Source organism: Haliotis cracherodii, unplaced genomic scaffold, assembly GCF_022045235.1.
Source record: "Haliotis cracherodii isolate W230 unplaced genomic scaffold, xgHalCrac1.p SCAF_12, whole genome shotgun sequence".
Taxonomy (NCBI): domain Eukaryota; kingdom Metazoa; phylum Mollusca; class Gastropoda; order Lepetellida; family Haliotidae; genus Haliotis; species Haliotis cracherodii.
The window spans coordinates 36,049,536-36,180,522 of record NW_027266267.1 but is presented as its reverse complement, the minus strand read 5'-3'; the positions used below and the strand labels follow the sequence as shown (position 1 = coordinate 36,180,522).

At 39.5% G+C, this 130,987-nt stretch overlaps 7 protein-coding genes across 11 annotated transcripts; 2 read left to right on the top strand and 5 right to left on the bottom strand.

The window, feature by feature from the left end:
• Nucleotides 1–14,392: 14,392 nt before the first annotated feature.
• LOC139458386 (GA-binding protein alpha chain-like) lies at nucleotides 14,393–30,462 on the bottom strand. 4 transcript variants are annotated; one of them, XM_071239799.1, is made up of 11 exons: nucleotides 30,380–30,462; nucleotides 26,730–26,852; nucleotides 25,102–25,276; nucleotides 24,513–24,597; nucleotides 23,317–23,394; nucleotides 22,140–22,277; nucleotides 20,634–20,846; nucleotides 19,830–19,895; nucleotides 18,850–18,936; nucleotides 16,782–17,005; nucleotides 14,393–15,048 (listed from the first exon to the last, which is right to left on the bottom strand). In XM_071239799.1, the coding sequence occupies exons 2-11, from the start codon at nucleotides 26,840–26,842 to the stop codon at nucleotides 14,866–14,868; spliced, it is 1,362 nt and encodes a 453-aa protein (XP_071095900.1). In that variant the 5' UTR covers nucleotides 26,843–26,852; nucleotides 30,380–30,462; the 3' UTR covers nucleotides 14,393–14,865. The 4 variants fall into 4 exon arrangements, with proteins under 4 accessions (XP_071095900.1, XP_071095898.1, XP_071095901.1 ...); XM_071239797.1 differs by lacking the exon at nucleotides 30,380–30,462 and adding an exon at nucleotides 28,321–28,463; XM_071239800.1 differs by lacking the exon at nucleotides 30,380–30,462 and adding an exon at nucleotides 28,321–28,463 and having other exon boundaries at nucleotides 23,317–23,391.
• A 965-nt stretch (nucleotides 30,463–31,427) lies between these two features.
• LOC139457847 (ATP synthase-coupling factor 6, mitochondrial-like) lies at nucleotides 31,428–36,926 on the top strand. The gene is made up of 4 exons (XM_071239196.1): nucleotides 31,428–31,507; nucleotides 33,403–33,561; nucleotides 35,125–35,258; nucleotides 36,483–36,926. The coding sequence occupies exons 2-4, from the start codon at nucleotides 33,404–33,406 to the stop codon at nucleotides 36,596–36,598; spliced, it is 408 nt and encodes a 135-aa protein (XP_071095297.1). The 5' UTR covers nucleotides 31,428–31,507; nucleotide 33,403; the 3' UTR covers nucleotides 36,599–36,926.
• A 4,361-nt stretch (nucleotides 36,927–41,287) lies between these two features.
• LOC139457846 (PIH1 domain-containing protein 2-like) lies at nucleotides 41,288–50,628 on the bottom strand. The gene is made up of 5 exons (XM_071239195.1): nucleotides 50,563–50,628; nucleotides 47,372–47,572; nucleotides 46,028–46,151; nucleotides 43,415–43,992; nucleotides 41,288–41,493 (listed from the first exon to the last, which is right to left on the bottom strand). The coding sequence occupies exons 1-5, from the start codon at nucleotides 50,581–50,583 to the stop codon at nucleotides 41,356–41,358; spliced, it is 1,062 nt and encodes a 353-aa protein (XP_071095296.1). The 5' UTR covers nucleotides 50,584–50,628; the 3' UTR covers nucleotides 41,288–41,355.
• Nucleotides 50,629–50,668: 40 nt separating this feature from the next.
• On the top strand, nucleotides 50,669–61,266 carry LOC139457845 (uncharacterized protein NKAPD1-like). 2 transcript variants are annotated; one of them, XM_071239192.1, is made up of 5 exons: nucleotides 50,669–50,724; nucleotides 52,978–53,072; nucleotides 54,433–54,662; nucleotides 56,561–56,644; nucleotides 58,052–61,266. In XM_071239192.1, exons 2-5 carry the CDS (start codon nucleotides 53,007–53,009, stop codon nucleotides 58,512–58,514), a joined length of 843 nt encoding a protein of 280 aa, XP_071095293.1. In that variant the 5' UTR covers nucleotides 50,669–50,724; nucleotides 52,978–53,006; the 3' UTR covers nucleotides 58,515–61,266. The 2 variants fall into 2 exon arrangements, with proteins under 2 accessions (XP_071095293.1, XP_071095294.1); XM_071239193.1 differs by lacking the exon at nucleotides 50,669–50,724 and adding an exon at nucleotides 50,963–51,033.
• A 3,564-nt stretch (nucleotides 61,267–64,830) lies between these two features.
• On the bottom strand, nucleotides 64,831–74,214 carry LOC139457844 (radial spoke head 1 homolog). Its single transcript, XM_071239191.1, has 7 exons — nucleotides 74,066–74,214; nucleotides 72,616–72,740; nucleotides 71,550–71,644; nucleotides 70,554–70,780; nucleotides 69,497–69,568; nucleotides 67,965–68,145; nucleotides 64,831–65,155 (listed from the first exon to the last, which is right to left on the bottom strand). The coding sequence occupies exons 1-7, from the start codon at nucleotides 74,117–74,119 to the stop codon at nucleotides 64,929–64,931; spliced, it is 981 nt and encodes a 326-aa protein (XP_071095292.1). The 5' UTR covers nucleotides 74,120–74,214; the 3' UTR covers nucleotides 64,831–64,928.
• A 9,539-nt stretch (nucleotides 74,215–83,753) lies between these two features.
• LOC139457339 (surface protein-like) lies at nucleotides 83,754–94,545 on the bottom strand. The gene is made up of 7 exons (XM_071238744.1): nucleotides 94,455–94,545; nucleotides 92,597–92,602; nucleotides 89,067–89,111; nucleotides 88,496–88,561; nucleotides 85,753–86,295; nucleotides 84,782–85,051; nucleotides 83,754–84,052 (listed from the first exon to the last, which is right to left on the bottom strand). The coding sequence occupies exons 1-7, from the start codon at nucleotides 94,543–94,545 to the stop codon at nucleotides 83,754–83,756; spliced, it is 1,320 nt and encodes a 439-aa protein (XP_071094845.1).
• Nucleotides 94,546–110,111: 15,566 nt separating this feature from the next.
• LOC139457842 (glutamate receptor ionotropic, kainate 2-like) lies at nucleotides 110,112–121,459 on the bottom strand. Its single transcript, XM_071239190.1, has 9 exons — nucleotides 121,355–121,459; nucleotides 119,309–119,455; nucleotides 118,742–118,897; nucleotides 113,175–113,275; nucleotides 112,951–113,038; nucleotides 112,050–112,404; nucleotides 111,354–111,568; nucleotides 110,639–110,898; nucleotides 110,112–110,322 (listed from the first exon to the last, which is right to left on the bottom strand). Exons 1-9 carry the CDS (start codon nucleotides 121,457–121,459, stop codon nucleotides 110,112–110,114), a joined length of 1,638 nt encoding a protein of 545 aa, XP_071095291.1.
• Between the last annotated feature and the right edge of the window lie 9,528 nt (nucleotides 121,460–130,987).

Here is a 130,987-nt window from a genome sequence, read left to right as displayed (position 1 = left end):
TATGCAGCAGAAAGAGTGAGTGAGTGAGTGAGTTGTGGTTAACGCCGCTTTTAACTGTATTCCGTTTATATAATAGCGTGGTGGCTTCAGTGGGAGGAAAGCCTGAAGTGATGAAGGTCTTCGACGTTTACCACTTTTGGTGAAACTCACGAGCACGGGTATGATACTGACAGACCTAGAAACATAATCGGCAATTGGGATACGATGACATGCATCAACCAAGTCAGTGAGCCTGACCACCCGATCCCGTTTTTCGCTTCTTACGACAAGCATAGTCACTTTTTACGGCAAGTATGGGTTGCTGAAGACCTATTCTACCCCGGATCTTCACGGGTCTCCAGGTAGTAATAATCAACTCACTTCTTGGTAGTTCAGGGTGAAGGTCCTCGCCACATCAGACCTCCCAATGGTGCCAGTCTTTGGGTAACATGTGAGCTCGGAATCAGAGAACGTGTAAGACGAGCAATGGCCGATATGTCGACACAGTTCCTCACACATCCTCGGACCAAATGGAGCCCTTGCAAACTCAATCGCTATCAGAATTTGAACAGAGTTTAGAAGAACTGCAATCTGAAGTATTTTATGAGCATGCATGATGTACATTGTTCTCAACACCCAAAAGTAACCTGTACTAGCAAATATTTGAATAAGATCTTAAACCAGTTGCGTTAATGGTTGGACAAGTCACATCATCATCAACACTCGTCTATACAGGGTGTCGAGTTGTCTCTATGAAAATCCAGATTAAACTTGTCCATTCAAATATAATTGAGACAAACGTAAAACAAACATCCTATTTGAGAAGGGATGAATGTAATAGAAAACTTCGGATTTTATTGAGACAAAAATTGTCACAGAAAATGCTGGAAAAAAAACTAAAAGTTCAGAATGTTCAAAAAAAGAAATTGTCTGCAGCAAAAAAACACATTTTTGCCAGATGTTTTTGAAGGGTATTTAGAGTAATAGTTATAACAGCTACACCATAAATCGTTAAGCACAATGAAGAACGAGGCGTGTTTTATACCAGGCTAAAACATGTCTTTTCTTTCATGACGTCATTTCTTGAGATCCAAGCATACTCCTGCAACTTGATTACGTCGAAAATTGGACAATGCTACTTTGAGAGGGTAGTGAATTGTACCTCTAAGATGTAGCTGGGCAACGCAGATAAACGTAATGGCCGAACGATCGCATCAAACATTGGCGAGATATGGCAATCTGTAATTGAAGAAGAGGTACAGATAATGGCCGTCAATTATCCAACTGGTTCATTTTTCTTTATAGTGTAAAATGTCTTAACTCGCGGAAGAACAATAGATGTCATATTCAGGATAAATCAAACTTAACCCCCCATGTAGATAAAATAGTATTGTCCGACATTGCAGAGATCGTAAGATAGTCGGAGAGCCATTATTATATAAATACGGGTTTAAAGTTTGTAAATTTTATTATTATCCTTATAGAGGATGTAAATAATGTTGATATCTCATATAAGAAATACACGACTCATTGTCGCTGTTTGGAATACAACATACAAACGTGCAGCTCCGGGTGGTTAATTGTACAATCACCAACCCACCCTCTTCGTTTATTTCTTAAATAAAGTCTGGTCTTTTTGTGTGACCATATACAGGCTGCTTTATCAATATTACCATATACAGGCTTCTTTATCAATATTACCATATACAGGCTGCTTTATCAATATTACCATATACAGGCTGCTTTATCAATATTACCATATACAGGCTTCTTTATCAATATTACCATATACAGACTGCTTTATCAATATTACCATATACAGACTGCTTTATCAATATTACCATATACAGGCTGCTTTATCAATATTGCCATATACAGGCTGCTTTATCAATATTACCATATACAGACTGCTTTATCAATATTACCATATACAGGCTTCTTTATCAATATTACCATATACAGGCTGCTTTATCAATATTACCATATACAGCCTGCTTTATCAATATTACCATATACAGGCTTCTTTATCAATATTACCATATACAGGCTGCTTTATCAATATTGCCATATAAAGGCTGGTCTATCAATATTACCATATACAGGCTTCTTTATCAATATTACCATATACAGACTGCTTTATCAATATTACCATATACAGACTGCTTTATCAATATTACCATATACAGGCTGCTTTATCAATATTGCCATATACAGGCTGCTTTATCAATATTACCATATACAGACTGCTTTATCAATATTACCATATACAGGCTGCTTTATCAATATTACCATATACAGGCTGCTTTATCAATATTACCATATAAAGGCTTCTTTATCAATATTACCATATAAAGGCCGGCCTATCAATATTACCATATAAAGGCTGGCCTATCAATATTACCATATAAAAGGCTGGCCTATCAATATTACCAAATACTGGCTTCTTTATCAATATTACCATATAAAGGCTTGTCTTTCAATATTACCATCCATATAAAGTCGAGTCTATCAATATTACCATATAACAGGCTGCGTTATCCATATTACCGTTTAAAGTCTGTTCTATCAATATTACCATATAAAGTCGGGTCTATCAATATTACAATATAAAGGCTGCTTTATCAATATTACCGTATAAAATCTGGTCTATCAATATTACCATATAAAGGCTGGTCTATTAATATTACCATATAAAGGCTGCTTTATCAATATTACCGTATAAAATCTGGTCTATCAATATTACCATATGAAGGCTGGTCTATTAATATTACCATATAAAGGCTGCTTTATCAATATTGCCGTGTAAATGCTGGTCTAAAACGTATTTAAAGTGGGAGCGTGCATGTAACGGAAGTCGTGATATTGTCAGAATATTGATGACGGACACCTCAATCAAAAACTAAAAACGTTTAAGTACAACAATTTGTTACCCAGATATACTGTTTGTGTTGGTGGCGTTAGTGTATTTTGTGACCTTGTTAAATCCAGTATTTTCAAACAACATTTTCAAAGATTCCGAAAGTATTACTTTATATAAAGGCTTAATTTGACAATGATAACCAATAATAGAGCTAATCGCATTCACATTGAAACTTTTTAAAGATTACAATAAACATTTACCAGATTTCTCTGTACGCAACTTGTTCTCTCTTGGGTCGCGTCACATCCTCTTCTAATCCGGGTAAGACTAGAAATCCCAACAACCTATGCTTGTCGTAAGAGGCTACTGAAGAGATCGTGTATTCAGGCTCTGTGAGTTGGTAGACTATGGAATACTGTAAGGGACATTCTCGCGAGATTTTGCATCATGTCCAAATGTCGCATTCTCGCGTTGTCGACTTTTGACAAAGAGTGCTATGCACCAAAAACACGAAAATGCGAGATCGCGAGAACGCGAGATTTTGGCCAAATCTCGCGTTCTCGCGATCTCGCATTCTCGTGTTTTGGGCATATTTACCTCGTTTCCAAAGGTCGAGATCGCGAGATTGCGAGATCGCGAGAATGTCCCTTACAGTATTCCATAGTAGACTGATTTTTTTCGGATCCCATTTGCGAAGGTCGATGTTCATTATGTTAAGTACAGAAGGGTTACAGTGTAGGCGTCATATAGCTGGCATGTATATGACCTTCAAATGGCAGAATCATGATATCAAAGTATCCGTTTTGATGTATATCCATGAATCATGCGTATTGCAGCTCGAAGTTTAGGGTTTGAAAGATTGATTAGTAGTAAATGCACTGGCGCCTCCATTTATTTTCGCTTGTATAAAATAACTTTCAAAACTTCCAAAGAAGAAGAAAAAACACCTAACACTGGTAATTTATTTATTCATTCGAACAGAAATAGTCAGTAACTTGATATAACAATGAACACGATAGAATTATATAGAATTTGAGTGAGTGAGTGAGTTGGGTTTAACGCCGCTTTTAACACTATTACAGTTATATCACGGCGCGTCAGCTTAATGTGGGAGGAAAGCCCAAAGTGACGCAGGTCTCAGACGTTTACTATTTCGGTGAAACCAACGAGCACGGGTATGGTGCTGACAAACCTAGAAACATAATCGGGTTGAACCGGGATTCGAACCCACAATCATAGGTTTCTGGTGTAACCCAAGGGACACAACTCTGCACAGCGAATCGCAGCGCCTTAGACGACTGGGCCAACCGTGCCCTCAGGTAGCAAACAGTGACCTTGACAGTAACTTAACGAAATGTGATGGCAACATTTCTATTCAAATGTTTTCCCACAAATATACTCAGGGCAAACGTATTAATAATTATGAAAGAGGTAACAAATTAAAAAAAATAATGTGCGTTTGCAGAATGTTCTTGTAATACACAACAGTGTCCCGAGGCAGTGGAGTTTTTGTAAATGTATTTGTAGTGATTATCATGGCAGATATGACTGAAGCACACGTAAAATGGCGCGTGCTGTTGTGGCCAGATTGCAACAGGAAGTGTTATTTAGAGTTACCTCCCTTGGTTGTTGACAAACACAGGACAGACGTCATCATTCGAGACGTTTCGGGATGGAACAGTTTCTAGAAGGCTAACTGTACGTATATAAGAGCAATATTTCTGCCATCTTCTAAGACATTCAACAGTGAAACATTCTGGACAATCTAGATTGGGAACTGGATAGAGCGTCAGCCCGGGGAGCGGAAGGTCGCGGGTGCGATCCCCGGCCGCGTCATATCAAAAGACGTTGAAAGATGGTACTTGTTGCTACCCTGCCTGGCGCCCGGTATTAAGGGGCCAAAAGAAAGTCTGGTCGGCTCGGAGTCAGTATACTGTCTAAGTGGGGTATTCATTTTAAACTGCGACGTGGTATCCCAGTAAGCTAGCACTATTAATCGTCAATAGTCCGAACCAGTACAAGCAGCCACACACACACACACACATGCATGCGTGTCGCTATATAAATGCAACAATCCTTAAGGCAACACTAAACCCCATTTCACCTCACCTCACCTCATCTCACTTCATCTCACCTATTTGATCAATTGTATTGAATTTGGGATTGTAAACTTTCAATATAGTTTGTTAATTTCTCATTTGATTTCACGTTTCTTTGTGTATGAACCGATTTTTTAATTAACCATGGCGTTTCCATTTGGAAATATACATTCTAATGTGATATTTATGAACATATGAAGTAAAGTGGCCTATCTACGAATTAAATAAAAGCGGAATCCACAGTCCACGAAAGGTTAACATGTCAACAGACGATGCTTATAAGACCAACATCCATTACAAATTATTTATTCATTTCATTTTAATGGTACCGTGTCATGTGATTGTATTTCTGGAATATGATAAAACCTGTTTGTGTAAACATGAAACAAAAGAGTCACTTAATCATTAATGTCTGCCGATTTTGGAGTCCACGGTACGAGAAACTCGTTTTGAACTTTTTAAATCCAAAATGAAATTTCTAAAATGAGTAAACATTGAACTTATACTATTTGTTTGTTTGTTTGTTTGTTTGTTTAACGCCGCACTCAGCAATATTCCAGCTATGTGACGGCGGTCTGTAAATAATCGAGCCTGAACCAGACAATCCAGTGATTGACATCATGAGCATCGATCCACAAAATTGGGATCGATGACATGCATCAACCAAGTCAGCGAGCCTGACCACCCGATCCCGTTAGTCGCCTCTTACGACAAGCATAGTCACCTTTTACGGCAAGCATGGGTTGCTGATGACCTATTCTACCCCGGAATCTTCACGGGTCTTGCAGAAAGGACACATCAATGTTAAATCATCAATATCTTTGGAACGTCTGTACTCATGTATCACATTTCATTGCATTTGCAGTGAAAATGGCTAAGTAATGGCCACAGACAGCTTTTTCAATATGACTACCGTGGCAGTCGTCCTGAAAAATTGGATTGGATCCTACTGAACTGTCAGTTCCTTTGACCCAGCGGTTGGGGAGATTATATGCAAAGACAGTGCAAAGAAAAGCATTTTGAGAGAAATTAGTAGCAAAGGTCTTATAGAGGTCACATTCTAATAATATACAGTAAACTACGTTTATAACGAACACGCTTACTACGAACTGACGGATATAACGAACTTATTTTTTAGTCCCTGCCATTTGTTGCATATATGCTTATAACGAACTACGGTTATAACGAACTAAAATTAGTGGTCCCTTTGAGTTCGTTATAACCGTAGTTTACTGTAATGACAAACCGAACATGCATGTTGAGCCCAACTATGAGTGCACTTACATTGTGAAGGAAATGGGATGAGTAATGGCCACAAGAAACTCGGTCGAAGCGCAAAGCTCAAATCAAGGTCAGAATTTATGATGTCGCAAAAAGGGGAACATATATCAAGTTTATAGAAACTACGGTTATAACTAAATCAACGGGACTACTATTTTTAGTTCGTCATAACCGTAGTTCGTTATAAGCATATATACAGCAGAACTACAGCAAATAGTCGGAACAAAAAAGTAAGTTCGTTATATCCGTCAGTTCGGTATAAGCGTGTTCGTTATAACAGTAGTTTACTGTACTACCAAGACACGTGCCAAACTGCATTTTGAAAAGAATACGTTTGTTGATTAATGCCGTTCTCAGCAATATTCAACCTTTACGATGGCGGTCTGTAAATAAGAGACTGCTTTCACAGGACGCATATTTGTTTTAAAATTAAAGTGATTTTTGGAATGATTTGGAACCTGTGTTTTATGTTTTACGACTTGAAATGATCAGTGGTAAGGATGTTTTTTTATTACAATGTGACTCTATGGCGATGTTTTTTTATTATCTACATATGCTTTCTTCTACAGTTCCTTTTCAACAATGTGCTTAAATATTGGCTCAACTTGCCCTCAGTTGTCGACCAGACATGTTTATATTGTCAATGTTTTGGCATCACGTTGTACATTTTGACCATATTGAATATAATAATTCTGCAATAAGGTATTTTTTCACTAATATTTTCCCTTTTCCGACCACCGTCTCTCCTCTGGGAAAACATTGGAGATAGGACGCCCTATTACCTGTCAGATGTGCACGTGAATCAACTAGGAGATACATCAACTGTATTTTAAAATTTGAGGTATTCTATTTGTTGATTAAATATACAATGCAAACAAAGTAGGGTATGTTTTGTTTTGAGGTGAAACTACAGGAAAATACACCAATATCTGTCAATGAAAGGAAGTAATTCATATGGCAAGATTTCCGAAGAAATCAAGCTCCCAAACACAGAACTGTGAGAGTCACGAAGCACGTGACCTCTGACAGCACGTGCAAGGGGTGGTATGCCAGATTTACCGTCGTCCCTCAGTCTCGGTTGTGAGCAGACGCATATTGTTTTCTTGGAATCAAACACTCCAAGGCACTTTATTAAACACATGTAATCATTAAGGAAGCAACAGCATTGATGATGCGACGTTTGAACGTTTACGTGACATAGGCATGTTGCGGGTGGGCACACGTCAGAATATTGCTGCCCAAACGCTGCATGTTTCTCAGGCTGTCATCAGCAGACAGGGGGTCCGATACCAACAAACACATCACGTTGAAGATCGACGCCGCTCTGGACGCCAAAGACCAACAACTCCAGCCCAGGACAGAGTAGTCAGAACGATGGCACTAAGAAATCGGCTGCGAACTTCCACTTAGATAAGGGGCGGTCGGGTAGCCTAGTGGTTAAAGCGTTCGCTTGTCACGCCGAAGACCCGGGTTCGATTCCCGACATGGGTACAATGTGTGAAGCCCATTTCTGGTGTCCCCCGCCGTGATATTGCTGGAATATTGCTAAAAGCGGCGTAAAACCATACTCACTCTCTCACTCCACTTAGATAAGGGACCGGTTGTAACAGGCAGTGGGTGTAAGAGTACATGCCCCGACGGTGCGAAATCGTCTGCACAGGTGGCATTTGCGTGCACGACGTCTACGTGTCATCTCACAACACGGTTGAAATTTAAGAAATATCTGGAGTTATCAGCCGAAGCTGATAAAATACCGTATCTCGATACAAAATCTCACAACAGATTACCACACAAGATTAATTAATAATGAACATATTCATTGAAAATCACAGAATTTAATTCACAATCACATGAACCATAACAAAGGGGTAGAAGATGTGTCATCAGTGAATTCATAATTAACAGGCCCTTTTACACAAGTCTGTTATGGCGATGGGCTAGCCTAGTGGTTAAAGCGTTCAGTCGTCACGCCGAAGGCCCGGGTTCAATTCCCGACATGGGTAAAATGTGTGAAGTCCATTTCTGGTGTCCCCCTCCCTGATATTGCTGGAATGTTGCTAGAAGCGGCGTAAAATCCAACTCACTCACAAAAGTCTGTTTTCACACGAATGTTCACAATGTTTCACTGTCGATTAACTTGAGAGAGGCATGTGCTCCGTTCTTGAATCCGGAAACAGTGTTGGAGGCTGTGGCGGGTTGTAATGTTTTCAGTGAGATGAGTTGAGGTGAAATTGGGTTTAACGTCGCGTCCAAGATTATTGCACTTATATAGCGACGTGCATGTACGTGTGTGTGTTTGTGTGGCTGCTTGTACTAGTCCGGACTGATGCCGATGTATAGTGCTAGCTCATTGAGATACCATGCCGCAGTTTAACATGAATACCCCACTCAGACACAGTATACTGACTCCGAGCCGACAAGTCCTTGTTTTAGCGCCTTAATGTCGAGCGCCAGACAGGGTAACAACATGTACCATCTATTAACGTCTTTTGGTATGACGCGGCCGGGGATCGAACCCCGGACCTTCCGCTCTCCGGGCGGACGCTCTACCACTAGACCACGGAGGCGGTCGTTTTCAGTCGTTGCAGAAACATCACTGAACTTTGTGATACAAAACCAAAATGATCAAATTTATTTGAATGAATGATGATTTATTGGGAATATTTGATGGTACCTAATATACAAATGCTTTTCTTATATGAAGCTAAGGTAAGACTTGAGAAATAAAATACAATCAGTTCTCTAATCAAGGCTGGAAATATATATGACAAAGTCAGTTTAAAAAGCAGTTTAGATGTAAGAATTTAGTGTTACAGTAAAAAAAAAACAATCCTATCCTGAGTTGCTAGAACACTGCAGCCAGAGTTTGAGAACCAATTGTCTTTTACTTCACAGCTGACACACATGGACAAATTACATAATACATGATCATTATGTACAGGAACATCTACCATCACTATATACAAAAGAACAATAATGTGCATAGAAATAACAGTGACTATGTTCTTCATAGTGGAAATTCTTGCAAGTTATACTTGATATGATCAGTATGTACAAGATTGTAATATCTACTGTAAGTTAAATAATTAACTTCATAATACATGTAATGCAGTTTCCACACTAACATTTATATATTGGAGTAGATGAAAAATGAAAGTTGATTCAAACTGAACAGTTGCAGTTTGGTGCTTTGATTTATACAACTTTTACAGAAAAAAAAAACAGCATGCATTTAAATCTACAATAATCATTTCTGTTAAACTTAGGATCCATCTTGAGCCTTGTCAGGCATTTGTTTGTTTGTTTGTTGTTTAACTCTGCACTCAGTAATATTCAAGCTCTAGAAGGGCAGTCTATAAATCATCAAGTCTGTTCCAGCCAATCCAGTGACTGACATAGTCGCCTCTTATGACAAGCTTGGGTTGCCTAAGACCAATTCAAACCCAACAAAGTATGTGTGGCCTTATGTTTGTCATAAATTTGGATTTCCATGTAGGAGTTGAAACTTATTGTTTCTTACAACAGAAATGTCAGATAAACACTATGTTCATGCATCAATTGAATAAGTTTCAATCATTCCAACATTTGTTATCTTTGGAGTTTAATGTGACATGCAGTTGATAACACTGGCGTTGATTCACTATCTCTTATGCCTATAGGACCCAAAAGGGTTGATAAAACACTGTAATGTACAGTGGAAGCTGGTCTGCATTTGTAATGTTATTGTTTTACACTTTTAAATTACAGGTCTGAGAATTTTATGTTTTGGTTTTTTTAAACTTTGAAAGTTAGAAAGGTGTCTAATGGACTGTATGATTTATGTGTATATTGCTATGGCATGTATCACAGAATTGGCGGAATTCCGCTGATCCATGGAAAATTCTCATCCCTGTTTATAGAAGTGAAGGCGTAAGTTTACATCTCAAAAGAGATCGTTTTTTTCTTTCTTTTCAAGAAACAAGTATTTGTAAGTACACATGAGTATAACATTGTGAAAAATGTGATTTCACTATCAATTACTCAATCTAGAGTGTGCCAAAACACCACTTTGAACAGTATTTCAATAATGTGTCAGCTTAAAGTGGGAGGAAAGGCTAGATGTTTACCACTTTAGAGAATCCCACAAACAGCTGTATGGTGATGACAAACGATCACAAAAGTAAAGGGGCATATCTGTTATCAGATCCTGACACAATCAAGGGACACAACTCTGCACAGCCAATTGTGGCATCTCAGACCACTGTGCCATTCCATAGGAATGAGTGTGGTTTTATACCACTTTGAACTGTATGTTCAGTTTCATCTGGTATTGACAGTGGAAGTTCCGAAGTGATGCACTATGGCAACCCATGCCCCTTCGTCTACAGGAACAAGTAGTGTAACACAAATATAATCATAACACTTGGAAATACTTACAGTAACAGTGTCAATCACATTATATATTGGAGACAAATGCACTCTTCACTTGAAAAAATCATCCTCATATCCGACAGAGCTCCAGATAAGCTGCGCATCTGCGTAAATTACGCATCAGAAATGCAGTAAAATAAAATCCAAGCGTATCAAATACGCAACGAACATTACAGATACGCTACAAAATAAAACTTGTGTGTATCATCAAAATATTGTGAAGTAACCCTGCGTATTCGATTAGCAAATCAGCAACTTATTTTGAAATTATAAATGGGCATTCCGTCAACCTTGCCAAACTCGATGACAGTAACATCATGATCATTTGCCATCCCACTTTCGTGTGGAAGTATTGTGGTATTTTTTATTCCTATAATAATAAAGCTCTCGAACCCACACGACACCAGTTTGCAGAGACTAGATGAATAGTTTTTAAATATTTAACTTAAATACCCACATGTGTAAAACTAGTGGGTAACAGAAACTTGAATACCCAGATAGAATTACTGATACCCAATGATTTAAAAATGCATGGGTGAAATACCCACAACACCAAAAGCTTATCTGGAGCTCTGATTTGTCACAAAAACATCAACCTTAGAAAAATTGGAATGGATTAGGTCGGACAGTACTGAAAAAGACTTTCTGAATCTGTTGCCAATGGTGTTGGCAAGTGTTGGGTTTGTCCAATGGCTTATCAAACTGCACCAATAAAATATTACACTCCGGATATATGAGAAGCATGAGTGTCAGGTACAGCCTGTTACTTGAGCCACAAACTCGAGTCCAGAAAGATTATTTCTGTGATAGAAAGCTTAGCCAATGACGGTTTGTCAAGACCAAAATCTATTGAAAATGATGCCAATGGACACATAGGATCAGTCATCTCAAAATGGCTTGGCAGACTGCAGTTATCCCATCCTCTTAATGCTTCAAAACTGGAGCCTCAGCCCAGTTTGCTAACCCGACACTACCACCTTGTGATGAGGACACGTTTGTTTGTTTGTTTGTTGTTTAACGCTGCACTCGGCAATATTCCAGCTATATGACGGCGGTCTGTAAAATAATAGAGTCTGGACCAGACAATCCAGTGATTGACATCATGAGCATCCATCCACGCAATTGGGATCGATGACATGTATCAACCAAGTCAGCGAGCCTGACCACCTGATCCCGTCAGTCGCCTGTCACGACAAGCATAGTCGCCTTTTACAGCAAGTATGGGTTGCTGAAGACCTATTCTACCCTGGATCTTCACAAGTCTGAGGACAAGTGAACACATTCAGTGAGGGTAGTCCTCAATGACTAGTAGCATTTCAGGGCTATAATTTTGAACAAGTTTGCAAGGCTCCAATTTTAGGACTGTCATTTCTTAACCCCCCTCAATATATAAGTTTTGGCAACTCCCCAAAATAAATGACCAGTTCCCAAAAAGTTGAGGCATAGTCTGATGTTGAATAATATGTACACGAGTATTAACACATGTTGCACACGGGGTGAAATGGTTATGAAGGAAATAACTGTAAACTACATCTTCTGCAATGTTCATTGAGAATACTCTTGGTCAATACAAAAGAAGGCAGGCCCCTTAGTCACTATACTAAACAACAGCCAATTCTGACTTGCTCAATCAGTCCAAATGTTTTCCAAATTCTGGCAAACAACAGACAATGAAATTATTTTTGACATGTTGCTTCAGCTAACAAGAAAATACTCAGGATAAAAGTCTTGATTTACTTTTCTTGATCTTGCAAATACATCGTAGGTATCACAATAAATGCAACCATATTTGGATTAATATACAAAAGAAAAAAAAAAGGTACTCCCGTCTTAAACAGTCTCTATCAATTATCATTAAACATTTGCCATCTTGTCAGAATTTGGCTAAAAGTGCTTTCACGAAAAGTATTACAATTGCTGATTTAGTAACTTTGCTTCATGCTTTCATCAAGAGTATTTGAACGAGTAGTGAAACACTTAATTACCCTTAGCACAGTAGTTGCTAGCTAGGCTGAGGGAAGAAAATGGCAAATACCCTGGATCTGTCTCAAATGTATCCTGTTCTTTTTCTTTCCAGCACTGGTGTGCCTGGCCACATAATATTTCAGGTGTCTTTTCAACAGTTATTGATCAAAACTTTAAAAGGTAGAAAAATAATCAATTTATTTTCGATTTCGAAGAAATTTTAGTTTTTGTTAAATATTTCAGGTTCTCAAGTAAATGATGCGTCGTCAATGTATCATTGGAAACATGAAAATGTTTTTGACTAGAATAAGTAATAACCTAAATGCCTCTTGACAGCATTGTCTTGTAAAATAGGTGGTGTCTTGTCTACAGGAAGTGAACACCTTCACCCATGACGGCAGATCCCCACACCATGCAAGCTAGGGCAGCAAAAACATTTTCTTTGCTGTTGTCATAAACATTTCTAAGTGACATGAAATTGAAAAAGTCTTTCAAATGAAATCCTACACCAATAAATAACCTATTAGTAGAACACTGTATTTTACCCAAGACTTACTTTTTTAATATTTTTCCAAGGATCGACAAAGCACAAATACAATGCCTCTAAAGTACCCATCCTGTTCGTACTTTATGTCTGTGCACCACTATATAAAATATTTGGTCTCAAACAATGACTTGAGGAAAACTGGTTCCTCTAGTAATCCCATATGTCATATATGCAGAATGAAATTTCAGCAAATATGTGTCCAAATTTGTTTTCTTAAATGCTGAAATGGGCTTCGATGATATGATAATGATGATTGCGTTTAACATTGTTTCTGCATAATGTGTTAAGTAAAAATATTAATTTAATAAACTAAACTAACCCCACCTCATTAGATGCATGCAGCACGATGGTAAATTCCACCCCATATGAAATCATTCATCCCATGCAAAGCAGTGTAGAAACAGGGTTCCTTATCAGAATTAAGTAGGTATTTCATACAGTAAAACAGGTTTCTTAGCACTGATAAGGAACTGAGTCAGGAAATGTTTAAATAATATTTACAAATGTTCAAAACATGAGGGACATGATAATGGAAGCAACAACAGAATATAAAGGATGAAAACAATGCATATCATGAGATTGGGTTCTCCGCTACCTTGATGACTTACTGAGGGTTGCTGTTGCTGTTTAATGAATGATAAAGGGGGTTCTTCAGGCTGTGGAAATACAGAAATTGTGAACTCTTCCCTGGCAAGCACACAGTAAATATTCACATGTCTGGAGATGAAGTCTACTTGTCCTGAATAATAAACTGAGCAGTTGCTGTGACCTGCTGTGACCTGCCATGACTTCTTACAATACCTTTTTCAATTGGCTACATGGTAGTCTGATCAACCAATCAGAAACAGTGTCTTAAAGCAAGAATAAAAACAGAACAAGGAAGTAAATTAAAACTGCCGTCAGTTGGAGTGATCATACTTGCGTTGTTCACACTTTTTCAAAGCAATATTTCGTACACAAATATTTTATCAAAATTGACTCAAGATATGCTAAAATGTATTGTGGATACAGCAACAACAGCTGTACCGTCCTTCATAAGCCACTTTCCCGACAGGGGATGAAACATAGGATGCATCAATGCATCAGACATGTTACGAACATAACCATCACGGTTTCATTTGGATCAATCAACCAAGTCATGGATCTAAATGAGGCTTTGTCAGGGAGTTCTCCAGCAAGTCTTGGCAATAAGTTGCCAAAATGTTTGAATTAATTGAATTGATAAAACCTTACCTAATTGTAACTTCAAACCCTCAAATTCCATAAACTATAATAAAAAATATTGTTGTCAAGGAACTACTACAAATTTAAGGGGAACAAAACATGTTTTCTTCATCATCCTATCTTTAGGTACCAAATATTGGCTTATCCTTTTACCTTAAATCATGCTCCCCTAACAGCATGTCGTATAAGTTAACTGAAATGATAGAAGCTTCAGGTGTTAACTAATTCTTCTCGTACACTCTCACACAAACACACACAGAGCCCAGGACAGATTGGCAGCACATAGCTGACCGCCCAGCTGAGATCTCACAATGGAATTCAGATTATCTGTACAAAGCACTGTAGCTGCCCACTGGTCATCAAGTAAATCGGGGCGCCCAGTCATGGCACCGGTTGGTCATTGTTTTCGTGTCCACACGTTCTGTGTGAACGAGAGTAGTTCTGGTGCCACTGGACAGCACACTATGCTACTGGTTTACACAGGTAAGGCTTGTCACAGTCTAGCACATGGTCTGTGTCTTTTGATCCACACGTTTGACACCCAGGGGGCGTAGGTTCTCCCGCACTCGTTGTAGCTTCTTCTCGGCCGACTCCCCGACCAGTCGGTTCAGCTCCCCTGCATTGTAGCCTAGCAACATCTTCAGGTCACATACAAACTTGTACACAAACCTCTTCCCATGCACCTGGCAAACATACAGAAACACATGTTATTCACTTCTCCAATACACCAAGGTCATTCTTTATATGTAAGTGAGTGAGTGAGTTGGGTTTAACGCTGCTTTTAACAGTATTACAGTTATATCGCGGCGTGTCAGCTTAATGTGGGAGGAAAGCCCGAAGTGATGCAGGTCTCAGACGTTTACCACTTCGGTGAAACCCACGAACATGGGTATGGTGCTGACAAACCTAGAAACATAATCGGGGCGAACCGGGATTCGAACCCACAATCATAGGTTTCTGGGGTGCCCAAGGGACGCAACTCTGATATGTAAGTGCGAGTGAGTTGGCTATTATGCCGCTTTTGTTTTAGCAATATTCTAGCAATATCACGGCGGGCAATACCAGAAATGGGCTTCTCACATTGTACCCAAGTGGGGAATCCAACTCAGGTCTTCAGAGTGACGAGTGAACTCTTCAACCACTAGTCTACCCCACCGCCCTCTTTGTGTGCAACAAATAGGGATGTTTAAAGTGTATCACAATATTTTACAATGCACAAGACCATATTATGATCCGTATCACGTTGTATTGTATAATTCTAAATTTTTGAACTAAGAAGCAATTTGAAACATCAATGTATGAATTGAAGTTTATAAATTGAATAAAACAAGATGCCGGTACAACAATAATGTTTACTCATTTAATACATACGCAAGGATGAAAGCTCTGGGACAGTGACGGCTTGATGTTACACCACTGCCACAGACAAACTCCAGAATGCGAAACCAACATTTTGGAATTACGGAACATTTCGAAGGTACATGTATTTGGCAAGTATTACACTTACAGTGTATCACATTAAACACATGATAAAAGTCGCTATTTGAAATCATCCAAAATACCAAGCATTAAAAATCATATTGTGGTAAGTATCGTGGAAAGAATGAACCTCAATTTACCAATATACCGTTAATACTGCGCACCCTTAGCAACAAATATGTTTGAGGAAATCTATTGCATAACATATCTTTCTTTGTTGTGTAACATCGCCCTTAACAATATTCCATCTGCCTGTCAAAAGGTCTGGACCAGATAATCCAGTGATTGCTATTGTAAGCAACCATCCAATGAGTCTGGGAAGGATTGTTTCCTCTTAATGAGTCTGACTATAAAAGTCCAGTTTCCACCCATGCCAAACTAGGCTGGTATTATGGAGTTACATTTTGGCCGGACTAACAAGTCTATGCATAGTCCAATCAAAATCGTGTTCCGAAATCGAAATCCGGTTCGTAAACTGTCAAGCAGATTTTGGTCGATTGCAGGATTTGCAAAGCATGTGCACTGTTAACTCATTGTCAACAGATATTTTCTAAATCTTTTTATGTTTTTCATCCAAGTGCTCAAATGATTTAATGCATTTCATGATGTAAGACTCGTTTTATCACAATATACAGATCTTGATTATCGATCAGATTGTCGTGACTGGGCGCCGCTGTTTTGTTTGAAGCAAATGCAAGTGATGCGAAAGGTGGAATCTGATTGGTCTATGGGAGAGGCATAGAAGGGACATAACTCGTAAGCCAGTGGTGGCGCTACGATCGAGCCCAGGAATTCCGGCCTAGTTCGGCAAGGGTGGAAACTGGACTTTAAAAGTCAGTTAACTCTCTTGCCTCGGGAAGATGAGGTTTCTGGGGGATCTATTCCAACCTGTAATCTCTACAAGGGGTACGAGTAACGCTGTTTGGTTTTCACTCACCTTAGCAATCATATCTCCATCGTAGTAGTAACGTAAGGCACGGCTGAGCTTCTCGTAGTTCATGGTGGGCTTGTTCTTCCTCTGTCCCCACAGCTGGGCCACCATCTCGGGGTTGTTGAGCTTGAACTCCCCCTCGTCCCCAACCCACTGGATGATCTCCCGGCAGTCCTTGTCCGTCAGTAGCTCCAGGAGGAACTGCCACAACTGGATCTGTCCGTTGTTCCCTGAAACACACATCAAGTCAGTCTCAAACCTGTTCTTTCTAAAACATCTTCTTGTCTTCACAGATTCTTTCAAAAAATACCATAGTGCTTCAGACTGTCTCACTTTGTTCATAGGAAGTCAGTTTCAAAGTGGTCTTTTCTGACATTTCTTCTTGTCTTCCCTTATTCTTTCAAAATCTTGATATCATAGTGCTTCAGATTTGCTATGTTGAATTTGCTCATAAATTACAATTAGACCACACCTTTTTTCATGATTTCGTTTTCAGATTCAATCAACCAGAGCCAGAATCAGCAAAATATTAAATCAAAGTAGTTCACACAGAATAAGCATTTATTTTTTCCAACTGAAGTAAACCAATTGATCAAATTGCAAATGGCAAAAATAATGCAATTTGGAATAATATTGAGACATGCAAATAGCTTCATAATACTATTTCAGTAATTGTCTGTCAAAAATATCTGTAAGCCATAATAACAGTGTGACCTTAGATTGAGATACTTCACAACATTGAGGTGTACTATCATTTATTACTCATTCGCGAAGAGATCCCCGTTGAATAACAATACACCTTCATTAAACAGTGTTTTATAACAATCTGTGCGGATGGGACTATTTTTGATTAACAACTGGTCAATAGCATGGCGTCGTGGTTGGCAGCACTGCAATTGTATTGTATCTTTGATTATATTTTTACACGGAAGATGATTTTTCCCGAGGACTACTGTTTTATAAAACGCGATTTTCCGCATTTCCGCGGAGATTTCACATCCCTGTGTATTGAACATCCACTCTGCACCAAGATGCATTATCTATGTTACATGCTTAAGACAGACAATTCTAATTGTCATGACAACACCAACAAGCCTCCACACAATAGGCATGTAGCCAAAATTGGCAAAAAATTACTGAGTTCGTTGAGGCCGTGAGTTGCTGCAGTAGCCATTGATCAATCGCAAAACATTTGACTTTATTTGACCAAGTGGACTGCCTTTAGAAATGTCAGCCTCATTATTATGTCAATTGGTGCTCCGACATTGTTTACCAGGAATTCCAACCATTCCCTTGAAAACACTGAACCGAGTTTGCTAATGAACTCCACCTTCACGCCTACCAAAGAAACCAACAGAAGGCTCGTAAACTATGGAATATGTTGGACAGTTGGGTGGTTTGTTGTTTAACGCCACACTCAGCAATATTCCAGCTATATGACGGAGATCTGTAGTGAGTGAGTTGGGTTTAACACCGCTTTTAACATAATTCCAGTTATATCACAGCATGTCAGCTTAATGCGGGAGAAAAGTCCGAAGTCATGCATGTCTCAGACGTTTACCACTTCGGTGAAACCTGAGAGCATGGTGCTGACAAACCTTTAAACATGACCGGGGCGAACCGTGATTCGAACTAACCATCATAGGTTTCTGGCATGCCCATGGGACGCAACTCTGCACAGCGAATCACGGCGCCTTAGACGACTGGGCCACCCGTGCCCCCTACAGCTGTCTGTAAGTATTTAAGACTGGACAAGACAATCCAGTGATTCATATCATGAGCATTGATCCACCCAATTGGGATACGATGACATGCATCAACCCAACCAAGTCACTGAAGCCTGACAACTGATCTTACGACAAGCACAGTCGCCTCTTACGGCATGCATGGGTTGTTGTAGACCTATTCTAACCCTGATCTACACAGGTCTCATCATGCTCATGTAGATGATATGAGATTTTTTTCGTATTGGAAACCCGGTGGCCAACTGGCACATGTAGGTGATAATTCTTACATCATTATTGAAAAAAGATGTGGCAATGCCTAGCTCTAGAATGAACACTAAAGCACCCACCAGTTCTGTTTCCTGGAGATAAACGTTCTTCTCCTGTGATTCTTGGAGACCTTGGACGGGAAGATTTGGATAATGATCTCACACGATCTGCAAAAACAACATCCACACAGTTAACCTGAGGTCAGCCTTATCATTTGTGAATGCTCATGTGCATTGAAGGGTTTGGTTTGGTTGCTTTGTTGTTTAATGCCGCAATCAGCAATATTCCAGCTATATGATGGCGGTCTGTAAATAATCGAGACCAGACAATCCAATGATTAATGTCCAGATATCATGAACATCCATCCACGCAACTGGGATACGATGACATGCATCAACAAAGTCAGTGAGTCTGACCACCCGATCCCATTAGTCGCCGCTTACGACAAGCACAGTCGCCTTTTACGGCAAGCATCGGTTGCTGAAGACCTATTCTCTCCGGATCTTCACGGGTGGAATATTAATGAATGCATCCTCAACACGACATCCACCAATGTACCAATAGTTCCATTATCAGTGAGAACACTTCACACTTCATTTGTCAACAGTGTCTGATTCTGTGTACTTAAATAGCATTATGTTTCTTTTGGTTTAACACCACCCTCCTCAATATTCCAGCTCTATGACGGTGTTCTGCAAACATGGTCAATCGTCAAGCCTGGATCAGAAAATCCAGACACAATTTGGATACGATGACATGTATAGTGAGTGAGTGAGTATGGTTTTACGCCGCTTTTAGCAATATTCCAGCAATATCACGACGGGGGACACCAGAAATGGGCTTCACACATTGTACCCGGGTCTTCGGCGTGACGAGCGAACGCTTTAACCACTAGGCTACCCGACCGCCCCGATGACATGTATAAACCAAGTCAGTGAGCCTGACAACCTGATAACCAGTCTTGTTCGGTTGCATGGTTGTTGAAGGCCACTTTTATCTCAGATCTTCATAGAAGTCTTAAAATTAGACCAAACTGCACAATGTATTCGCCACAACCTACTTTCTGTGTCGGACGTGGAAACTGTGATGGTTGTGATGGCGTGAGGTGTCGGCTGCTGCATCACGGCTGAAACACAACAACAACATATTCAACAGGCGTCGACTTACAGGCCTCAAAGTTGCGACTAAAATGGTCGCCAATGCGACCTAATTTTCAATTTGTCTACTTTCTAAAATTCAGAGGTAGCCAAATGACTACCTTGAAAAATATCTTGTGGTGACTAAATTCTATTGCTACACATATTTAGACACAAAAATAAACATGTCTGCTACTAATTGTACTCGCAAATTATTCCTCCTAAAGTCAACAATGAAACAAAATACATAAATATTAATGTAATTAGTATTTTATTTTATTGTATATCGCTGTGTATAAGGCGAGTTTTTCGTACCTAAAATGAGGGGGTTAAGAAGGGGGGTCGTCTTATACACGGAGTCGAAGATCTCACATTTTTTTTCACTGGCGATGTCAACCGGCGTCCGATAGCCAGCCCAGCATTTGACAATTAAACTTTGCATTTCCTCCTACATAACGTTTCCAATAACTATTTACATACATAAACATGATTTGTATCTCTTTTCCTTGAATAAAGTTTAATAATTTCTGCAAATAAAGCTGATAGTTTATTGGATAAACAAGGATATACCAATATAATCTACTAACATAAACTGCATCATTGTTTGAGTGGATGAAAAAAGCAATGGCAGAGACAGCCGAACTCAAATTTGAGAAAACACATGAGGCTGTCTGCAGCCCATGGGGACATTATGCCCAGTAGACAAGAGCCGTAATGGTCTTACTTACCAACAAATTTACACTTTCGGAGCAGCTCAAGATGGGTCCAGAAAATGTCGCCCGGGTCATGAGGGATGAAGTTGATGAACTCTGGGTGTGTGAGCTCGGTCAGCTGCTTGCCGTCCAACCGGAAGCTGTCGATGTCCACAGCCTGCAGCGCGAACTCCTTCACTGCCCACTGTATCCAGTGGCGAACATGCACCTCGCTCCACTGGACTGGGTCTGTACAACAGTGAGTTGAGATTGACACTTCTCGGAACAGTAGATCAGTTTCATCACTAGTGAGTGATTATTGCCGAATGAGGCATCAGCAATCTTGCAGCTGAGTAAGTCTAAAGCAATGCGATCCTAGACGATGACCATCAGGAATCTGGATAAACTACAGGGATAATTGCTATAATTATCAAAAGAACAGTCTAATATACTGAAAATCGGTGTCGTACTGTGACGTAGCTAAGGCGTTCTATAAGTTTTGGCAACTTTGGAGACATATATTTCGATATCATTTTGCGAGGACACGAGGCCTAGCCAAGCGGAATCAATAGCCATATCTGTGCTTGTAGACCTCTGCGGCTTGAAACCTTCTCCACAAATTAAAATAGTTGGATTTGGCCGAAATATGTTTGAATTGTTACCTTGTTTTGTTTTGACGTTGTGTGTACAACTGACTGCACTTCTTAACGTTATGAAAGGACAGGCCGACTGTCAACAACTTCAGAACGTGGCCGTGATGTCTCATAGACTAGGGTTAGAGTAACCCTTTGAGAAAGGGCAGTTACTCTAGCAGACAGACCGATGGATTGCCGCGAAAGGCAAGTAAAAACAATTGTTGTTTTGCGTATATGTTGCTTCGCCACTGTATAAGAAACAGATTTCAGTTGGAACTTTATTGGCTACTGTCACTGTCTGACCGACACAATACCTACCCTGTGACGTAATAAATATTAATGTGCGCATTCCAGGAAAACACGCAATATTTCAGTAATGTTTGTGAGAGAGGGAAAGCAATTTTCAAGCACAAAATTAAAGAATGACATTATATGACAAAGAGGTTATCACGCTTGTGTGTTTGGGGATGGAAAATATCCTGTATTAGGAATAAACACTATGTAGTTAGCTTGCCAATTTACAGTTTTTACATTTTTCATTGGATAACGCATGCTTTTCTGTATGCAAGTTAATAGAAAGTAATTGGGTTTTGAATGTTTTAGAGGGTATTTTACGCAAATATGCGGCTTATCTGTAGCTCTGCATGTATCAGCAGAACCCACACATTACTTCAGTAACTCTACTACAAAGTCATCACCCACTGTGTGACTGTTGCCCACAATAATCTGAGTGACTACGGTTACATTTAGCCATAACCCAGCAATATGACTGAGGTACACCAGAAATGTGCTTCACACATTCTACCCATGTAGAAAATCGAACCTGGGCCTTTGGCAAGACGGGGAAGACCTTCACCACTGTGCTATCCCCACCTCTCCACAAAAATCTGATGCACCAGCTACTCACCAAAGGGTATCTTCAGCCTCTCCTGTTCCCGGCGGAAGTTCTGGTCCACGATCCACCGTGTGACATTCTCCGACTCCTCTGGTAGCGGGATAACTACCTTTGTGTTAGCCTGTTGAATCTGCTGAGTTGCTGCCGGGACTGAGGATAGAAACTTAACATAAGGAAACTGAAAGCAAAACTCTGATTGCGAGTCATCCACTTGGAACATGTGAAAGTATATGTCATATCTATGTACTGTTTACAGGATTATCAATAACGCCAGGGAGTTATCTAGACCAGCTCAGAAGTCGATATTCAGACACAATCAAGCAAATGTCAAATTGGGAATTAATAAGTTCCTTTTTCATGTAAATATTGTTTGTGGTGGCTTGGTGACCTGTATTCCACTGATTACACTTGCAAACTAAGAGGAACAGTCTCAATTTCACATCATTACACTGAATGCAATGTAACAATGCAGTATCTGCAATAAGAAAATGAGAAATTTACAAATTTCAACATTTTCCCCCCAATTTGCCTGCCAAGTTTGGAATCCTAGATAAATCTCTGTGTGCAATATCAATGGGTTCATCTTTATCGTCTTTCACAGCTATTTGCTTTTGACAAGTCTGTGACTACTAGGTAATTGGAAACTCTACAAAAGGATCAGGGCCAGTTACTGATACAGGCACATACTTTCAAGAGTGAGTGAATGGTTCATGACACAGCAATATTTCTGCATATGTCGGCCAGTCAATACTTATGTTCCGACTATGTAAATCAGTGGTTGATATTATGAGCAACACCACACACACCATATTGAAAATCAGATTCAAACCTCGTGAACAAATTCGGGTATCATCATTGATGCGAACAAGCATGTGAAATTCCAGTTTGAGCCAGTGGTTTCAGAGAAGATGCTTACAGGCCAACCTTCGAAATTCATGCTAGTCTGCTAGCCAGAGACAACAAAATTGTGCTAAGAGGGCAAAAATCCAAAGATCCTCAGTGAATAGCAGCATTTGAGGGCTATAATTCTGAACCAGTGTTCAATGCTTCAATTTAGCTTTTAAGTGACAGAAAATGAAAATAGAGTAAACATTTTAATCTTATTAAAGCACGACTAGCACCAAACTGAGGACTTCTGAGGCTGCAACTCTCTTCCGACACCCGAAACACATGATGACCTGCTGCCTACCTGGCTCTACTGGCTGCGTCTCCACCTCGTCTGCTGTCTTCAGAATGTCCAGGATGTTAATTTTAGGCTTGACACCTGCTGAGGGAGATAGTTATACACAACATCAACACGGCCTTGCTACACGGCAGTAGTCTTGACAACTACACTACATCACAGGACATATTTCAGCGGTAGAAACTTACATTTTTAGTCCACTAGTCCTTATAATGATAACATATAGCAAAACCCTTAAAGATGGCAAATTTCTACTGGTCCTTATGATACCTTAACTATTGGGCAGTTTGGCAAGGACTACAGCACTAGTGCCATTTTCCAACGCTGTATTTACATACTTTCAGCGATAGAAACTAACAGTTTTAGCCCACTAGTCCTTATAATGATGAGGTTATAACATAAAGCAAACCCTTTACAAAGGCACAGTTCTACTAGTCCAAAGTTCAACTAGGATACCTTGACTTTTGGACATTTTGGCAAGGACAATAGGATTGCTAATTTCTAAAACTGTACTTCTATCACAATACAAACGTTTCTGTCTTTTGAATCTGTTAATATCTCAATCAGTGGGGCATTTACACCATATCCTCTCTAAACTATTTTTAGTCCACTCGGCAATAATCCACCAACATGATGGCAGCTTCTAAATAAATGGAGACTGCATCAGACAAACCAGTGATCGACATTATGAGCAACGTCCCAAGGAATTTATGACACAAAATATGCATGATCAACCGTTTCATTTACTGGCTTCGTGCAAGGGTTGCTGTTACCTGTTTAACCCAGCATCCCCCTAAGCATGAGAGACTATGAACTACCGTATTCGACGTAATAAGCATCCAAGGCCCTCTCAAAATTAGAAATAGTGGGCTCTTATTAGAATATTATTTTGGTGAAGAAAAAAAACAGAGTTGAGAAATTGTAAATTTTGTGGTTTATACTGACAGCTTGAAATGTTTACATACTACAGATATATTTTTCCAGAATTTAATTGCCCATAATTAAGGGTGCATATAACACACGAGTGCGCATTATACACGAATAAATAAGTCTTGTGTACATTGATCAAACGGAAGGGGTCCTAACTGGGATCGTGCACTAGCAAATATATTAGCAAATATCGCCATGGCCGCTTATTACGTTGAATACGGTACAGTCGAGAACCATGTGGTCGTAGGAGCTTGCAGCGACCGTGAGCGCACCTGGCTGTGACTTGACTTCCAGGTTGATCTGCACCATGCCGTCTCCCTGCACACACTGATCTACAAGGCTTTTGTTGGCATCCAGCTGGCAACACAATACCACAGAGTTCCATCATAATCACAACCCTCACACACACGCTCTTCTTTTCTTAAATCCAGGCCTCTGAACAGGTCTAAATAAACCGCTGTACTTGTCTGAATGTGTCTCTTGTCATTACTGTTAGTAGATTTGTGTGCTGTGAATTATTATATGGACTATAACATAAGCCAATTTGTGTGCTATGAATTATTATATGGACTATAACATGAGCCAATTTGTGTGCTATGAATTATTATATGGACTATAACATGAGCCAATTTGTGTGCTATGAATTATTATATGGACTATAGCATGAGCTTACTGGACAGAAATATTTTTGGACTGAGGCTTTGGACTACTTTTCTCACTGGCTTCAAATAATTCAAACAATGACAAGGTGCCCTTCAGCCTGGCCACTGGCACTTTAATACCAGGAATACCAGGAATTTCGAACCCTTTAATTACTACTAGACTGGGAAGTAATGACGATGGGAAAAAGCCTGATCTTACCTGTATGCTGTCTTGCAAATAGAACTGGTGCTCTGCAAGGGAGCACTGTAGCCGCACTTCCAGGAGGCGCTTGAGTGTGAGCAGAGGCTCTGCAATGTCCATGTGTTGTATGATGAGGTTCTGATACTGAGGAGGAGGCTGCTGGGGCTGAATCATCTCCTCTTCATATATAACACTGAAATACAGCCAAGATTAGGTCTCCACAGACATATCTGGGCCCATCTGTTGGGTTCTGTTTCTTTGATTGTTGTTCAATGCCATTGCCAGGAGTATTCTAACTACATGACGACAGTCTGGGTTATTTTCCAAATAAAAACATTTGTAAGGCTTCCCGCAATCTCATTGAAATCAGATCTTAGTTCTCACTACCGCTAAACAAAGATCTGAGGACATCCCATTACGGGTCACCTCAGACCAACCTTTTGCGAACTTTGACTGACCAATGGAATGACTGACATGAAGTCGACATTAGCCAATCAGAAGGCAGCTTTATCGTGCTTTACGGCACTAATTTCAAATTGGCGACTAGGCTTCGAAACATATTTTGACAAATATACTCGATTAAAAATTTGAAACCTGAACAAATGAACATTCTGGAAAGGCTAATAGATGGTCTAGATTGTATGGATTCAGTTGTTTAGCCCGTAACTATCGTTCGGAATACCCTGTGTTAAATTTTGCGACATTGCATGATTAGAAATCACATTCCGACTGTCACTTTCATGATCTGGTAAGCGACTCTCTCATTGGTCGCATGAAAGGTCATTGACGTGACCCCTAATGGGATGTCATCAGATCTTTGTTTAGCAATAGCGAGAACTAAGATCTGATTTTAATGAGATTGGGCTTCCCGTGGAAATGTAAAACCATGTTATCCTGACAAACAATAGTCAACTACAACAATTATGACTTTTGATGAGTCAAAGCAGGGCATTTATGATATATGTATCCATTCTGTGTCAAGTACAGTTCATTTCAAGGCATCAATATCCTTAATGTGACCATGGTTGCTGTAAATAATGGTAAGCCATTTCACATATGATTTCGCAGAAATTAATGTTTACAAACATGTTAATGTTTTTAAATAATTTGCGTTGGGAAAAAAAAAATCAAAACTCATTGTGGTGTGTTTAATGGAAAAAGTGTGCACTATACTCAAGAAAGCGTAAGTTGACTTTACATTTTATTTTATTCAAACATGAAAGTCTAACAGTAACCATGGTAACTCTCAAATATGAGGTGGACCAAAATACAAATGTCCGATTGGCAAAAAGATTATTCCGGATTCCTGCTTTTATCCAAGATTGGTATGTGCTGTGGACTTTGTGATGACACAGCAGTGCCTGAGAAATGAGACTATTTTATTTTTAGCCTTATGAATGGTAAAATTGATATATATATATATATATGTAATAAAAATTGTTTGGGATTGTGAATTTCAATTTTTTTTAATCAAAAGTATTTTCAATGCTTTGTTCAACTTTAACTCAAACAAGTAACAAGGGCCTGGACACCTTAGTTTGGGGCTACAGGTTCTAAAATCTGTTGGTCCTGATTGTGGCTGGGCATTTTTCAGATGTCAAACACTGAGCATCGGTATAGTATTACAGTCAACACATGGAACCTACCCCTCGTCAATACAGACTTCCTCCTCTGTACGAGCCCGCTTCTCCTCCAGCACTTGAATCTCCACAGTGCCATCTTCATTGACGGACACCGGGGGGGACGCAGCCCGCTTCATTATCTACCAGCTGCAACAACAGTTCATTTCTAATAATATTTTGAGCCATACTCAAATGTAATCATTCTTCATGTTCTAATTGCTTTTCTTTGATTTCTTTAAAGTTAATCAATGGTTCCACTCTATGTAGAGTTGGGATCTCATAATATATTCTAACATCGATGTATTGGTAATTTTTTTTATGATACTGTATTGATTCAAATTTACGATTCTCAATACTAAATTAATAATTCACTATAATAGGAACATGGACAGTGAGGACATAGGACATGTAATGGATCACTTCTCTTCCGGTGAGACTGCAAGATACTCAGCTGTGTAGACCGAACAGAATTTTACTAGCCTGAACAGAAATTCACCTGACACAGGCTTCAGACTAGAGGCAAAAGTCTGTCTGTGTACTCTAATCATTTAAATCAGTATCTTAAATTTGTCATGAAGTTAAAGTAAAGAATACAAATGACAGAAAAAGCAACAATTTTTTTCTTTCATGAGTTAGTTGACAAATGCAAAATGGTGCTAAACATGACATAGTAACAGCACTTAGCTAGGTTTTTGAAAGGCATTTAGAAGTGATACATTTAAGGAAGAGAATTTATGGATGTCAACTTCATTATTATGAGGAACACAACGTTTTGGAGTATATGTTTACTCCTTCATCAGGTGATTAATGACATGAGGCAGAGAGCATATATATGTATGGCATCCATAACCCCAGATGCAACTCCCACAAAATATTTGAACTGTAGTTTGCCACTCCTCAAAAATAATCACTTGTATTAAAAAGAAATGTGCTGAAAATGGTTATAGGTACATAGAATCTACTCTACATCAACATCTATAATGAAAAAAGACTACTCTACTATAATTTGCACTTTGGAAATTTGAAAATTTCAGTGGAACCAAAAATTATATGTCCCATCACTTTGTCCTTTCGATAAAAAAATGTCTACACATGACGTCAAAACCTTTCGTCATTGATGACAATAAGAACATACATGACAATCAAAGTTCAACATTACGCGATGATATTTACATACGTGACAGCACTGACACTAACAGACGACAATTTACGCCCTGTTAAACTTGCAGGAAGAAGTGAAAATACCAATCTGTGTCCGGGTTGAACACAATCGCTACAGCGACACTGTTGTAGTTTGCCCCACTTTCGACGAACCGGAAAAAATGGCGGATAGAAAAACGACATTTCTGCTAAAATTCCGAGTGGTAAATACATGTTGTTGCGACTTCTTAATTATCACCACTGCGTTGCTTCATTAAATATCCGAAGCATGGGAGGAAATAGATGTCTGCTTACTGTTTATATCGAAAACTTCCGGCCAAGCCAAACACGCTCAACATCCTGTTTGCGATAGACTGTGCATCGGCCTGTGGCATGCTAAGAAAACTCAATTTACAGATAAGAATAATGTCGGTTTCAACTTATACTAACTTCTTCTAAAGTATTAGATACTTACGTTTACTAAAATCGTGCTGGCAACTGAAATATTCGTTGTTTTTGTAGTATATCGAACCGGAAACTTGCGATAAACGGAAATTGAACACAAAAGCGCAAAATTCACCACCTAAGATCACGTGACATCCGCACAAATGTACTTCCCATAAAACTAGCTTCAATGCTTGTTTTGACAGAAATTAGCCAGTTACAAATCGTTAATTTCGTGTGAGTCATCTCTTTACTATGGCAATTGCATTATAAATATATGAGTAATTTCGAAAATATTACGTCATAGCAAATATTATTCACAACTAAGTTGCTTCCCTTTGACTTCGTTTCTCAAATGTAATTTTCAATACAAGAAATCTTAATTAGGTTGCACTGGAAAGAAGACACGAAGATGTGTATACATTGAATCCCATCTCATTGCTTTGAAATAAAACCCCGAAGAACAATCAACGTATTTGTCTCATATATTTGTGGAAAAGTAACACGTGCTCTTCTGAAGATACAAGGTTTAAATGAGGATGCCAAGTCCTTATAGTATTCCGGATGCCGCAGTGCCGTACGCTGGATGCCATGACGTGTATCTGATACGCGGATGCCAACAAGTCAAAGGTTGAATTAAATTTACGTCTCCCTTTTTTGCAAAGAGTGACACATCAAAAAATATTTAGCCCTCAGCTTAATTATTAACACGCATGGTAATGCATTCTGTGCGAAAAACCGTAAGCGGATCCGGTGTGTGTGTGTGTGTGTGTGTGTGTGTGTGTGTGCGTGTGTGTCGGGGCTGGGTTGTGGGAGGTGAAGGGTGTGGGGTGTCGGGGAACCACACGTATTTGGTAGAGAGTAAAATTATAAATTATCTGAGAGAGGATTTTGATATTTTGGACCCCTCTCTTTTTTAAAATTGCCGGACCCGCCCTTGAAATCCCAGTACAACATCGAAGCGTTTTGCAAACAAGGTGGGAGGGCATCTGGCACACATACCCTGAAGGCAGTACATATAAATTTCAAAATTGTATTTAGACCATGGAAGATATTTGTATTTTCTTGTCAAATAGGATGGAGGGACGTGAAGGAAACGTAATATTTATACACGTATTTCTAGAGCATACAACAGAGGCTGGGGTTCGTTGCGTATGATATCCAAACCACAAAGTGATTTGGCCGAGGAAGCATGCAGTAAACAGGTGAAGTGTTAGGAGAAATATAACGGACGACAGAAATATTACTGTTGACAGAAATATTACAGATGACAGAAATATCACTGATGACAGAAATATTTGGGACGACAGAAATATTAGGGACGACAGTAATATTACAGATGATAGAAATATTACAGATGATAGAGATATTACAGATGATAGAGATATTACAGATGATAGAATATTTCAATAATAGACTTATTACACAAATGACAGAAATATTACAAATGACAGAAATATCACTGATGACAACTATTACAGATGACAGAAATACTTCAATGATAGACATATTACACAAATGACAGAAATATTAAAAATGACAGAAATATCACTGATGACAACTATTATAGATGACAGAAATATTACAAATGACACAAATATTACAGATGACAGAAAAATGACAAATGACAGAAATATTGCAAATGACGAAAATATTACAGATAACAGAAATACCACTGATAACAGATGTATCACAGATGACAGAAATGTTAAAGATGACAAATGCCACAGATGACAGCAATATTACATGTGACAGAAATGTTTCAGGCGACAGAAATATTACACAGATGACAGAATTTGTACAATTGACATAGAAACAAGCTTATGGTGACATAGATACACATCCGGGTTATCAGGTGACGTGTTTCTTCCCTCATATCGGCGGTCGGGTAGCCTAGTGGTGAAAGCGTTCGCTCGTCACGCCGAAGACCCGGGTTCGAATCCCGACATGGGTACAATGTGTGAAGCCCATTTCTGGTGTCCCCCGCCGTGATATTGCTGGAATATTGCTAAAAGCGGCGTAAAACCCAAACTCACTCACTCACTCTTCCCTCATATCAAACATTAGTGTCCAACTGACGGGATACTTACTTAGTGGATGAATGTCATCGTATCCCAGTTGCTTAGATCGATGCTCACGAGGTCAATCACTGGATTGTCTGATCCAGACTCGATTAGCAATATCACTGATGACAGAAATGTTTCAGGCTACAGAAATATTACGATCGACAAAGAAACAGTCTGATGAGGATATAGTTGTGATACCCCGGACTTCCTCCAGCTACACATCCGGGTTGTCACGTGTCGTGTTTCTTTCCTCATGTCAAACATTATTTTCCAACTGGCCAATCTCATTCAAATCAGATCTTAGTTTTAGCGGCAGCGAGAACTAAGATCTGATTATAATGAGATTGCCAACTGACGGATGGTCAATCACTGGATTGTCTGATCCAGACTCGATTATTTACAGACCTTCGTCATATTACAGCTGGCATATTGGTGGGTGCGGGGGTAAACAAACAAACAAACAAACAGTAGTTTCCAGAACACCCAGTATGTGTTATTGTGTTTAATATGAGGACAATTTACCTTTTGCAGCATTATTATTTAAAAAGAAACATTTTTACTAATTTATTGTTTCATAATTATTTGGTAGCTAAAACTTCCAGGGTACTTATTCATAACAGAACGCAAATTTAACGCACTAGATACTCGAGGATGGGTGTTTGGGTATGTTCAGTCATCAGGAGGGCTCGATTGGGTATAGTGTCGATGTATTTGGCTCCCCGTGACGATCAGAGGTAGAACTGGTCTTCAACAACCCGTGCTTGCCGTATTTTAATTGCGTATGGAATTCCAGTGCTATTATCATTATGTTTAAGCATCACCAAAGACACTTAATTGGCTTCATTCACACGGCAAATGATTATTCGCGACATGCACGCACACACACAGCATGCATACACACACGCGCACACATATCTTATATTACTTAGATTTTAAATTGTTTGTTTCGAGATTAATTTCCACAGTGCCACACAACATAAGTATGGTCTAATACCCTTAAGAAAATACACCACTGTATATGGAATTCAAATAGGTTGTTAGGAAGATAGTTTTTACCTTGCAATCACGGGCACCGGTCTCGTTCTTTCGCGTTGTAGTATCGTCCTCGTTGAGTTGTCCTCTATTCCGAATTGCAGGTTACCGACTCAAAGAGTATGTGATCTTCTAAGTTATTTTGTTGATGTGTCGCATTAGAGCTTGTTTTAAGTTAACTAATACTATTTTGGCGTAAAGCTGTTGGAATGTATTGTGTTCCACAGTTTCTCAATGATCATGGCAAGCTGCATCGACTCACTGCTCCAAGATCAAACCAATGTTAGTCTTGGCTGTATGGCATGGATCAGTCAGAAAATCATATCACATTGTGAATATGCCAGTCTCAATCCCACTGATATTGCATTCGTTTAAAAAAAAAGTATGTCAATCAAGGAGCGACGCTGCAATAATTCAGTATTATGAAATTTCTAGCCTAGTTTCTACATGTGTATCAGTAGTCTATGACAATATGAGAGAATTAAGTTCAATTGCCAAGACTCCAAGATCTTCACTAGCCTAACACCAGTCCTAGACGATTTCTGCTATTCTGCAATCACCAAATGATTTGCAAAAAATGTAACTTACCATATATTTGCAGCAAAATTGTGGAATTTTCCCTTTTTTTATCGATCATGATCTAACCATAAATAAATACCAGTGACATCATGGATATGACTTCGTGTTAATTTTTAGGGATTTTTGGTTGTTTTTACTGCAGAATTATGTACTAATCATATAGGCATTAAATGTGAGGCATGTGAATATGACAATAATCAAATTGACACTTATTATTGACATGTGTAGGAATGGGGCAGGGGCGGCTCAGTCATCTACTGCAATTCGCTGTGGAGAGTTGCATCCCTTGAAACCTATGATTGTGGGTTTGCCCTGATTACTTTTCTAGGGTTGTCAGCACCATACCCATGATCCTGGGTTTCACCGAAGTGGTAAACTTCTTAGATGGGCATCACTTCTCTTTATATCTGAGTGGGATGTTCATGTTGAACTGCGTTGTGGTATCTCAATGGGTGGAGCAGCATTTGCTTCGAGGTTATCAGTATATTTGTAGTGACTTCGTCTTGAAATATTAATAAAAAAGGGAAAATTGTGACTGAACTTTGTGTGAATGATGTGTAGATCTAACCAAGTTACTTCACAGATGACTACATTGCATTGAACATGATGTTGAAAAAATTATAGCAAGGTAATTTTCATAAAAAAAATTATTTGTTAAAGTTGTGACTGACATAATTTAGGAGGGGATTGGTGATTTTTAGAGTTGCCAGTCCACCAGGACTAGCAGTTTCAAAAGCCAACAGGAACACTGGTCGAACCTACCATAGCCTGATTCAGTAATTGATGCAGTGTGCAGAGCTTGAGAAATATTGCTGTTTGCGCAATGGAATCTGAGCGCTCTGGTTTCTCTAGACTGTGTCTTGTTTTGTGGTTAAAAATAGTGATTACATCACATAGCAGCTTATGTATTCTCGTGTGATGGAGGAACATAGTGTAGTATTGACACAAGGGGCCTTTGAAGATTCAGGGTAGAATAGGTCTTTAGCAACCCAAGCTTAAACCCTGATCCTGGTTCAGTGACTTATAAACTGGGTCAGTAACCTTTCCTTGAAGTGGCCCGACTGTCTCATTGAAATTCTAGTCAATACATATCTATTTCTATGAATCATCATGTCAGTTAAGACGTCATGAGACCCATGAAGATCTGGGGTAGATTAGGTCTTCAGCAACCCATGCTTGCTGTATAAGGCGACTATGCCCGTTGTAAGAGGCGACTCTTTGGATCGGGTGGTCAGACTCGCTGACTTGGTTAATGCATGTCATCGATCCCAATTGCGTGGATCGATGCTCATGATGTCAATCACTGGATTGTCTAGTCCAGACTCGATTACTTACAGACTGCCGTCATACAGCTGGAATATTGCTGAATGCGGCATTAAACAACAACAAATTGACAAAGGATGACGGTGGACTATAAGTGATTTGTTTGTTGCCAGGATGTTGACGCGGATAGTATCCCGGCTTGGCGCTGTCCGCCAAACTGTCATCCAGCAGGCTCAGAGGAATATCGGAGTTACTGCTGCAGCAGCGCAGAAGACGGACCCGATTCAGCAGCTTTTCGTAGATAAAGTTCGGGAATATTCACAAAAGAGCAAGTAAGAACAGTTGCAAAATGTTATGGCACGAGGACATTCTACATTTGTTGTTGTGATTCCTCAATCTCTTTATCTGTTGATGTTTTTCCATCTTCCCGAGGCAAGAGAGTTAACTGACTATAAAAGTCCTGTTTCCACCCTTGCCGAAGTTGGCTGGTATTATGGAGTTACATTTTGGCTGGACTAAAGAGTCACTGCATAGTCCAATCAAATTCACGCACGGAAATCGAAATCTGTTTCGTTAACCGTCGTGCAGATTTCGGTCGATTGCAGGATTTGCAAAGCATGTGCACCGCCAACTCGTCAGCAGATATTTTCCAAATCTTTTCATGTTTTTAATCAAGGTGCTCACGTGATTTGATGCATTTCACGATGTAAGACCCGTTTTATCACAATATAGATCTTGATTATCGATCAGATCATCTTGACTGGGCGCCACCATTTTGTGTGAAGCAAACGCAAGTGATACGAGAGGTGGAATCTGATTGGTCCATAGGAGAGGCTTAGAAGGGACATAACTGGTAGTGGCCACTGGTGGCGCTAGGATTGAGCCCAATAATTCCAGCCTAGTGCGGCAAGAGTGAAAACTTGACTTTTATAGTCAGTCTTGCCTTGGGAGGGGCGGTTGGGTAGCCTTGTGGTTAAAGCGTTCGCTCGTCACGCTGAAGACCCGGGTTCGATTCCCGTCATGGGTACAATGTGTGAAGCCCATTTCTGGTGTCCCCCGCCGTGATATTGCTGGAATATTGCTAAAAGCCGCGTAAAACATACTCACTCACTCACTCACTCTTGCCTTGGGAAGATGATGTTTTGCTTGCTGTATGATTTGTTATTTGTTTGTTGTTTAACGCTCCACTCAGCAATATTCCAGCTATATGACAGTGGTCTGTTAATAATCGAGCTCTTTTATTCTTGCTTGTATTGTTTTGCGTATTCTTGTTCAAAAGTATTTGTTTCCCAATTTTCACTGGCCAAGAAAATCTGAAGGAAACTGTACAAGTCTTGAAAAGAACAACATAGAAGTCATACTCTGTGTATGAACTGGGAGGCACGGGTAGCCCAGTTGTCTAAGGCGCCGTGATTCGCTGTTCAGAGTTGCGTCCCTTGTGCATGCCAGAAACCTATGATTGTGGGTTCGAATCCCGGTTCGCCCCGATTATGTTTCTAGGTTTGTCAGCACCATACCCGTGCTCGTGGGTTTCACCGAAGTGGTAAACGTCTGAGACCTGCATCACTTCAGGCTTTCCTCCCACATTAGGCTGACACCCCGTGATATAACTGGAATAATGTTAAAAGCGGTGTTAAACCCAACTCACTCACTCCCTCCCTATTACCTACAAGCGCAAATGTTTCAGGGTTCATAAAAATTATATATGCCCTTGGGTCATATCGCGTCATGAGAAAACAGTGTATTGTTATTACGAGCGGCGTTAAACCAAACTCACTGTGTATGAATCACAGAGAATTTACAGACCAGCATCATATGCTGGAATATTGCTGTGTGCAGCGTTAAACAACATACATACAAACAAGCAATGCTCAATGTTGACAACTGTTGTGCAGGTCTGCAGGAGGCAAGCTGGTGGATGCTACACCCAAGGTGGAGCTGAGTCTCAAGGAGGAGCTGGAAAAGATTGATAGAATATTCGGAGCAACTGGCAAAGATATGACCCAGTTCCCCAGCTTCACCTTCTCAGGTTTGTAAGATGGAGATGGAGATGACACCGTGTTGTGCCACTCTCTTGGGCTGATGCAATGATGGTAGTCCTCATTGAACAGTAGTAGTGGCGGTCAGGTAGCCTAGTGGTTAAAGCGTTCACTCGCCAAGCTGAAGACCCGGGTTCGATTCACGACATGGGCGCAATGTCACTTAAGTGTGAAGCCCATTTCTGGTGTTCCCTGCTGTGATATTGCTAAAAGCGGTGTAAAACCATACTCACTCAAGATCAAGATCAAGATGTTTATTGATCTTGATCCTGATCTCACTCACTCACTCACTCATTCGATCACTCACTCACTCACTCACTCACCAGTAGCAGTTGGGCTATAATTCTGAACCAGTTCTCAATGCTACAATTTTGCTACAAGTTGGGACTGAATATACTGATAGAAAATATCCTCATTACCAAAAGAAATGTTAATACCATACATGTTAGTTAATATATGAAGACTTACTCATATTCAAGAGATATTAGATTGGTTTGATGACCAATTGAACATACTGGTATGTTGTGTGAACCGATGCTCATGAACGCATCACGTGATGTCACAGATCCATGATTTCGAGATGCACCTTTTGTCTCGTGTAGGATTAGCGTGTACAGTTTGGAAATCACATGCAGCATATTGTGATATGAATAAAGACTCACTGTGGTACACATTGGAAACATCTCTTCTTACCGTACATACTTCTAAATATGTTTCTATAAAAAAAATGATTCGCCTGCATCACTTCGGGCTTTCCTCCCACATTAAGCTGACACGCTGTGATATAACTGGAATGCTGTTAAAAGCGGCGATAAACCCAACTAACTGACTAACTCACTCATTCGTGTTTCTTTTGGTGGTGAGTATATTAACATACAAAACATTTAGTCTCATCCAAACAGTACTCGCTACAAATTCTGACGACTTGTTAAATTTTATTAGGTTTATACTCGTTCTTTTCTTCAAAATATGTAATTTCCAAGGCTCTATAGCATTTGCATCTAGGGAACTAGTTAATCCTGAAGTGTTATTGAAAAGAAGCTCTTAGCCTTCATGTCGAATTTCAACACTGCTCAAGGCTTCACCAAACTGTTCACCATCAACGATCTGCACCATTTTGGCTTTTGTCCTACAGAAGCTGCTTGAGTGATAGAGCTGACTTGTTTCTCAAACCAGTCCCAAATGAATCTTACACAGACTGTTTACTGTTTCAGATCCTGATTTGGGTGCACTAGGATTGGGAGAAGTTAAGGAAATACAGCAAGCTGTTAAAGAATCAGCTGTGGCTGAAGCGCAGGAAGAAGATAATACACCATACTTTGATTACTAGAGAAATATTGACTTTAGAGCATTTCGTTATTAACAGCTGCAGTGCAGAGCCTTCATACCTGCATTTTGTCATGGTGATAAGAGCTGGTTGCTAGGCAATTCTGTCATAGAAGCCAAATTTGGATGCCAGGCAGTGTTGCATTTACCTTGATTTGGTGGTTATGCTGTGTTGTCTTGGTAACCAAATTTAGTTGCTAGGTAGTGTTGCCTTGGCAACATGGCACACGTGGAATTAGTGTGTATTTATGTTAATGTTGTGGAAGATTCATTTGACCAACAACTCTTGTGAGAATGTGTAAATAGAATGGAAATTAAACTTTTCACAAATATGTGTGGTTTTGTGTGATTTCATTCATTGTGAGGCATTTGTCAGGGAGTATGACCGCCCCTCTGAACGTCTGTGATATTACATTTATGGTCACCTACTGCTATAAGATATCAGGAAGATTCGGGGTAGAATAGGTCTTACATCTGTCGTAAATAAACAGTTCAGACTGTCAGCATAAACCAGGAAATTTATCTTTCATTTATTTTTTTCACCAAGTAATGTTCCAATAAGAGCCCCCTATTTCTAATTTTGAGAGCGCCCTGGGCACTTATTACGTCGAATACGGTACCTCCAATATCATGGCAGGGAAAACCCTGAAATAAGTATCTCACACAACACCCAAAGTGGAGAATCAAACTTAGGTCTTCATTGTGACAAGCTGCTTCAACCCCTGGGCTTCCCATTCGCACCAGTGTATTGATGTTTGTTCGATTGTTGTTTTACAACTATATGACAGCGGTCAATAAGTAATTAAGTCTGGACAAGACAATCCAGTGATTGATATTGTGAGCATTGATCCAAGCTGTTTGGGCATGAGTGAGTGAGTGAGTGAGTGAGTTGGGTTTAACGCCGCTTTTAACAGTATTCCAGTTATAATGTGGCGTGTCAGCTTAATGTGGGAGGAAAGCCCGAAGTGATGCAGGTCTCAGACGTTTATCACTTTGGTGAAACCCAGGAGCATGGGTATGGTGCTGACAAACCTAGAAACATAATCGGGACAAACCGGGATTCGAACCCACAATCCTAGGTTTCTGGCGTGCCCAAGGGACGCAACTCTGCACAACGAATCGCGGCGACTGGGCCACCAGTGTCCCCATTGGGGTAGGAGGGCCCGCTATCAACCAAATCCTTGGGCCTGACCACCATTCTATTTGGTCGCCTCTTTTTACAACCAGCATAGTTTTCCGTGGACCGATTCTAACCGAAAATCTCTATGGGGTTCCAGTGTGTGAGAATTAGACTTGTACACTGGCATGGTTTGGACGTATAAAACCACAGATTGTCTTGGTAATGCAAAAACATACTACCCAACACAACTTCAAGAACACCTAATTTATTCATGACTGTAAAACTCATCTGTTTTGTTACCTGGGGGGCACGGGAAACCCTTCTTCTGAGGCGCCGCGATTTGCTGTGTAGAGTTGCATCCCTTGGGCACGCCAGAAACCTATGATTGTGGATTTGAATCCCGGTTCGCCCCGATTATGTTTCTAGGTTTGTCAGCACCATACCCGTGCTTGTGGGTTTCACCGAACTGGTAAACCGTAAACGTCTGAGACCTGCATCACTTCGGGCTTTCCTCCCACATTAAGCTGACACGCCGGGATATAACGAATAATGTTAAAAAAGGCGTTAAACCCAACTCACTCACTCCCTCCCTATTACCTACAAGCGCAAATGTTTCAGGGTTCATAAAAATCATATATGCCCTAGAATCATATCACGTCACGAGACAACAGTGTGTTGTTTCTGTCATCGACAAATTGTGATTCGACTGCTGCTGCGACTTGCTGTCCTTAAAGGTAAACACTAAAATACATCTCTGTATGTAGACATCTTCTTTGGTAATAAATAGAACATTATATTCATGTTTGTGTCATACTATGTTTACGACACTCGTGCCTAAATTCCAGTATTTCCTAGCTCTCATTGAGGGAAATACCAGAATTTAGACACTCATGTCGTAAACATTGTTTGACTTAAAAATATCCTCTATATATGAAACATCTGGTGTCCTTTAATTTTTTTCAGTAGCATGCATGTGAAGACTGATAACAGAGGTTTTCGAAACCATTTTTTCAGTATTATGAACAAGTCTTTGACTCAAGATGATTTTATAAGGTGTAGATAAAGACTGGAGAAACGTATGGTAAGGAATTTATCTTGGTAATATTATCTCCTGAAGAAAGAAAAACTAGCCATTATTAAAAAAACTCACTTTATGTATGTGATCATCTCAGGTCTGCAAAAGTTGTTAGTGTAAAAAATAAAGAAAGTCTAGTCAGACTATAACTTTCAAAACGTTCATATTAGACCTTAAAACTTTTGCAGTAGGCAGTTATCCTACCTCTTTAACTGGTAGTTTTGTATGGATGTACCTTAATCCTGGTCAGACAAAATTCTTGTGGTCCAATCAATATTTATTTATTCCTGAAAAAAGCTTTTAAAGTTCATCTGTGAACACTGTTACAGAGACAAACATGTCATAATTTATTCAATAACAATAAATGATATCTTTTCACATTCAAAATAACAATTGGACGGTATTTTGATAATAAAACATTGTGAGACTGGTCATCTATTACAGGAATGTTGGGTAACTGGGCTGAAATTGATCTTAGGACTGTAATATATTTTTATATTTTGCCCCCCCATATTTTATGTGCCATTTTTTTTTATCCCTCCCCGCCTCCCCCAAAACCATAATAAATGACCAGTCCCTAAATAAGGGAGCGTACTCAATCTTTATGCAGAGAATAAAAGATTTAAACTAGAGATGTTTGTATTACTTGCAAAAAGACAAGCAGCCCCATCAACACAATTTCTTCAAAACCTAAAGCTCCAAAGAATGATATCTGGCATAAATAATCTTTGTGTAGTTGTCATTGGAGGTTTTGGGTGCACTCATGTACAGAACATAATGGCCCTCCCCTAATGTTGGTGAGTGAGAGTGAGTGAGGGAGGGAGGGAGGGAGGGAGCTTTTATGCCGCTTTTTACAATATTCACACAATATCACGGCAGGGACACCAGAAATGGATTTCACACATTGCCAGAAACTCCCACCATAACACACAAGATTGGTTGGTTTGTTGTTTAATGCCGCACTCAGCAATATTCCAGCTATATGACGGCAGTCTGTAAATAATCGAGTCTGGACCAGACAATCCAGTGATCCGTATTGTGGTTGGTCGATCCACACTATTGGGATCGATGACATGCATCAACCAAGTCAGCAAGCCTGACCACCCGATCCCGTTAGTCGCCTCTTACGACAAGCATAGTCACCTTTTAAGGCAAGCATGACATGGCATGATGATTCATAGAAATAAATTTGTATTGACTAGAATTTTCAACGAGACAGTCGGGCCACTTCAAGGAAATGTTACTAGCCAAGTTTATAAGTCACTGGCATTTGGCTAGTGGGCAGGAAGCTTTATGAATACTGAACCAGGATCAAGGTTTTACTCTGGCTTACTAAGTGGGGGTTCTGGGGACCCCAATAATGAATTTTAAGGGTCCTTGCGGGTAATTTGAGTGAGTGAGTGAGTTGGGTTTAACGCCGCTTTTAACAGTATTCCTGTTTTATCATGGCGTGTCAGCTTATGTGGGAAGAAACCCCGAAGTGATGCAGGTCTGAGATGTTTACTACTTCGGTGAAACCCACGAGCACGGGTATGGTGCTGACAAACCTAGAAACATAATCGGGGCGAACCGGGATTCGAACCAACAGTCAAAGGTTTCTGGTGTGCCCAAGGGACCCAACTCTGCACAGAGAATCGCGTGGGCAATTTGAGGGCCCTGTAAAGTAACAAAATGGTGAAGTGTCTGTATGTTTAGATAATTACTTTAGAGCCTGGAATGAATCAAAAATCATGTGGACAGTTGTCATGATTGATGGATGAAACGACAGACAAGGTACAATGGATGATATTGTGCGTCCTGAGGTACACAGTATATATTTTTTTGGGCGTCCAATCTCAACATTTGTGCGTTGCTTAAAACCCTACACCAAGATACAAATTGTATCCCACCCGCAGTATCTGATATGTTTCGTATCGCGACCCCATCGTATCATTACACCTCCACAACATGGCACGCACAATTTTGTCCCTTGTAATTAACAAAGCCATAAACATCAACAATCTCATTAAAATCAGATCTTAGTTCTCGTTATCGCTAAACAAGGATCCGAGGACATCCCATTATGGGTCACGTCAGAACAACCTTTCATCCAACCAATCAGAGCGTCGCTTACCAGATCACGAAAGTGAAAGTCGGAATGAGTTTTCTAATGATGCAACCACGATATATTTAACACAGGGTATATTTCGAACGACAGTTACAGGTTTTATGATTATATCCATACAATCTAGGCCATCTATAAGCCATTCCAGAATGTTCTTCTTATCAGTTTAAAAATCTTTTATCGAGAATACGTCAAAACATGTTTCGAAGCGTAGTCGCCAGTTTGAAACTAGTGTCGTAAAGCTTAAGAAAGCTGTCTTCTGATTGGTCAATGCCGATTTCTTGTCAGTCATTTCATTGATCGGTCAAAATTCGCGAATTTCGTTCTAACGTGACCCGTAATGGGATGTCCTCAGATCTTTGTTTAGCGGTAGTGAGAACTAAGATCTGATTTTAATGAGATTGTAAACATCAAATAAAACCCAGTAATGTAAGTCTTGTCCTTCATGAGTTGAGGCCAAGGTCACTGAGACCATGGCATGGTGATGTTGAGTGAGGAGTGTTTCTTGTTGAACTTGGCTGAGGCACGCTCCTCATCTACGGGATGTGGAAGTTGCAGATGAAGCTCAAACCTGTCAGGAACCAGCAGAGTCACATCATCCTGAAACACGGATCAGGGTTCGAAATTAACACAGGTCTGCTAGTGCGAGACGAACAATTCAGGAAGGACTAGTGACATTTCCTTGTGAACTACCACTTTTACTATTAAGCTAATAATAAAATAAATAACTTGTCACCCTGCAGATGGCAATATTTGGTTAGCAGGGTTAGACAGGGACATCTATTTGGATGCCAAATTCTCCCCTTAGAACACGTTTCCTGGTTAAACAGTTCAACAGTTGTTTTTTACAGAACCCCCCCCAATATACTGATATTTGGACTCTAGTTTTTAGCCCAGGAATCTGTAATCATGATTTAAACAAGGAAACGACCATCACTTTCCCCAGGTGAGGTGAGGTGAAATGGGGTTTAACGTCGCGTCCAAGTTTATTGCACTAATATAGCGACGTGCATGCACACGTGTGTGTGTGGCTGCTTGTACTAGTCCGGACTGATGCCGATTTATAGTGCTAGCCCACTGAGCTACCATGCCGCAGTTTAACATGAATACCCCACTCAGACACAGTATACTGACTCCGAACCGACCAGTCCTTGTTTTAGCCCCGACTTTTGGTATGACGCGGCCGGGGATTGAACCCCGGACCTTCCGCTCTCCAGTCGGATGCTCTACCACTAGACCACGGAGGCGGTCTCACTTTCCCTAGCCATGGGCAGTTGTGCACTTTAGAATTTTGACTGTTCATATTGTAGTGAATATGAGAAAGGGAGGGAAAAATGACTCAGCAAAAGAAGGGGGTTGCCAAAAAGTTATCAACTCTAATGGGGGGGGGCATGAAAAAATGAGTTTCATTTAAAAAAAAAAAAAAATCCCCATAAATTAAACATTATTTAAGGACCAGAAAAATGCTATATATATAGGTCAATGACTTGGACCCAAGAAATGTAATAAGTCAATAGGAAATATCAATAAGTTAAATAAACAAAATGGAGGATGAGACATAACAACAAATCAATCCAATACTGATCGTGATTGGATGAATATAAATATGATCTGGCCAAAGAACATCGCGATAAGAAAAGGGCTTGATTAAGTCATTGTAGCTCCTGACAACTTTTCCGTATGATACAGAAAGTATGATGCCAATACACACGTTGCTCAGAATTTTATTTACGATTTTTGATGGCTGTGCATTGTTTTATTAAATCGATACTACAAGTAAGACTAACACTTGCTATTTACTTTATAATCATGAAACTATAAAATGTGTGATGCCTTGCTTAGCATTTCTATTGGTCAAAAGTCTGACAAACAAACCATCAGTCAAATTGAAATTGAAATTGAAAATATGTTACATAAAATTGGGGTGTCATCAAAGTATGATAGTCCTAACACCAATCTCAATTCTCTCCCGACCTGTAAAGATCTGGGGTAGAATATGTCTTCAGCAACCCATGCTTGCCGTTAAAGGCGACTGTACTTGTCGAAAGAGGCGACTAAGGGGTCGGGTGGTCAGGCTTGCTGACTTGGTTGATGCATGTCATCGTTTCCCAATTGCATGGATCGATGCTCATGATGTCAATCACTGGATTGTCTGGTCCAGACCTCGATTATTCACAGACCACTGTCATAAGGCTGGAATATTGCTGAGCGTGGCTTTAAACAACAAACAAATTAACAAACAAACAAAACTGTCCCTCCCTTGATAAATGACCATTGTGTATTCAAATGACCTGTCGCTTAGATATAACAACATGTAACATTTTAACTCTCCAGTTTGGGAATATTTAAAGCACACCCCAGGGTTAGAAACTAACAGTTTTTGTCCACTAGTCCTAATAATGATAACGTATAGCAAAACCCTTAAAATCGGCCAATTTCTACTAGTCCTTAGGATACCTTTACTATTGGGCAGTTTGGTAAGGACTACAGGACTAGTGCCAATTTCTAACGCTGCACCCACCTGGGATATTTCCAATTCACACTCCTTGACACTGGTCACTTCCGGTAAAGAAATTTTCACCTGCACACATTTTTCACAGTCCACATCAACTGTTTCCATGCTGTACTCTGGTTTCTTTAAAAACACAACATCCGGTGCTATTTCTTCAATCAAATTTGACCTTGTTGCCGTTTTCTCCTCAAAAGGCATTTTGATTTGTGATTGGTCAGATTTTGGAATACTTGAATTTGATTGGCTGTCACCGACACTGATATTGGCTAGTGCTTCCATTAATTTATCCTTGCCACCATGTCCTAGAGGTCCAAAGGACTTTTCTAGATTTTCAAGATTTGACTCAAATTCTTTGTCGTCTTTGTTCTTGGAAGTGAAGCTCTTCTGAATATGTTTGAGACAGCCTTTGTGCGGTGTGTCTCTGTCAAGTATCGTGTAACGACGACTCACTTTGACTTTTTGTTGATCTTCAATATAGTCCATGGCTAGATTAATCAGTGTGTCTTGATCTGTCAAGTTGGAAGAGTCTCGGCCATATTTGTCTAACACTTGCGGATTGAAGGAGACAGATGTCATCCTATAGCAATCTGAAATATTAAATAATCGTGAAACCAAGATAGTTATTTGTTTTTCGAAAAATCACATACTGTAACTGGAAATAATTACCCTATTCGACGTAATAAGTGTCCAGGGCGCTCTCAAAATTAGAAATAGGGGCTCTTAATAGAATATAATTTTGGTGAAAGAGTCGAAAGATCGTAAATTTCATGGTTTCTGCTGACAGCCTGAAATGTTACAAAAGAAAAGTCTGTGCATATTTTACACAACAGATATATTTTTCCAGAATTTAATTGCATGTAATTAAGGGTGCATAAAACAAACGAGTGAGTATTATACACGAATAAATGTACACAAATTATGTTCATTGATCAGTCGGAAGGGTGCTAATTGGGATTGTTCGCTAGCCAATATATTGGCAAATATCGCTGTGGACGCTTATTACGTCGAATACGGTATGTATATTATACAATAATATTACATTATAATTGTAACCTTTTTGATGACATAATGGATACTGGCTGGTGTTATTGATGTGATAAACCAGTCTCATCAACTTGGGCCGATCTGATAAATATTTAAATGAGGTCGCATAGCAGGAACTACTCTTAACTAGAAAGGTGTTTACATTTAAACAAAAGCAGCCTAATCACCACCATCTCCCTTCTTCCCGAGGCAAGAGCGTCCACTGGCACATATCGATAGTCCAATCAAAGAACGTTTCACAAAATCAACATCCATGACTGGTACATATTCATATGAGTGAGTGAGTTGGGTTTAACGTCGCTTTTAACAGTTTTCCAGTTATATCGTGGCGTTTCAGCTTAATGTTGGAGGAAAGCCCGAAGTGATGCAGGTCTCAGACATTTACCACTTCGGTGAAACCCATGAGCATGGGTATGGTGCTGACGAACCTAGAAACATAACCGGGACAACCGGGATTCGAACTCACAATCATAGGTTTCTGGCGTGCCCAAGGGACGCAACTCTGCACAGCGCCTTAGACGACTGGGCCACCCGTGCCCCTTATTCATATGAAAGTGACATACTGCTGTCTGTCTTTGTTGACACGAATATGTCTTTTTCATCTTTTAAACCCCCCAACGATTACCTATATTTATGTGTCAGGGATGAAATGGTTCTGTTATCTGATCGACTAGGTTGTCGCCTAAGGTAGTCGCCATCTTTGTGAAGCTTAAATACGAGATAAGTACACCCACTGATTGGATATCGCATTTTCATTACAAGGGGCACAACTCGTGATCACGCGAGGTGGCGCCAGGGTCGAGCCAAGAAAAGTGGCCTTGATGTAGCAAGGGTAGAAACAAGGCTTTGATATAGGCTTGAGGACACACTTGCCTTGGGAAGATGCCATTTCCGGAAAGCCGGAACAATTATGACTACTTCATCAGTGACATCACGCATGCAAATACTACAACTTTGAAACAGAAAGTCCTATGCCTCTAGCTACGTTAATAGCAAAGTTATGAGCACTTCTGGTTTGGGTAAATACATTACAAAATATTTGACCACTAGGCTACCCTGATACCCCAAATCCCAGATAGAACACTGATAGCCCCGATGTGCTAAACATGCAAGTACACCTTTCTCCTGTGAGGGGGCAGTCGGGTAGCCTAGTGGTTAAAGCGTTCGCTGGTCATGCCGAAGACCCGGGTTCGATTCCCGACATGGGTACAATGTGTGAAACCCATTTCTGGTGTCCCCTGCTGTGATATTGCTAAAAGCGGCGTAAAAACTCTCACTCACTCTCCTGTGAGTACACCTGCCATCGTGATATTGCTGGAATATTGCAAAAAGCCGCATAAAACCCTATTCACTCACTCACTCTCTCCCTTCCTCCCGAGAGTACAACTGATGCCGGTTCAATCTCAGATCTTACTTCTCGCTATTGATAAACAAAGATCTGAGGACATCCCATTACGGGTCAAAGTTCGCGAAAGTTCGTTCTGACGTGACCCGTAATGGGATGTCCTCAGATCTCTTTTTAGCGGCAGCGAGAACTAAGATCTGATTTTAATGATTGATGCGGATTGAGATTAATACCTGTTCTGTCTTCCATCTGTTCAATTGGCACTCCAATCACAGGAACAGCATCATCTGGAGTCTTTGGTGCCGGAACTTTAGACCATGAACAAAAATTGATGTACAGTTCATCTTTTTCAGGTTTCTGTGAAATAAAAAAGGTGAGGTGAAATTGTTGTTTACACTTTTTTGACTTCATCTGAGCATTGCTTATCATATATGTTAAAGTCAATGAGTGACCCGTGAAGATCCGGGGTAGAATAGGTCTTCAGCAACCCATGCTTGTCGTAAGAGGCAACTAACGGGATCGGGTGGTCAGGCTCGCTGACTAGGTTTGATGCATGTCATCGTATCCCAATTGTGTGGATCAATGCTCATGATGTCAATCACTGGATTGTCTGGTCCAGACTCGATTATTTACAGACTGCTGTCATATAGCTAGAATATTGCTGAGTGCGGCGTTAAACAACACACAAACAAACAAACAAACTTATTTTTTCGAGTATAATACGCACTCATGTGTTATATGCACCCTTAATCATGGGCAATTAAATTCTGGAAAAATATATCTGTCGTACATAAACATTTCAGGCTGTCAGCTCAAACCACGAAATTTATCTATCAAATAATATTCTAATAAGAGCCCCCTATTTCTTATTTTGAGAGTGCCCTGGGTGCTTATTACATCGAATACGGTATCTACATTTCCAGCCAAAAACATCTGAGCATACCAGCGTGAACTATTAGGAATTATTTGTCAATAACACTGAGTACACAAGACCAAACAAAATTATCTGGAGTCAGGCGTCAGACTAGATTTGTTGTAACGCCTCACTCAGCAATATTCCAGCTGTATGACGGCGGTCTGTAAATAATCAAATCTGGACCAGACAATCCAGTGATTGACATCATGAGCATTGATCTACACAACAGAGATACGACAACATGCATCAACCAAGACAGCGAGCCTGACCATCTGATCCCATTGGTCGCCTTTTACGACAAGCATAGTCGCCTTTTACGACAAGCATAGTCGTCTTTTACGACAAGCATGGGCTGCTGAAGACCCTCAGACTATCACAGCTGAAAGGAAAGCCTGAAGTGATGCAGGTCTCAAACATTTACCCCTTTGATGAAACCCAGGAGGACGGGTATGGTGCTGACAAACCCAGAAACATAAACCGGGATTCGTACCCATGATCATAGGCTTATTGTGCGCCCAAGGGACATAACTCTGCAAAGTGAATTGGAGCACCTGAGACGACTGGGCCACCCGTGCCCCCACTGAAGATTTGAAACAGTAAAAATGATCATAAATAAATCCATCAAATAATATTCAATTGAAATCCAAACAACCAATCCTACCAGCATAGTTGTCTTGACAACCATGTGTGGATTTGGTGGCGCCAAGGCCTGTTTTCCTTCCTTCATCTGTTTGTCCATGAACTGTTTGTAACCCTGAGGATTGTTTGCCGCCATATCGTCCAGCATCGTCCAGATATTCTGAGCCTGTTTTAGAAGATCATCCTTGTTGTAGCCTCCCATTGTCTCAGCCATGTTGATTATCTGCAAAACCACAAAAAAAATGTTTCTGCAATAATTTGTTTATCAAAGCTGCAATACCATAGTTTCGAATACTATTTCTTTCTTTAAGTAACAAACACAAACACGGATAGAGCGAACAAACGGATACAACGAGCTGTTAAAAAATCCCTGCTTTATCTCTTATATATTATCATATAAAATTTACGTACATAACAAACTCACACTTACTTACTTTGGAGATTGTACGTGCGCTTTCCGACTAATGCGTATTTCGCAAGCGGGCCCAGCCAGGCCATTTAATGTGTTTCCGAAAGGGGCGAAAGTGGTGTGTGCAACCCAAGAGGGGGCTTTAGGGGTTTCTTATATAGAATTTGGGAATTTTGAGATTTGGAATAGATGCCGATAGGATTGGGGAGGAGAACTAAGGGAGCTGGGTACGGTGGATGTTTGTTTGTTTATGTAATTTTGATTTGGTAGATTATAGTGTTTTTAGATGCGTTTTAATAGTTCCGTTTTGATTAAGAATACGCCTAAGGCCTTGAAGTTTTATAGTTTATTTTGTGGGTTAAGTATTGCTTCTAGAGTGAGAGCCTTGTTTAGATTGAGGGTGGTTTGTAATGCGGTTCGATGTGTTAGGTAATGTGTGCAGTGGATGAGTGCGTGTTCTGGGGTTTCTAGTTGTTTGCAGTGTGGGCAGTTACCTGCAGCGAACTAACTTACTCACTTACTTTGGAGATTTAACGTGCGCTTTCCGACTGATGTGTATTTCGCACACGGGCCCAGCCAGGCCATTTAATGTGTTTCCGAAAGGGGCGAGGGTGGTCTGTGCAACCCAAGAGGGGGCTTTAGGGGTTGCTTATATAGAATTTGGGAATTTTGAGATTTGGAATAGATGCCGATGGGATTGGGGAGGAGAACTAAGGGAGCTGGGTATGGTGGATGTGTTTGTTTGTTTATGTGATTTTGATTTGGTAGGTTATTATGTTTTTAGATGCGTTTTATTAGTTCCGTTTTGATTAAGAATACGCCTAAGGCCTTGAAGTTTTCTAGTTTATTTTGTGGGTTTAGTATTGCTTCTAGAGTGAGAGCCTTGTTTAGATTGAGGGTGGTTTGTAATGCGGTTCGATGTGTTAAGTAGTGTGTGCAGTGGATGAGTGCGTGTTCTGGGGTTTCTAGTTGTTTGCAGTGTGGGCAGTTACATTTAGTATGTTTTTTAATTTTTTTTCAGGTGGTTATTTAGGTTGGTGTGTCCTGTTTGGAGTTTAGTGATTACTCTGTCAATTTTTTGGATTCCTGATTATGGAGGGCTGAGGCCATGCCCATTAGTTCTGCCGTGAATATTGATTGGTTGTTTGGGAGTCGGAAGGATTGTGTGGTTTTAGTTGGTTGTGTGGTATGGACTCCGAAACCTGTTCATAAAATGTGACACCAATTTGGCCAATTAACGCATATAGCGAACTAATATCTGATCCCTGACAAGCCCTAATACCACTAATTAGTGATATGTAAAGCAAACTGAGAAATCTCACTCAGTGTCAAGTGTCACTGACAATTGGCTGTATGCAATTAGCAGAGAATCAACACAATCACTGGTGACAGATCAACCTTGTTAAACTTGCATTATGTTAATCTTACCTGTCCATGTAATTGGACAAATCTTGTCTGTAGAACAATCATTGCTAATACAAGTCAATGCAGCAATTACAGTGTTCCCTCGCTATTGCGCTCTTCAATATAGCACTAACTCTGTTATAGTGCAAGGTAAAGCATGCCTCCCAAAATTTACATACATTTTTGATAAACCTAAGTTTTCCAATGACACGAAATCTTCCCCATAAAAAAACAACATTATCAGCTAATCATTCAATAATGTTTACATTAATCATGGCAAAATCGTGTGTAAAAGGATCAGAAGATAGCATAACTCACTGTTATTTACAGCTACCATGGTCAGATTACCACCATTGACGCCTTGATATAAACTTTAGTTGCAAGAGAATGGATACATATATCATAAATGCCATACTCTGACTTGTTAAAGTCATATATTTGATTCAGTTTGAGTATTAAATGTCAACATAACATTCTCGCAATCAAAAAACATGTAACACAGGAAATCCCTACTGTGACAATTTCTTCCGATCATTGCATCAAAATTTTTTGAAGTTGTATCATTGGGCACAATTAGATGCAGGAGGAAATGTGTATAAACGTGTATGTATATGGTGTTTGGTTTTAGCCAAGATGGGGGACATTTCCGAGTGAAAACGTATATAACAAACAACATTTATAACAATGTGTGTGTGTGTGTGTGTGTGTGTGTGTGTGTGTGTGTGTGTGTGTGTGTGTGTGTGCTTAATGTACAAGTACAAGCTAATGCCAGGATTTTAAGTGGTAAGCCCACTGAGACACCAATTACTATACCAACTGTTTAAAATTAATATCCCTGCTCTTACACAGTATACCACGGACTTGCTGTGCCGACAAGTCCTTGCATGCTTTATAACTAAAATATTCATTATTTCTAACCAAAAAATATAAAAAGTTCATCCTGCAGCATTTTTAAATCAGCAAAAAGTGAAATTTAAAAAAATGAATAATTGCTACTGACTTGACATAGATGTCCATCTAGAATTGCATTTAGTCACTTAACTATGGCCTTTGACTTTTTACGTAATTTTGTTCAATTCAAATTAAAATTATAAATGACCAAAATAGTTGTTATTACGAATTTCACAAATATTATTAAAATGACTGTACCTCATGTTTCAAAATATCTAAAATGTTTAGCTTTAAATAAAATGTAAAACAAAGCCGATTGGAAATAAGCCAAATGCTTTTTAACAGTAAACAGTAAACCTAACAGTTGCCTAACACTAACGGGACCTCCAGTATTTGATCGTAAATTTCAAGAAACATAATGGTTTGACGGTCATCGTTCTCGACATTGATATCAGTATTATTACAAAATCGCCGAATCTCTGTAAATATATGTTTAGTATATCACTTACTGAACTGAAACAATCACGCATCAACAGCTACTGAACAGGCAAGCACCTGTTTCCAACGACAAGCGTCCTTGGTATGCGTACTACGAAGAACACATAACTTGATGACGTTTTTCACCGGAAGTGTGGAAAGACGCTCAATGCAACGTTGAGCGTTATTAGAAGGTTAGTTGTTTGTTGTTTCTTAAATTACCCAGGACACATAAGCCGCAAGTTTCCAATTGACAAAATACAATAGTGTGCAGTCATATGCAAGTGCACGGTTTTCATTTTCAGAATAAGCAATAAAAGCAGACCCAAGATAAATACTAAGCGACCGCTCTTATCCAACGATACCTCATGTTTTCAACTTCAAAGCTTTGCGTTTGGCAAACGCTTGATCGCTACATTAAGACGCTTACTTCTTTTCTTCATCCTGTTTCGAGATGTCGTCGCCAATGCTTCAACTAAGTTGTAGACGTGTGTATCAACTAGGTTGTAATTTTTTAAAATTCAATTTTCTTTCTTTAATTAATCTTATATAATGTACGTAGATCTAGGCTAAATGTATAACTGAGAGAGTGAATAAGGTACACCAAAGACATATAGCCTATACGTCTGTGGGTACACAGTATCGATATCTTGATTTACGATGACATCCCAAACTGTTCAGAATAAAACACAAAACAATGAACACACATGAAAATATTTACAGTAAGACTTCACATAGGAACTCGACAATCCCTTCAGGCAGATCCGTACACAAACCTTTGGGCGAACTCGTACCCAAATGTTGGATAACTCGTACCCACTTGTACCTAATCAACTGTTGGATAACTTGTACCCACTTGTACCTGATCAACTGTTGGATAACTCGTACCCACTTGTACCTGATCAACTGTTGGATAACTCGTACCCACTTGTACCTGATCAACTGTTGGATAACTCGTACCCACTTGTACCTGATCAACTGTTGGATAACTCGTACCCACTTGTACCTAAACAACTTATAGTACCCCAAAATGCGAATCCATACCCATTGAAAATATATATGATTTGAAACATTAATCGTTTATATTCACAGACATTGATTGATTTGAGCAATTAAGGCCACTTGAGGACAAATCACAGACATTGATTGAGTTAATTAACTTTTGAATGAAACTAATGAATGAATGTGTAAAATGGAAAATGAATAAATTTTGGAAATGTTTAATGAATGAATAAATGTTGGAAATGTGTAATGAATGAATACTGGATGTGTATAATCACTGATAATGAATGAATAAATGAATGTTGGAAATGTAGAGTGAATGAATTGACATATAGGCAGGCAAACTGAAAAGGCTACTTTGAGTATGCACGGCGCCCTCTGAAGATCAGGGTTAGAATTGGTCTTCAGCAACCCATGCTTGTTGTAGGAGGCGACTTACAGGATCGATAAGTCAGCCTTGCTGACTTAGTTGATACATGTCATCATATCCCAATTGCGTAAATCAATGTCATGATGTGAGTCACTGGATTGTCTGGTCCTGACTCGATTATGTACAGACTACCATCATATTCCTAGAATATTGCTGAATGTGGCATTAAACCAATCTCATTAAAATCAGATCTTAGTTCTCGCTATTGCTAAACAAAGATCTGAGGACATCCCATTACAGGTCAAGTCAGAACGACCTTTCATCAGTCGGAATGTGTTTTCTAATCATGCAACCTCGAAAATGTTAACACAGGGTATTCTGAACAACAGTCACGGCCCCTACAACTGATTCCGTCAAAATTATCGTCTATCTCTCGCTTCCGTGGGATAAACATTTGAACGGAGGAGGCATTGCACAGTACTTGGGAAGCACTGCCATAAAATCTCACCCATATTTTAGACATTCTGGAATGTTCTTTTGTTCAGTTTTCAAAATTTTAATCGAGAACTGTTTCAACACATTTTTCAAGAGTAGTCTGAAATGGAAGTCGCCAGGTTGGAACGAGTGCCAGAAAGCTTGAGAAAGCCGCTTTCTAATTGGCTGTTGACGACTTCTTTTAAGTCATTTCAGTGGTTGGTCAAAGTTCGTGAAAGCTTATTCTGACGTTACCCGTAATGGGATGTCCTCATATCTTTATTTAGCGGCATGGAGAACTTAGATCTGATTTCAATGATATTGGGCAGTAAACACACACAAAAAACTACTTATGCACATTGTTGTTATACTTATTGATATTTTACATGCATATTTGTATCCAAGCAATGCAAAATTAATTGGGTAGTGACACTAAAATGAATCTTATCTGGAGCTTTAATCATGCGAATCAGTGACTTGTTTATTTGATCAACACTTAATCACCAATTACTTGCAGCAAGATATTTGATATGCTTGTACATGTAGCTGTTAATTGTTATATTGCTCGTGCAGTGTAACAATTATTTTTTTTATTTTTCAGGTTGGCGTTGGTAGTTGATATCTTTTAAGATGTTCTCCAAGAGCACCAAGCAGATGCTGAGAAATGTCATCCGGCACACAGGAACACACAACAGGGTGAGACATGAGCTGTATGTCACAAGATGGCAGCCCCAGCCCCAGCCCCAGTCCCAGCCCCAGCCCCAGCCCCCAGCCCCAGTCCCAGCCCCAGCCCCAGCCCCAGCCCCAGCCCCAGCCCCCAGCCCCAGCCCAAGCCCCAGCCCCCAGCCCCCAGCCCCCAGCCCCCAGTCCCAGCCCCCAGCCCCAGTCCCAGCCCCCAGCCCCAGCCCCAGCCCCAGCCCCAGCTGAGAATAGTACACTGGAACAGCCCAGAAAATTCATGTTTAATAAGTTTTGACTGTTACCATGGCTACTTTTGTGTTTCATTTTTACAGTAATTAAAGAAATGTTTTTATGTAGTTTTTATTGTGTATTTTGGCTCCGGTCAATCAAACCTTAAAACTAAATTTTTTTAAAATGTCGCCAGGACAGGGATTTATCTAGATCTGCCCGGAGCCCAATATTTGTCCACATGCATCACATGTCAGTAAAAATTCCCAAATTACCGTATTCGACGTAATAAGCGCCCCGCTCTAATAAGCACCCACGGCGGTATTTGCTAATATATTCGATAGTGAACAATCCCAATTAGCACCCCTTCCGATTGATCAATGTTCACAAGACTTATTATTCACGTACAATACACACTCATGTGTTTTATGCACCCTTAATTAGGGACAATTAAATTCTAGAAATATATATATGTCATACATAAACATTTCAGGCTGTCAGCATAAACCATGAAATTTATCTTTCAACTCTGTTTTGTTCATCAAAATAATATTCTAATAAGAGCCCCCTATTTCTAATTTTGAGAGCGCCCTGGGCGCTTATTACGTCGAATACGGTAGTCGTAATAATTTCATGTTCTTATACTTATACTGGTTATTGAAATGACTACTTTATGTTTATTATAGAGGTGACTGTTATTTCATGATAACAGGTCCATTATAGAGATACAGGCAATATGAATGCAATATTAAATATCCCAGAACTATACAAAATCCCAGGGCAATTAGTTCGGAATCCTAGATAAATCCCTGCTGGTTTCAATGGCTGTGTGTGTGGGGCATGGGTGGCCCAGTCGTCTAAGGCGCCACGATTTGTTGTGCAGAGTTGCGTCCCTTGGGCGCGCCATAAACCTATGATTGTGGGTTCGAATCCCGGTTCGCCCCAATTATGTTTCTAGGTTTGTCAGCACCATACCCGTGCTCGTGGGTTTCACCGAAGTTGTAAACGTCTTAGACCTGCATGACTTGGGCTTTCCTCCCACATTAAGCTGACACGCCGTGATATAACTGGAATAATGTTAAAAGCGGCGTTAAACCCAACTCAGTCAGCCAGTCAGTTCAATATCTGTGTGATCTGTGTTGATCAGATGGTGGAGGAGACGGACATGTGGACCCAGCGGAGCATGAAGAGAGACAGCCACGGAAAGGCCTCCCGGAACTCCTTCTTGTTTGACCAGCGATCAGACAACTATGATGACCGACGGCGCCGCGGTCACCGCACTGCCCACATGGACAGCGGGGACAGTGATGAGGACAAACAGAAGAGCACATACTGGTCCAGGCAGCTGCAGAAGGCAGAGGAAACTAATCCCGACAGGTCAGTTCCGTTTCTGTGGAAAATAAATCGGTGTAGAGGGTAGCAGGAACTTAATTTAATAGATCGGTCCTCTGTCCTTGGAAATGGTCCTGTTTAGAAGGCAGTGGCAGCTAATCTTGGCAAGTCGGTTCTGTGTGCATGGAAAATTGATCAGTGTACAAGGTGGAGGATATTAAATTTTTCTGTGCATTTCTTCCTTCTTCTTTGGATTCTGGTTTGGAAATGTCCTAGAACAAAGTTTCCAGCATAAATAAAATTACACCTGAACACATCCCAGGATTACCATGGTCACCACTAAACAATGGGCTATGCACCAGTGCAAGCCCCTGCGACCAGACCCTAAGGGACCTGATTACCTGACATTCCCTGCCTCTTCATTCTCTTTCTCATCGCCATAGTATTGGGACATGTTTGAGTTCACAGAGAATTATCTTTATTTTGGCGGTGGGGGTGGGAATCTTCCTTGGACAACTCAACATGTCAGATTCACAGGTAGAAACACCCTTTTTGTGAAAAATGTAATCATACATTTTCGACAGTAGACCTTAACTCCAACTGCTGTGATTGTCATGGACAGTGCTGGTCGTGAAGATTTTTGTACTTATCTTTGCAAATGTCAGAAGCACAAAACTGACCAGTGATGAAACTCTGTATCTTAGGACAAGGAGCACGGACCTACCACTACCAAGAAACCTTAATGGGTAGCACAAGTAGCTGTCAGTAAGAAGATGTAACTTTATGGATAACAACTTCTGGTTTATTGCATATAGCGACATTTCAATGTAGATTCTTACACCGTTATCAGATCTTCATAGGCAGAGGGGATGTAGTGTGTGCCATTTGTTATTTGTACTGTACATTTGGCTTCATCCAATTATCTGTAGGCCTGGCTATCCATATCGTTTGCCTACTCAACGCCTTCAGTTCATAGGAGCTCACTTCAAAACAAGATGGGCAAGATTTTCGTACCTCCGGTCAGGTGGTCAAAAGTACAGCCACTAGTGCCACCAGCTCTTGAACAGTTGTTAAATCTTCGACAATGGCAGCAGCTCCTGGGTCTGTTGACATCTTCTCAAACACTCATCCAGCTGCATCTACAACCAATACAGACGTGTCTAATTCCTGCAGCATGACAACTGCAAAGTCCTGATCCATCTCCCGACATCGTTACATCAACATCTCCCGTAGTGGCTCCAGGAATTGAATTATGACCATCTGTTTGTCGATTCCTGAATGCCAGTTGGGGAGCTCACCTTCTTGATCAGCAGATTGCAGGGCATTGGTCTGCAGATGACCCCAAACTCGATATCAACAACTTGGAATTCAACGCATTCTCATTGGGCGGAAGTTCTACGAGCATCACAGCTAATGATCCAGTCAGACAATGCGTCCGTAGTTTGGTGTATCAAAAAGAGTCAACAACTATCCTGGCCACAACAACCAGTTCTTCCAACTAGTTGACTCACTTTCAGCAGTAGAGACTTTTAGTCCACTAGTCCTTATAATGATAACATATATAGCAAAACCCTTCAAAATGGCCAATTTTTACTAGTCCTTAACTTTTGGGCAGTTTGGCCAGGACTACAGGACTAGTGCCAATTTCTACCACTGACTCTGCATTTAGGTTCGAGCCAGACATGATCCAAATCAGAACCTGGAAGTAAGGAATACACTGCCATCAGGTGGACAGACCTGATGGTGATGTTTAACCTGCTTCAAAGCTATATTTAGTACTTGTTACAAGTTTATCAAAATTCACAGGATTAATGCTCTACTAAGGCTGATTTTATTTTTGGCCGACGATCTCACTTAATGCATTGGGCATTGATTTTGCACACGTAGACAATACGGCTGGCAGATGAAGTGTAGCCGTGTGTTATAATGTGTCCTCTGTGCAGGTGGGGACACAGTGGATTCAAGGAACTGTACCCTGATGACTTCGCCAGCGACCGCTCTGAAGGGGAAGAGAAGAGGAGTAGGAAGTAAGTGCTGGAACCTCCTACCCATTATATACTACTCACAAGAAGTTAGGGATCAGCAGATTTTTTCAAATTAATATTGTTAATCTGTAATGGCATGAGGGATACACTATAGTAATAGAAAAGAATTGGGTGATCCTTAACTTCTTTTGAGTAGTATATTAAGCACAAGCTGCCTGTTAGGTACTTTGTAGGGCCGTGACAGGTAACTCGGGTACTTGGGTTAGATGGGTACTGAGTAGGACCTGGGTACCCACAGGACCCTTGGTTAGTCACGTGATATATTGTTCAATGACAAAAATTATATAGAAAGAACTCCATGTTTACTCTACAAGTCACTAATGTTTGCATTTCTTTGTGACAATGCACACATTCCTTCTGACTTTTATATGTCTGAATAAAGATAAAACTTCTGTCAACTTCAGTGTATGCATGACTAGATTGTTTAATTAGTACGTGTACATCTAAATACATTTTCCCAACTATTTTCAATCGGAAATTTTGTACCTGTCTCTTGAGACCTACATCGGGTACCCGGGGATGGGATGGGATGGGATGGGATGGGATGGGATGGGATGGGATGGGATGGGATGGGATGGGATGGGATGGGATGGGATGGGATGGGATGGGATGGGATGGGATGGGATGGGATGGGATGGGATAAGTTTTATTCCATACTGAAAGGCCTCAGGCCCATTGTACAATTCTGTTTTCGGGAGTGGTTACAGATCCGTTTAACAGGTCATATTCTTATTAACAGAGCATGATAACTGAACATTGATAGATTTTTTAGAGTATCTTTATCAGTTGTTCACATGATCGTTGTAAATTGTTGTAGAGTGGGATGTACATAACAACTTTAACAAGGCAGATCAATATATTTTCTTCTAAGGTGGTCGTATTTTGGACAAACTAACAGAAAATGAAACTCATCTTCAATCACATTTAAGTCACATTGCTCACATATTCTCAATTCTCTAGCTATGTTTCTATGCCTGCCCACTTCGATCCTAAGTCTATGAGAGCTGCATCTAGATTGTGCTAAACTTATTCTAGACCTATTCAAGTTGATGTCAAACAAATAGTATTCTGGGGAAATTGTTGTCTTGAAAAGCTTGTAATAATTGCATTTTTCTGAACTTGTTAGTAAATTTGGACTCATCCCATCCCTAGTGCTTGGGTGTTTTCATTACCATCTCATTCAAAGTTAATTTTGAAATAAGGGGGCCGGGTGAATGGTTGGAACATTTGCTGGTCATGCCGGTGATCTTGGGACCATTCCCCAATCCAATGGGGTACAATGTATGAAGCTCATTTCTGGTGTCCCCTGATGTGATAATGTTGGAATATTGAAAAAAGGGGGGATAAAACGATATTGATTTATTTGAAAAAGTTGAATTGTTATTTCAGGAAGAAGAAAAAGAAAGAAAAGAAGAGAAAGAAGAAGAAAAAGGAGAAGAAACACAAGAGTAAACATCACAGTGACAGTGACTCTGAGAGGGAGAGGAATGATCATGTGGACAGACCATCGTTCAGGACGAAGTCGGCCAACTCTCTCAACACGAGGGACAGAGTCAGTGACAGGAACTATCAGGACCACAGGATTCAGGAGCGAGAACCAAGAAAACGGAAATATTCTTCCTCTGACTCCTCAGCGAGCAGTTCCTTCGAACCTGTGAAGAAAGAAGGAAAAAGAGAGAAAGACTCTTTCCGAGAAAATGGAGACCATTACTCCTCCTCTTCTGAATCTTCTGAAAGTAACACTTTCCGTCAGCCAATCAGAAAGGAGTTGAAGTCCCGCAGACATGGACTTAGGGAAAATCATAATCATAGACATTCAGATCGGAAGAAGAGGAAGAAACACAAGAGCTGATTGAGTTTCCTGCTGGCTCTGTGATGTATGTAATGTGATAATGGAGCAGGGTTGCACATGGGTATAGAAACTGAACTCCCTAAAACATGTTCCTGTATTCCGATATGGATTCCGTGGTGGTATTGATCCCAGCTGGCAATGCTTGTCGTAGGATGCAACTAAATGGAACGGGGATCAGACTCGGTGACTTTCAGTGTCGTTGAAGCCCAACGGTGGGATGTTGTTCATAAATGACTGGTTTGTTTGGTCCAGATGACATTATTTACAGGTTGCTGTCATATGGCTGGAATATATCTGAATGATGTATAAAACAGAATATAAGACAAATGGTGAGGAACTATAATTTCTGTTGCATCACTGTGGGTTACAGCATCTCTGTGATGTTGTTGAAGGTAACTTTCCGCCACCACTCGGAACAGCTATGCATCTGGTTTCAACACAGCGATCTCAGTGCTGTAGCTTCATACTTCAGGACATGATGGGAATCACAGTATTTAAGTGACAATTTATCAGTATACAATGTGTAATGACTTGCGGACAATCTCGAACCCTTTCCTTTTCGTCGAACTCTAATTGTTGTAGTTCTAGTGTTTGTTCAAATGGGAATGCTTTGATCTCAACTCCTCTGAACTGATGAAACCTCAATCACGTCCCTACTCTCACAGTCTCATTAAAATCAGACCTTAATTCCCGCTACCGCTGAACAAAGATCTGAAGACATCCCATAAGGGGTCACGTCAGAACACGTTACATCCGACTAATCAGAGCGTCGCTTACCTGATTATGAAAGTGACAGTCGGAATGTGATTTCTACCTTGAAATGCATAACACGGGGTATTCCGAACGATACTTACGGGTTTAACAACTGAATCCATACAATCTAGATCATCTATTTGCCTTTCCAGAATGTTCTTTTGTTCAGGTTTCAAATTTTTAATAAAGAATTTGTCAAAATAAGTTTCGAAGCGTAGTAGCCAATTTGAAATTGGTGCCATAAAGCACAAGAAAGCTTCTTTCTGATTGGTCAATCCATTGGTCTGTCAAAGTTTGCGCAAGGTTGGTCTGACGTGAACCGTATTGGGATGTCCTCAGATCTTTGTTTAGCGGTAGCGAGAACCAAGATCTGATTTTAATGAGATTGCTACTCTCATGATTCAGTGTCAGTGAGGACTTGGTACGGAATACTTGTGGACAGCCCCTTGGTGTCAAATTGTGTTTGTGTGAATATAATTTATCAAATTTAAACAATGATTTCAATAAACCTTGATATTTTAACACTATTTTGAAGTGCAGTCTGAAAAAAAGTGGACATCTACCATTTAAAATCATAGCATTACTACTGATGACATGATAAACATATTTTTAGAAGGATTTACCTTTTCGAATTAGTAAATGTAGTGTATTTAAAATACTTGTGAAAGTTATTAAATATTCACTTGGCATAGGTTATGGCATGGCACATGTAAAATTTGATTATTTGTGGTTGAATTTTTAAAGTCATTCTGACACTAGTAATATTGATTAAATTCTGTTTCGAGAAACACAGTTGTATAATGCCTTCTTATCACATAGTTTAGGCAAAGATATCTGATGAGTTTTCATGTTCAATGATGAACATTTTGCTTTGGGATGAAAGACTCTTTTAAAGCTTGTAAGCTTATATCCGGAAGGGGGTAAAGGTCCGTCAGTCATACCCTGGTATATGGTACCACAATTTGCTATGCAGAGTTGCATCCCTTAGGCACACCAGGAACCTATGAATGTGGGCTCAAATCTTGGTTTGCCCTCAGGTTTTATCCATCGCAATATATTGTGTTTTATAGAGATGGTCGGGTAGCCTAGTGGTTAAAGCGTTCACTCGTCACGCTGAAGACCTGGATTTGATTCCTGACATGGGTACAATGTGTGAAGCCCATTTTTGGTGTCCCCGCCGTGATACTGCTGGAATATTGCTTAAAGCAGCGTAAAATCAAACTCACTCACTATTGTGTCCTATATGCATTCAAATTGTGAATGGATGAAAAAAACTTAAACAGTGAGGGGCAAGATTGTGTGACTGTTGAATCATGTCTCACATAACTGCCATTTCTTTTCTGGTAGGAGGGGGCACGGGTGGCCCAGTCGTCTAAGGCGCCACGATTTGCTGTGCAGAGTTGCGTCCCTTGGGCACGCCAGAAACCTATGATTGTGGGTTCAATCCCGGTTCACCTCGATTATGTTTCTAGGTTTGTCAGCACCATACCCGTGCTCGTGGTAAACGTCTGAGACCTGCATCACTTCGTGCTTTCCTCCCACATTAAGCTGGAATACTGTTAAAAGCGGCGTTAAACCCAACTCACTCACTCACTCTTTTCTGGTAGGAAATAGCCTTCGGAGTTCAGGGTGTCAGTGGTTGACTTTCTTCAATCAGATTTCAGAATTCCCATCATGACATTAACAAAAACATGGAATTCAAGTGAAGAGTGCCACAGGTGGCCAGTTTGGGACCTACATATTTATGCCATGGACCCCCAAAATCTATTACTGAAGGTCCCTTGAACTCCAAAATAGTTAGACTCAGGTAAGTCCCTGGCCCTGATAAATTTGTAACATATCGTGCCCGTGGGTTTCACCAAAGTGGTAATTGGCAAAGGCCTTCATGACTCCAGACAATTCTTCCTTATGAACTAACACACAATGTTATAATGTAAATGCTGTTTAAAATGTCTCAAACCAACTCACTCACTCTCTCACTGATTTCCGGAGTGAGTGAGTGAGTGAGTTTGGTTTTACGCTGCTTTTAGCAATATTCCAGCAATATCACGGCGGTGGGCACGAGAAATGGGCTTCACACATTGTACCCATGTCGGGATTCGAACCCGGGTCTTCGGTGTGACAAACGAACGCTTTAACCACTAGGCTACCCGACCGCTCCCCTTATATCCAGAAGAGGGTCATGTCATATATGGAGGTTTATATCCGTTGTTCAAAATTTTTCAGGCGCAGCAATTCCCAATTCAGAGTTGCATCTATTAAGGTGTATATCAAAGACCTGCATTACTTTGGGCTTTCCTTCCACATCAAGCTGACACACCGTGATGTCCCTGTAATCCCAACTTACTCATTATCTCAGTCCTTTGTCAGTAGAAATGTTTGAAGCAATTTACTGACGACAAAAGCAGGTAGGTGTGAACAAAACACCTGGGAACACCTCTGGTCTTCAGACCTATTTCCTTTTTACAATTGCTTCAAGTACAAGTGCCTGTGGTTGTTTGTTAGAGGGAGGTAACTACTGTTATTCCTAATAGGCTTTCAAAGGTGACCAGACGGAGATATTTGCTGATATATTGGCTAGTGAACAATCCCAATTAGCACCCCTTCCGATTGATCAATGTACAAAAGACTTATTTATTCGCGTATAATACGCACCCGTGTGTTATATGTACCCTTAATTATGGGCAATTAAATTCTGGAAAAATATATCTGTCGTATTTACACATTTCAGTCTGTCAGTATAAACCACGAAATTTATCTTTCAACTGTGTTTTTTCACAAAAATTATATTGTAATAAGAGCCCCCTAGTTCTAATTTTGAGAGGGCCCTGGGCGCTTATTACGTCAAATACGGTAAATGCCTTTTTGAGTCTCGCCAAAAAGTCAAGGCCATTCAAATTTACTTATATATGAAGGGATGTAAGTATGGTTGCGGAATAGAAATAGACCATATTCATATACAGGTAATTTCCTTGTATTTCAGACAATTTCTTTTCCAAACACTTCAGATAATTATTTGAGTTGGTGATTGCATAGGAAAGTACATTTTTATATCTTTTTAAGCAGACTTGAAATTCAAGGCCTTTTCAAACTTGTGCAAACCCATTACATCACATGTAATGTTTCAGGAAGCTTCGGTGCAACAATAAGGTCTGATGAAACTTGTTCAGAGTCAGATTCCCACTGTGGAAAAATCAACCTATAAGAACAGGCCACATACGGCCCTGTTGTCAAAGGCACTGCAATTCGCTGTGCAGAATTGCATCCCTTTGGAGTGCCAGACACCTATGATCATTGGTTCAGATCCTAGATTGTTACTAGGTTTATCAGCACCATCAGATGAGATGGTTTCACCAAAGTGGTGACTGTCTATGACCTGCATCACTTTGGGCTTTCCTCCAACAGCAATCTAACCTGCCAAAATAGAACTGAAGTATTGTTCAAAGTAGCATTAAACCAAACTCACTCACTCATTAAGACTTTCAAATTTCAGTCTTTGGAGACTTGAAAGGTTGTGCTGATTGTCTAGCACAGTGATTTGTCAAGGTGAATTAAGAGGACGATATGAAATTTAAAGCATGTCAAAAAACTTACAGGCCCTCCAGGCTTGTAGAATTATCATTTTAATAGACCAAGGTAATTTCTACTAGCCTCGGGCCTATGGGCGAGTGTTAATTTCCATCCCTGTTCTCAAGTGGACAAAGTCAGAATATGTTTCAGAAATAGAAACTGAATTAATCAAGAAAGATGTTTTGTGTTTCTATTTGGTGTACGAAAGGAGTATGTTGTTGGTATACACAAAACCCAGTGTTCTGTTTTGGTCCAAGTTTACACTGCTGTGCTGCAGTCTATCACAAGAATTAAAAAATTGTTGTGAATGTCTATTTTATATTTGTCTTTAGGATTTTATCTTGTGTTTTCAGTTACTTTTAACTTTTTACAGGGTACTTTTTCATTAATATGATGCATTGTAATATTTAGAGAAAATAAACAATTTATGCAGTTAACTTTGTTTGTGGGTCTTGAACTTTTTAAGCAACTTCTTATCTCTGCATGCTGAGGGACTACTGAAAAGATTTTTTTTATTCTCATGACCTGCACACACCTAAAATTGCCTCCACATTTTTAAGCACTGTTAATGAAGCACCCTTGCAACTTAAATTTTGTGCCATATTATGACTTTCAAACATGCTATAAGATTCATATAGTGTCAGATTTTCAGGGATCTTCACCATGGCCTTGGGTCCGTCTCTTCATACTTTGAGGACAGTCTTTGTGGTGTTGTGGATAGAACCTCTGTCTGGCTCTCGGAATTAAGGGATGAGACAAGACTGATTGGCTCGGAGTCCCTATCTCATGAATAGTGTCCGATACTCAGGGATCTTCGCCATGGCCTTGGGTCCGTCTCTTCATACTTTGAGGACAGTCTTTGTGGTGTTGTGGATAGAACCTCTGTCTGGCTCTCGGAATTAAGGGATGAGACATGACTGATTGGCTCGGAGTCCCTATCTCATGAATAGTGTCTGATACTCAGGGATCTTCGCCATGGCCTTGGGTCCGTCTCTTCATACTTTGAAGAGTCTTTGTGGTGTAGTGGATAGAACCTCTGTCTGGCTCTCGGAATTAAGGGGATGAGACAAGACCAATTGGCTCGGAGTCAGTCCCTATCTCATGGTTGGTCACATTTGTTAATCCGGATAATTATCCCCCACCCAACAAAGTTGGCAGGGGATATAGAAACAGCCCCGTCCGTCCATCTTGTTTCGTTTCCAGAGCATAACTCATAAACTGTTCAATATTTTTTCATGAAACTTTGCAGGTTTGTCAGGTACATGCTGAACCGGTGCCTTTTGCTATTTAGGAATTTTAGAAATTATTATTTTTTTACGTTTCCATGGCAACAAGATGGACTTAGGTTCCAAACTCTTCTTTTTTTTACAATTTCCATGACAAGTTCCACCTCAGTTAAAAAATGGTTAGGATTTGTTTAGATTTAATTATGTCATAAATTCTGCAACAGGGCGGGGGATATAGCCACGTTAGTAGCAAACTCTGTTTTTATTGGGAATGGTTTCATCAAGCTTCACAGGGTTTGACTGTAATTGTGTTTGGCTATGGTTCTGTGAGTGGTTATACACTGAACTTTCAGCAAAGGGATGAACAACCACTTAACTATTGAAAAGAAAACAATAGACAAATATTTTCTCAAACATGGTTTTATTAATAATAAACATTATGTTACATGAATAATAATGAATATGTTACACAAGGCCAGCAGGTAGAGACACCTAAACCTTAGGGTCCAACTGACCCAGCAAACCTACAGACAGCAAGGGGAATGATGCGTCACAAAATAGGAACTAGGAGATTGAAGGGAATTGAATTTTGTCAAGGGGAGACAACTCATGACCTTAACTTTAGACCGCAGAAATACTGATATAATGCTGTTTAAGCCTATTTTGGCGTTATGTCAAAGCATAAAAAAATTTAAAAAATGATGTCCTAAATTCAACTTTCAATGCCTGTCAACAGATGAATGATTATCTTTTGGATAAGTTGATATATTTACGTAATGAAATTATTCCAGTGGCAGTTTCCGCAGACTTTCTCTCATGCCAATTTCCCAGGTTACAAAATTGTCTATGACTCCCCTCAGGGAGTTCAGTCAGCTGCTTCAGCATCTTCAGTAGTTTCAGCCTGTTCCCCCTCCGCCTGTTGTTCCCCTTCCGTCTCCTCTGCTGTTCCCTCTTCCTGTGTCTCACTCTGTTCCCCACCTGTTGTTGGCTCCTCAGTTTTTTCCTGGTCTGCAGGTTGTTCCCCACCTGGACTTGTCTCCCTTGGGGTCTCGCCCGTCTGCTCAGCAGTCGCCTCAGCCTGCTCACCCTCACCTGAAAAATTTGAATTGAAATAATTATGGGGTTTTGGTCACCTAAAATATGTTAAATTAGGTACAACAAAAACATTTAAATATCTGAAAAAGAACATGTTCAGTATTTGAGAAAGCAAGTGTACACGCTTAGAGCTTCCTGAACAATGTTATATCAGAACAACACTTAGAATTGAATAATGCCAAAATTCAGAAAGAGCAAAAAAAATTAATTCCAATATGATAGTTTTTCCTTCGATCGAACCAGGAAGAAAATTAATAATGATTAGTTTCAGTTGAATGAATATTGCATTACGCCCCATAATAAATTTTACAACTGGAAACATTCTTCGACTGATGACCGTACAGTATTTTCAGTTCATTTTTTGTTAATCAACATTCTGAAAAAGATTTGCCAAGCTTACGTGTTCAGACAGACAATAATGAAACGAAGTGCTTCAGCTTACACATTAAAGCAATGTATCTGAGAACAGATCTCACTGTTTGCTGAATATACAATAAATAGCACCAGCGGAAGGGAGGACGCAAAAACAAACATTTATACCAACATTTGTCAAAAAACATTTTGTAAAAACAATGCTTAAAACATCTCAACAATAACTGATGATAATGACTGATGTTCTTACTTCAAAATGTTATTAGTTGTTCTGGAAGTCTACTGACCCCTTCTCCTTAATAATGTGCATATTTATATTTTATAATCTACATCATAAAGCATACTCAAAGTGCTACATTATTACCCTGGTCAAAGGATCAGTGTACACTCGATGCTCATGATATCAATCGCTGGATTGTCTGGTCAAGACCGCCGTCATATAGCTGGAATATTGCTGGGTGCGGCGTTAAACAGTAACAAGCAAGCAAGGAATATTGGAGTTAACAGTAAGGGTTTAATCTAAGTTTTGATCTAAACGACTCTAAATTTTGGGACACATGACATGGATAGAACTGAAATAAAAAAGACATATTTCAAAAATAAAATACGATAGCTGAACAACATGTACAACAGACACCATACCTTTATATTACAAATCTGCGAAGAAACATGATAGTAGTTTAACAGATGGTTATACGGGCAATCAGTGATACTATATTGGAAGGATGAGATAATAGACGGTGTTGGAAATCAAGGATGAAAAATTGTGGCTTGTAGGGATATATTTAGATAAGCTCAGAGGTTGTCATTCGGCCTCAAGTCTGCAGCATTTGTCAGTACAAATTCCTAATTTAAATAAAAAATTCCCAATTCCTCTAAATTTACAGTTCAAATTTAAGAAAATTCCAGTTTCAGAAAGAATTCATGTTTCTGTCTCTCAAAAATTCCTGCAAAGGGTGCTTAGTTTGGAATCCAACATAACCTTGTCATAACCTACAACCATAACGGGTCTTTAGAGAACTTTAAAGGAGACTCAGTGGTGAAGAAATAACATCTTCAGTATGTCAATCATATTGATATGTCCAAACATTTAACAGGTTAAAAAACCCTTCATTTTTATTTTTATTCCCTCCAGAAAGTATCTATGTAAGGCTAGAAGAAATAATAGTCTTGGTTCACTGCCCGCCCGCACTATATTTTCAAAAGCCTGAGAACGAATTGTTTTATATTTTTAAGCTATGTGGAGATCATTCATATGGCTAAAAAAATAATAGTCTTGGTTCTCAGGCACCGCCCGTATCATCATAAAGTTCACCGCACGTTTCGATTTTATTTCCATTTTAAAAAAATAAATAAAATAATCCTTAAATATTCCAAGTCCAAAGGTAGTCCAATACTGTATTCCAGTATTTTACTCATCAGGGAATACATTTAGGCTGGGAGGCCCTTTCCCAAGTGGATTGTACACAACTGTTTATTTGGTTACACCGCCCACCCACCCGCCCACATGATATTTTCAAAAGTTATTGCCTGAGAACCAATTCTTTTACTTTTTAATCCTTTTCCTTCATTTTTTAAATGTATTTCCAAATATCTCTTTCCCTAAAGGATCATTCACTTTCTACAGCCGTATCATTTGAACAAAAATGACTCAATCACTATATGCGACCAAATTTACTGTTCAGCATAATACCTCTTTTTAAACTTTACGTTGACAAACTAAACACCAGGACCTCCAGCCAAACATGCCCAGTTGTTTATTTGTAAACGGAATCAGTGACTTTCAAGATGAACTGAAGTAGTGAATAGGACAACAGTGTGGCAATCCAAAAATTTCAAATAAAATGTGGACTAGTTCTATTTTATAACTCACTGAAAATTTCGCCCCCAAATATTACATGGTCCACTTGCACAAACCAATCTTCGCCCTGCAACTACTGTATGTCCATGTAAAAGTACGGGAGTTGTAATCAGCGTTAGAAATTGGCACTAGTCCCATCTCCTTGCTAATCTGCCCAATAGTTATGGTGTCATGAGGACTAGTAGAAATTGGCCACTCTTATGGATTTTGCTATATGTTAACACTATAAGGACTAGTGCCACTAGTCCAAAACCCGAGTCAGTAAAATTTCTTTCTGTCCAGTAAGCTTTTCTAATAAAAGTCAATACATTAACATTAAAATTTACTGAAAATGACATCAAGTGACAGGTTTGAGCTGGTAGACTCAAAATATTTTGGGCACGGACAGAATCTATGGGACTTACGGTAGTTGTAGTATCACGATATCCGAGTGTAACGAGGCCCTAGTAGATATCAACCATTAGCCATTCACACATGGTAGTAATAGTAATAGTAATAGTAATAGTAATAGTAATAGTAATAATGAATAGGACATGCAGAAGATGAGATGACTTCGATGGAATCTCTACACACCTTGCGTCTCCCCACCAGCTGCTGCCTGCTCCCCTTCCGTGCTGGCCTCCCCGATCTGGGTTGTCTCTTCTTCCTCCTCTTCTTCCTCCGTGCGGAGATGGATGGCAGTGACCGGACCAGCCTTCCACTTGGAGATGATGTTAGCCTGAGTCTCCTCTTCATCAACCTTGTCCTCGCGTTCCTGCACGACACATCAGCATCAGTTTACCATCTACAGTACCTACATCGTCAATTGTTTGAAAACATGCTTTCTATCATCACTGGTGAATACATACAGTTTTTTGGTTGTTTCTTTGAGTTTGTGTGCACTCAGCAATATTCTGGACCAGACAATCCAGTGATTGACATCACGAGGATCGATCTACGCAATTGGAATACGATGACATGCATCAACAAAGTCAGCGTGCCTGACCACCCGTTAATATTACGAGCAACACCCCATAGTTTATGATGACATACCATCACAGAGCCTGACCATGCGATCCATTCACTCTCCTCGTACGATCAGCATAGGCGACTGGAGACAAATTCTAAGTGGAATCTCCAGGGGGCGTTTATACACACAACCACTTTGCAACATAGGAGTGGTGTGTGCAGTTTATACCTCACGGACGTCAAATGCGCCCGACTGTGTGCATGATCTTTGCAATGCATAGGGAAGGTCAAATGTGGTGCTCTTTGGTCTGAGCACTCACTGGAATCAGGAAATATCTCGTTTCTATGGTTACAAAATAGGACAACGCAACAAGTCGGCTGTAAGTATTCACTGGCGATGGTGGAACGTTGCGTATATACCTACATACCTATGCGTATAAGTTCCCCGAACAAGAACAAGAAGTAGTTTGTGTTTAAGTCATATGACTCGTCAATTTAGATTCATTCATTAGGTTTCATTCAATCATTTAGGATTTTGTTTTATGAAAAAGTGTAGGGTATTGCCATTATTGTAAAACTTTGTAAACAATACTTTTTGAAAATCAATACAGAATTTAATATAAAACTTTGATTCATGGGTAGGTACTGTCATCATCAGAGGCGACTCCGTTTGTGATACATCATCTTAATAATTATCCAATTATTTTTGTGCTATCAAATATTGACTTCCAACATGTGAACTGCAGTATCGTCTATAAGGGCTGGGCGGTTAACTCGGGTACCCGGGTCGGGTGGGTACTGAGTCGGACCCGGGTACCCACAGGACTACCCAGACCCGTGGTTAGTCACATGATATAATGGTTAATGACAAAAATTATCTTGAACTCTATGGTTACACTACAAGTCACTAATGTTCGCATTTCTTTCTGACTATGCATCCATTCCTTCTGATTTTTCATATGGTTGAATAAATGACCAGATTGTTTAATACATGTATCTAAATACGTTTTGCCAGGGCTATGCTTAAAATGTTCCCAATCAGACATTTTGAGACATCTCCTGAGACCTACAGTGGGTACCCGGGTAGGGTCGTGTAATAGGGGGGTGGGCACCCGGGTAGTAAATTTGGACTCGTCCCAGCCCTATCGTCTTTGTACCTGTTCGATGGGGACGTATTCTCCGTGCTGCTCACAGCCAATATCAAAGACGTATTTTCCTTTCCCCTCCATCTGAAAATGTGAAAGAGACATTTACTTGACTGCAGACAATCCTCAAGACAATCAGACATTTCTCTAAAATCTCCAAATCTAGTCACCTATTTTTATGGTTTGACTGTATTCTGAAGTGACTGTGACAATACGTGATTGAACCCTTTCATTGACATCTCAATATGTAAGAGAGTGAATAATGTTTTCATCACAGACAGCAGAATTCCAGCTTAATGATGGCCTGTCAGTAATCAAAGTTAGCAAACAAACCAGTGATCGATAACATGGCCACAAACCAGTGATTGATAACATAAACACAAACCAGTGATTGATAACATGGACACCAACCAGTGATTGATAACATGGACACTAACCAATGATCGATAACATAAACACAAACCACTGATTGATAACATGGGTACAAACCAGTGATCGATAACATGAAAAGAAATGCGTGATTGATAAAATGGGCAACAATCCATGCCATCTGGAACAACCCTTTCATCAATAGTCAAGTCTTGTGACAAGAGGTCTGCTTTAGGGTCAACTGAAGGCAGTCCCAGGACAAACTGACATGATTTTGTTTTTGTCTGATGATCACACTAGTCGGCAAGTTGGGCATAGATTTTCCACACTGCTGTCGACCGCCTCCGTGGTCAAGTGGTAGAGCGTCCGCCCGGAGAGCGGGGTTCGATCCCCGACTGCGTCATACCAAAAGACGTTTAAAGATGGTACTTGTTGTTATCCTGTCTGGCGCTCGGCATTAAGGGGCTAAAACAAGGACTGGTCGGCTCGGAGTCAGTATACTGTGTCTGAGTGGGGTATTCATGTTAAACTGCGACATGGTATCTCAGTGAGCTAGCACTATTAATCGGCAACAGTCCGGACTAGTACAAGCAGCCACACAAACACAAACATGCACGTCGCTATATAAGTGCAATAATCTTGGACGCGACGTTAAACCCCATTTCACCTCACCTCCACACTGCTGTTGTTCACAACTCACCCTGTCTTCTTTGAATGTACCCACATATTTGTGGTTAGCGTGGACAAGTTCCCCATGGCAATCCCTCTTCCCGTCCATCCATGTGCCGACGTAGCGTGTACCGGTGGCATCGTAGGTGTATGTGCCCTGGCCGTGACGCACATGTTTCTGCCATTCACCCTCGTAGGTGTCGCCGTTCACGTAGAAGTATTTGCCAAATCCACATCTTTGATCCTCCACCCAACTGCCTGTGATCACACAAGAGGTTTATTAGATGCTTTTTAATTTTTCTTTTAAAGAACCTGGAAATATGTGGTTGGATCTGAAAGTTTATATGTTTTAAATCTTTGAAATCTATGTCTACAATAGGAGCATCATCTATGATTTATTTGTTTGTTTGTTTGAAGACCTGGGTTCGATTTCCGACATGGGTACAATGTGCGAAGCTCATTTCTGGTGTCCTCGCCGTGATATTGCTAGAACATTGCTAAAAGCGGCGTAAAATTAAACTCACTCACTCAAAAGCCATTGCATTAGGACATTAGGTTTCATCAACTTTGAGGAAGTATAATTTACAACCCTTTTTGCAATATTCCAGCAAAATCACGACTGGGGACTGCAGAAATGGGCTTCACACATTGTACCTATGTGGCATTTGGCATGACAAGCGAGCGCTTTACCTTGAGACTACTCCACTGCCCCCAATCAAGTTTCAGAAATCTTTTCTGACATTTGCTGTAGACCTGTCTGCGAACGACTAGATGTAACCCAGGACACACAATAGCTTTCATGCTAAGATCACTGTGTGCATGGTAAGGTATTAGTAACTCCTACACTATGTTGAGAACTGCAATAGCTATAGTACTGAGATTTGGCTTTATACAAGTGAACCAATAAAATAGTCAAATATGGTTATTTAGAAAAACAAAATCATTGGAAATAAAAAGACATTAATTATACAGAACACATACATATAGTCTTTGTTTTCTTTGCAAGTGATATTCTATATAACTTTACCTTCATATTTCGAGCCATCAGGGTATATGAATGTTCCCTGGCCATGTTTCTTGTTTTTGACATATTCTCCAATGTATCGGGCACCGTTCTTAAACCTGTCAGTACACGAAGAAAAATACAGATAAACATGTTCCAAAAAAATAACCACCACAATCTGCTGAATCACATGTTTAGCAAGATGTATTTATGGTTTTCACTCAAATATAAGAACATCATTTGCTTAAAGACAGTTAAGTACCAGTATTTTTTGGTTATGTTTGTTTGTTGTTTAAAGCATTACTCAGCAATATTCCAGCTATATGACAGCGGTCTGTAATTAATCAAGTCTCGACCAGACAATCCAGTGATTGACATCATGAGCATTGATCCACGTAATTGAGAAACCTGACCACCTGATCCCGCTAGTCGCCTCTTAAGACAAACAGTCACCTTTTATGCAAGCATGGGATGCTGAAGACAACTCAGATGTTTGTTTATGCAATAATAAGATCTGTTCTGATCCATTATAAATGTTTGCTGAGTATATTTGAATGTTTTGATACACGTATGACTATATTGTCGCTGTCATATAGCTGGCTTATTGCTGAGTGTAGCATGAAACAGAGAAAGAAAAGCAAACACGCACATCAAAGTACATAAAGTTATCACCTGATTGTATGCACAACACATTTTGAAAAAGATATATCACAAGGTCTATTTAGCTTAGTTACCGTATTCGACGTAATAAGCGCCCAGGGTGCTCTCAAAATTAGAAACAGGTGGCTCTTATTAGAATATACTTTTTTGTGAAAAAAAACAGAGTTGAAAGATCGTAAATTTCTAGGTTTATGTACCTGAAATGATACATAACACATGAGTGCATATTATACACGAATAAATGTCTTGTGTATATTGATCTATCAGAAGAGGAGCTAATTGGGATTGTTCAGTAGCAATTATATCAGCAAATATGACAGAGGGCGCTTATTAGAGTGAGGCGCTTATTACGTCGAATACGGTACTTCAAATAAACGTCAATTTATGCTGAATCTGCGCAGGCTGGTTACAGCAACAATAATTCCTTTACCTGTACACTCCCTGTCCATGGCGCTTTCCATTTTCGTAGTTTCCTTCGTATGTATCACCATTGGGCAGAGTGGCCTTACCGTGTCCATGACGTTCCTCGCGTTCATTACGCCCTCCTTCATACTCCTGTGTAACATAAGGTGTATGTTATGTACATGATAGTATTAAAATGAAGTATCATGAGCAATAATGCAGTATAGCAGACACCTGCCATTTTAGTCAGGGATGTGCATGAGTTCATTCCATAGTAATGGTCGCTATATGGCTAAAATAATGCTGATGCGACGTTAATTTTTAACCAACTCACTCCATAGTAACGGTTTCTAAGTTTGGCTCTAGGTCTTTCAGACGCCATATTTGTTGCCCTGTTAAAAAAAACGGGGTTTGGGGGGCTTGTGCCCCAACTCAACTGCCTGAATTAGATACTTTCGTAAGTAAATGTTTAATTACCAAAGTATATGCAAAATATGAATTCGCCGAAATGTCGCCATTTATGATTATGGAACTTCTATTTTCAAGTACTTTCGTCCATTTGTTTACGTTAATGCATCTCTTTGATATTCAATATTAATCAAGGATTAATCATATTAAACCATACAAATGCAAGCAGGGTAATTTTGTCTGCTTATTTTTAGCCTTATCACCCTATATTTCAAGTTATGATGCTGTTGCGTGCACTTTTTAGTTGGATAAAACAAACATGGAGGATAGGATTACGGTATAATGTATCTGTACGGTATCACAATATGCATCATACTACTAAGTAACAAGTACTGATATTTGCATTAAAGTTATTATAGTTGATACCAAAAGTACTCTGCAAGTCAGCTACACAAATTGACTAAGCCACTTGCTCGAAGTCTAATGAAACATATTAAGGTCTAGTAAGCACTGCTGAAAATAATATCACTAAATGTCCTTTTCGAAAAATCAGGAAGAACTCTTTGATAAAAACATAACCATTTTAGCCCTAGAGTATACTCCTCGACCACATTACCTACCGCAAGTAAAGTATGGTATCTTTGATGCCTGGAAAGTTTTGTGCTAACATAGATGTTTATAAGTTTGTTAGGACGTCCTGATAGAATATCCTTGAAAATGAGCATTAGGTGTGCCTGTACTATTGTTAGCATAATAGCTAAAAAGTATGGGTCACCAACACATTCATTTTTTTATGTCGCACATTGGTTGCTACGTTCCGCGATTTCTGGGCTTGACATTGTTGTTATGAAATTATTAAGAAGTTAATAACTGTTAGCGTTGCAATACCTTATAAAAATAAAAGCCTTTCAATACATGTATGTGAAAAAAGAAACCTCTACTAAACTGGTAGCTGATAATGTAATATAACAAACAAAGTGTGTTGGTGAATCAGTGCGCGAAAACTGAATGACTAACGGATAACGGTTGATCAAATCGACATGAAATAATTACGATGAAAGAAAACTTACGCCTAAATAAGGCCCCTGCTCCTCCTCCATCTCTTCAGATCCCATATCCGACATTTTGGCTGTTTTTGTCTTGACAGTTTACCTACACAAAATGAAATCTGCAACTGCGCTAGTCCGCCTTACCATTACCGGTTTACATATGGCGGAGAGTCTTAACAACCGTTGCCATGCAACAATGCAAACGCCACCTAGCGGTAAACAGTGCCAGTGCCCGTTGATGTCGCTAAGCTCACGCCGAAGGTCAAGCTGGAACCTGCGTATTATTTGAGATTTAACAAGTTGAGCTGAGGTTCAAATGAGGATTTCATTTATCAGTTTAGGCATCTGTCATATTGTCAGTTGTACATGTACACACCATTTTTGTTATAATGAGGTAAATTATATATAGACATTGTTTAAAAGGGCGAGGGGTATTGATGACTTTGACTTTATCTTCTTTTTCAGTTTACATTCCGATGGTCGATAGTATTACAACAACCGTATGCAATGGCAAAATGGGGTTTCTTTTACCGCCTCAAATCAAATGTTTAGTTTGAATATCACTGGTCTATTGACACAGCATTAGTACATGATGATTAAATCTCAAGCCGTGAGAGATATCGTCAGAACACAAATGAGATCCAAATCAATCTGTCATCATCCATGAGCTTCCGCCGTTCTTTTCGTCTTTTTGTTTGGGCGGAGAAATTAATTAACGTGCGTCCTTTGTGATATCGAAATCCTCATAGATCACGGGTAATCAATCTGTGTTCAGAAATGCGTATAGATATTGCCTCAAAGTTTCTTTACGATGTCCTTACAGACGGTAGCCCAGTCTCTTGTCATGCGCGACAGCGAATACACATACACACTGTGTTTCCAAAGTATATTAACAGTAATACGTAAGGAATGCCACACACACACACACTGATTTTCTTATTTCCTTATTTATAGCATGAAAAAAGTTAATAAATTACGTTCGACCTATATCAAGAGTAAGGAGTACGCAGTGCACTTAAAAATAAAAATGACTTGATGAATTTCCATGCGGAAATGAACATAGCTAAAATCCATCCTTGGAAATGTATCTAACTATGCAAATGAGCTGATTCTAAAAAAGTAACATATCTAAACATAAAGTTTCTAAAAAAAATGAAATGGGAAACAAAATCAATATTCAAATACCTCTAAATGAATACTTAAACATAAAAATGACTTGATGAATTTCCATGCGGAAATGAACATAGCTAAAATTCATGCCTTGGAAATGTATCTAAATATGCAAATGAGCTGATTCTAAAAAAGTAACATATTTAAACATTAAGTTTCTAAAAAAAATGAAATGGGAAACAAAATCAATATTCAAATACCTCTAAATGAATACTTAAACATAAAAATGACTTGATGAATTTCCATGCGGAAATGAACATAGCTAAAATCCATCCTTGGAAATGTATCTAACTATGCAAATGAGCTGATTCTAAAAAAGTAACATATCTAAACATAAAGTTTCTAAAAAAAATGAAATGGGAAACAAAATCAATATTCAAATACCTCTAAATGAATACTTAAACATAAAAATGACTTGATGAATTTCCATGCGGAAATGAACATAGCTAAAATCCATCCTTGGAAATGTATCTAACTATGCAAATGAGCTGATTCTAAAAAAGTAACATATCTAAACATAAAGTTTCTAAAAAAAATGAAATGGGAAACAAAATCAATATTCAAATACCTCTAAATGAATACTTAAACATAAAAATGACTTGATGAATTTCCATGCGGAAATGAACATAGCTAAAATTCATGCCTTGGAAATGTATCTAAATATGCAAATGAGCTGATTCTAAAAAAGTAACATATTTAAACATTAAGTTTCTAAAAAAAATGAAATGGGAAACAAAATCAATATTCAGATACCTCCAAATGAATACTTTTCCAAACTTCATGATTTTCTTAACATAAATTTGGAACATTTCGTGATATCAAATCTTAGAATATCCATCTTAGAAGATCATCAAGGATATTTCTAAACCAACAAATATATTTAACAAGGTGAAGACGGAAGCGATACCAATATATCAGACATGAAGATATGCATAAATGTACAAACGACAGTAAGATATAGATAATAAGAGTTAATGTTTTGTTTTGTTTTGTTTTTGAATCATGTGAAAATTATATGTAGATTATAACAATGCGTTGATACACAAAAAAGTGAACAGCTTCTATTGTCAGTCAGATTTGTTTGTTTGTTTGTTTGTTGTTTAACGCCGCACTCAGCAATACTCCAGCTATATGACGGTGGTCTGTAAATAATCAAGTCTGGACCAGACAATCCAGTGATTGACATTATGAGCATCAATCCACGCAATTGGGATACGATGACATGCATCAACCGAGTCAGTGAGCCTGACCACCCGATCCCGTTAGTCGCCTCTTAGGACAAGCATAATCGCCTCTAATGACACGCATGTATGGGTTGCTGAAGACCTATTAACGTAGTTGCTGATCATATCAAGTGTCTTTTTACACCCCCCCCCCCCCCCCCCCCCCCCCAACACACACACACACACACACCCCGACCCGTGAAGATCCGGGGTAGAATAGGTCTTCAGCAACCGATGCTTGCTGTAAAAGGCGACTATGCTTGTCTAACAAGGGTGAGGAGGAGCATGGCAGCCAAATAGAGCTCAGTGTACCTTACATATGTCGTTTGGGTTGTTGTCTGTTATCGACTGTGCTCCGTCTCTACTCCTTGCACATAATCGCAGAGCCTATGCAGCCTGTAACCATATTAACATCGACGTGTAATTCCATCGCTTCGGTTTCGAAATACTACATAAAAAACATCAACATGTATTCACATACAACTAAATTTTGTAAAGTAGGAATGAACTGTTACATATTCTTTCAAGAGTTGCCAATGAGAAAAAAACCCATCATTCGCAACAAATAAATTATTATTAACATGAACTTCATACCTTGTAACATGCATTGACATCGGCCCATATAATGAAGTATGCTGATGATTAAGCTGAAGATTGGAATTCTGAAGAAACTGCCTTAAACATATAAAACACCAATTAATACCACTTGTTATTGATATGTGAAACCGTTTTCTTGATAGTGATATTGAGTAAGTAATACAAGTGATGGTCATGATTGTATAATGCATCTGTTTTGAATATAACTTGCATGAATAAAATTTTAAAATTCAACATGATGTTGACAAATTATGAAAGATGATTATGAAGGCAAGTTTTATCATGAAAATATGGTACATATTCTTGAAACACCAAAAACATAATTAGGAAAGAAAATTAGGACAATGACTGTTTCAAAAGAGACGCAACAAACATACTCAACGAGTTATAAACATGCAGAATGTGCAAACGTATTTTGAATGAAATATGCCGTACTAGTCCTTCACTTTTCACATGATTTGCAGTGAATCAATTTATTGTCTTCATACGCGACTAGATTAAAGTTGGAACACGTTTTCCAGTATGTTATATATATATATATATATATATATATATATATATATATATATATATATATATATATATATATATGTTAGTGTACGGCTACAAATTGCTTGGCGATTTATGAGATCGGACGGGCAAAATTAGCTAAATTAGTAATTGCCGCGTGTGGACGGCTACACGTGGGCGACAGTAAATCTGTAGACATGGTGAGATGACATTAACATTGAGATGGGGATGCTATTCTGCGATATAATGAATCAAAACTAAAAACAGTTAGGCTACAATAAGAACATTATTGTGCATAGCCGAACAATATGTAAAAATAGCTTACGCTTTGACTGACGGAGCGCTGATCCTGGATGAGGAAGGAGAGGTGAAGGTCATGCCCAAGCGGCCCGGATTTGTTGCGAATGATGTATTTTTCTCATTGGAAACTCTTGAAAGAATATCTAACAGTTCATTCCTACTTTTTACAAAATTTAGTTGTATATGAATACATGTTGATGTTTTTTATGTAGTATTTCGAAACTGAAGCGATGGAATTAGGCCAGGATCGCCGACTTGGTTGATGCATGTCATCGTATCCCCATTTCGTGGCTCGATGCTCATGATATTAATCACTGGATTGTCTGGTATCAACAACAGCTCATTTGGGTACTTGAGAACTATTCTGACCCAGAATCCCCACAAGGCATTGAACACATTACGACAGCTTTGATTCTCCAACTCCGGACTGATGCCGATTTCTAGTGCTAGCCCACTGAGATATCATGTCGCAGTTTAACATGAGTATCCCACTCAAACACTGACTCCGAGCCGACCAGTCCTTGTTTTAGCTCTTTAATGCCTAGTGCAAGACAGGGAAACAACAAGTACCATCTTTTAACGTCTTTTAGTATGACGCGGCCTGGATCCAAGTCCCGACCTTCCGCTCTCCGGGCGGACGCTCTACCACTGGAGCACGGAGGAGAATTGAAGGGCATTCATTTCAATACAAATAAATGCATCACTCGAATGTATGATTTCAGTATTTACATAATATATATTTACCACCCTGCATCAACCGCACATCCTAAAATTGTATCTTCCGTTGTAGATCGTAAAGAAATCGTATCCAAAGACAGCAAAGAAAGAAACTGGATGTAATGTTTTGACCACGTGATCATAATGTTCCCACTTTGTATCTTGTGTATGAAACTTTCGACCACTTCACTGGAGGAGTTAAAACTGAAGAAAGAATGTTAAATGTTCTTGGACCTGCACATTATTGTTTCCTTCGTTGGTGTTCGTGTAACCCACCCCGTATACTAACTAAACGCTGACGTCTGTTGTGTAGAGACGTGTTGTTAAAACGTCGGCGTTCCTGCGCTGCACCCTTGCACTGTTTTGACGCTGACGTCTGTTGTGTAGAGACGTGTTGTTAAAACGTCGGTGTTTCTGTAAAGCTCTCCGTACACTGTCTTGACACTGACGTCTGCGGTGTGGAGACTGGTGTTGTTAAAACGTCGGTGTTCCTGTAAAGCTCTCCGCACACTGTTTTGACGCTGACGGCTGTTGTGTAGAGACTGGTGTTGTCAAAACGTCGGTGTTTCTGTAAAGTTCTCCGCACACTGTTTTGACGCTGACGTCTGTTGTGTAGAGACTGGTGTTGTCAAAACGTCGGTGTTCCTCTAAAGCTCTCAGAACACTGTTTTGACGTTGACGTCGATTGTATGAAGAACAGAAAATCCGACAAGCCTGCTCACGAAATGGTTTGAATGTTCCAGTAAATATGAAGATATTCATGAAGCAGCTTAATCGCCGAAGCATGTTCAAACTATAGTTTATGGAGGAATCTGAGGGAGCCAAGTCGAAGAACAACACGACAATTGAGGGAAGGTAACACATCGTTCCCCAAGCCAGGAAACACGTGATCAGCCATGGAAATTTCATTGGTGTTGCTGGAACGATACGACGTTTGAATTCTCTGCATATTTGTATCAAAGAGAACGCTATGACACAAACCGGAACAGCAACTATCACAACAACGTACAGTTGGCTAAAATACTGGTTTGATCGGGAGGGAACACATCGGAAGCCGTCTAATTCACGCGCTCTCTGGGAAACTACAGCCATGGGAATATTTACAGCTAAGCACAACCCCACAGACGCCAACATGGCACATAGGATGTTCCTCCCGGAGAAGAATGTTGTGTAGCGGAGAGGGTGACAAACAGCAATGTAGCGATCAAGCACGGCCAACATGACCTGGAACATGTTTAATGAATGCAGAAGAGCTGCAAGGAATCCTCCGAAAGAGATTAACACATTGTCACATGTCAAATGGGAAAAAAATGTCAGTGGAACGTCATACAAAATCAGGTGAAGTCCCGACACAAAAGCAGTCACGCCAATGCCCGTCAGAATATGAAGCGTTGGTATTTGAAGATGCCTTGACTGGACAGTGACATATATGATGATTCCATTGGTTGCCATAATAACCATGGCTAGACAGATGTAGACGCCACCAAGAGCAGGGTTACTCTCCCGATTGGGGAGCCCATCTGTCTGGTTCAACATGAAGGCTACCTTGTACACAGTCGTATCTCTGTCGTTTCAAGACTCCTCTCCAGTTTAAGTATCGGGAGCCAGGCGGTGAACAATAAGTCACCAACACCTGGTCATTAACGATGCTGCGACAACACTGAACAACAGACGCGGCTGATGTGTCCAATGGCGATACAATTGTCTGATTATCAAGCAAGATAATGTTAGTTACAATAACGAGGCTAGTTTCAGCAATATTAAGCTTGGTATTGTTATGAACTCATGTGAGCTTCTTGTGACGAGCTCCTGTGAAACCTTATATTCAGACCTCTGGGTCCATTTTTTAGTTTTCTTTTTTGGTACGTCACAAATGACAAACAGAGACTCATTCAAAATAAATTTATCCATTTTATTGTTGCATTTAGCTAGTTTTCTGGTTTGTGATTAAATGGAGTAATACATATCTGAAGCTGTCAATAACATCAAATGGAAGTCTTAATGATGCTTTTAAGAAAAAGGAATAACCAATTACCTTGGCAACTGAAAATTGGCATGTCTTTCCTAATACAATGTTTGTGTGAATTTGTTTTGGATTGAAATTCATGAAAATGCAAAAGTCACATCTAAAACATATTTATTTCTTCCTGATTTTGTATTTTAAATTTGAAGTGAGGATGAAGGTCATTTATTATGTCTCTTAATGACCAATATGTACTTAGAGTCAATTCTATGAAATACTGTTACCCATTCAACATAAATATAACGATTATATCAATTAGATTATAATTACACACTGAAATTCCTAAATAAATCTAGTTTTTTTTACTAAAAATATGCTAATATTTATAAAATGATAGTTTCTCAAATTTTAAGCTAAATGCACTGGGACAGCCTTTTGACGCATTTTCTACCCATTTAAAATGCATCAAAAACACATAATATGACACAAAAATTGAAACTAACCGTTTTATTATATGCATTACTTTGCAGGTAATAATCTGAATAAATTGCAATGTAAATATATATTTTTAAAATTTTGTTATGAGTTTGGACATATATAGTGACATCTTTTGAAAATGACTCATCCAGGCATTTATAACATTATACTCATTGTCCTACCTCGGCGATGAAGATCATTAGCCTTCTTTTCATCTGTCACGCATTGTAATATCAGTCAATCGGGTGGGAAAACAGCCCAATCCTCGCTCTATAAAGGACTATGTCAATCATTTTGCAAGTTGAAATGACCCCTGATACTTTATGAATACTTTATGACAGTTTATGGAGTCAACATCAATGCTTATTATTCATAAACTTGATGCTTCGTACTATAGGCCTGTGGCCTCTTCAGTGCTGAATAAAGATTGAAAATACATCAGTCAATCAAAGATGAAGGTAACTTTATACATCAGAGTTCTTGAGAATTAGTACATTTTTGTTCTTAGACTAACATTTAAACCACCGATTGTGTTCACATGTTGACTCAAACTGATATATTAAAAAAATGTATACAGACAACAACAACTGTATTAGAAACAACAAACTCTGTGAAGACTATTGTCGCCCATCCGTTGTTTGGTATGATTATGTCTTATAATTATTTTAGGACGGAAGGTACAGTTACCAAATAAAATATTCTGAAATATCAATTCATTATGACCATATTTCATAATTTATTTTTTAAAGTAACCCCCCTTACATTAAAGATAACTATTTAAAGAATATAGTACATCTAGAAATTTCAACTTAGTTTCTTGAAATTTCAAGATAGTATCGAAAGAAAGGAAAAAACAAATGGCCCTAAAATTTCAAGAGACTATGTTGAAATTTCTAGATACTATCAGGATAGTATCTAGAAATTTCAACTTAGTTTCTTGAAATTCAAGATAGTATCGAAAGAAAGGAAAAAACAAATGGCCCTAAAATACGGAAGCCTTTTAGGGCCATTTGTTTTGTTCGTTTGTTTTCGATACTATCTTGAAATTTCAAGATCCTAAGTTGAAATTTCAAGAAACTAAGTTGAAATTTCAAGAAACTAAGTTGAAATTTCAAGATAGTATTGACATACTAATGATATAAATGATTTTATTGGATTTATCAAAACGAACAAGATCGGGATGTTGTCCTGGATATGTCTGGGGCTGTATGGTTTGGTTTGGTTTATTGTTTTACGCCACACTCAGAAATATCCCAGCTATAATACAGCGGTCTGTAGACAATATAGTCATGACCAGACAATCCAGTGATTGACATATTGAACATCGATCCACGCAATGGGGATACGATGACATGCATCAACCAAGTCAGAGAGTCTGACCACCCGATCCCGTTAGTAGCCTCATACAAGCAATGTCGCCTTTTACGGTAAGCATGGGTTCCTATTCTACCCCGGATCTTCAAGGGTTTCTGAGGCTGTAATTTTGTTGTTATCAGTTTCCATGACGCCCTATTTCTCAGGAACGCTAACTGATAGGTTAGTTAAGTACCAGAATCACAATTTATGTTTGAAGCAAGAGAGTGAACGAATGAGAGAGTGATTTATGTGTCAGAAATATCCCTGCAACTTAATGACTGAAATGTGACGGTTGATCACTAGAGCTGACAACATAATATAGCCTTCTTAGCCGGTGTCCTGGTATAAACTCTCCCCCGTACAAATTCTCCCCCCGGAGATTTTATACCGGTAAATCTGTTCTGAAATAAAATCTCCCCCGGGCGGATATATATTTCGCGCCCCCCTCAGTATAAAGTCTCCCCCATGATTATTCGGTTTGTTGCAATGTCTTTAAGTACTATATTCTTTAAATAGTTATCTTTAATGTAACGGGGGTTACTCTAAAAAATAGATTATGAAATATGGTCATAATGAATTTCAAGATTATAAGTTGAAATTTCAAGATAGTATCTTGTAATTTTAACTTAGTATTTTGAAATTTCTAGATAGTATCTTGCAATTTCAACTTAGTTTTTGGAAATTTCAACTAAGTATCGAAAAAAATAAAAAAAACACATGGCTCTAAAAGGTTTCCGTAATACTGACTTTTAAACAATGAAAAATCAACCTGTGATTCATAAGTCTGCTACAGGAAGGAAACAAAGTGGTGCGTTTAGTTGTTTATTGGTGATGAATTAAGTTAAGTTGAATATAGAGTGATGACCATTACACACAAAATGACATAGCGTGTGTATGTTGTTTTCCCAAGGCAGCCTGCAATAGTTTAGCTTTTGCAGCCTTAAACCAGTGGTTGATATTATGAGCGACGTCTAACGTCGTCGGAGATACGCCATGAAGCTGACTGAAGTCCCTGAGCTTGACAATTCCACCCAATTACGTTTTCGTCAGTGCGCTGTGGACTTCAATCTGGTTTCCTAATATTCCAGCCATATGATGGCGGTCTGTAAATAATCGAGTCTGGTCCAGATAACCAAGTGATCGATATCATGAGCATCTATCCACGCAATTGGGATACGATGACATGCGTCAACCAAGTCAGCGAGCCTGACCACCCTATCCCGTTAGTCGCCTCTTACGACAAGCATGGTCGCCTTTTATGGCAAGCATGGGTTGCTGAAGACCTATTCTACCCCTGATCTTCACGGGTCTCATCGCCTAATGACCTAATGATAGTTACATGGCTATTAATAGCCGTAGTATTGTGAAAGAGGGACACACTTTAGGATTTCAGCTTTTATTCAGGAACCTGGCACTCGGGCACTGCACACTCTTCCGAGCGTACTTTCGGATCAGTGGTATAACACCACACGCTCTTGTTTGCCACCATGACGCCGGGGTCACGGCAGTAGTTGGCGGCGTGGCTGCGTGTCTCCCGACCGAGACCAGTTGTTGCCTTAAAGCTCTCGTTTGTGAGGAACCAATGCCTGTTAGGCTTCTGTTTGTCCCACCGTTGACAGGTGCGCCCGCTCTTAGTGGTGGAGACTGTTCCCCCGTATACACTCCGACCTTTGACAATCTTCGAGCAGGTTGTGACTGAAACAAAATTTAATTACTTATGAAACGTATATGTTTCGATATTTTTTCAGTCGCGCGTCGAGACTAACAATAGTTATTCTTGAAGGAGGTGGAACTAAACAAAATGTTTTGACCAACACATTATTTAATCTGATCATGCAGCTCCTCCACTGAAGCAATTTTTTTGGTGTTTTTTTTTCTTTGATTAACGCCGCACTCAGCAATATTCCAGCTATATGACGGCGGTCTGTAAATAATCGAGTCTGGACCAGACAATCCAGTGATTGACATTATGAGCATCGATCAACGCAGTTGGAATACGACGACATGCATCAACCAGATCAGCGAGCCTGACCACCCGATCCCGTTAGTCGCCTCTTACGACAAGCATAGTAGCCTTTTACGGCACGAATGGGTTGCTGAAGACCTATTCTACCCCGGATCTTCACAGGTCCATATTGTGAAGTAATTCATTGAGGGTTTCTATGAGGTCACAAATTACATTATTTGAAGTGAGTAACTATCAGGTTAGTCCTGCACCATGACCGTGGAATATATTTATTTTATGAAAAAAAATCTAGAAACGCATACAAAAGCAAGTCTAGCCAGCTCAAACTGGCTCTATTCCATAGCATTGGGAATTTTTTTATATATTTTAAGAGTCAAGTAGGATATTGTTTGATATAAGATTTCAGAGACTAAATGTTAGTCTACTATCAGGTGATTTGGGCATATACTGAAACTTACAGTTTGTGCAGAAGATGTCAACTTTGGACCATTCGCCAGAGGCAGTATCACACACAGATGAAGTCCTTTTCCCGCCGATGTTTCGGTGCTTTGGTTTACACTTGTACACGGCGGTGCGTTTTGTCTGAGTGACCGTTGTACCGCCTCGTGGTGGTGGAGCTTCGCAACCAGCAGCCGCAGCTTTCTCAGATTCCGTTACTGGTACTTTTGTTGCCGTTCGCTGGGATTCTTCCTTCTTGGTCTGTTCTTCCCTTCCCTCGGATACAGCATCTGAACATTGCCGTATTGTAAACCATAACAAGTACGCAACGGATGGAGTTTGTTTTTTGATTAACCACGTATTCAGCAATATTCCAGCTAATTGTCGGAAATAGAGTGATGAAGGTATGTTTGTTTGTTTGTTTTTTACGCCGCATTCAGCAATATTCCAGCTACTATATGACGGCGGTCTGTAAATAATCGAGTCGTGTCTAGACAATCTAGTGACTGACATCATGAACATCGATCCACGCAATTGGGATCGATGACATGCATCAACCAAGACAGCGAGCCTGATCACCCGATCCCGTTAGTCCCGTTAGTCGCCTCTTACGACAAGTTAGGTCGAGTTAGGAACAGACGAAATAGTTTTTGATCTGACGAGCAACGGTGTACGAGGACACGCAGTCAACCATTCCGCCGAGCCTGGCCAACGATCCATTTCAGTCGCTTCTTTCAACATTCAGCCCATTTCTAGTGTCCCTCACCGTGATATTACTGGAATATTGCTAAACGCGGCTTAAAACACAGGTAGCCCACTCACTACCCAGGGTTATAGGAAATTGAATCTATGTTGTCACAGTTCAGAACGCCGAGATAATCAAGAATGAAGTTCAAGGTTGTTTTACCTCGTCCTGAAATAGGCTACATGAGATATGTTAGTTTAAATCAAAGCAGATATTTCAGGCATGATTGTACATCCATATGCTTACCTCTTGGGTAAGATTCGAATTTTGGTTTCTTTTGTGCTGCTGTTGGCGTCCTCTGTGGTTCATCCTTCTGCGTCTGTGTTGCTGTTGGCGTCCAATGTGGTACCTCCTTCTGCGTCTGTGCTGCTGTTGGCGTCCACTGTGGTTCATCCTTCTGCGTCTGTGCTGCTGTTGGCGTCCACTGTGGTTCATCCTTCTGCGTTTGTGCTGCTGTTGGCGTCCACTGTGGTTCATCCTTCTGCGTCTGTGCTTCTGTTGGCGTCCTCTGTGGTTCATCCTTCTGCGCCTGTGCTGCTGTTGGCGTCCACTGTGGTTCATCCTTCTGCGTTTGTGCTGCTGTTGGCGTCCACTGTGGTTCATCCTTCTGCGTCTGTGCTGCTGTTGGCGTCCTCTGTGGTTCATCCTTCTGCGCCTGTGCTGCTGTTGGCGTCCAATGTGGTTCATCCTTCTGCGTCTGTGCTGCTGTTGGCGTCCACTGTGGTTCATCCTTCTGCGTCTGTGCTGCTGTTGGCGTCCACTGTGGTTCATCCTTCTGCGTCTGTGCTGCTGATGTGTGATCATCAATATATTAGGACAAAAGAGGTATGCAACACCTCTCTGACCAGGATGAATCACTTACTATCAACTATAATATATTTCTTTGTTTTCAATGTCACTTAAGTGTTTCTGAAGTCGTGGAAAGTTGGCATCATATCGACTGAAAGGACAGTTCAGAATAATTACGCAGATATTTGTTTAAATGTAACTGCAAAGCTATTTACTTTTAATATGGAAAGGCGTCGTCGTGTTTGGATGAGATTAATCTTCTATCTGAATGTAAGGCTGCTTTTCGTCCAAACTATTCAACTGTTGACAATTTATTTGTATAGCAAGCATTATGTTCCCAATACATATGTAAACCCAATACCTATGTGAATCTACCTACGTTTTTATTGTGCATTTGTAGATTTAAAGAAAATTCTATAAAGGCTTGTATTAAAACATTCAAGTGGTGTGCCCCAGGGATGTGTACTTAGTCCAGTTTTATTTTCTGCATAAATGAGCTTGAGACAGAAATATATGAATAAAGCCACAAAACCCTTTCCTTATCCAATATAATTCAGTGTCGATTGTATAATACCGAGCATGTGTTTATGAATCATTATCAAATCGTGATGATACCAGGTGTTCGCGAAAAGGTGAGCGTATCCTGACCCACCGGTGGCCCCTGTCTCAAACACATGCAAAGTCAAGTCAACTGTTCACCTGAAAATTATTTGGGAAAAACATAGGGCATTGCATCGGACATAATGTTTGTCACTGATGCGTCAAATTTGAAAATGTCCTCCACATGTCTACCGTAAAGCTTTTTTGAAAGCTTTACTGAGGCCTTGAATGTTGTAACCTTGATCAAACAACTTCGTCGTATGACGCTCTTTGAAATCTTGGTAGAAAGGGCATGCTCGATTGTATCTCAAAATTGCGAAATGTAAACACCAAAGGCTGGGGCTGCTGGAATATTGCTCGACAAGAAGGGAAAGTTGACTATTGGAAAGATGAAGTCATCACCAATGGATGCTATTATGGTGTGTTTGCTACACAAGATGCTGGTGATCTTATACTTTTTTCATACTCTGTTACTGGTCTACAGAGGAAATTGAATGTGTTGATTTCGATTCTGCTTGCAACAAATGGAAGTCTGGAAGTTAATTTATAAAAAAACAAATGTAATTGGTTTTAGTAATGAAGGTATCATTGTCCAAAATGACAAATTGAAATATAATAACATCTTCTAAAAAAATTTTTAGTTATAAATATTTAGGCTTTACGCCATCATCTAATTTACCATAGTCAAAGGCGTGCAAACAATTAACAACGCAAGCTTTAATTATTCCTATCTATTTTCATTTTTCCAGTACATGAATATTTCTCTACAGCTTGTGCTATTTTTGACGGTCAAATTGAGTCAACGACAATTCAGTGTATATAACTGCCTGTGTTCCTATGACAATTCAGCGTATATATACTGTCTGTGTTATTATGACAATTCAGAGTATATACTGTATGTGTTATCATGACAATTAAGAGTATATACTGTCTGTGCTATCATGACAATTCAGTGTATATACTGTCTGTGCTATCATGACAATTCAGTGTATATACTGTCAGTGTTATCATGACAATTCAGTGTATATACTGTCTGTGTTATTATGACAATTCAGAGTATATACTGTATGTGTTATCATGACAATTAAGAGTATATACTGTCTGTGCTATCATGACAATTCAGTGTATATACTGTCTGTGCTATCATGACAATTCAGTGTATATACTGTCAGTGTTATCATGACAATTCAGTGTATATACTGAATGTTTTATTATGACAATTCGGTGTATATACTGTCTGTGTTATCATGACAATTCAGAGTATATACTGTCTGTGCTATCATGACAATTCAGTGTATATACTGTCAGTGTTATCATGACAATTCAGTGTATATACTGACTGTTTTATTATGACAATTCGGTGTATATACTGTCTGTGTTATCGTGACAATTCAGTGTATATGCTGTCTGTGTTATCGTGACAATTCGGTGTATATAACTGCCTGTGTTCCTATGACAATTCATGTTATTAATATTGTTCAGGCTTATAAGGGGCCCACCGTTTGATAGGGAAGTCGCTAAATGTCATATTTACATTTGTCTAACCTGGTAAATACTCAGCAAGATTAAGGTACACATTTCTTCCAGTGTTAATACATACCTTGCTTGGACTCCAACTCCTCTATATGTCTGAGGATGTCCTCAATAGTTTCCTGAACGACAGTCTCTGGGGAAAAATGATTAATCTGAGATACTAGTTCTTGTTTTTACCAATATTGTTTGCCATGATATCGTTTTCGAGAAATGTTAGTCATGGGTTAATATATAACGACCACTGTTGTTTCACCAAACAAAATTAACGTAGTTATTTAAACCATTTAACTATAAGTTGTATTGTAAATTGTGAAAACTGACATGACCAACCCAGATATACTTGTAACATAAAGATCAATATATACTAGTAGCCAACATGTTGTAGTCATCGCTTGCCGTAAGGCGACTATGCTTGTCGCAAAAGGAGACTAACGTAATCGGGTGGTCAGGCTCGCTGACTTGGTTGATGCATGTCATCGTATCCCAATTGCGTTGATCGATGTTCATGGTGTTAATCACTGGATTGTCTGGTCCAGGCTCGATTATTTACAGACCGCCGTCATATAGCTTGAATATTGCTGAGTGCGGCGTTAACAACATACCAAGCAACCTGATGATCACTGGTCCCGATTACTTACTCATCTCAGCTTCCAAGGCAGTCAGTCTCGTTGTAATCATGGATTCTTGAAATTAGAAAGTATGTAAATGGTAAAAACATTGGTTCCTGGTCTATATAGATTCCACAAAAAACCTTGCAACCTTTAGTTTCGAATGTTCTATACACGTCTATTACGTCTATTGGGCTTTGCGTTATTCAAGATGGCGGACGTTTTCGAGCGAAAACGTATATAACGAACAACGGATATAACGAACTGATTTCTCTGGTCTCTTGTAGTTCGTTATATCCGTGTTCCACTGCATATGGAAATGTTTTGTAAATTGGGGTTATCTGTAAACACGGCATGGCATTGAACAAAACACCACCATGTGTGGCCATTACTCGCGTTCGGCCATGTTTTCAGCTTGCGTCGGGGAAGGTACAATCTCATTAAAATCAGATCTTAGTTCTCGCTACTGCTAAACAAAGATCTGAGGACATCCCATTACGGGTCACGTCAGAACGACCTGGGCGAACTTTGACCGACCAATGGAATAACTGACAAGAAGTCGACATTAGCCAATCAGAAGGCAGCTTTCTCGTGCTTTACTGCACTAATTTCAAATTGGCGACTACGCTTCGAAACATATTTTGACAAATACTCGATTGAAAATTTGAAACCTGAACAAAAGAACATTCTGGAATGGCTATTAGATGGTCTAGATTGTATGGATTAAGTCGTGTAGCCCGTAACCATCGTCCGGAATACCCCGTGTTAAAGTTTTCGATGTTGCATGATTAGAAATCACATTCCGACTGTCACTTTTATGATCTAGTAAGCGACGCATTAAAATCAGATCTTAGTTCTCGCTATCGCTAAACAAAGATCTGAGGACATCCAATTAAGGGTTACGTCAGAACGACCTTTCATCCAACCAATCAGAGTGTCACTTACCAGATCATGAAAGTGATTGTCCGAATGTCTTTCTAATCATGCAACCCCGAAATATATAACATTCCGAACGACAGTTACGGGTTTTATGATTATATCCATACCAACTAGGCCATCTATAAGCCATTCCGGATGTTCTATTTATCAGTTTTAATTTTTTTAATCAAGAATACGTCAAAATATGTTTCGAAGCGTAGTCGCCAGTTTGGAACTAGTGTCGTAAAGCTCGAGAAAGCTGCCTTCTGATTGGCTAATGTCGATTTCTTGTCAGTCATTTCATTGGTCAGTCAAAATTCGAGAAAGGTCGTTCTGACGTGTCCCGTAATGGGATGTCCTCAGATCTTTGTTTTGCGGTAGTGAAAAGTAAAATCTGATTTTGATGAGATTGGGAAAGGTATCAGTGTGCAGAATTCCACAGTTATTTTCCAACTGTATCTTGACGGCCTGTAACCAGCGAGCGTAGACTCGAAACACAGCATTCACAGTTTCACCTCAACAATGCCCAGCAATATTCCAGCTATATGACCACGGTCTGTAAATACTGAGTCGCCTCTTGTAACCAGCATCGATGGCTGGGGATTAATTCTGATCACAGCTTTGCATGTCTTGCATAGCAACCATCAGATAGCCAGATGGAGAAAGAATGCTCTTTCACAAACCCCGGAATTTAGGGAGTGTATGTAAGATGAATATAATCATCCCAGGGAGGGAGGGAGTGAGTTAGATTTAACGCCGCTTTTAACAGTATTCCAGTTACATCACAGCGTGTCTGCATAATGACAACATCAGATTCACAACAGCAGATCGATCGCAGGAGGTAATCAATGAACCCTGCTTTTCTTCGTGTGCTCACAACTTCAAAGTATTTTAGGTTTTTGTAAAAACAACAACCATAGCTTGCCAGATAAATCAATTCACAAGGTTTTGTGAATACACCATCAGTATGTGTGTATGAATCAATATCAAACAGTGACAAGATAACTGTGATCCAGGTGAGGTGAAATTGGGTTTAACGTCGCGTCCAAGATTAATGCACATGTATAACGACGTGCATGCACGCGTGTGTGTGGCTGTTTGTACTAGTCCGGACTGATGCCGATTTATAGTGCTAGCTCACTGAGATACCATGCCGCAGTTTAACATGAATACCCCACTCAGACACAGTATACTGACTCCGAGCCGACCAGTCCTTGTTTTAGCCCCTTAATGCCGAGCGCCAGACAGGGTAACAACAAGTACCATCTTTTAACGTCTTTTGGTAGGAGGCAACCAGGGATCGAACCCCGGATCTTCCGTTGTACGTGCAGGACGCTCTACCACTGGACCACGGAGGTGGTTGTCTGTTCTGTTTGTGAGAAGGCTAAACATGGGGTAATGTGAAATGATGCAGGTCACAGACGTTTACCACTTCGGTGAAACCCACGAGCACGGGTATGGTGCTGACGTGGTAGAAACACAATCGGAGCGAACCGGGATTCGAACCCACAATCATAGGTTTCTGGCACAGCTAATCGCGGCGCCTTAGACGACTGGGCCACCCGTGTATTTTCATTTTGGTTTATGTTGCATCGACTTATGTACGAATTGGATTTAGACATTGCGAAGTCTTTCTCAGAGGCAACATGCAAAATCATCCATTATCTTCATCAATATACTTCTGACGTCAGTCTTAATGTTCTGGATCTCACTCCATTTAGTGTTGCGCTCAGAAACGGGGTTGGGTGTTTGTGCTTATTACTTGTGACTTTTGTCTGTCGTCCAAAGCTCCGCATTTCGCTGTGCAGTGTTGTTTCTGATCATTTAGGGACCGCTTCCATGGTCCAGTGGTAGAGCGTCCGCCCAGAAAGCGGAAGGTCAGGGGATCCCGGCCGCGTCATACCAAAAGACGTTAAAAGATGGTGTTACCCTGTCTGGCGCTCGTCATTTAGTGGCTAAAACAAGGACTGGTCGACTCGGAGTCAGTATACTATGTCTGAGTGGGGTATTCATGTTAAACTGCGGCATGGTATCTCAGTGAGCTAGCACTATAAATCGGCATCAGTCCGGACTAGTACAAGCAGCCACACAAATACACACACACGTACATGCACGTCGCTACATAAGTGCAGTAATCTTGGACGCGACGTTAAACTCCATTTCGCCTAATCTCTGATCATTTAGACCCTTTAATGTTGAACTCAGCGTTTCAGCTTTTATTGAGAAACGTCAGAATATTCACGAATATCTTTGCTACGACCCATCCTAGTGTACAAAACGAAGAAATGCACTATCGTAGTGTTTTAGTGCAAACCATTTCAATACTTTTATTTAAAATAGTGCAAACCATTTCAATACTTTTATTTAAAATAGTGCAAACCATTTCAATACTTTTATTTATAATAGTGCAAACCATTTCAATACTTTTATTTAAAATAGTGCAAACCATTTCAATACTTTTATTTAAAAGTATATATCTGACATACCGTTCGATGATCGATCGGCCAAATGATCAATGATGATTATAACATGTAACCGCAACAGGTTCATGAACAACAGCAGAAATCTCTCCCGTCACGTTTACCGTGTCGGCCATTTTGAAATCTTGATGTAAATGTATTTCGACGCGCTGTCATGGTGACCGAGACCTTTCTCACCCAGTGTTGATATTATGTGAATACATGTGTTGTAAACAAATTACAGCAGATGTTCACCAAAAGCAATTGGATCATACATACGCTCATGTCACCTATCTTTTTGCGGAACTATTTTATTCCGCGATACAGCTGGTTGTTGTATGGCTGTCAGTGTAAACATGAAGTCACATGTACTATTTTAAATATACTGAACCAAATTAAAAACTTCACAATCCTACAATTTTAACATTTTGACCAGTTATCATTGTGGGCCCTTATTTTGTATTCAAACAGTAATGGCCACGTATTGTCTTCAGATAACACCCGTTTTTGTGCAGGTGAATCTATCAAAATCATGTGTACAGCACTATAGTGGCAAAAGTGGTTTTTCACGTGCAACTGGTCACGTGGCCATAATACCGCACGTGTTTTCAGCCATACTTGGTAGCAGTCATTAACAAAGAAAGAAAAACACAAGAAAACAAAAGTCTTTACGGCCATTTGTCATGCCACGCCTTTCAAATGTGCAACGTGAACGTGCCATCGATTGTCTTACGTCACCTCCGTAACCGATTCTTGACGGCTACATCAACCAGAAATGAACTGTTTGGGGGTAGACTGAGTGCGCAAACTGTTCGAAACCGTCTGAGAACTGCTCACCTTCAAGCACGACGGCCATACTGCGGGCCGATTCTGACTCAATTACACAGACGTCAACGTCAATTGTGGGCACAGCGACACTTACGATGGACTCAGAGGAATTGGAACCAAGTCGTCTTCAGTGATGAATCCTGATTCAATCTTCGATTTGCTGATGGTAGGGCCAGGGTGTGGAGGCGCCGTCATGAACGTTACGCCCAGTGTTGTGTACATGAAGATGACAGATTTCGAGATGGAAGTGTCATGGTTTGGCAACCTCAACGCTGCTGCTACCACGACCAGGTACTGGCACCAGAACTTCTGCCTTTTATGGCAGCATATGGACCCGGTTTGATCTTCCAACACGACAATGCCAGACCCCACACAGCAATTTTGACAAGGAATTTCCTTCAGAATGCGGGAGTCAACGTCATGGACTGGCCGTCAAGGTCTCCCGACCTCAATCCCATCGAACACGTCTGGGATGCTCTTGGCAGAAGTCTGCGCACTCTCCAGAACCAACCAAAGACATTTGCAAGATCTTGGCAACAATGGCGTCGTCTTCCCAATCATGTGTTCACAAGCATCACAAGGTCCATGCGGAGGCGTTGTGTGGCAATTGTAAGCGCACATAGTGGCCATACACGCTACTAACTTGTGTGCCATCAGATTCTCGTGCTTGGGACTTATGATTTAAACTGTTGATGTTATTACCGAATACCGTAGGTGCTTGGAACAAATTATGGTTACCACCTTTAATTAAAATCCTTCTTTGGACATTAATGATTAAAAATTACCTTCTCTGATACATTTGTCCGTTGTATATCATATATGGGATTACTTTTTAAAATGTGAAGTTTTTAATTTGACTCAGTATATATCTATAGACGGAACGCTACATCCTTTGGGCTAAATAATAGGTTCCGCCGTTCATACAGTTCCCATTCCCCTGTTTGACCTTTGTTGAGCCTTCCCCAAAATGCCCGGGACTTTCAACCTGGCAGCCCAAGTCAAAATTGTTCAGTATACATCAGGAAACTCAAAAACACTTTCAAACCTTTGTTTCCATGATTTGGTCACGGGACCCACAGGTTGGTCTTCTAGTAACAGGCACTGAGACGATTTACAATGCCCGTTGTCAAAACGCCCCTTTTGGAATAGCATGGCAGGCTGAGCAAAGTACGAAACATTGATGAAAATGGCCAACGGATAAGTTGATACTTACTCAACGACGTCGCTACATCATCCCCGGCGCCACCATTAGCCACAGCATGCGTTGCACATAGGAACACCAAACAGACCAGAGAGGCAGCCATCTTCTGTGTAACCCCAGTCGGAACTGTGGTCCATTGCCAGGGGTACTGGCTTTTTTATCGACAAGAAACGTCGCGTGCAGGTATGATGAAAGTCTTCATAACACAAAGGATGAAACGTTGTAATGCATATTCAAATGAATATCAAACAGACCTTGACGTGGTAGAGTTCCTGAATACGTTATTGTTCACAATGGAAAAGAAACAAAGCATGTTATTGCCTTTGAAGCGACAAGCTGAACTGCGTGTCCTACTTCACGGAACTTGAAAGAGCTTTTGGAGATTTTTTACTGCTCTGATTCTTGATGATTTCAAAGACATTCTTGCATGCTTTCTTAACGTCCCCTGTCATGCTTTCGTCATGAAAAGGCTATTCATAAACACTTTGTCCAGGAAAAGTGATTAGTCGTATCCCAATTCCGTGGATCGATGCTCATGATGTCAATCACTGGATTGTCTGGTACAGAATCGATTATTTACAGACCGCCGTCATATAGCTGGAATATTGCTGAGTGCGGCGTTTAACAACAAACATACGATATCGAATTAAATAATTCTTTTGTTGATAACGCTCAAACTTGTAAAGGAAATAAATGCTTCCAAAATGGCTATCATTTTAACCACAGGTCAGGAGGGCTAATAACGCGGCCTTATTGTCCGTCGCGTATCAACTGTGGCTTCTTACAGCCCCTAACGCTGACACTTCGTAAGACTGATGTCAGCTACCATGCCTCTAAAAGCTGTTCCCCCCTAACCCTCTCAAAATCTTTAATCATTCAGCGACCCGTGAAGATCCGGGCTAGAATAGGTCTTCAGCAACCCATGTTTGCCGTAAAAAGCGACTATGCTTGTCGTAAAAGGCGACTAACGGGATCGGGTAGTCAGGCTCGCTGACTTGATTGATGCATGTCATCGATCCCAATATTGCTGAGTGCGGCGTAAAACAACAAACAAACAAACCAAACCAAACCAATCATTCAGCGCTTCAAGACATCCGAGCCTTTCTTCTCCATCAGTATCCAGAATGCCCTTGAAGAATATTTCTTGAAAAATCCAAACATTTTCGGCACAGATTTTTTGGTTTTAAATATATATATATATATATATATATATATATATATATATATGACTAGAAACACAAACGAAGCCATTTTCGAAGCCAGATTCTGACTATATCAAAAGTTTATGAATCACTATCAATTAGTTGTGATGCCAGGTGTTCCCATAAGACACACACGTGAAGGCAAGTCAATAATTAGCTGACCAAACACGGGAACATACGGTACATGTCAACATATCGAATTGCATCGGTCGTAACCTTGGTAGCTTATGCGATAAATGTCTACAATAGCACGTTTTGAAAGACATCCTATGGCCTTTATGCTGTAATCCCGCTTGTTAACAGCAGCCGCTCTTTGAAGCCTTCGTTGACACCTTGATAACGTGTTATTGTATTGTTATAGAGTACAATTATAGTTCTCCATACCACGATATGCGTATTCATTAAACAAGCACCTAACAGCTGGTGTATGTAGTATGTATTCATTACAAGTTTCCTACCCGTGAAGATCAGGGTTAGAATAGGTCTTTTAGCAAACCATGCTTGCCGTAAAAGGCGACTGTGCTTGTCGAAAAACAATCTAATTAAAATCAGATCTTAGTTCTCGCTATCGCTTAACAAAGATCTGAGGACATCCCATAATACATATATTTATAATACATACATTTAGACTAAATAAAAAGCTGTCAATGATGTACAATACACTAACTAGAATATCACAGACTCGATTTAAAACTACTTCAGAATATATAAAAGCAGAAAGTATTAGTTAACACAATATAAAAATGATCGTCAGTCTCTGAAGGGTGATCTCCATACAAGGCACCATGGGGACTTACAGTACCTTTGCAAAAATGACTAAAACAGTACGTTTAAAAGTCTGGCATGCATAAAAAATAATTCGAATGATGTGGAACTTACAAACCCTCTTGGGGGACAATAATTTTACACTACTTCAACCCCCCTTGTGAGTACAGCCACCAACAATCTAAGTTACCAATTTACAAAATAATACCCGAAATACATCAATATGTATGAAAAAGCATAATATTAAATGAGAATTAAGATAATTAAAAAGGTCCTTGACTGTTTTTACACTGAAATATTTATCCCTTGTGATGGAAAAATCAATGCAGTCAAGCAGGACATGCTTGACCGTGATTCTTTCATCACAAGGGATACAAAACGGAGGGTATCCTCACCTTTTGACCTTTCATAATGACCTCTTTAAATCTGGACTGACAACCCAAGTATAGTCTGGAAGATAATTTAAGCAATGATTTGTCTAAATGAATAATTACGTATGATATATTACACCTAATAAAATGATGCATGAAATATTATAATGTGGCAAAGAATGATACATTCAAGTCAATAACACTGACCTGAAAAAGATTGCAAAAATAATTTGATAAATATTATTAAATAACTGCTTCAGACGCCCAACGCTAACACCGTATTCGTGCTTGCGTGATTCCCGTGCAACCTTTCGAATTTAGTTGATTGGTTCAACTGTGTCATATGGCCCTGTGACGCAGGGGTAGCATTATGCAGATGGCTGTTACAATGAATACTCGTTCCTCCCGTGACGAACAGGTCTGGTTGTTGATGAAATACAGTGATAGCTAAATAGACATATTTTTTTATTCATGCACCGATTGTCTTTAAATGTAATATCCAGTTATGTATGACTGTTTAACTTTGACTGGAGTAGGTCCGATAGTTTTTCAGATATTGTAGTAGTGAGTGAGTGAGTTGGGTTTAACGCCGCTTTCAACAGTATTCCAGTTATATCACGGCGTGTCAGCTTAATGTGGGAGGAAAGCCCGAAGTGATGCAGGTCTCAGACGTTTACCACTTCGGTGAAACCCACGAGCACGGGTATGGTGCTGACAAACCTAGAAACATAATCGGGGTGAACCGGCATTCGAACCCACAATCATAGGTTTCTGGAGTGCCCAAGGGACGCAACTCTGCACAGCGAATCGCGGCGCCTTAGACGACTGGGCCACCAGTGCCCCCCAGATATTGTAGTAAACGTCAGTACCTTAAATTAACTTCCAGACTACCGATATGTGGTTTAATTACATGTGAGTGAGTGAGTGAGTATGGCTTTACGCCGCTTTTAGCAATATTACAGTAATAGCACGGCGGGGGACACCAGTAATTGGCTTCACACATTGTACCCATGTCGGGAATCGAACCTGGGTCTTCGGCGTGACGAGCGAACGCTTTAACCACTAGGCTACCCGACCGCCCCTAATTACATGTAATTTATTGATAGCTTCCTAGGTGTCCGGCTTCTTGCATAATATCACGGATGTAAGATCTCATTACAGGTTTATAATCAGTGTATGGGATAAGAAGTGTCTTCACAGATTTGTTGAGTGCTGCTTTCGGCTATTGTGTTACCAATGATACCAACATGGTTTGGTAATCAACAAAAGACGATGCCATGTTAGCCAGTAGCAAGATCATAAGAAATTTTATAATTTCGTGTAAAAGTTAATGTTCATATGCAATATTCTTAATGGCTTAATCAGAAAATATGATGAATTGATTATGTTTGTACTGAGTATTTATATATTTGCGAGCTGTTAATGTTCCCTGTGATTATGCTGTAAAAATGGAACTTTCATTTGGTAATCTGGATGATATGGTTCTGGATCCAATGACAGTGGTGCAAGCGACTGCGTCACCATCCTTGGAGCCATCGGTAAAGATAGATTTGTAAGTATTGTATGTGCTTCTTAATTGATTATACAGTAAAGTACGGTTATAACGAACTCAAAGGGACTACTAATTTCAGTTCGTTATAACCGTAGTTCGTTATAAGCATATATACAGCATAACTACAGTAAATAGTCGGGCCAAAAACGTAAGTTCGTTATATCCGTTAGTTCGTTATAAGCGTGTTCGTTATAAGCGTGTTCGTTATAACCGTAGTTTACTGTATTCTTGCTGATACATTAGTTGATTGGTGTCTGATTTCTTTAGTGCCGTTAATGAAAGATCTACCTGTGGCTTTACTAGTTGACACGGGGGAGACGAGAGAATTTGAGTCGGAGATATGATTGTGAGATCAATATTTGTAGCAGAGGTGTAAGGTTTTATTCTACTTCTAAGGGGTGGAACAAGCGACGGTTTCTTACAATAGTGGTCTTTATGATGAGGATGAAAAACGCAGTAATACGCAGGATTTGATTGATTTGAATATAGTTTCGTGATGTATTGTAAAGATAATTTTAGGCGGCGGTCTTGAAGGGATGGCACATAAGCTTCGCTGTACAAACTAGCTACAGGAGATGTTCAGAAGGCACCCAGGCAAAGCCAGAGGCCTTGATGGTGGACAGAATCAAGCAGTTTTAAGTTACTTTCGTAAGCTCCACCATACACAATGCAGACATAACCAAGTTTGGAGAGTATGAGAGGTCTGTACAGTTTAAGGAGGGTTTTCCGAGCCCCTCCCCACTTTGCGTTTGAAACAATACCTTCAGGCATTTATTTTTTAAATATTTAATATGTGGTAAATAGGTTAAATGATGGTAAAATATAATGCCTAAGAACTTGGCCGCCTTTACAACATTTATAGGAGTGCCATCTTAAACTAGATCTGGGTCTTTGTGAGGCTTGTACTTTCTACAAAAATGTATACAATTAGTTTGGATGAGGCCAAGTGGTCCCCATCTCAATTTGCACACTTTATGTCATCAGTGCACTCAGTGTTCTCACGTGAGCCACTGCGGGGGACTTGACACCGTGTCCAAAACGTTGACATTTGTAACATCGATGAGGGTTTGGTACATAAACCTCCACTCCGATTTTTGAAAGGGAAAAGGTAAAGAGATAGGTGTTTGTCTTGATGATGTTGATTTCCTGTTTTCTGGTGAAACGCTTGACAGCTGTTACACCTTGTTTTGTTAGTTCCGTCACAATATCATCTTCACTCATGTCAGCTAAACATCGGGCTCTGTCTCTCACAATGCCTCGACACGAGTCCAATGTCCTATGTGCCGAAACAGTAACCTCTACATTTGCCAATTGTCTGAATGATAACAGGGCTACAGATTGCTGTTTCCTGGTACATTCCACGAGTAAGGAGCCATTATGGAGGCTAGTACATTATCAACCGTACCACAACAACCATTGGTGGCCTCAGAAATAGCAAGCGGGTTCAATTTCAAAGGCTGATGATCGGAAGCCTCGATTTTTATGAATCGAGCCCAGGAATCTAATAGTAGGTCAGTGTCGTCATCAGCTGAGCATCTGGGTGTTTTCTTTTCGAACCAGAGTGTTGTTTAGACATAGTGAAAGGAAGTGGTTATGCACCCCTTCTCCCCACCCACCATCGAGTGTCGACAAGAACGGTGTCTTATTGCATTGGATATCCAAAATACAAAACACCAGGGCTACAGGGGTGTTATACTCCAGCAAATATGAAATGAATGGCCATATGTGTCTACTAAATTTATTGCCAAGCTGGTTCTGCCAATAACAATAATTTAGAGAATTTAGCGGTCAGCATTACCAGATTGGCCCATGAGCCTGCGCCTTCTGGCATAGGACTCTAGGCAATATATCTATTTCAATAAAGGTAAAGGAACACAGTTCCAGGAACCAGTGCCCTCAACTACCAGACTCCCCTCCTCAGGGGACACAGGGGCGCTACCCTTCGCTACCTCGCCTCATACGACCAGCTATGGGGTGCTGAGGACACATTCTACCCCGAGTCCATACGGGGGAAGAGCGATTAGCGTCACCCAGCACTCACCACGTGGAGGCCGCTATCATGAGTGCCACAGTTTTATGTAAGATGCTTATGCATATCCGGTGAAATGACATCACTTCCGGTTTAGGATAACACGTGGGCAATGCATTATTTAAATTAATACAGAAAGTTCAATGCCCGTCTTTATCTACCAATGGCGTTCCTTTATCTACAAATGGTCTGTCTTTATCTACAAATCGCGTTCCTTTATCTGCAAATGATATGTCTTTATCTACAAATGGTCTGTCTTTATCTACAAATGGCGTTACTTTAGCTGCAGTATGTCTTCATCTACCAATGGCGTTCCTTTATCTACAAATGGTCTGTCTTTATCTACAAATGACGTTCCTTTGGCTGCAAATATGTCCTCATCTACCAACGGCGTTCCGTTATCTACGAATGGCGTCCCTTTATCTGCAAATGATATGTCTTTATCTACAAATGGTCTGTCTTTATCTACAAATGGTCTGTCTTTATCTACAAATGGCGTTCCTTTAGCTGCAAATATGACTTCATCTACCAATGGCGTTCCTTTATCTACAAATGGTCTGTCTTTATCTACAAATGACGTTCCTTTAGCTGCAAATATGTCTTCATCTACAAACGGCGTTCCGTTATCTACAAATGGTCTGTCTTTATCTACGAATGGCGTCCCTTTATCTGCAAATGATATGTCTTTATCTACAAATGGTCTGTCTTTATCTACAAATGGCGTTCCGTTATCTACAAATGGCATTCCTTTAGCTGCAAATATGTCTTCATCTACAAATGGTCTGTCTTTATCTACAAATGACGTTCCTTTAGCTGCAAATATGTCTTCATCTACAAACGGCGTTCCGTTATCTACAAATGGTCTGTCTTTATCTACGAATGGCGTTTCTTTATCTGCAAATGATATGTCTTTATCTACAAATGGTCTGTCTTTATCTACAAATGGCGTTCCGTTATCTACAAATGGCATTCCTTTAGCTGCAAATATGTCTTCATCTACAAATGGTCTGTCTTTATCTACAAATGGCGTTCCTTTAGCTGCAAATATGTCTTCATCTACCAATGGCATTCCTTTATCTACAAATGGTCTGTCTTTATCTACAAATGACGTTCCTTTAGCTGCAAATATGTCTTCATCTACAAACGGCGTTCCGTTATCTACAAATGGTCTGTCTTTATCTACGAATGGCGTCCCTTTATCTGCAAATGATATGTCTTTATCTACAAATGGTCTGTCTTTATCTACAAATGAAGTTCCGTTATCTACAAATGGTCTGTCTTTATCTACAAATGGTCTGTCTTTATCTACAAATGGTGTTCCTTTATCCGACATCAACCTGACAGATGCCTACACCTAGACAACTTCGCAGTCTAACTTCCTTCTCCACTCTGACAACAACATCTTCATCTTTACCAACCTTCAGCATCTTGCCAGAGTCGACACCATCTTCTGTGACGGCACATTTAACATGTGTCCAGGACTATTCATCCAGATGTTTTTGTGTCAGGGGAGATGTTTCCCTTAGTATTTGCCTTGTTATGTGATTAGAAGCAGGCAACGTATGTTAGGTTATTTCAATCCCTTAGCAGAAATGTGCAACTTTGAACACTGATCTAAATCCACAAACTGTTTTCACTGACTCTGAATCTGCAGCACAGAATGCACTAAGTAATGTCTTTGTCAATTGTACATTGAAGGGGTGTTATTTTCATTTTGGCCAATGTATTTGGCGAAATGCTCTGAGTATAGCCGTAACGAAAGTGTTAAACTACTGACCAGAAGAGCTGCTGCCTTGCTCAGAGGTTCCTCTCGCCCACATAGATGATGTTTGGCTCAACGCACTCAACGACGCCCCTCTCCATGATGCCAGAGTTCTCCTGTTTACTGACCATGTGACTGAATTTTGGGTGGAGGGCGATCATGGACGAAGCACCTGGAATCACCACGACACCGTTGGCCCATGAACGACCAACTACTTAGAGGGCTGGCACTTCAAGCTCACCTCCATCATGGGCAGTCCCCACCCCAACATCTACAGAATTATTGACTTTTTAAAGACAGAACAAGCCTACACCGAGGCCAATATCCTGCAGCTTGTAGGAGGGGGTATGCTTAGACCCAGGAGATCTAAGTATCGACATCTTGAGACCAGACTTGATGCAGAAAAGAGACACTTACGTGAGGGAAGAAAGTCAGCAATTGAATTTGCAGATGCTGTGGCCCATTTTGTACGTTTGTGATGATCATGAAATGTCATGTCATGCTGGTTTATTATAAATTGTCGAGTTGTATTTTAAATATGATGTTGAGACATTATAAACTGTTGTGATATTAGAATATTAATTGTGAAATTCAATCATGTTCATGTGCTGTGATATGGAAATCATGTGAAATCAAATACGATTTTAATAAAAAAATCCATGACTGCATGCTTGTTCATACTCCTATTCATTGAAATCATAGTTTGTCCATAGAGCGTCGGTCACCCCTAAAAAGACATACTCACAGGTGTTAATCCATTAATCCCTGTGTTGTTCTAAGTTTTCCAGTGTTGGGGAACCGGGAGTACACCGAATATACAGGTGCAACACTTTTAGCCTCCTCCAATAGTAGATAATGGAAATTGAATTGTTGAAGCACAGTGCAGAATATGATACAGTGCTTATACTAGTGAATGAGTGAGTGGGCGAGTGAGTGAGTGTTTGGGTGAGTGAGTGAGTGAGTGAGTGTTTGGGTGGGTGAGTGAGTGAGTGAGTGTTTGGGTGGGTGAGTGAGTGAGTGAGTGAGTGTTTGGGTGAGTGGGTGAGTGAGTGAGTGAGTGAGTGAGTACAGATTTAACGTCACATCGGCAGTATTTCAGCCATATCGTGACGAGAAGTACATGAATAATACATACATTTATACTAAATAAAAACCTGTCAACGATGGACAGTACAATAACTAGAATATCACACACTCGATTTAAAACTAGTTGAGAATATTTAAAACCAGAAAGTATTAGTTTACAACACAATATTAAAATGGGCTACAGATCGCCCGTCATTGAGGGGTGATCACCATACTAGGGACCATGGGGACTGACAGTGCCTTTACTTCCTGCATGGACCCCGGTAGGATTTATATCACCCCACAGTCATTGGCGATAGTTTACCAGTTAAGCCTACAATTAAAATGACGAAAATGCTTCGTTTAAAAGTCTCGCATGCATAAAAAAAAATACTTCGAATGATTTGGGACTTACATACCCTCTTAGGGGACAATAATTTTACTCTACTTCAACCCTCCTCGAAATAGTGCTGATGCGAATGGAAGGGGTATGTACAATGTGCTGGGCAGTGAAATTTGCAAAGATTATAAAGATTATAAAGCGAAGTAGTCAAATAAAGATGTAATAATATTAATAGTTATTAGTTTGGAAGCAATGATAGTATGGTAGGTACTGAGTTGTTTCTATGTATTTGTGTACAGACAAGAATATATTTGATGTCAGTAAAACATTTAGGTTTGGGTAACAGAAAATACTGTGTAGCGTTTTGTAGCGATGCAATTTAACACTGTCCTTGTAGACAGTCGATGGTGGGTGGGGAGCAGGTTTGCTGAAACACTTTTCTTTCACCATGGCTCATTCTGGTTCTAAAAGAAGGCATTTAGATACAAGTTCGTCTGAGACTGATACACACGTTGATTCCTGGGCTCGATTCCTTGTGATCGAAGCTGCGGATCATGAACCGATCAAACTGATAAAAGAATACTGTGTAGCGTTTTGTGTTCTCCAAGAGTATCCGAAAATAATGGCGTAATATAAAAAAAATCGAAAAAGGAACGAATTTTCACAAGGAGCACCGTATTTACAGGAAATAGTAAAAGTTTACATCAAAGGTCGAAATTTCGTGAGTTTTCAGTAACAACTTATTATACAGAAACAGACATTTGATATGCCATGCCAGAGACATTCAATTAGAAACATACTCTTGAACAGGTTATTAATATAGGATTGTTTGTTAAACAGATGGTATTATGTTTAATTGTTGATATGCAGCAATAAATCCATGACAAGACTGGTGATACAGCGCACCAAAACCTTGCGGCGAAATAGGCGCCAGGATCATTGAAGGATTGACTGTGGATGTGTTTCGGTTCATTGAGGTATGAATCGAAAAACCGATGTGCAAACTGGAGTCCACACGGGGGAAGAGCGATGAGCGTTACCCAGCACTCACCATGTGGAGGTTGCTCTTCGTGAGTGCCCATAAACATACAACCCATTAGCATTCATTATACACTTATAACTGTGTCTTATGCTCATAGTTTGATTACCCCCTGTTGCTTTTTGTTTGTTTGTTGTTTAACGCCACACACAGCACCATTCCAGCTATATGACGGCGGTCTGTAAATAATCGAGTCTGGACCAGACAATCCAGTGGTTGATATCATGAGCATCGATCCACGCAATTGGGATCGATGACATGCATCAACCAAGTCAGCGAGCCTGACCACCCGATCCCGTTAGTCGCCCTTTACGACAAGCATAGTCACCTTTTACGGCAAGCATAGGTTGCTGAAGACCTATTCTAACCTGGATCTTAAGGGGTCTACTCAGCAGGGGTTTATCGAGAATTCCAAACTTGGTGCCCTTGACAGACAAACACGAAAAATAAGGCAATTGTGTTACTTCTTTTGTAAATTCAGGGGTATTTTTAATATTTCATTAAATGCACAAAATGAAAAACGAAACATTAGAACTGGGTTTTGTTAAATCCTTGCATTAACGTTAGTTATTACCATAATAACATAACTTGACAACCAAAACATATCCAATTTGGGAATTTTCACCAACATTTGCCTTAAACTTCGGAAAAAGATCGGCCTGTAAGCATATCCGGATACATCCGTGATGAGATTATTTTTGGGGAACAAACCCTTCATAGAAGAAGCCAGTGCTACCAGTAGGTTTCGTGAGATTTTGATATAATCAACAGTTTGTGACATAATTCGTGTACAAGGATAACAGCATCAGCAATGATTAAGACTGTGATATATCATCATTACCATACACACCTGAAGAGTATACAACCTTTTCAATTAGCAAATTGGTCGGCCAATTTTTTTGTGAAGCTGTAGCCATAACAACCACATTTGTGGCATTTCGGAAAAAATGATATCAAGAAGACATTCACATTTTTTCAATCATCATTAAAACATAACAACAAAGTCTGCAATTATGACAGACATATAGTACATTATTTCATATTTGCAATATAATCACAGCTTTACAAATATTGAATATGCTCATTACACAAACTTATATTTAAAAACATATTGGCAGGTGGTCAGGAGACTGTAGACACTGATATTGGCTATAGTGTCACGAGAGGTGATGGGAACAGCAATAATCTGTGTAATACTGTCAGAGACAGAGAAGTTGCAGTTACTCATGTATTAAATGGTGCAATAATAGCTGATTTAAACCATATTTCCATGTGTCATACTATCCCAGACAAGGACACTTCAGTGAGTCATGTATGCAGTAATGTCATAATACTTCATGTAGACAACATTTCTCTGTGAAATGCCATCACAGACACTGAGATTACTGTTAATCTTCCATACAATAAGGCCACAGCAGTTGATGTAAATAGTATTTCTCTGTATTGCCACAACAGTTGATGTGAACAATATTTCTCTGTGTTGCCACAACAGTTGATGTGAACAATATTTCTCTGTGTTGCCACAACAGTTGACGTTACAATATTTCTGTGTTGTCACAACAGTTGACGTTACAAATGTCTGTGTTGCCACAACAGCTGAGTTAACAATATTTCTCTGTGTTGCCACAACAGTTGACGTAACAATATTTATCTGTGTTGCCACAACAGTTGACGTAACAATATTTCTTTGTGTTGCCACAACACTTGACGTTACAATATTTCTCTGTGTTGCCACAACAGTTGACGTAACAATATTTCTCTGTTGCCACAACAGTTGACGTAACAATATTTCTGTTTTGCCACAACAGTTGACGTTACAATATTTCTGTGTTGCCACAACAGTTGACGTAACAATATTTCTCTGTGTTGCCACAACAGTTGACGTTACAATATTTCTCTTTGTTGCCACAACATTTGACGTAACAATATTTCTCTGTTGCCACAACAGTTGACGTAACACTAGTTCTGTGTTGCCACAACAGTTGACGTTACAATATTTCTGTGTTGTCACAACAGTTGACGTTACAAATGTCTGTGTTGCCACAACAGCTGAGTTAACAATATTTCTCTGTGTTGCCACAACAGTTGACGTAACAATATTTATCTGTGTTGCCACAACAGTTGACGTAACAATATTTCTTTGTGTTGCCACAACACTTGACGTTACAATATTTCTCTGTGTTGCCACAACAGTTGACGTAACAATATTTCTCTGTTGCCACAACAGTTGACGTAACAATATTTCTGTTTTGCCACAACAGTTGACGTTACAATATTTCTGTGTTGCCACAACAGTTGACGTAACAATATTTCTCTGTGTTGCCACAACAGTTGACGTTACAATATTTCTCTTTGTTGCCACAACATTTGACGTAACAATATTTCTCTGTTGCCACAACAGTTGACGTAACACTAGTTCTGTGTTGCCACAACAGTTGACGTTACAATATTTCTGTGTTGCCACAACAGTTGACGTAACAATATTTGAAACAATCATCATGTTTTATCACTAAATATGTGTGGCCTCAGAAAAAGATGAGAATACTCAAATTGATATGAGAACTTGTCACTTCTGTAATTTTCAAGATGTTTAAACGACATTGAACCCTGCCTAATATCTAAAGGCTGTCGAGGGGTTAATAATGACAGTGTTTTTATCGCTGAAACGCCCCAGGGACTGCAGAACAATCTTGATGCATATTATGATTATTGTACATCGTGGAAACCCAACGTAATTATCACCAAAACAAAGATACTAATTTGGGGCCCAGCCAAATATTCTAAAATAAATTGACCCGTGAAGATTCCGGGGTAGAATAGGTCTTCAGCAACCCATGCTTGCCGTAAAAGGTGACTATGCTTGTCGTAAAAGGCGACTAACGGGATCGGGTGGTCAGGCTCGCTGACTTGGTTAATGCATGTCATCGATCCCAATTGCGTTAATCGATGCTCATGATATTAATCACTGGATTGTCTGGTCCAGACTCGATTATTACAGACCGCCGTCATATAGCTGGAATATTGCTGAGTGCGGCGTTAAACAACAAACCAACCAATCTAAATTAAATTTCTCTTTGGGAAATAAATTCTAGAAATTGTTGGTAGTTATAAAAAAAACAAGGAATCCAATTGCATAGGAACAGATGACTTGTCTATGGACTAAATATGGAACTTAAACCTGCCGGTGGTTTGTGTACTATCAGTTTTTGAGTGAGTGAGTGAGTGAGTGAGTGAGTGAGTATGGTTTTACGCCGCTTTTAGCAATATTCCAGCAATATCACGGCTGGGGACACCAGAAATGGGCTTCACACATTGTACCCATGTCTGGAATCAAACCCGGGTCTTCGGCGTAACGAGCGAACGCTTTAACCACTAGGCTACCCGACCGCCCCTATCAGTTTTTGATATCTTGGTTGTACCTATTGTATTGTATGGTTCGGAAATATGTTGTTTTGAAAACGTAGATATCATAGAAAGTGTACATCTAAAGAAAACCTTTAAATATAAGAGTTTGTAAATGGGTTATATCCTTTTGCGACAGGTTACTTTTGAAAATGATCCTCCCAAATTATCACATGCGCTAATTATATTGTATCAGACAGTGACGTAAATACGAATATTTACACTTCATGATATTATATGACTATTTTGTGTGCACCACCTACTTAAAGACCAATTCTTTCAAAACTGTAAGGGGGAACAGGTGGCCCAGTCGTCTAAGGCGCCGCGATTCGCTATGCAGAGTTGCGTCCCTATGAAACCTATGATTGTGGGTTCGAATCCCGGTTCGCCCCGATTATGTTTGTAGGTTTGTCAGCACCATACCCGAGCTCGTGGGTTTCACTGAGGTGGTAAAGGTCTGAGACCTGCATCACTTCGGGCTTTCCTCCCACATTAAGCTGACACGCCGCGATATAACTTGAATACTGTTAAAAGCGGCGTTAAACCAAACTCACTCACTCACTCAAAACTGTAAACAGTATCACCTCAGCATTGGCTTCGCCAGCTGTTACAGGCGTGCGCCAGGTTCAAGCCAAAGACCCTCGGTTTTTCAAGGATCGTCCGTTCCTTCTCTGCCTTCACAGTTTGTCATTTTCCCAGGAAATTTGCAATTAGGTGTTTGCCTTCTTTTTCTCCCACGCGTACTATTGCCAATACTGGTTGCTCCTACCACGGCCTCCTACAGGGTTATCAGTTTGGTCCCTTTGTCTCTACTGCACAGCAGCGAGGATAATCAAGGTGTTTATCCGCGTCTGTCCATTGTCCATATCTAACAATGGCATTTGTGACAACACGTACCGCATGCTATTCCAAATCTCACGCGTTGGGGGTTTGATTAACGTATCACGACCGTATCACTGATTTCTTGAGTCTCTAGGCAGTTTTATACATAATTAATTTTGTTCACTGTTTAGACTTGCTTGACAACGGCATAAGGATCTATACCGAAATTTCGCTTTTTACAGTATCAAAGAAATTGTTATCCATAAAATTGTGTATCTCTGAATCTCTCAAAAACGTTTTAATAGACATGTGGGGGGCTATCACAAGCCTATGTCACAAGCCTATGTCACAAGCCTATGTCACAAGCCTATGTCACAAGGCTATTTCATTCCACCTGCCTACTATGAACTCATCAAACAATCAAACACCTACCAATGTCATCCCACTCATGTATGCAATTGTTGATACTGTTAATCCTCTACAGTTAATCCTCCACCTACTATATATATTCTGCACTATGTCCCTCATTCAGTCTTGCTTGACAACGGTATAAGGATCTATACCGAAACGTCGCTTTTTACAGTATTAAAGAAGCTGTTATCCATAAAATTGTGTCTATCTTGTCATCCGTCAACTTCTAAGTAATGCCTATCAAACAATGTGGAGGGCATATCAAAATGAGGCGTATCAGTGACGATGTCTAACACAATCCCTATTTTGACATGTACCATATGTTCCCGTGTCTTTTCAGGTAAACAATTGATTTTAGTTTTTCAGATTCAGATGGCTGCCAATGATAGAGAAGGATGCGCTCACCTTTTTGCAAACACCTGGCTGGTATCATCACCATTTGATTCATAAACACATGGTCATGATGTAGTCAAAACCGAGAAACCGACTCTGGTTTAGCAAAGATTTCCTATGAATATGAAAAGGGTTTAGTCGGGGGGTATTATGTACCCATATGCATTGCTCTCTCTGTTGTTTCGCATTTCCGTACGTATATAATATATCATTGCACATAATATTTATTTCAAAAATATTTGAATATGTCAGTCATCGAAAACACATTCGAACAATTCATATTCGTTATATATTCACTTCAATTTCAATATGCACTGATATAAACAGTAAGAGAATAAAGGTTGTTCATCCTTTATTTAAGTATTTATTAAAATAAACAATTCTGTTCCTTGGCTTGTTCTCATCTGTTATTTTAATGCATGAGGAACATCACTTTTGTCGGAAGTTTGCTAGTTTCAAAATGATACTGTTCTCTTCTGTGGTACAGTATGATGATTCTGATTCATAAGTAAATCAGTTTTGCCTTAAATGTATCAGTTTCTCCAGACACAACACAATGATACTGAGTCCAGTCCCCGCACATACGACGATGAAACCACCTCCAATCTGGTTTACTGTGGTTGACTTCAAGATTCGTTTTTGTAGACAATGTGTCAGGTTTCTTTTGACAGTCCATTTGGCCCAAATTGCGTCTAGTATGCCACTCGCAGTGAGCTGCGACATTCTGCCATTGAGACAAGAAAAAGCTTGAGTTCTGCTACTTGCACACAGACTTGCAATCACTACTCCATTCACATATTCCTTAACATTAACAAACCGCCAATTTTATGTTGTGTACAAAGCTAACCATAGAATTTACACACTGAATACACAATAATAATATTTTAACAGTTGTCTGTTTTTGTGACATTTATTAAATGCCGTCAAGGATCTAATTCGGGAAACTTCAATTACCAGGTAATATTTGCAATATTTCATTTGAGTTTAAATTACTGACACTTGAGAAATATACGTTGCCTGAAGATTTTATCACAATTTACACCTTCTCGAAGTCCCCTTTCAGGGGGGACCTTTGAGGCAATCCAAATGCCAGTTGTACCCATAGTACGGTTTCCCCTAGCAGCTCCAAGTCGCAGTCTTCAGCCATTAGGCGGTTTGTAATTGTCCTATACTCCAGAAAGGCATACTTCTCTCTTCTCACTCTTTTGAAATGATCCTCAAGTTTTGTTTCAAGAAAGACTGGGTCGTTGGCAGATATCTTGGACCAAATCCTTCCACTGACACTTGAGGGAAGACTTGACTGACAGTGAGAAACTTCATTGATTAATAACTTCATACATTGTACACAATGATTTCAACAAGGCTATTTCTTGGGCTATGTCAATGATTTCAAGGGCCATTCTTAAAAATCAACTACATAACAGTGTCTCTCATCACGGGCAGATGCTCAGTTACTATTCACACTATTGATGTCATAGAAGAAGCGAATCACGACATGCTGGTACCGCCCTTTCCTTAATGTGGAATAGATTAATTCCATAATGATCAAGGCACAGTCGTTGTGACCATTGTAAGAGTTTCGTTTTTGAATATATCAACTTATATGTACAACATAATGTATTCCTAACTGAGGTTAGTTTTGATACATCTTTATATGATAAACATGTATTTTAGCAAAATATAATCTTGTGTCTCGTAAACTGTTCCATGCACTGAGTCCAACTGATTTTGATCATGTAGTTAGCTCATCCATACCTTTAGTAATTGACGGCTCATTCCACTAGCTCTCATGCCAACAGAGTAGTCACTGTCCAGAAGCCCCTCCAGGTCAGAGAAAGGTTTGACATCAGTCTGTGCAGACAGGGCGGCGACCAGGTTGGCACTGTAGACTGTCGTCATCACCATCAGCAACATCCACCATGACGTCACCAACACCTTCCCGGGTAGAGTTCTTGGATATTTACTAAAACCTAAAAGTAAGCAGGTATCTCCGAGAAATATTCTCACTGTAACACTTTCGATTGACCCAAGGTTTCCATCCTCATGTTTTAAAGTCTGCTTAGCCCTAATCATCTGTTGGGTCCTAACCATTACTGAAATGATGGCACAACAAATTGTAGTCATGACTTGTACTATACCCATCATGATTGAACCACCACCTCTGTAGAATGTACAGACACAATTTTAACCTTGAAACATTAATGTTAAAATAATGTGTTTATGATTTATGGCATAGGATACACATACGTTTTGACGTACACTTTGTTAATCTGCATAGACATCAAAATTTAAAAATATAAAAAAACCTTTTGGTCTGCACATCTGCTTTGTGATATTTGTCATCCATTCATTTCCTATATATGACAAATGTACATAAACACAAAATTGGTTGATTTGCATAAAAATATAATAAGAAACCCTAAATCGTGATGCACTTCATTTTGTACATACCCTGCTTGAACAGAGATCCGGTGACCTCCCAGCAAGCACTAAGCAGATTCTGTTTCACTTTCTTCACATAAGTAACGCCCACATCGCCAGAGCCTGCAGCTGTTTCGTTCCAGCCGAAATCCACACTTTCGAACACAGCCAACAACAGTGCACATAATCCCGCCATCAGGAACAGAATGAGGTACACCATAGGCCTGAATGGTAGCGCCAGAAGGAACAGAGAAGTAGTACGTTGTTTATCATGCCTCTTGTACACCACGTCAATGTAATCTGTCCGGATCGGCGGGTAAATGTATTCCATGAAATCAGATCGGCCTTCATTTATTACTAGGTCACAAGCGGAAAGGTCAACTTCCTGCAATATAATATAATTATTCTGGGTTACAATAAACTAGTCTTATTTTGGCTAGTATATGTTTATCACATATGTTTAAGTATCAGTATAATCATTAAATAGATAAAGTCCACTGACTGAAAAGACACGTCATCAGTCTCAATGGTAGGTATGCTAACAAGTCACCGACGCACATAATCCATTTTTGTCGCAACTTGCGATAAACAACTAGGGAGATCAGACCAATTCTAAAATGCGCTCCAACGAAGTTCCATAATGGAAACCCAATGGTTCAATTGGTTTATATTTATGTAGGAAAGGTTTAGTAACATTGACAAGACGTCAATGTACGCGGTCCGGATAGGCGTGCACATGGATTCCATGAAATCAATTCGTTTATTGTTAGCCACAAACGGCAGGGCCTACTTCCTAAAATGTAATATAATTATTCTGGGTTACAATAAACTTGTTTTATTTTGGCATAAAAAGTATATTTGAATCGTATTTATTAAGTTTTAGGGTGAGTGATCAAATACATGAAAAGCAAAAGGTCTTAAGTCAATCTACCGTTCTGTTCAGCTGCCTCACAATTCCATCATAGGTTCCGTTGACAGGAAGTCCCCAAGACTGATCCTGTGGTTCAGTCATACTGTAACTGAAAGGAAAAAACCATACAGTACATGGTTACTGGCAAACTACAATCCCCCATTCAATAAAGAGACATAAAGATAATTACAATAAAACTATTGATAGTGGTCAGGGGAAGCATAAAATAACTTAAAGTGTCTTACCTAAAATTAAGGACAGCGGAGATGGTGTCCAAAATATCTATTGCATATCCTTCATACTGCGTTGTTCCATTGTTGGTGGATTTCGCAGTGTACAAAGATGTCTGAAACATAGGGACAAACGTCTACCGTCCATATGAGAATAAGGATGAGGGTTGTATTATGAACGCTGATGTGAGGCCCCGACTTTTTAATATTCTGGGATGGGGAGTTTAGGGAGACTGGATACTGTTCCTGCCACAGTTGCAAAACCAGACATATATTTTAATGGGCGATCTTTTTCAACTTATATTCCCTTTACTGACCCACTAGGTGCGCTTATCCCGTCGGTCCAACCTTAAACTCACGGGGCATGTGGAAAGTGTTACCATCACAGCCTATTGTCCGTTACATAGGCTTTGTCTCTATCGGTAACGTTCACGCTGGTGTATGGACAGTATATCTTTTCGTCTAAACAATGATCTATCTATTGTCATGTCCTGAAATATATATTCCTTGATTCCATGAAACACCAGGAACGACCACGACTGCTTATATTGTAATAGTAAACCACCTGATCGTTCATGGTCGCTCTGTTGACGTTTTGCAGTCGGAACTTAAAGTGTTGCCCTTGAGACAGGTGAGATTTATTTCCAGAAATTGTAAAAGAAACAAGCACTGACAAATTATGTCCTTAACTTCATATCATAATACAATCATTTTATTATGTTAAAAAAAGGAAATCACTGAAATCCATTTTAATATTTGTGAGGGTTATTTGGTGCACGGTGTAGAAAAAGGTTTTCTCGGTGAATGGTGGCTGTTTGTTGCCAAGTACAACCATGATTACATTTCAATAATGATGCGTAAAAGATAGACGTTATAACGCTCATTCTTAATTTCATTAGACCTTGCTTGATATGCTTCCTTGTTTTAAACTGACTTTAAAATTCCAACAAACACATTGGTAATGTTAAATATTATCATCTTTATATCAATAAATATCTGCATTGCACAATGTTATACTTTTATTTGATATCTTTGTATACTTGTGCATGTGCATGTGTCTTGACAAAAATATTGGATAAAACTATTTTTAAATTATATTGAATTAATGCTACAGGTGTCCTAAAACACTGTCGAATGACAATCAGGATATATAGCTTTAGCAGGATAGTGCAGGGGCCGTTAGGGGAAAACACGTCAACTTATGCTACCAAAAGAAGAACATACGACAATCATTTACATATATTTATGTATCATACACGTCTTGTGGGGTAGTCAGAGTGATTTGCAGTTTGTTGGTACAAATCGTCATCCTCAACATCTTGAGGGATGGACGAATATCTGTAATTTATTACTGTTTTAAGAGCATGAGTATCAGAATTTTGAAAGAAATAGATTACTAAATTAACACCTGTGATGAATAGAAGCATTAAATGATGGGACACATTTTATAGGGGGCAGAAAAATGATTAAATCTTTTATTTCAAACTACGTTGATTCGTTGATAAATGCATGGTAGATTTTCATTTGGCATATTTCCAAAGAGTATTGTCAGAATAAAAACATGGAATTCAGATGTTACAGGAAATATTGATATGAAAGTAATATTTAAAATCAGTTGTTTTTATTCTGTTATTCCTTTGTAATTTAAGTAGTAAATGCATGATTGTATGATAATTATAGACCATCGGAAAAGGCTTGTCAGTGGCGTGTGCTGCAACGGAGGCTTATCGCCAAGTTTGTTACATTCCATACAAGTCCATGGTAGTATGAAAACTATTTGTTCAGATTTGAATGCTGCAACAGTAAAAGACTTTTCGTTGGAAGTAACACAAAGGCTTATATATAAAAATGAGTTTGCAATATTTTGTTGATGTGATATGTTCCCTCAGACTGACAGAATGCCTCGCTGTTTTATGACATAGAACATGACATGGCAACATACCGTTTTAACATGGTATTTTCCCCGCTATCATCGATGGTGTCAATTGTTGTTTTATTTGAAGACAAAACAAATATGCTCAACTAATAATCAATAAGAAATATGTGATAGTTAAAGGGGCACTGATCTAACGCAATTCCCCGGACTGGTTGTTGCCTTTGTTATTGTTTTTTCCCCCGTGAGTACCCGGATGATACGCAACGCAACTGTGTGTGACCAGAGACTGGGCTACCGTCAGCAAGGACAGTTAAATAAACTTGGAGGCTGGAGGCAATATTTGTTTTACGCATTTTTGCATAAACACTGATTGGTTAACTGTGATCTATAAAGATTTCGACAAAGGGCGCATGTTAATTAATTTCTAAGCCTAAACAAACAGACAAAAAGAACGGCGCGGCTCATCGGATGTCGTCATTGGAAATACCCCAGATGGTTATAGTTTAATACTAAAAAAAAGTATCCATGCAGTGAAAGCATTTTCGGATTTCGGATTGCGTCGATAATACGATTACTACTCCCTTGTTGTCATCCACGTTTTCTCGTATAACCCTACACTTGTGTATTTGTCGTCATTCACTTAAAGCTCAGTTAATGAATTTATTACAGGTACAATTAGTGGTAGCACCACTTAGATTACCTGACAAAGGTTCCCATTTGGCATTTATTGTGTCTGGGGTAATTATTCAATCTAAATCCAGGTTTGAAGTGAGGTGAAATGTGTGTTATGTAATATGCACGTGGCAGCCCAGCAAGAGATGAATGATCAGTTGATTTACATTTTTTTGTAAATCAACGGATCGTTCCTAGTCATCAAAGGATTAACAGAAAATGCGTTGATTGATTAATCACCGATATCTTGCACAGTGGATATGTCAAAAGTGAGTGTTTACGTGTCTAGGTTTACTAAAACAAAGGGAATACACTCATATCATGGCGTGAAGTGCCCATGTAAAAACAACATTCTTTGTTCAAAGGGTTAACTGATAATACGTTGATTGATTGATCATTGTTATCTATCACTCAATGGATTTTTTAGGAACCGTGGACGTTATGAATGTTAGTTGTCACGTGGGCTTTCTCAGCCGACCCTTGAGACTTGACACCTATGTGAAACACCTGAAACAATCCAAGTGATCAGTTGAGAAACGAACACGGGTTATAATATCCCGAAACGATATATATCTTTTAAAATATTTGATTGTTACAGCGACAGGTGACATCGAATAAGTTTCTTTGTACATCTGCAGACGAGTGGGATATTGTTCCTTTGTGTGGATATTCACGGATACATTCCTCGAACAAGGAAGCTGCCTTAAATTTATACACATAAATTTGGTAGGCTGTAATTATGGTTCCTTTGTGTGGATATTCACGGATACATTCCTCGAACAAGGAAGCTGCCTAAAATTTATACACATAAATTTGGTAGGCTGTAATTATGGTATTTGTTTTCCTTCATTTGAACCGATAATTCGTTCTTGTTTCTCTACGTCTTGGTTGGGAAATTCTTCAATGCGCGATAAACGATGTTTTCACAGGTCTTTTCCATTGTAAGCGTGTATATATTACCGTCAATTTGTAAAATGTTATTCTCTCAGGCAATTTATAAAATGTGTAAATATTTCAGTTATTTTGACTAAAAAATCTGTCCAGATTGATTAAGACTATCAAAAGGGCCTACAAACATCACAACAGATTATTATGTAGGATTAGAAGCCAAACAACATAGAAATGTGCTTTACAACATTTTCAGTTTCTTGGTGATGACATTAAACATCAAAATGTTTGGAATTCGTTATCATAATAATAGGGATGGAAAAGTTTTTCAGTCGATTTGTTAAATAACTGAATATTTAGACGTTTAATAAAATTTGTTACACATTTTGACAGTAAAATTATATACACACTATAAAAAAGCAATGCTCAGGTGAAATATTTACTTTATGTTGCAAGTCTAAATAGTGTAAACGAAAATCGCAAAATTACCAAGCAAGTGACTTATCAAAACTTCGTCACCATTATCGATGCTACCCACAAAGATACCTACATTTCCTTATTATCTCGAAAACTGTATTTCATTTTGTTGATCAATGTGACCATACGCCCTCATTACTACCGGTATCCATAAAAGTGACTAATGCGCTTACGAATGGCGCAGCAGAGGTCGCGAACTAGTCTAGATTTCTGCTATACATCCGGGTACTCACTGGGAAAAAACAATAACAAAGGCAACAACCAGTCCCGGGGAATTGCGTTAGATCAGTGCCCCTTTAAACATATCAGTCATAAACGAACGTGTCTGAATGAAGGTGCAACGTTTTAGCTTGGCTCCGTCTCTACTTGCCATTTGTTGTCGCAGCGCGCATTGATTCGGGAACCATTCCGGAAGCGACAGGCGAACAATCACTAATATCATTTCAAATAGAGACATCGGATCCCCACATGTTTCCAATGAAATTACAATGTTCTTTCAATATTGAAACAAGCATATCACAAGCTTTCGAATCGACTTTTCAGTACTGTCTCAAATAGAACCGGGATGTCTTGAAGCAAGGTACTTCCCCCACTGACTGAAGGAAAACAATCTATTCAAAGAAAATATCCATTCATAACATTTCAATTATATATGACGCCATTTAGTATATATAATTTCAAAAGGAGAGTTATTGTCCTTTGGAACAAAACAATTGCCCATAAAAAATATGAGACTAAACCATATTTTTTTTAAACATCTTGCAGCAATGTATTTCTTGTGACAATGTATTTCTTTCTTCAGACAATTTCTGTCTTTTATCAACAATCTGAAGCATTTTTATCTTCAAGCATTTTCCAGAACAATATTCTTTTTCGATTTCATAATTATATGTGCAGAAATAACAAGAACAGCAGAAAATTACGTTTTCCAAATGACAGCTATATTTAGAGTCGGATAGGAATTTTTCAACATCTTATAGTTTTGTATCTTTGTTTGTTTGTTTTTAACGCCGGACTTTAACGCAATATTCCACCCAAATGACGGAGGTCTGTAAATAGTCGAATCTGACCAGACAATCTAGTGACATCATCAGCATCGATCCATGCATTTGGAATATGATGACATACGCCAACCAAGTCAGCGAGCCTGACCACCTGATCCCGTTAATCGCCTCTTACAACAAGCATAGTCACCTTTCACGGCATGTATCGGTTGCCGAAGACCTATTCTAATCCTGATAGCCACGGGTGGCATCATTTAGAGTATATCAAGAATGCAGTTGACAAGCATAAACAGTGTTAAGACAAAACGTGGCGGCCATAGATCATACGTACGTCAAACATAAATGTAATTGTTGTTAATTTGTTGTTTAACGCTACAATATTCCAGCTATATGACGGCGGTCGGTACATAATCGAGTCTAGACCACACACTCCAGCGACTGACATCATGGGCATCGATCCACGCAATTGGGATCCCGTTAGTGACCTTTTACGGTGAATAAATATATATATTATATTATATATTCTGTATACTACATACTTGCTACATATCAATGTCATACCTATAGATGGGCACCGATGGACGATAACAGGTTAGCTCACAATTCCTGGCTTCAAACTTATCTGAGACAACGTCCAGGTGAATCATTTATATTTTCATTGTTACCTCGAGAGTAGTCACCACCAAACGTCTGTTGTTATAACCATAGGCAGCATTAGGAAAATAGCACAGGTTGATGTTTCTTTGGGTACAAGCGGCTACTGGTACCCACTCATTTCGGGTAAGGTGTCGTTTTAAGGTAAAAACGCTCTGCAGCCAACACTGAAAAGATATGAAGCACAAGTTGAAAGAAAGATTAGAAAATACGTTGCAGTCAAAATGGTATGGAATAACATTATAATCCCCTATCTGGTATGACACAACACTAAAGTGCACACTGTAGACACTAGACACACCAAACCCAGAGAACTGCAGTGTGAGAGGATGTAAGATGTTGTGAAACGAGAGATATTCTAAAGTCAACTATCATCTCATGCAGGTACACTTTAAAGACTGTTAAGAGTCACACTAAGTTTGGCTAGTATCAAGGTGTAAAACGCAAGTTCATCAGATGTATGTCTGTCCTAGCCAAACAATTACATAGACAGATATCTAGACTAATGAATGATAACATACTGCACAGTTATGCACCACCATCAAACGCAAATGTTTCACTTAATTGAGCATACATACCTTATAATGATGAAGCACTGCTACAACATTTTCCAAGTAAATGAACTCCGGCAGATCAACGGTGTTCTCTTCTTCATAAAGAAGTAGCCACTTTGAATGATGTCGAAAATCAGTCATTCCCCTTGTCTTTATATCAAAAGAGTCGACCTAAATCACAATTATTTCTATAATGTCCAATAAACGATAATATTACAGATCAATGCCCACATTTTGCATTCAATGAGCATCTTCAAATTCGGGAGTGAGTCATTTGGTTTGTTTCATGGTCGCTTTCAACATTATTTCATTGAGGCGTGAGGTGTCACCTTACTGTGGAAGGAAGGGCCACAGTGGCGTAAGTGACATCCTCGATTATGTCGTGTATCTTATCTCCATTCCATCAAGATTTATACCCTATTTCCAGTCCATTTCAAATGATACAACACCAAAATTAGACATCCAATGAAATTAGAAAGTGAGTAAGTTAATATTTAAAGTCAGATCGGCATTGCTTCAGCCATATCTGACTTGAACAAGTTATGCATTTATATTACATATAACAAAAATACTGCTGTCAAAGGGCAACAACGAGGGATATATTACAGATTAAAGCTTTGAAACTGGTCTTTTAACACTTAACTGATAATATTATGACAGATGACACATAATATTGTTTTTATTTGACGTTTACACGATATACGGCTTTTCCATTGAACGAGAGGTCGGTCACATGACCGCGAAATTGATGTTCATAAGTGTATGAACGACACAATTTGACGTTCATACGTTTTTCACGAGACCGTGTTCTTGAAATGACGTAAACACTGACGGACTACTTCCACATTCCTAGGGAAACCCCTGGGAATTCCCTAGCACGAAAACATACATAAACATATTTCTGATCATTTAGAACCTTTAATCTTGGTCTCAGCATTTCAGTATACATTGGGAAACGTAAGAGAGCTTGACTGCATGATTGTTCACGAATGTCCTCGCTACGGCCCATCCTTATGAACAAACGAAGAAATGCACATCTAAACTATCGTCAGTATCGACTCGATCTGTGTCTAGGCTGACAGTAACCGGCTCCAGCAATCTACGAATTTACCTTGATGTCTGTTTGACGCACCTTTAATTACCTTTTAATGATCGGCCAGTTGATGATGACTAACATTTGTAACCGCCACAGGTTCATTAACAACTTCGGAAATCTCTCCCGTCACGATTATCGTGTCGGTCATTTTGACGTCTTGTACTTGATGTAAATGTATTACGACGCGCTGTCAGTGTGGCTGACTTAATAAGGTAGTTCATTACAGACCTTTCTCATCTAATGGGGATATTATATGAACACAAGTGTTGCGTAAGATGTTTCTGAAGAGCAAGTTCTGCATCCATACGCTCATGTCACCTCTCTTTTTGGGGAACTATTTTATTCCGCGATATAGCTGGTTGTTGTTTGGCTGTCAGCGTAAACATGAAGTCACACGTACTAAATAAAATTGTGTTTAGATCTTGGCCTACATCCTTTGAGGAAAGAAATTGTGATAAAAAATTATAAGAATTGACTTTCACTCCGACGTTTATACAGTTTGGCTCTCACTCTATAAAGGTTCATAATCCAATGAACTCACACAAAGTGAAGGTCAATTCTTAAATAAGCACAGGCTACAGATCACAAACAGCTAAAGTTAGGCGACCATACCAGGGGCCATGGGGATTTAGCTACCTGCATGGTTCCCGTGTGTGATCTACAAGATCCCTTTAGTCATTGGCAATTGTTGACAAGATTAGCCATAAATTAAAATGTTCAAATATTCTGCTGTTGTGGCGAATTGGTCCGTGAAATCTATATTACAACAGAACAGAGCTATGATACTTTGGATATATGACGATGTACAAGTGTTAGCATTTTGCTGAACATGTGTTGGCAGGCCAAGAGCCACAATGGGGCCATTATAACCTTCAACAGCAACTTTTCAGCAATAATACAGGATCATATAACTTCATTCTACACACGACATGCTGGTGAGGATACTACATAATGATATTAATGTTGAAACAAACCATTTTAATCAACTCGGTCATATGGTTATGACTCAGAGATGCAACCACGTGTATTTCTGGGAAGAGAGCCTCGTGGATTTCCTGTGAGGTATCATATGCATCCATGACGCTGAGGTCATACACAAGAAACTGGATACTGTTGGTCAGTGACTGGACATGGTCAGGTACTAAACAGTCGTTCTCTGAAACAAATAATCAAAGCATTTGTCCTTCATGTCAAAAGAGTAACGCGTTTATTGGGATTGCATATATTAGTGAATGAAAACAAAGGCACGCATAAGACACCAACCAAATTCATCAAATTTTATGAGTGAGTTTAGTTTTACAACAATATTCCAACTATAAGGTTATACTTGTGTAATTGTATAAAACAGAAACACAAAAGCTAACAGAATCACTGGTCAGTATAAAATGTTTTACCATTCATTGAAGCTTCATCTTAACCAGGATTAAGACGGACTATGAATGGTCTGTAGACCCGAACTAGACCCCCTTTCCAGGGGATACCCCCTGAGAGTCCTTTAGGGTCCGCTACAATACCATCGCACTTGTATTCACTCCTACTGGCTCAAACACTATGTGCTTTGAATGAAGTTTATCTAAACAATTTACGTACACCGTTTATGGACTACGTGCATTTTGAACTTTTTTCTTCATTATACAACAATAATCAGAAAACTCGAATTGAGCTTTATGCATTGTACAAAGCTGGTGAACCGTGCACGAGTCAAACCAGTGAAAGTTTGAAACTCTAGGCTTCCCCGATGCCTCTTGTTTATAAAAGTGACAGAGTAGATGTTGTTTATCAGAACGACGTGACACGTAGCTGCATATGTTGTGTTTTTAGTTATGTCACAAGACCATAAAATGTCTGGGCAGCCTCCCGCGAAAATCGCTAAAACCCAGGGTGCAGCTGAGCTCCTTCTGACACTGACAAGATAACCAAGATAACCCCAACCCATTTCCGTCTCGTCCCGCGAGATCCCGTCACATACGGCGAGATGCCATCACTTCCCGTGAGAACTTTCGTTTCAAAAACATTGTATCTTACGAGAACGAGTGTAGTATTCTGTACATTTGTCTTGTTGGTGTGAAGCTATTGTTATATATGTGACTTTAAGTATTAACTCACTCACTCACAATTGTTTTATAATCAAATATATGACGTCATTTCTGGAGATTCGAACGTGCGTTTACAACCTGATGACGTCGTATATAGGACAACGTCAGAGGGGAGTGTCTATTGAGTTGTTCATCATAGATTTAGCTGGACGATCGCATCTCAAAGAGGTTTGTTTAATCTTCCTGCTGTGTTTTATCGTACGATAAACAAGTCCCACGCTTATTTTCTGAAATAGCTGGACTATTGCTGCATGCAGCATTAAACAAAGCAACAATTAAAATATGCTTCCAGTCGAGCTGATTATGCCATAATCTTTTCAGGTTATGAAATATCAACACTGTAAACGAAAAGCTTGAAGATCGCCAAATCATTAGCACTTTTCATATTTAATAGAGAAACTGTTCTGGAAAGAGTATTACCCTCAGTTTCCAAACAATGTGTATACATATCTTTAACACAAATGAATCCCGGACTGTAAGATTATATTAGAAACGTATCAGGTTCACATCAGATGAATAAACGAACTGAAAAGCATTTTGGTAAAAATGCAGACCATTACCATTGCTCCCATGTAGTAAAATAGCAACTCTTCTCCACTGAAGTCTTTGCAATAAATGATGAAAGGGTTCACCGTACTTTGAAGCCATGTTTGCCGTGAAACCTAAATGATAACAAGATAGGTCAGCCGTTCACATCCAGGATACAGGAATATAAGGATTCCGGGTCACAACAGGTCAACAGACATCTATATTATTTGATCGAGGCAAAAACATGCATTAAATTGACTTTGTTAAATGCTTGTCATCGTACCCCTGCGGCTTGTGGCTTTGCTTATTATAACAATCACAGGAATTTCAGGGAATAAATTTCTGGAATATTGGCTATTTATACAAATGTATATTTTGATTGAGCTTTTAAACACAATCTCCGGGTTAATGTTTGATTGATTGCTTGTCGTTTCCCAGCGCACTAAGTAATATTCAAGCTATATGACGACAGTCTGTAAATAATAGAGTGAGACAATCCAGTGATTGACATAATGAGCATCGATCCACACGATTAGGAGATAAACATACTGTGTATTCAATGTAGAGCTAGGTTACCTGTAGACCATGACTTTGTATAACGCGAACTCTTTGGTGTTAGCAAATATACTGAGTGAAGCGGCATGGGTTGAGTTCAGTGTTTTGAGTGGGTTATCGATCTGAATGACGGAATCACCGAACAAAATATGGCGCTGTATATACTCAAGCAGTTTGTGAACACCCTAATACTTCACTCGAACATATGACACGCATTCAAAGCATATAAGCACGGCAACTTGGGAAGCTAACATGAGGTGGGCATCCCTAAAGAAAACAAGGCTTTCGCAAGGCTTTCCCTTTACATCGCGCGTCACCATTATGACGTCATATCGCTCATTGTGACGCAAAAGATATGACGTCAAACTCGTATATAGAAAAGCGCCAAAATTACAAGCTCTCTAGTGTCTCCAAGACTTAAATACATTCCCTTTGTTGATTTCTATCGTGTTTTCTGCATGAAATGTATTGCCTGCCATACATCCTTTGAATACTGTAGTCACCGCATCTGTGCATTTTGTATCCTGTAATTGTAGATATAATTATTTAAATATGTCTACCGACAATGACTGAAAAAAGTACTAATCTATGAATATTAGCATCCGCGGTGATGCGGTCGTCAAACCAGCTGATTCAATCATAGAGGGTTTATTGTGATTTAATAGCCTATAATTGCCCAATCAGAATCGAGTAAATTCCAAATTCATGGTAGAAATGGGATCAATGACATGCATCAACCAAGTCAGCGAGCCTGACCACCCGATTTTGTTAGTCGCCTCTTACGACAAGCATAGTCGCCTTTTAGGGCAAGCATGTGTTGCTGAAGACCTATTCTACCCCGGATCCTTACGAGTTAATGAGTGATAAAAGGTTCAAGAAACGAGGCTACTGAGACAGCTATCCTGTGCCACAAAACATATCGACCTGGGTTATTGCATCTTTCAAACGTGACAATGCAATATGCTCATCCGTAGCAATGTGGTCATGCCTTCTCCCAAGGTATCACTGGGATGTTTACATTCATCTTACATATACTCCCTAAATTCCGGGGCTATCTGATAATCAATTGTTGCAATGCAGGACATGCAGATCTGTCATCCCAGTGGCGTGTTCCACAAACACACCCTAAATGACGGGGATTTGTGACATAACTACAATACCGTCACTTTGACGCGAAACAACATGATCCCCAGAATAGTATTCTCCATGATTAGGCTGGAAAGGAAAGCTGATTTTCCAAGGCATGGGCGCTTAATTGTCACTTTTGTGTCCTGCTTCAAATGAGCAGACTGCTTTCAAAAACTAAAGAATCCCATTTCCCTCTTTCCATTTGCCTTAGAAACATTTAGTATATTTATGCAACCCTTTCAGGCCATTGGATTAATTCTCCGACATATGTAAATGTGCATGATATATAGATTAACCACATTGTTCGTTTTATAAAGTAACTACAGTCCCATGTCAGAATCCCAGATAAATATAAAATCAAACTCAGCTTATAGTATGAGGCGATGAATAAGCTCACGTGGTCAAGATCAGTGAATTGGTTGATCGTGTGTTTCCGTACCCTGATGTTGTGCTTGTAAAATCAATAGTAAACATCAATCATATAAAATATTGATGATGTGGTAAGGGAAATGAAAAATAGTTAGACACAAAGCAGACACTTACCATCGCTGATTCCACCTCCAATAAACACCAAAAAATCAAATGTAAAAAGAAACTGTCTCATGGCGAAGAACACCTTGTCAGCTACTAATCCTCTGCAGAATGGAAGTTTCAATGCGCAGTAGGTGTATACCGGCTAATAGTATTCAATTAGATGCAGCATACATGTAGGTACATATTTGACATCCTATCATAAAAGAAATAAAGTTATTTAATTGGCAGCATGTCATTGATTACGCATCATATGACAATTCAATCGATGGAGGCAAGACAGGAGTGTCATTAAATATCTAACACTAATAGGGGCATTTGTGGTAGCCATGGATTTGAAATATCAGATCGATCACAAAAGACAAAATCATCCATGCCTTCCTTGTATGCATACAACTTTATGTTATTCTTGGTTTCTATGAAAACAACAATCCTAGCTAGTTAACCACATCAATTCACAAGTTTCTGTTGATAAATCATTACAGGTTGATAAGATTGATTCTTCTAATAATTATCCAGATTCTATTATTTACAGACCGCCTCATACTCCTGGGATATTGTTGAGTTCGGCGATAAGCAACAAAGAAACAAACCACAAACACATGCAAAGAAGAGTCAAACCCTCTCGATAATCAGCTGAATCGCGAGTCCATTGTACGATTGCAACTACTAGCTATAGTATGAGAGCTGGTAAAAAGTTCTAAGCCTAACAAACAAAACGAACAATTGTGAAAGTGTTTTAATTTTATTTTTCAGCATAATCTCTCAATACACTTCTCATATCGATAGTGAAGCGTTCAATTCGGGTCAGGAAGAGGTTTTCTGAAGCAACCCTAAAAAACCCATTCACGGCAGCATCGAGGTCATTGTTGTCGTCATCGCGCTTTCAATGAAGTTGTTCTTTCAGTTCCGAAAACAGGTGGAAATCACTTGGTGTCAGGTCTGGCGAGTATGGAGGGTGTGGGAGCTCTTCGAACCCACAGCAGCCTTGTGTGGTGTGGGAAGAGGCATCGTCATGAAGTAGTAGAACTCCAGCAGTCAGCATTCCTTGCCGCTTTTCTTGGATAGAATATCTCAGGCAATGTCACAAAGTAGCATAGTAGGCACCGGTAATCGTCTTTTGCCTTTCTGAGTTATCAACAAGGATCACACCCTTTACATCCCAGAATACAGTGGCTATAGCTTTCTTCACTGATCTTGAAGACCTGAATTTCTTTGGTGCCGGAGAAGTGGAATGGTGCCATTCCATGGATTGATGTTTTGACTCAGGATCATAGTCATATACCCATGTTTCATCACCCGTTATTAATCTCTTTTTGAATTTGTCGAAATCCTCCTCAATTAGCTCAAATGTTTCACTGGCAATGTAATTTCTTGTTTCCTTAAAATCAAAATTTAGAAACCTTGGCACCCAACAAGCAGATATCTTATTCATTTGTAAATGTTCAAGAAAAATAGTTTCAATGGAGCAATGGCTTAGACCTGTGTCTTCCTCAAGTTCAGGAATGGTAATACGTTTTTCTATCTCCTTGATTGAATCTTCATGGATGGAAGTTGAGGGACGACCAAACCTAGGGGCATCATCAAGGCTTGTTCTACAAGCCTGAAACATAGCTGTTCAACGTTTAACAGTGGAATAGCTAGGGCACTTATCCCCATACACTTGTGACATGCAGTCTTGAATTTCCTGGAGAGTACTTTTGTACGAAGTAAAAAAAATGGTGACCCCTCAGTACTAGTTCTTTTCCATTCCTCTGTCCATTTGAACCCCAATCACGTTCAACTGGCTGTCACTAATATATGAATGGCCTCAACAGACCAAATACACGTGCAATGAACTACTCAAACAACAATGTATTACGTTGACTATTTCACTTTTTGTTATGGCCGTTGGTTGAAAGTTAGCCAGGCTTTGAACCTTTTCACCAGCCCTCATATAACAAGTCTGTGCTTTCTTTGTAATAACGACACACAAGGACATAGGGAAGTACAAGCTCTCAAGTCTACATATTTACAATTTAAATGGAAGTATTAAACATTACAGCTCTTTTTCACCTGAATCCTTAAAAATCTATGAGTTGTGTAAAACATTTATAAAAAATATTACCCTTTAAGAGAATTGCCAACAAAACATGAATGAAGTGCTCTAAGGCCAAACGCTGACAAGACAGAGGAGAGGAATTCTTAACGATCACCTCAGAAATTAAGAGGTAAAAAAGCGGAAATCAGGACAAAACACAGAGTTCAAGGTCACAGTTATTCAAAAGAATACAGCGAAATATCAGAAAGCCAAAGTGGAAACATCCCTGAAAAGCATGAAACAACTTAACATAGCCATTCCCAGATTGCACCAATTCAAGAGAAACAATATTTATTGTGGACTTTCTTCATTGAAACTGTCGGCAAAAGTCCATCAAAAGACAGAACACAATATCTTAATATTGCTTTACCAAATGCACCAAGTTGATGCAGCAGATGTTGTGGAGAAATGTGTATCAGTCAAGAGGAATTTACTTACTGTGGACATGATGTGTGATAAACTCTGTTCGTTAACAAGAGCACAAGGTCCATCTGTTCTGAGAACCACGGGCCAACCTTCCAGTCTCATGACCGAAGAAATATATTCCCAGACTGTTCAGGAAATGAAGTCTGTGGTACCATTTCACAGCTGTGTGCGAAATATATGTGCCCGTGAAGATTCCGGGGTAGAATAGGTCTTCAGAAACCCATACTTGCCGTAAAAGGTGACTATGCTTGTCGTAAAAGCGACTAACGGGATCGGGTGGTCAGGCTCGCTGACTTGGTTGATACATGTCATCGATCCGAATTGCGTAGATTGATGCTCATGATGTCAATCATTGGATTGTCTGGTCCAGACTCGTTTATTTTATAGACCGCAGTCATATAGCTGGAATATTGCTGAGTTCGGCGTTAAACAACAAACAAACAAACAAAATATGATTCGTATCATTTCTAGTCACCTTCAACTGCTAAAGCCACTGGAGGCTCTTCTGTCGTGGTGAGGCAGGGTATTAGACATAGCCTTGTTCCTCCTAATACGCCAATTCAAGCTGTTGCTGTTCGGTGAACTTTAAAATTTTTTTTCGCATTATTCTCTATATGTACGTCCATCTTTTACTCTTCAAATAATTCATCTTCAAGCCCTATATGACCAGCTATCATCAAGGGAGATCTAAATGGGCATAATCCACTTTGGGGTAGTTCTGCTACAAACAGTAAAGGGAAAATATTAGAAGACTTTATTTCCCACAATGACTAATGTATTGTTAATCCTCACTCTAAAACTTATTTACATCCCGGCACAGGCACATATTCATCTCTTGATTTATCACTTACCAACTCTGAACTTCTAAATGAATTTGAATGGTCAGTCCACAACGACATCTGTGGAAGTGACCATTTCCCGACTATTCTTCAAACCATAACTCCATCTGATGTTCCCCCATCATCAAGATGGAACTTCAGTAAAGCTGACTGGTCTTTGTTCAAATTACTATGTGAAAACAAGTTACATCCTGATCGTTTTACTGCTGCTCACGATTCAATACAAATGTTTTCTGATGAACTAAATAAAATAGCTGATGAATGTATTCCTAAGTCCTCTGCCTATCAACACATCCGTAAACCATGGTTTAATGATACTTGCAAACAAGCTAGGAAGGCACGGAAGAAAACTGAAAATTATTTCCGTAACCTACTCATGGTACATAATTTAGATAAATTGAAGTTTGTAAATGCTAAAGCGCCGTGTGCGTTTAAGCAAAATATTCGCATGTCTTGGCAAGCTTTAAGTTACGTTTCAAAAATAAATTCAGGTAACATGATTAAAAAAGTCAAAGGTAAGGTATCTAAATCTGGTATCCACCATCTTCAAAATGGGAATGAATGATTTACTGATAACACAGATATTGTTAATAAACTGGATGGAACTTTGGCTAAACACTCTTCCTCATCCAAGTATGTACCTCAATTCCAAAAATAGCAGGAAAAGAAAGCTATTAATTGTACTTTAGATAATGGGGAAGATTACAATTAAATATTTTCTATTCATGAACGACAAGACAAGATCACGATACTGCTACTGGAGCTGATAACATACATTAACAACTCATTAAGCACTTACCAGAACCATGTTTACAATCACTGTTAAATATGTTTGATGAAATTTGGACGTCAGGACGATTTCCACCGTCTTGGCGTGATGCCATTTTTGTTCCAATACCTAAACCAGGAAGCGATCACATAGATCCATCAAAATATCGACCATTCTCACTGACAAGCTGTGTTTGCAAAACCATGAAACGCATGATAAATATCCGACTTGTTTGGTACTGAGAAACCAATAATCTCATTACAAATGTACGATGTGGTTTCCATATGAACAGAAGTACTATCGATCATTTAATACGTTTAGAATCATTTGCATGCCATAATGAACAAACAGTGGCTATCTTTTTCGGTCTTGAAAAAGCATATGACACTACATGGAAACATGGTATTTTAAAAGATTTACATAACTTTCTATTGCTAGGTCGTTTGCCTCAGTTTAAATCCAACTTTTTAACAGACAGACAATTACAAGTCCGCGTGCTTTCTACCCAGTCTGATCATTATAATCAGGATCAGGGTGTCCCACAAGGCAGTATCTTGCCTGCCACATTATTTAGGATTAACATTAATAGCTCATCGAAAGTTTTAAATGATTTTTAATTGGTGGGTCACGTTTTGTGGATGATATTATTATTTCCTGTGGAAATGTACATGCATACAATCGAAAGGCAACTGCAGCTATGTTTAAATTAAATTCAGAAATGGTCTTTGGAAAATGGACTTACATTCTCAAAATCTAAAACAAACTGATTCATTGTTGTAGAAAATAAAAATCGCACAAAGATCCGGAACTACTTTTAGATAACAATCCTATTAAAGTTGTAAACGAAGCCAATTCCTAGGTATAATTTTCGATCACCATTTGACTTTTCTGCCTCACATTCAATATTTGAAGAATAAATGTCTGACGGTCCTGGGCCTTACTGAAAATTGTCTCAAACTCTAAGTGGGAGGAGATCAGAAAACCCTCCTTCAACTATACAGAGCACTTATCCGCTCCACACTAGGTTATGGCTCCATCATTTATGATGGAGCTTTTAAAAGCAATATAAGAATTCTATATTCACCATCTCTATTCACCATCAAGGCCTGAGGCTTTGCCTTGGAACCTTCCGAACTTCGCCGATACAAAGTCTGTATGTGCAGGCTAATGAGCCGTCCCGTAAACAACGTCACATCAAATTATCTTTGCAATATATGTCTAAATTACGTCCTTTGAAAATTGAATCCAGCTTATGATTGTGTTTTTAATCCTCTAAACGTGAGTGAGTGAGTTAGGTATAAATCCGCTTTAGAAGTAGCGTTATGTAAGTCCCACATAATTCGAAGTATTCTTATGCATGCCAGGCATTTAAACGTAGTATTGTCGTCATTTTAAATAAGGCTTAACTGGTAAACTAACGCCAGTGACTGAAGGGATGATATACATGTAAATCCTGCCGGGGTCCTTGCAGGAAGCAAAGGCACTGTAAGTCCACATGGTCCCTTTAGTCACTGACATCTCTAGCCCATTTATATAATGTGTTGTTCACCAAAACCTACGGCTTTTATATATTCTCAACTAGTTATAAATCGAGTATGTGATACTGGGGCACTGATCCGGCAATCTCAAAGAAATGCATAAGCGCCGTTGTTGCA

What these genes read in the sequence shown, in the direction of transcription:
- LOC139457339 (XM_071238744.1), bottom strand. Translation starts at nt 94,545, where the DNA reads ATGGCTGCCTCTCTGGTCTGTTTGGTGTTCCTATGTGCAACGCATGCT. An exon ending in TGCCTTGGAAGCTGAGATGA is followed by an intron (nt 88,562 to 89,066) that starts GTAAGTAATCGG and finishes ATTTTTCCCCAG; the next exon opens with AGACTGTCGTTCAGGAAACT. An exon ending in TGACATCTTCTGCACAAACT is followed by an intron (nt 84,053 to 84,781) that starts GTAAGTTTCAGT and finishes ATTTTGTTTCAG; the next exon opens with TCACAACCTGCTCGAAGATT.
- LOC139457847 (XM_071239196.1), top strand. Translation starts at nt 33,404, where the DNA reads ATGTTGACGCGGATAGTATCCCGGCTTGGCGCTGTCCGCCAAACTGTC. An exon ending in GAATATTCACAAAAGAGCAA is followed by an intron (nt 33,562 to 35,124) that starts GTAAGAACAGTT and finishes ACTGTTGTGCAG; the next exon opens with GTCTGCAGGAGGCAAGCTGG. An exon ending in CCCCAGCTTCACCTTCTCAG is followed by an intron (nt 35,259 to 36,482) that starts GTTTGTAAGATG and finishes TTACTGTTTCAG; the next exon opens with ATCCTGATTTGGGTGCACTA.
- LOC139457842 (XM_071239190.1), bottom strand. Translation starts at nt 121,459, where the DNA reads ATGGATGCATATGATACCTCACAGGAAATCCACGAGGCTCTCTTCCCA. An exon ending in TGGTGGTGACTACTCTCGAG is followed by an intron (nt 113,276 to 118,741) that starts GTAACAATGAAA and finishes CCTATGTTTCAG; the next exon opens with ACATCTTTGTACACTGCGAA. An exon ending in AAAGGGGACTTCGAGAAGGT is followed by an intron (nt 110,323 to 110,638) that starts GTAAATTGTGAT and finishes TCTCAATGGCAG; the next exon opens with AATGTCGCAGCTCACTGCGA.
- LOC139458386 (XM_071239799.1), bottom strand. Translation starts at nt 26,842, where the DNA reads ATGAAGCGGGCTGCGTCCCCCCCGGTGTCCGTCAATGAAGATGGCACT. An exon ending in CCGAAAGTGTAAATTTGTTG is followed by an intron (nt 19,896 to 20,633) that starts GTAAGTAAGACC and finishes GTTGTGTTTCAG; the next exon opens with CCGTGATGCAGCAGCCGACA. An exon ending in TTCCACGTCCGACACAGAAA is followed by an intron (nt 18,937 to 19,829) that starts GTAGGTTGTGGC and finishes TTGTTTTTGCAG; the next exon opens with ATCGTGTGAGATCATTATCC.
- LOC139457845 (XM_071239192.1), top strand. Translation starts at nt 53,007, where the DNA reads ATGTTCTCCAAGAGCACCAAGCAGATGCTGAGAAATGTCATCCGGCAC. An exon ending in ACACAGGAACACACAACAGG is followed by an intron (nt 53,073 to 54,432) that starts GTGAGACATGAG and finishes TGTGTTGATCAG; the next exon opens with ATGGTGGAGGAGACGGACAT. An exon ending in GAAGAGAAGAGGAGTAGGAA is followed by an intron (nt 56,645 to 58,051) that starts GTAAGTGCTGGA and finishes TTGTTATTTCAG; the next exon opens with GAAGAAGAAAAAGAAAGAAA.
- LOC139457846 (XM_071239195.1), bottom strand. Translation starts at nt 50,583, where the DNA reads ATGCGTGATTGTTTCAGTTCA. An exon ending in TGCGTGATTGTTTCAGTTCA is followed by an intron (nt 47,573 to 50,562) that starts GTAAGTGATATA and finishes GTGGTTTTGCAG; the next exon opens with ATAATCAACATGGCTGAGAC. An exon ending in GTGAATTGGAAATATCCCAG is followed by an intron (nt 41,494 to 43,414) that starts GTGGGTGCAGCG and finishes TCCGTGTTTCAG; the next exon opens with GATGATGTGACTCTGCTGGT.
- LOC139457844 (XM_071239191.1), bottom strand. Translation starts at nt 74,119, where the DNA reads ATGTCGGATATGGGATCTGAAGAGATGGAGGAGGAGCAGGGGCCTTAT. An exon ending in AGCAGGGGCCTTATTTAGGC is followed by an intron (nt 72,741 to 74,065) that starts GTAAGTTTTCTT and finishes TATGTTACACAG; the next exon opens with GAGTATGAAGGAGGGCGTAA. An exon ending in GTACATTCAAAGAAGACAGG is followed by an intron (nt 69,569 to 70,553) that starts GTGAGTTGTGAA and finishes TCACATTTTCAG; the next exon opens with ATGGAGGGGAAAGGAAAATA.